Below are 144,179 nucleotides of genomic sequence, written 5' to 3'. Positions count from 1 at the left end.
ATTTCAGGACACATTGAGGCAATGCTGGAGACCCTGGGGCAGACTTCTGGACATACTGGGGCAATACTGGAGACCATGGGGCAGATTGCTGGACACACTGGGGCAATACTGGAGACCATGGGGCAGATGTTGTGAATTCTGTGGCTGAATTCACTCCTGTGGTCACAAGTGGTACTGCAGCTTCTGAGCTTCCTCCCTCAGGTGTCTGGTGAGCTCGTTAACTGCTTCATTACTTAACTCCGCCTGATGCTGCTATCCTTGCTCCTTGTCAATGTTTCAGTGTTGGATCTGAGCTTCTCCTGATTGTTCCTGTGACCTGCTGCTCTGTATAGCTAAGTGCTTTTTGCTTTTTTGTTGCTTTTTTTCTGTCCAGCTTGTCTTTTGTTTTGCTGGAAGCTCTGAGACGCAAAGGGTGTACCGCCGTGCCGTTAGTTCGGCACGGTGGTTTTTTTTGCCCCCTTTGCGTGGTTTTGCTTTAGGGTTTTTTGTAGACTGCAAAGTTCGCTTTACTGTCCTCGCTCTGTCCTAGAATATCGGGCCCCACTTTGCTGAATCTATTTCATCCCTACGTTTTGTCTTTTCATCTTACTCACAGTCATTATATGTGGGGGGCTGCCTTTTCCTTTGGGGAATTTCTCTGGGGCAAGTCAGGCCTATTTTTCTATCTTCAGGCTAGCTAGTTTCTTAGGCTGTGCCGAGTTGCCTAGGTAGTTGTTAGGCGCAATCCACAGCCGCTTTTAGTTGTGTTTAGGATAGGATCAGGTGTGCAGTCTACAGAGTTTCCACGTCTCAGAGCTCGTTCTTGTATTTTTGGGTATTTGTCAGATCACTGTGTGCGCTCTGATCGCTAAGCACACTGTGTTTCTGGATTGCCTTCATAACACCTGTCATTAGCAAACATAACAGTACAAGGAGCCAAACTAATTATTCTCAATAGAGGGAAAGAAAAGGTTCTGACATCATTTTTTTTTTTTTTTTTTTTCTGCTCTGTGTTCACTTTTTTTTTTCCCCTAGACATTTGGGTGATTCTGGACACAGGTGTGGACATGGATATTCAGGGTCTGTGCTCTTCAATGGATAATCTCGTTATAAATGTACAAAAAATTCAAGATACTATTGATCAGAAATCTATGTTAGAACCAAGAATTCCTATTCCTGATTTGTTTTTTGGAGATAGAACTAAGTTTCTAAGTTTCAAAAATAATTGTAAGCTATTTCTGGCCTTGAAACCTCATTCTTCTGGTAATCCTATTCAACAGGTTTTGATTATTATTTCTTTTTTGCGCGGCGACCCTCAAGACTGGGCATTTTCTCTTGCGCCAGGAGACCCTGCATTGAGTAGTGTCGATGCGTTTTTCCTGGCGCTCGGATTGCTGTACGATGAGCCTAATTCAATGGATCAGGCTGAGAAAAATTTGCTGGCTTTGTGCCAGGGTCAGGATGATATAGAAGTATATTGTCAGAAATTTAGGAAATGGTCAGTACTCACTCAGTGGAATGAATCTGCGCTGGCAGCTTTGTTCAGAAAGGGTCTCTCTGAGGCTCTTAAGGATGTCATGGTGGGATTTCCTATGCCTGCTGGTTTGAATGAGTCTTTGTCTTTGGCCATTCAGATCGGTCGACGCTTGCGCGAGCGTAAATCTGTGCACCATTTGGCGGTACTGCCTGAGGTTAAACCTGAGCCTATGCAGTGCGATAGGACTATGACTAGAGTTGAACGGCAGGAATACAGACGTCTGAATGGTCTGTGTTTCTACTGTGGTGATTCCACTCATGCTATTTCTGATTGTCCTAAGCGCACTAAGCGGTCCGCTAGGTCTGCCGTCATTGGTACTGTACAGTCCAAATTCCTTCTGTCCATTACCTTGATATGCTCTTTGTCGTCGTTTTCTGTCATGGCGTTTGTGGATTCGGGCGCTGCCCTGAATCTGATGGATTTGGATTATGCTAAACGTTGTGGGTTTTTCTTGGAGCCTTTGCGGTGTCCTATTCCATTGAGAGGAATTGATGCTACACCTTTGGCCAAGAATAAACCTCAATACTGGGCCCAGCTGACCATGTGCATGGCTCCTGCACATCAGGAAGTTATTCGCTTTCTGGTGTTGCATAATCTGCATGATGTGGTCGTGTTGGGGTTGCCATGGCTACAAACCCATAATCCAGTATTGGATTGGAATTCCATGTCGGTATCCAGCTGGGGTTGTCAGGGGGTACATGGTGATGTTCCATTTTTGTCGATTTCGTCATCCACCCCTTCTGAGGTCCCAGAGTTCTTGTCTGATTATCAGGATGTATTTGAAGAGCCCAAGTCCGATGCTCTACCTCCGCATAGGGATTGTGATTGTGCTATCAATTTGATTCCTGGTAGTAAATTCCCTAAAGGTCGATTATTTAATTTATCCATGCCCGAACACGCCGCTATGCGCAGTTATGTGAAGGAATCCCTGGAGAAGGGACATATTCGCCCATCGTCATCACCACTGGGAGCAGGGTTCTTCTTTGTAGCCAAGAAGGATGGTTCGCTGAGACCGTGTATTGATTACCGCCTTCTTAATAAGATCACTGTTAAATTTCAGTATCCCTTGCCATTGTTATCTGACTTGTTTGCTCGGATTAAGGGGGCTAGTTGGTTCACTAAGATAGATCTTCGTGGTGCGTATAATCTGGTGAGAATCAGGCAAGGAGATGAATGGAAAACTGCATTCAATACGCCCGAGGGTCATTTTGAGTATCTAGTGATGCTGTTCGGACTTGCCAATGCTCCATCTGTGTTTCAGTCTTTTATGCATGACATCTTCTGTGAGTATCTGGATAAATTCCTGATTGTTTACTTGGATGACATTTTGATCTTCTCAGATGATTGGGAGTCTCATGTGAAGCAGGTCAGAATGGTTTTTCAGGTCCTGCGTGCTAACTCTTTGTTTGTGAAGGGATCAAAGTGTCTCTTCGGTGTGCAGAAAGTTTCATTTTTGGGGTTCATCTTTACCCCTTCTACTATCGAGATGGATCCAGTTAAGGTCCAAGCCATCCAGGATTGGATTCAGCCGACATCTCTGAAAAGTCTGCAAAAGTTCCTGGGCTTTGCTAATTTTTATCGTCGCTTCATCTGTAATTTTTCTAGCATTGCCAAACCATTGACCGATTTGACCAAGAAGGGTGCTGATTTGGTTAATTGGTCTTCTGCTGCGGTGGAAGCTTTTCAGGAGTTGAAGCGTCGTTTTTGTTCTGCCCCTGTGTTGTGTCAGCCAGATGTTTCTCTTCCGTTCCAGGTCGAGGTTGATGCTTCTGAGATTGGAGCAGGGGCGGTTTTGTCACAGAGAGGTTCTGATTGCTCAGTGATGAAACCATGTGCTTTCTTTTCCAGGAAGTTTTCGCCCGCTGAGCGTAATTATGATGTGGGCAATCGAGAGTTGCTGGCCATGAAGTGGGCATTCGAGGAGTGGCGTCATTGGCTTGAAGGAGCTAAGCATCGCGTGGTGGTATTGACTGATCATAAGAACTTGACTTATCTCGAGTCTGCCAAGCGCTTGAATCCTAGACAGGCCCGTTGGTCGTTATTTTTTGCCCGCTTCGACTTTGTGATTTCGTACCTTCCGGGCTCTAAAAATGTGAAGGCGGATGCTCTGTCTAGGAGTTTTGTGCCCGACTCTCCGGGTTTATCTGAGCCAGCGGGTATCCTCAAGGAAGGAGTCATTGTGTCTGCCATCTCCCCTGATTTGCGGCGGGTGCTGCAAAAATTTCAGGCGAATAAACCTGATCGTTGTCCAGCAGAGAAACTGTTCGTCCCTGATAGGTGGACTAATAAACTTATCTCTGAACTTCATTGTTCGGTGTTGGCTGGTCATCCTGGAATCTTTGGTACCAGAGAGTTAGTGGCTAGATCCTTCTGGTGGCCATCTCTGTCACGGGATGTACGTACTTTTGTGCAGTCCTGTGGGATTTGTGCTAGGGCTAAGCCCTGCTGTTCTCGTGCCAGTGGGTTGCTTTTGCCCTTGCCGGTCCCAAAGAGGCCTTGGACACATATTTCGATGGATTTCATTTCTGACCTTCCCGTTTCTCAAAAGATGTCAGTCATTTGGGTGGTCTGTGATCGCTTTTCTAAAATGGTCCATCTGGTGCCCTTGGCTAAATTGCCTTCCTCCTCTGATTTGGTACCTTTGTTCTTTCAGCATGTGGTTCGGTTGCATGGCATTCCTGAGAATATTGTTTCTGACAGAGGTTCCCAGTTTGTTTCAAGGTTCTGGCGAGCCTTTTGTGGTAGGATGGGCATTGACCTATCCTTTTCCTCGGCTTTCCATCCTCATACTAATGGCCAGACCGAACGAACCAATCAAACCTTGGAAACATATCTGAGATGTTTTGTTTCTGCAGACCAGGATGATTGGGTGTCCTTTTTGCCGTTGGCTGAGTTCGCCCTTAATAATCGGGCCAGCTCGGCTACCTTGGTTTCTCCATTTTTTTGCAATTCTGGGTTCCATCCTCATTTCTCTTCGGGACAGGTTGAGTCTTCGGACTGTCCTGGTGTGGATTCTGTGGTGGATAGGTTGCAGCAGATCTGGACTCAGGTAGTGGACAATTTGATCTTGTCCCAGGAGAAAGCTCAACTTTTCGCTAATCGCAGACGCCGTGTGGGTCCCCGACTTCGTGTTGGGGATCTGGTTTGGTTATCTTCTCGTCATATTCCTATGAAGGTTTCCTCTCCTAAATTTAAACCTCGTTTTATTGGTCCGTATAGGATTTCTGAGGTTCTCAATCCTGTGTCTTTTCGTTTGACCCTCCCAGACTCCTTTTCCATACATAATGTATTCCATAGGTCGTTGTTGCGGAGATACGTGGCACCTATGGTTCCATCTGTTGAGCCTCCTGCCCCGGTTTTGGTGGAGGGGGAATTGGAGTATATTGTGGAGAAGATTTTGGATTCTCGTGTTTCTAGACGGAAACTCCAGTATCTGGTTAAATGGAAGGGTTATGCTCAGGAGGATAATTCCTGGGTTTTTGCCTCTGATGTTCATGCTTCCGATCTTGTTCGTGCCTTTCATGCGGCTCATCCTGGTCGGCCTGGGGGCTCTGGTGAGGGTTCGGTGACCCCTCCTCAAGGGGGGGGGGGTACTGTTGTGAATTCTGTGGCTGAATTCACTCCTGTGGTCACAAGTGGTACTGCAGCTTCTGAGCTTCCTCCCTCAGGTGTCTGGTGAGCTCGTTAACTGCTTCATTACTTAACTGTGCCTGATGCTGCTATCCTTGCTCCTTGTCAATGTTTCAGTGTTGGATCTGAGCTTCTCCTGATTGTTCCTGTGACCTGCTGCTCTGTATAGCTAAGTGCTTTTTGCTTTTTTGTTGCTTTTTTTCTGTCCAGCTTGTCTTTTGTTTTGCTGGAAGCTCTGAGACGCAAAGGGTGTACCGCCGTGCCGTTAGTTCGGCACGGTGGTTTTTTTTGCCCCCTTTGCGTGGTTTTGCTTTAGGGTTTTTTGTAGACTGCAAAGTTCGCTTTACTGTCCTCGCTCTGTCCTAGAATATCGGGCCCCACTTTGCTGAATCTATTTCATCCCTACGTTTTGTCTTTTCATCTTACTCACAGTCATTATATGTGGGGGGCTGCCTTTTCCTTTGGGGAATTTCTCTGGGGCAAGTCAGGCCTATTTTTCTATCTTCAGGCTAGCTAGTTTCTTAGGCTGTGCCGAGTTGCCTAGGTAGTTGTTAGGCGCAATCCACAGCCGCTTTTAGTTGTGTTTAGGATAGGATCAGGTGTGCAGTCTACAGAGTTTCCACGTCTCAGAGCTCGTTCTTGTATTTTTGGGTATTTGTCAGATCACTGTGTGCGCTCTGATCGCTAAGCACACTGTGTTTCTGGATTGCCTTCATAACACCTGTCATTAGCAAACATAACAGGCAGAATGCTGGACACACTGGGGCAATACTGGAGACCATGGGGCAGAATGCTGGACACACTGGGGCAATAAAGGAGACTATGGGGCAGATTGCTGGACACACTGAATACTGGAGACCATGGGGCAGATTTCAGGACACATTGAGGCAATGCTGGAGACCCTGGGGCAGACTTCTGGACATACTGGGGCAATACTGGAGACCATGGGGCAGATTGCTGGACACACCGGGGCAATACTGGAGACCATGGGGCAGATTGCTGGACACACCGGGGCAATACTGGAGACCATGGGGCAGAATGCTGGACACACTGGGGCAATACTGGAGACCCTGGGGCAGATTTCTGGACACATTGAGGCAATGCTGGAGACCCTGGGGCAGACTTCTGGACACACTGGGGCAATGCTGGACACTGGGGCAGATTGCTGGACACACTGGGGGTAATATGCTGGACACACTGGGGCAATGCTGGACACTGGGGGTAATATGCTGGACACACTGGGGCAGACTGCTGGACACACTGGGGAAAGGCTGGACACTGGGGCAGATTGCTGGACACACTGGGGGCAGTGCTGGACATACTGGGGCAGATTGCTGGACACACTGGGGGTAATATGCTGGACACACTGGGGCAGATTGCTGGACAACATGGGGGTAATATGCTGGACACACTGGGGCAGATTGCTGGACAACATGGGGGTAATATGCTGGACACACTGGGGGCAGGACTTGAGGCATGGGCAGAATGTAGATACGGGGCATGATTGGAGACACGGGGCAGGATTGGATCATGGGGCAGGACGGATACGATGGAGGCTGGTGGGGCAGGATGGGGAGATCATATGGGGTAGAATGGATACTCATGAGGGCAGGATGCGAGAACATATGGCTGGAGCCAGGAATGAGATAAACGGGGCCAGGGTGGGGAATAGTGTTACCATAGGGGATAATTAAGGGATATTATTACTGCAGTGATGTATTTATTTTATTTTTTGAGTATACTGTTTTAAATGGGGGGCAGGCCTGTTACTGTGCAGAGTGACACTATATCACCTTTTTTTCTTCATGTGATGTAATGTAGAAGTTGTGAAAAATTAAGTAATGTGTTCTGCAAGCGGAGCTCGAGATAACTGTGTTATTTCCTGCAGAAACGAGTCCTGGCTGGAAGGAATGATGGCGGTCTGTGCTGGATGAAAGATGAAGGACTTCACCTAGATAAGTCACTGGTGAGTCAGTGTTACCTATACACTGACACTATACACTGTATACTATATAGAGGTCCTGTGTATAATGTCACCAGTGATCTCTGTATTACCTCTACACAGACACTGCATACTAAGTACAGATCTCCTGTGAATACTGGCACTTATGGTGATAGTATTGTGGTTTTTTTTTTATTACTGATCAGTATTGTAGTATTCAGTCACTATGTGGTGGTAATATGTGGTCTGGAAATGGTGCGGTGGTATTTGTCCCTTGTATGTAGTATTATTCGGTCACTATGTGGCCTGGTCATGGTGTGGTGGTATTAAGTCACAGGTGTGGCATGTGGGGGTGACACCATTAGGCCCAGTTTAAGTTCTACAAAACAGGAAAACCATTTTTGGTAACCTTTGCGTGTATTGAGCCGGGGGGGGGGCGGCGCCAAACTCGGGAACAGCCCCGGGCGCCAAAAGCTCTAGCTACGCCTCTGCCAATATTGCAGCCAGCATGCAGCCAGCGGGTAAGGAAAGGGTGAATCAAAAACCCCAAAACCCCGCCTCCATGGCTGAAGATTGTTCCCTCCAAATTCAGGTGACAGTGTCCCTTTAAACAGGAGATATGTGTGGAGGTGAAACCCTCCTGAGTATGTCAAGGCTCCAGGACTGAGCCGGAAGGACTGGACACTTGTTTTTCTTTTCCTGAGCCAAAGGCTATTTGTTTTCTGTTATTTTGCCACGTGGTTTATGATGCAATAAACCCTATGAACTTTTCAAGAAACGTGCCTCCTGAGTCTCAGACGTCACACCTGAGTGAGTGAAATCCCTACAATTGGTGGTAGACGTGCGGGCAGCGTTCCCAGCGGAGACGAAGAGTCTGTTATTGGATGTCCTGGGTCAAGTCTGTGGTAAGCCAGCAAGCATTGCCGGGGAAAATTGAGGACCTGCTGAAACACTTGGTCCAGTTGCAATCACAGCAGGAGCAACGGCAGCAGGTACAGCAAGAGACGAACAGGCTGTTGATGCAGCAGATACAACAGAGCCAGCAGGAGCAACAGCAGAGCCAGCAGGAGCAACGGCAGCAGATGCAGCTTCTGGCATCCGCCATCCAGGGCAAGACGAGCGCCCCAACCCCAGGTCTGGCTGATGACACCCACGTCCGGAAGACGGTAAGACGCGCATTGCAGAAAATGACTCCCGGGGATGATGTTGAGGCCTTCCTGACGGTGTTTGAGAGGGTCGCTGAGCGGGAAAAACTTCCGCCAGAGCAGTGGGCAGAGGTACTGGTGCCATACCTGATGGGAGAACCCCAGAAGGCGTACTAGGACTTGACCTTGCAGGATGCCAAAGAGTATCACAAATTGAAAGCAGAGATTCTCGCACGTTTGGGGGTGACACTGACTGTCAGGGCACAGCGAGTTCACTGCTGGGCTTATCACCGGGACAAACCACCTCGCTCCCAAATGTTTGATCTGTTGCACCTGGTCCAGAAATGGCTGCAGCCAGAGTCATCTACTCCTGCACAGATGGTAGAACGGGTGATGATGGATCGGTTTGTACATTCCCTCCCGAGGCCTATACAGTCTTGGGTTGCCCAGGGTGATCCCCAGAATGCCGACGAGCTGATCGGACTGGTTGAGAGATACCAAGGGTTGGAAGGCTCCTTCGGGAGGCAGCCCATGCCGTACTGGGTGTCCCAGAAGGGAGCTGAGTCCCAAAAAGGGGTTGTGCGTCCAAGGTCACAAAGGGCGGTAATAATGATATTGTTTGTTGGAAGTGCCACGGGCCAGGACATATAGCTGTCCATTGTTCCCAGACCACTGAGCAGATGGACTGCAGCATGGGACGCCGATGTTCATACTATGCGTATCCAGCCTGCAGTGTGAACTCTCCGCCCAACAAGGGACCTCAAGCGTGTCCCGTAAAGGTGAACGGTCGAGCAGTAATGGCACTGATAGACTCGGGGAGCCTAGTGACCCTGGTGAGGGCCACTTTTCCTCTCCACCTGCTCCCAGGAAAGAAGGTCGGAGTGCGGTGCATACATGGTGATGCAAAGGACTACCCTATGGCCAGGGTGGACATTGAAACGGCATGTGGCACTGAGTCCCATATAGTCGGCGTCGTTCAGGACTTGTTGCACCCTATAATTATTGGCCGGGATTTCTGTTTGTTTTGGGATTTGTGGGGAAAAGGTTCTGGGCTCCCTAGCAGGGAACCAGTGAACCCTGGAAGGGTGTCGCCACACCCAGAGGCAGACAGGTTTCCTTTTTGTGTTCTGGTTGGGGATGAGGAGGAAGTATCCCCTATATCTGACATTCTGGAGTTAGAGGTAACCGGTGAAAATTTTGGGACTGCCCAACATAGGGACCCCACTCTGAGGGAAGCCTTTAATAATGTCACAGTTATTGATGGGGTGGTACAGGAGCCGGGGGCAGACACAAGATTTCCCCATTTTCTGATGAGTGGGGAGTTGTTGTACCGGGTCACGAAAATAAGGGAGGAGTTGTAGAGCAGTTGGTAGTGCCGGGTCCGTATAGGCGGAAGGTGTTGGACATGGCCCATTCACACATCTTGGGTGGACACCTAGGGGTGGAAAAAATGCAGGAACGGGGTGTGCAGAGGTTCTATTGGCCTGGGTGTCACCGGGAAATAGTGAACTATTGCAGGTCCTGCCCTACATGTCAGCTAACTGCTCCCACTCCTCATTTCTGGAACCCCCTTGTGCCACTGCCCATTATTGAGGTACCGTTCGAGAGAATTGCCATGGACTTGGTCGGTCCCTTAGTTAAATCAGCTCGGGGCCATCAGTATATATTAGTCATCCTGGACTATGCCACACGCTATCCTGAGGCAATTCCCTTGAGAAATTCTTCCTCGAATAGCATAGCCCGTGAGTTGGTCCATGTCTTTTCCCGGACAGGTCTGCCGAAGGAGATCCTGACTGACCAGGGGACACCTTTCATGAGCAAGGTGATGAGGGAGTTATGCAAAGCCCTGAAAATCTCCCAGCTGAGGACCTCGGTGTACCATCCCCAGTCAGATGGTCTTGTTGAGAGATTTAACAAGACACTGAAGAGCATGCTGAGAACAGCTATAGAGAAAGATGGTAGAGACTGGGATTGTCTCTTACCCTATCTGATGTTTTCCATTCGTGAAGTTCCACAGGCCTCCACAGGGTTCTCACCGTTTGAGCTTCTATATGGCCGACATCCACGAGGACTCCTGGATATAGCCAAGGAAACCTGGGAAGCCGAAGTCACGCCCCACAGAAGCGTCATTGAGCATGTGGCCCTGATGCAGCAGAGGATTGCAAAGGTGATGCCTATTGTGAAAGATCACCTTCTCCAAGCACAAGAAGCTCAGGCCAGGGTCTACAACCGGTCTGCAAGAGTGAGGCAGTTCAATCCGGGAGACCGAGTTCTTGTGTTAGTTCCGACGGTGGAAAGCAAGTTCTTGGCCAAATGGCAAGGGCCATATGAGGTTGTCGAGAAACTTGGTGAGGTAAATTATAAAATTCACCAACCAAGAAGACGGAAACCATTCCAAGTTTACCATGTCAACCTCATCAAGCCATGGCAAGATAGAGAGCCGACTGTAACTCCATCGTTGTTAAGCAACCCAGAAGGTGAGGTTGGAGCGGTTACTATAGCAGAGACACTATCGAAGACCCAGAAACAACAGTGCCAGGAGTTACTCCAGAAAAACAGGGACCTGTTTTCAGAATTGCCAGGATACACGAAGGTCATAGAGCACGAGGTCCTAACAGAGCCACATGTGCGGGTGAACGTGAAGCCCTATCGTATTCCTGAGGCTCGTCGAGAAGTTATCTCCAAGGAAGTGGAGCGTATGTTGAAGCTTGGAGTCATTGAGGAATCCAAGAGTGGTTGGTCGAGCCCAATTGTCCTGGTCCCAAAACCTGATGGAGAGTGGAGAGTGGCGACCTTCCAGAGGGCTATGGATAGAGTCCTTGCACCCCATAAGGCCTACGCTGCTGCGTACCTAGATGATATCGTCATCTTTAGCCCGGACTGGGAGAGTCATCTGGAGAAAGTCAAAGCGGTGTTTGATGCTCTAAGAGAGGTGGGGTTTACAATAAACCCAAAGAAGTGTGCCTTGGGTAAGGAAGAAGCTAAATACCTAGGCTATATAGTGGGTCGTGGAGAAATAAAGCCTCAAATCAGGAAAGTGGAGGCAATCCAAACATGGCCGAAACCACTCTCCAAAAAGCAAGTTAAAGCCTTTCTGGGAATCGTGGGATATTACAGGGGGTTCATCCCGAACTTCGCCACAGTGGCTGCGCCTCTGACTGATCTGCTAAAGGGGACAAAGTCGGTGATGGTGAGATGGTCTGAAGAGACAGAGTCAGCCTTCCAAGAGTTGAAAGGGGCTCTATGTAAGCAGCCCGTTCTGATGGCCCCAGACTTCAAGAAAGAATTTATTCTTCAGACAGATGCCTCAGATGTTGGGGTAGGAGCAGTCCTTTCCCAAGAGCTACATGGGGAGGAGCATCCTGTTCTCTATCTGAATAGAAAGCTGTCCTCATCTGAGAAGAACTACTCAGTCGTGGAAAAAGAGTGTTTGGCCATAAAGTGGGCGGTGGACACGTTACGGTACTATCTGCTGGGTCGTAAATTCAGACTAATATCTGACCATGCCCCACTTAGATGGATGAGGGAAACAAAGGGTAGAAATGCTAGGGTCACCCGTTGGTTCTTAGCTCTACAGGACTTCAGTTTCCATGTGGAACATAGGGCTGGAAAGCTGCACGGTAATGCGGATGCCCTATCAAGAATCCCTTGTTTAGTGGGGGAAAGTGCCAAGCCCCACGGCTTTAGGCAGAGGGGGGAGGTATGTAGCATGGCTAAAGGGTGTGTAGCCAACGGGAGGTATGTGCCACATAAGTGCCTTGTTGCTGTAATGTAGCCCGGAGTATTTCTTTGTTGCACATAACCAAGTATATATATGTGTTTCAGGACCTGTGGTGATGTCAGACCACATGGCTAATCATGTGATGGGTTACTGGGTGTGGTTAGCTCTATATAAGACTGGCTAATGCTTTAAACAGGAGATATGTGTGGAGGTGAAACCCTCCTGAGTATGTCAAGGCTCCAGGACTGAGCCGGAAGGACTGGACACTTGTTTTTCTTTTCCTGAGCCAAAGGCTATTTGTTTTCTGTTATTTCGCCACGTGGTTTATGATGCAATAAACCCTATGAACTTTTCAAGAAACGTTCCTCCTGAGTCTCAGTTGTCGCACCTGAGTGAGTGAAATCCCTACAGTTTTCATTAAAGTTGTGCCAGAGGTGTTGGCTTTTGCTGTGGTACATTCTACTTTAGGGCCTTATAGGGAAGAGAGGGATAGCCACCGATTTGCGTCCAAGAGGGTGCCAACCTCCGCTGCTAGGAAGGGCTCAGTTAGGGTTGTTTAGGGTCAATTAGGCCTGGTTATACTGATGTCATTGTAGTCTTTATACAACCTATAGATCAGTAAATTTTAAACTTTTGAATTTTTCATTTGGTTCACGTTTGTAGTGTGTGGTATTTTAATCACAAATTAATAAAAGGTATTTTTTAGAGGTATTAGGTTATTTTTTGATGAGCCATTACTGTTACTAATTCACATTTAATTTGATTTATAATTATTCTATTGTCTCCATCCCCACCATCCTGTAGAATGTAAGCCCGCAAGGGCTGGGTCCTCGCCCCTCTTTATCAGTCAGTAATTGTTAGTTTGCTTACTGTAAGCAATATCTGTAATTTGTATGTAACCCCTTCTCATGTACAGCACCATGGAATCAAAGGTGCCATATCTATAATATAACGCTGGGAGCGTCACTCTGTCCGAAGCCTTTATAGACTGCGCAAGCGCAAGCGTCGGCGCAGTCTGGCCCCCTCAGAGTGACGCTCCCAGGAGATCGCGGTATGCGTAAGCACTGAACGCACACCGCGATCTCCAATGGAGAAGCAGGGACCGCCAGGAGGGTAAGTATCGGCTATATTCACCTGTCCTCCGTTCCAGCGCTGCGCGCCGCCATCTTCCCGGTCCTCGGCCTGTGACGTTCAGTTCAGAGGGCGCGATGACGCGCTTAATGCGCGCCGGCGCCGCCCTCTGACTGAATAGTCACAGCCAGAGGACGGGAAGATGGCGGAGCGCAGCGGTGGAACGGGCCCAGGTGAATATAGCAAGTGCTGGGGGGCCTGAGCTAGTGGCGATACCGGCACCTGACCCCCACAGCGTGCAGGTGTCCCCGCCTGCTCAGGCCCCCCAGCACTCGGCGCCCAGCGACAATAGGTGAGTATGGTATTTTTTTTTCTATATATTGCAGCAGCATACGGGGCATACACTATAGAGCATGTTATGGGGGCCATCAACCATAATGGAGCAGTGTACGGGGGCATACACTATAGAGCATCTTATGGGGGCCATCAACCATAATGGAGCAGTGTACGGGGGCATACACTATAGAGCATGTTATGGGGGCCATCAACCATAATGGAGCAGTGTACGGGGGCATACACTATAGAGCATGTTATGGGGGCCATAAACCATAATGGTGCAGTGTACGGGGGCATACACTATAGAGCATGTTATGGGGGCCATAAACCATAATGGAGCAGTGTACGGGGGCATACACTATAGAGCATGTTATGGGGGCCATAAACCATAATGGAGCAGTGTACGGGGGCATACACTATAGAGCATGTTATGGGGGCCATAAACCATAATGGAGCAGTGTACGGGGGCATACACTATAGAGCATGTTATGGGGGCCATAAACCATAATGGAGCAGTGTACGGAGGCATACGCTATAGAGCATGTTATGGGGGCCATAAACCATAATGGAGCAGTGTACGGGGGAATACGCTATAGAGCATGTTATGGGGGTCATAAACCATAATGGAGCAGTGTACGGGGGCATACACTATAGAGCATGTTATGAGGGCCATAAACCATAATGGAGCAGTGTACGGGGGCATACACTATGGAGCATCTTATGGGGGCCATCAACCACAATGGAGTAGTGTATGGGGGCATATACAATGGAGCATCTTATGGGGGCCATCAACCATAATGGAGTAGTGTATGGGGGCATATACAATGGAGCATCTTATGGGGGCCATCAACCATAATGGAGCAGTGTACGGGGGCATACACTATAGAGCATCTTATGGGGGCCATCAACCATAATTGAGCAGTGTACGGGGGCATACACTATGGAGCATCTTATGGGGGCCATCAACCATAATGGAGTAGTGTATGGGGGCATATACAATGGAGCATCTTATGGGGGCCATCAACCATAATGGAGCAGTGTACGGGGGCATATACAATGGAGCATCTTATGGGGGCCATCAACGATAATGGAGCAGTGTACGGGGGCATATACCATGGAGCATCTTATGGGGGCCATAAACCTTTATGGAGCAGTGTACGGGGGCATATACTATGAAGCATCTTATGGGGTGATCAACCATAATGGAGCAGTGTACGAGGGTATATACTATGGAGCATCTTATGGGGGCCATAAACCTTTATGGAGCAGTGTACGAGGGCATATACTATGGAGCATCTTATGGGGGCCATAAACCTTTATGGAACAGCGTACGGGGCATACACTATGGAGCATCTTATGAGGCCATCAACCATAATGGAGCAGTGTACGAGGGCATATACTATGGAGCATCTTATGGGGGCCATAAACCTTTATGGAGCAGTGTATGGGGGCATATACTGTGGAGCATCTTATGGGGGCCATAAACCTTTATGGAGCAGCGTATGTGGCATATGGATGGGAGCAGCAAATTAAAGAACGGTGGCGCAGGATGGGAGCAGCACATGACAGAACGGGGGTGCAGGATGGCAGCAGCACATGACAGAACAGGGGCGCAGGATGGCAGCAGCAGCACATGACAGAACGGGGGTTCAGGATGGGAGCAGCACATGACAGGATGGGGACGCAGGATGGCAGCAGCACATGACAGAACGCGGGTGCAGGATGGAAGCAGCACATGACAGAACGGGGGCGCAAGATGGGTGCAGCACATGTAAGAATGGGGGCGCAGGATGGAGCAGCACATGACAGGATGGGGGCGCAGGATGGAGCAGCACATGACAGGATGGGGACCATATACCAATATAAATGCTCGCCACCTGGGCGTAGAACTGGTTCAATAGCTAGTAAATAAATAATAATAATAATAATAAGAAGAAGAATCTCCAGCGCATACTGGATAATGAAACAAAACATCATCAGGGGGCAGAGGCTTCTGTCACTGTGGCATACTCTTCCCCATCTCTTAAAAGAAGTTTTATCAGTGATTAAATTAATTAGCCTCTGTACTCTTCCAGCAATTCAATACCAGTCACACTCTTGCATCCTCAGCACCCTCCACTTTGTACCTCCCAATCCCCCCCCTCCGGTTCATTATATTTACATGCCCCTCTAACCCAATTCATTATGTCATGCCCTCTATCCCACCCCATCCTCCATTCATTATCAACTGCTTTTCCCCACTTTATTCATTTTCATTGCTCTCCCCCACCCTCAATAAATCATTTGGTCTCTCCCTCTCTGTGTAGAGCATTGGTTGCTCTACTCCACCCTCAATTCAATTTTTTTGCTCTTGCCCACCTTCAATATATATTCCTTTACTCAACTCCACCCTCCCCCAGCTTTGTAATTCCATCGCCAATTTCACATGAGAAGAAATAAGCACAAAATCAGGATCCTCCCAAGCCAACTGTGCACACAGGGCACTTCATTTGTAGATGACAGAGTTAATAGCCTCAGGAAAAATTAATTGTACTAGGAAGCATGTTACAAATGGAATGGATGCAAAGGACCTTTCTCCTCTCTCCCCCTCCCACCCCTCTGCATCTAAAGGTACCTTCACACTAAGCGACGCTGCAGCGATACCGACAACGATGACGATCGCTGCAGCATCGCTGTGTGGTCGCTGGAGAGCTGTCACACAGACAGCTCTCCAGCGACCAACGATGCCGAAGTCCCCGGGTAACCAGGGTACACATCGGGTTACTAAGTGCAGGGCCGCGCTTAGTAACCCAATGTTTACCCTGGTTACCATTGTAAATGTAAAAAAACAAACAGTACATACTGTTACTGATCACAAAATAATAAGTTTTCATGTATCCTTTAATAAGATGTGTAGTAGAGGGCTTACAAGGACACTAAACTTCAGGAGGGAAAATTTCCAACGGATGAGAGAGGATCTTGGTGCAATTAACTGGGATGATATCCTGAGACACAAAAATACACAAAGTAAATGGGAGACGTTTATTAGCATCCTGGATAGGACCTGTGCACAGTATATACCGTATGGGAATAAACATACTAGAAATAGGAGGAAACCAATATGGCTAAATAGAGCTGTAAGGGGCGCAATAAGTGACAAAAAGAAAGCATTTAGAGAATTAAAGGAAGTAGGTAGTGAGGAGGCATTAAATAAATACAGAAAATTAAATAAATTCTTTAAAAAGCAAATCAAGGCAGCAAAGATTGAGACAGAGAGACTCATTGCCAGAGAGAGTAAAAAAAATCCTAAAATATTCTTTAACTACATAAATAGTAAGAAACTAAAAAATGATAGTGTTGGCCCCCTTAAAAATAGTCTGGGTGAAATGGTGGATGAGGATGAGGAAAAAGCCAATATGCTAAATGACTTTTTTTCATCAGTATTTACACAAGAAAATCCCATGGCAGACAAAATGATCAGTGATAAAAATTCCCCATTAAATGTCACCTGCTTAACCCAGCAGGAAGTGCGGCGGCGTCTAAAAATCACTAAAATTGACAAATCTCCGGGCCCGGATGGGATACACCCTCGAGTACTGCAGGAACTAAGTACAGTCATTGATAGACCATTATTTATAATCTTTAAAGACTCCATAATAACAGGGTCTGTACCACAGGACTGGCGTATAGCAAATGTGGTGCCAATATTCAAAAAGGGGACAAAAACTGAACTCGGAAATTATAGGCCAGTAAGCTTAACCTCTACTGTGGGTAAAATCCTGGAGGGCATTCTAAGGGATGCTATACTGGAGTATCTGAAGAGGAATAACCTCATGACCCAGTATCAGCACGGGTTTACTAGGGACCGTTCATGTCAGACTAATTTGATCAGTTTCTATGAAGAGGTAAGTTCCGGATTGGACCAAGGGAACCCAGTGGACGTAGTGTATATGGACTTTTCAAAAGCTTTTGATACGGTGCCACACAAAAGGTTGATACATAAAATGAGAATAATGGGGATAGGGGAAAATATGTGCAAGTGGGTTGAGAGCTGGCTCAGGGATAGGAAACAAAGGGTGTTTATTAATGGAGCACACTCGGACTGGGTAGCGGTTAGCAGTGGGGTAGCACAGGGGTCAGTATTGGGCCCTCTTCTTTTTAACATATTTATTAATGACCTTGTAGGGGGCATTCAGAGTAGAATTGCAATATTTGCAGATGACACTAAACTCTGCAGGGTAATCAATACAGAGGAGGACAATTTTATATTACAGGATGATTTATGTAAACTAGAAGCTTGGGCTGATAAATGGCAAATGAGCTTTAATGGGGATAAATGTAAGGTCATGCACTTGGGTAGAAGTAATAAGATGTATAATTATGTGCGTAATTCTAAAACTCTGGGCAAAACCGTCAATGAAAAAGACCTGGGTGTATGGGTGGATGACAAACTCATATTCAGTGGCCAGTGTCAGGCAGCTGCTACAAAGGCAAATAAAATAATGGGATGCATTAAAAGAGGCATAGATGCTCATGAGGAGAACATCATTTTACCTCTATACAAGTCATTAGTTCGACCACACTTAGAATACTGTGCACAGTTCTGGTCACCGGTGTATAAGAAAGACATAGCTGAACTAGAGCGGGTGCAGAGAAGAGCGACCAAGGTTATTAGAGGACTGGGGGTCTGCAATACCAAGATAGGTTATTACACTTAAGGCTATTTAGTTTGGAAAAATGAAGACTAAGGGGTGATCTTATGTTAATGTATAAATACAGTTAGGGCCAGAAATATTTGGACAGTGACACAAGTTTTGTTATTTTAGTTGTTTACAAAAACATGTTCAGAAATACAATTATATATAATATGGGCTGAAAGTGCACACTCCCAGCTGCAATATGATAGTTTCCACATCCAAATCGGAGAAAGGGTTTAGGAATCATAGCTCTGTAATGCACAGCGTCCTCTTTTTCAAGGGACCAAAAGTAATTGGACAATGGACTCTAAGGGCTGCAATTAACTCTGAAGGCGTCTCCCTCGTTAACCTGTAATCAATGAAGTAGTTAAAAGGTCAGGGGTGGATTCCAGGTGTGTGGTTTTGCATTTGGAAGCTGTTGCAGTGAGCAGACAACATGCGGTCAAAGGAACTCTCAATTGAGGTGAAGCAGAACATCCTGAGGCTGAAAAAAAATAAAAAATCCATCAGAGAGATAGCAGACATGCTTGGAGTAGCAAAATCAACAGTTGGGTACATTCTGAGAAAAAAGGAATTGACTGGTGAGCTTGGGAACTCAAAAAGGCCTGGGCGTCCACGGATGACAACAGTGGTGGATGATCGCCGCATACTTAATTTGGTGAAGAAGAACCCGTTCACAACATCAACTGAAGTCCAGAACACTCTCAGTGAAGTAGGTGTATTTGTCTCTAAGTCAACAGTAAAGAGAAGACTCCATGACAGTAAATACAAAGGGTTCACATCTAGATGCAAACCATTCATCAATACCAAAAATAGACAGGCCAGAGTTAAATTTGCAGAAAAACACCTCAAGAAGCCAGCTCAGTTCTGGAAAAGTATTCTATGGACAGATGAGACAAAGATCAACCTGTACCAGAATGATGGGAAGAAAAAAGTTTGGAGAAGAAAGGGAACGGCACATGATCCAAGGCACACCACATCCTCTGTAAAACATGGTGGAGGCAACGTGATGGCATGGGCATGCATGGCTTTCAATGGCACTGGGTCACTTGTGTTTATTGATGACATAAGAGCAGACAAGAGTAGCCGGATGAATTCTGAAGTGTACCGGGATATACTTTCAGCCCAGATTCAGCCAAATGCTGCAAAGTTGATTGGACGGCGCTTCATAGTACAGATGGACAATGACCCCAAGCATACAGCCAAAGCTACCCAGGAGTTCATGAGTGCCAAAAAGTGGAACATTCTGCAATGGCCAAGTCAATCTCCAGATCTAAACCCAATTGAGCATGCATTTCACTTGCTCAAAGCCAGACTTAAGACGGAAAGACCCACAAACAAGCAAGACCTGAAGGCTGCGGCTGTAAAGGCCTGGCAAAGCATTAAGAAGGAGGAAACCCAGCGTTTGGTGATGTCCATGGGTTCCAAACTTAAGGCAGTGATTGCCTCCAAAGGATTTGCAACAAAATATTGAAAATAAAAATATTTTGTTTGGGTTATGTTTATTTGTCCAATTACTTTTGACCTCCTAAAATGTGGAGTGTTTGTAAAGAAATGTGTACAATTCCTACATTTTCTATCAGATATTTTTGTTCAACCCTTCAAATTAAACGTTACAATCTGCACTTGAATTCTGTTGTAGAGGTTTCATTTCAAATCCAATGTGGTGGCATGCAGAGCCCAACTCGCGAAAATTGTGTCACTGTCCAAATATTTCTGGCCCTAACTGTATATGAGGGGACAGTACAAAGACCTTTCTGATGATCTTTTTAATCATAGACCTGAAACCGGGACAAGGGGGCATCCTCTGTGTTTGGAGGAAAAAAGGTTTAAGCATAATAACAGACGCGGATTCTTTACTGTAAGAGCAGTGAGACTATGGAACTCTCTGCCGTATGATGTTGTAATGAGTGATTCATTACTTAAATTTAAGAGGGGACTGGATACCTTTCTGGAAAAGTATAATGTTACAGGGTATATACACTAGATTCCTTGATAGGGCGTTGATCCAGGGAACTAGTCTGATTGCCGTATGTGGAGTCGGGAAGGAATTTTTTTCCCCAATGTGAAGCTTACTCTTGCCACATGGTTTTTTTTTGCCTTCCTCTGGATCAACATGTTAGGGCATGCTAGGTTAGGCTATGGGTTGAACTAGATGGACTTATAGTCTTCCTTCAACTTTAATAACTATGTAACTATGTAACTACTTACATTCCTGGTGTCTGGTCATGTCCCTCGCCTTCAGCTTCCCACACTGACTGAGCGCCGGCCGTAAAGTACAGCGGTGACGTCACTGCTGCACAGCGTGCTTTACGGCCGGCCGGCGTTCACCAGTCAGTGCGGGAAGCTGACGGCGAGGGACATGACCAGACACCAGGAATGTAAGTATGTAGTGTTTTATTTTTACATTTACAACGGTAACCAGGGTAAACATTGGGTTACTAAGCGCGGCCCTGCGCTTAGTAACCCGATGTTTACCCTGGTTACCAGTGAAGATATCGCTGGATCGGCGTCACACACGCCGATTCAGCGATGTCAGCGGGAGATCCAGCGACAAAATAAAGTGCTGGACTTTCCCCAGCGACCAACGATCTCCCAGCAGGGGCCTGATCGTTGGTCGCTGTCACACATAACGATTTCGTTAACGATATCGTTGCTACGTCACAAAAAGCAACAATATCGTTAACTATATCGTTATGTGTGACGGTACCTTTACACCATCTAAGGCTATGTGCACACGTTCAGGATTTTTTGCATTTTTTTTTGCATTTTTTCGCTATGAAAAAACTGCTTAAAATAACACATACATATGCATGCCATCATTTATAATGTATTTTTGTGCATATGTTGCGTTTTTTTTCCGCGCAAAAAACGCATTGCGGTAAAAAACGCAGCATGTTCATTAATTTTGCTGTTTTGTTGACCATTTCCCACTATATTATTGCATTGGGAAATCTGCGGAAAAAACCCCAAAAAATCTGCAAAAAAACGCACAAAAAACGCGAGAAAAACGCGAAAAAAATGTGAAAAAAACACATGCGGATTTCTTGCAGAAAATGTCCGGTTTTGTGTAGGAAATTTCTGCAAGAAATCCTGACGTGTGCACATAGCCTAAAGTTACCTTCACACTGAGCAACTTTACAACGAGAACGACAGCGATCCGTGACGTTGCAGCGTCCTGGATAGCGATCTCGTTGTGTTTGACACGCAGCAGCGATCAGGATCCCGCTGTGACATCGCTGGTCGGAGCTAGAAGGTCAGAACTTTATTTGGTCGTCAGGTCGGCGTGATTCGTCATGTTTGACAGCAAAAGCAACGATGACTGCAATGTTTTTACATGGAGCGAACAACCAGCGAGAACAATAAGTGAGTCGCCGTTACGTCACTGGATCGCTCCTGCATCGTTCTGGAGATGCTGTGTTTGACGTCTCTACAGCGACCTAACAGCGACGCTGCAGCGATCTAGTTTAGGTCGGATCGTTGTCTATATCGCTGGAGCGTCGCTTAGTGTAACGGTACCTTTAGAAGAAAGTCATGAAGGACTTTTCATTCAAGCTGCTATGGTGAGTGCTGCCTACTTTTTTCTGAATTACTTATATTACTTTTTTTTATGTAAAAGATAAACATATAATGCATATGATAGAAAGAAAGTTTTAAAATATTTATAATTTTAATCTTAAACAAAATAAATAATTTGTCATTTTCTCTCCAGAAACCAGTCAGGTATTGGCTGATTGGTATGGACTTCAAGGACTTCAGGACTTCAAGGACTTCAAGGACTTCAAGGACTTCATGGGGTTCAAGAGAGGCCTGGATGTCTTTCTGGAGCAGAACAATATTGTATCATACAATTATTAGGTTCTGTAGAAGGACGTAGATCTGGGGATTTATTATGATGGAATATAGGCTGAACTGGATGGACAAATGTCTTTTTTCGGCCTTAAGCCCCCGTCACACATAGCGAGATCGCTAGCGAGATCGCTGCTGAGTCACAAGTTTTGTGACGCAACAGCGACCTCAGTAGCGATCTCGCTATGTGTGACACGTACCAGCGACCAGGCCCCTGCTGTGAGATCGCTGGTCGTGTCGGAATGGCCTGGACCGTTTTATGATCTTTGAGGTCCCGCTGGGTAGCACAGATCGCTGTGTTTGACACCTTACCAACGACCTCGTTGACAGGACGTCCCATTGAATCATCATGAAATAGCATCGTTGTACAGGTCGCTACAGGTCGCCGCATCGCTGCTACGTCGTTGGGGAGATCGCACTGTGTGACATCTCACCAGCGACCACATAGCGACGCAGCAACGATCCCTGACAGGTCGTATCGTTGTCGGGATCGCTTAAGCGTCGCTATGTGTGACGGGGCCTTTACTAACTATGTTACTATGACTGCAGTTCCCTCTGTAATTGTGTAATTGACCTGATAGAATAATGCTTGAGACACAACAGACTCTGCAGAAGTCACACTTGTCCAGACCCTTGTAATCCCATTAGCAACTCAGCATGAGAAGAGACCTGAACATCCCAGGATCCACCCAATCCAACTGTATGCACAGGTGATGGATTCAACAGATGGGTAGGTCAATAGATAAGGATCTTGAGTAGAAGATATTCAAACATATTAGATGATAGGTTCAATGGTTTGATAGATATGGACGTTTGTTACAAGATACAAGACCTGAGACATTACACTGTCTACCACATCATCCTATCGTTTCCTTCATGGGGTCAATATTTTCCAATAAAGCCATTTACCTTGAGTTGGATCCTACACAATTTTGTAAATAATATACCCTCTTTTATCAAAGACATTTCTGACTTTCTTACTACGATCTCTGGTCTAATTATTATTGATAATGACGATCTAAAATCATTTGACATACTAAATCGCCACAAGTCCACAAATCATGAAGTCGGTTTGGCTAAGGTCTTCTGGCAATATTAGACAGCAAAAACTATTTGCATTTTTTTATAATTGTTTTGTAATAAAATGTGTTTGTTAGGAAGAGAAATTTTACTGCAATAAAGGGGTACCACAATGGGATAAAATGGGGCGCTTATCCCAAAATTTCAGCTTATTCTGAGTGGTTACAATGTAAAGATACTATGTTTCTTACCTGGATGGGCAATATTAGCAGAACAGGACGATTAACATACCGTCCCTAATTGTATAGACTCAAGATGATATTTTCTTATTGACCTGAGTTCCATCATGTTTCTAAATATGAACATATTGATTTGTGATGATAGGTAAAATACTTGTTTTTATGTCATTCTTATTGAACATTACGATATTTTACTTTAGGAAAGAGAATTATTAACATAGGCGTTTGCCGTTACAAGAGTGTTATGGACCTGGTGGTTAGGAGCACCCGGAACGACCTGATAGTTAAACTGGCACAGGACAAGCTCTGGGAAGTGGGAGCTCTGCTGACCGCAACCCCTAATCCTATCACACACACTAAAAATAGCCGTGGATTGCTCCTAACGCTCCCTATGCAATTCATCATAGCCTAAGAGCTAACTAGCCCTAAAGTTAGAAAATAAAGCCTACCTTGCCTCAGAGAAATTCCCCAAAGGAAAAGGCAGCCCCCCACATATATTGACTGTGAGTAAAGATGAAAGTCACAAACACAGAAATGAAATAGGTTTCAGCAAAGGGAGGCCAGACTTACTAAACAGACTGAGGATAGGAAAGGTAACTTTGCGGTCAGCACAAAATACTACAAAAGACCAAGCAGAATGTGCAAAAAGACCTCCGCACCGACTCACGGTGCGGAGGTGCCACTCTGCATCCCAGAGCTTCCAGCTAGCAAGGCAAAATCATAATAGCAGGCTGGACAAGAAAACAATGAACAAATAATAAACTAGCAGGGACTTAGCTTCTGCTGGAGTAGACAGGTCACCAGAAAGATCCAGGAGTGAACTGAACCAGTACAAAAACATTGACAGCTGGCATGGAGTAACGATCTGAGTGGAGTTAAATAGAGCAGCCAACCAAAGAATTAACTACGTCACCTGTGGAAGGAACCTCAGAAGCAGCAGCTCCACTCACAGCCACCAGAGGGAGTCCATGGACAGAACTCGCCGAAGTACCATTCATGACCACAGGAGGGAGTTCGATAATAGAATTCACAACACAAGAGCTGACATGATGTGTGATAAGTTTGACCATTATCTTCTAAGCTTTATCACTGTGAATTGTATGTAATGAATCTCAATCTGGCCATGTATATGATTATGTTATGGAAGAGTCAGTACACTTTCATTCACATTATACAAAGATCAAATTTGTTGGGTTTAGACATGGATTATAAAACATGTAGGAGAAGCTTTCATGTATCTATTTTTTATCTATTGCATTCATTCATGCTTCCTACATTATTCTTTGGATGATTAAAACTCTGTCACATATGAAATGCAATGTGTATACAGTTGTGTCCCGAATGGGGTCCATTGTTTCCAGTATAGCCATTTACCGGTATAGTCATATCTTTGCAATTAATGCACAATCTTTTATCAAGGACACATCCGATTTTCTTATTATGATCTCCAGTCTGATTATACTTGATAATGGCATGCTAACATCATTCGATATAGTAACTCTTTGTTAAATATTAATTATTCTTATTTTTATTCTGTACCGAGCACATGGTTTCTTGCTGACATTATCCAAAGCTATTTCTGTGTATGTAGCTCAGAGTATAAGTTAACGCCATATACAGGGAACACGTGATCAGTGTTGAGCATATATAAACGTCTCTTAGGAGGGGGTGGGGGGCTTTTTGTCACGTGGGACGGTCACCTCCCTTCCTTCACCATTATTCTCCATGGACATGGGACAAGACACGAGGAACAACAGCTGTTAGCTACTCCATGCCATGATGACTTCAGACTTTCACACAGACAGATGACTTCTACCATTCTTCCTTTTAAAGATGAGTAACAGGAGAAGCGCTGATATCTACACATGGACACTCTGTTTGTAATTGTTTCATCTACCTTTTATGTTTTTGTTGCGATGGTGGATAACTCAATAAACCACTATACTTTCGTCAGAATATCATGACATTTTTCTTTTAAGAATAACGCACCTGGTTAAGTCTTGATTAGATATTTTTGCTCAATAACGATTTTTAACACTCTTTACATGTTATAGATTACAAAATGAGATTGGCTAATGTCTGCAGCACACTGCCAGCACTTACTGCAGTACTTTCCAAGAATATTTTTTTGCCTTTCATGGTAATTGCTTTTTATGAAAACATTTTTAAGGAGTAAATTTGTTTTCAAAAGAGTACCACCATGGGGTAAAATCTAACACCAATCCCACAATGTGACTTGAGTTATGAGTTTGTTTCGATACATAGATAATATTATTCTTATATGCACTGAAGAATTTCATTAGTTCCATACTTACCCTAATTATATAAACCCTAAAGTATAATTAGCACTCGTTGCTACCTTCAGTTCCATCGTGTTTTTATATATAAATGTATTGATATCTTATAAAATATCAGACACTTGCTTTTTCATACAGTCTACTGAGCATAATCATCTTTTCCTCGATAGTAGCTTCCATACCTGAGGTATGATAACACTTTTACTCATGTTGCCAGTTACTTCGAGGGAGCAAAATCTTTAACAAAGCATCCTTTGCCATTTCTAGACTTGGCATGTATTGTAATAAGTTCAAGAAAAGCATCTATAAATATTTATCTCTTTATCTTTTACTAATTCATATCTATATACTCACTTATATCATATTTTTCTTGTTCAGTCAGTACAGCAGGACACCGTTATTCACATTGACCAAATCTGTTGGGTTTGGACAAGAATTATAAAAAATACGTTCATAGGTCACCACGTGTCGTCTCTCCTCTACAGTTATCCAGCAGTGTTTTAGGGTACCTTCTATCCCTGAATTTATCGGTCTTTTTGATTCTCATCACTATAAAAGCTTCTCACTCACAGATATTGATTATATGGTGGTGACTGCACTATTTTATCAGGATAGTGACTCTCATATTTCAAACTATTTTGTATTAGTGGGCTTCACAAATCAAGACGTGTCAATGCTCTGTCCTTCTGTTATGTCATAGCATCCATGAATTGGAAAAAAAGAATTTTATACTAATGTTAATTTGATAGAAGATTATGTGGTATAGAAATTATTCTAAAGCCATAGAGTTCAGCTAGAATGCCGATTCATAGGAGGGGGACATCATCAATGTATCTCCACCACATGAAAAACATGACTGAAGTTGTGGGATACATAGATAAGGTCCTAACCCAGGGAATGGCATCACTATAACTACAAACGTGGGCACCATGTTGGCAACAATATTATATTTGGATGTCTTCTTCATTAATTATTCTTACACATGAGCATTATTATTCTGAATTCATGGACTTCACACCTTATATGATGCATAACTATATGTATTGCTGTTTATTTTATATATTATGGTGATTTTTATTATATATGCAGTCACTTGTAATTTTCTAGATGTACAAATATGAATTGATTTATTTTTTATTATTAATTATGTCTGCACTTTATTGACTTTGACAGCTGTCTCTATATATTTATGATTAACCCCTTAAGCCCGAAGGGTGGTTTGCACGTTAATGACCGGGCCAATTTTTACAATTCTGACCACTGTCCATTTATGAGGCAATAACTATGGAACGCTTCAACAGATCCTGATGATTCTGACATTGTTTTCTCATGACATATTGTACTTCATGATAGTGGTAAAAATTTGTAATACAACCTGCGTTTTTTTGTGAAAAAATTGGAAATTTGGCAAAAATTGTGAAAATTTCGCAATTTTACAAATTTGAATTTTTATGCTCTTAAATCACAGAGATATGTCACACAAAGTACTTAATAAGTAACATTTCCCACATGTCTACTTTACATCAGCACAATTTTGGAACCAAATTTTTTTTTTGTTAGGGACTTATCAGGGTTAAAAGTTGACCAGCAATTTCTCATTTTTACAACACCATTTTTTTAGGGACCACATCACATTTGAAATCATTTTGAGGGGTCTATATAATAGAAAATACCCAAGTGTGACACTATTCTAAAAACTGCATCCCTCAAGGTGCTCAAAACCGCATTCAAGAAGTTTATTAACCTTTCAGGTGTTTCACAGGAATTTTTGGAATGCTTTAAAAAAAAATGAACATTTAACTTTTTTTCACAAAAAATTTACATCAGCTCCAATTTGTTTTATTTTACCATGGGTAACAGGAGAAAATGGACCCGAAAAGTTGTTGTACTATTTATCCTGAGTACGCTGATACCCTATATGTGGGGGTAAACCACTGTTTGGGCGCATGGCAGAGCTTGGAAGGGAAGGAGCGCCGTTTTGACTTTTCAATGCAAAACTGACAGGAATTGAGATGGGACGCCATGTTGCGTTTGGAGAGCCCCTGATGTGCCTAAACATTGGAACCCCCCACAAGTGTCACCATTTTGGAAAGTAGACCCACTAAGGAACTTATTTAGATATGTGGTGAGCACTTTGACCCACCAAGTGCTTCACAGAAGTTTATAATGCAGAGCCGTAAAAATAAAAAATCATATTTTTTCACAAAAATGATTTTTGCCCCCAATTTTTTATTTTTCCCAGGGTAAGAGAAGAAATTGGACCCCAAAAGTTGTTTTGAAACTTGTCCTGAGTACGCCAATACCCCATATGTGGGAGTAAACCACTGTTTAAGCGCATGGCAGAGCTCGGAAGGAAAGGAGCGCTGTTTGACTTTTCAATGCAAAATTGACTGGAATTGAGATGGGACGCCATGTTGCGTTTGGAGAGCCCCTGATGTTCCTAAACATTGAAACCCCCCACAAGTGACACCATTTTGGAAAGTAGACCCCCTAAGGAACTTATCTAGATGTGTGGACACACCAAGTGCTTCACATAAGTTTATAATGCAGAGCCGTAAAATAAAAAATCATATTTATTCACCAAAATGATCTTTTCGCCCCCAATTTTTTATTTTCCCAAGCGTAAGAGAAGAAATTGGACCCCAAAAGTTGTTGTGCAATTTGTCTTGAGTATGCTGACACCCGATATGTGGGGGTAAACCACTGTTTAGGCGCATGGCTGAGCTCGGAAAAGAAAGAGCGCCGCTTGTCTTTTCAATGCAAAATTGACTGAAATTGAGATGGAACACCATGTCGCGTTTGGAGAGCTCCTGATGTGCCTAAACATCGAAACCCCCACAAGTGACACCATTTTAGAAAGTAGACCCCCTAAGGAACTTATGTAGATGTGTTGTGAGACCTTTGAACCCTCAAGTGTTTCACTAAAGTTTATAACGCAGAGCCGTGAAAATAAAAATTCTTTTTTTTTTCATAAAAATTATTTTTTAGCTCCCAGTTTTGTATTTTCCCCAAGGGTAACAGAGGAAATTGGACCCCAAAAGTTGTTGTACAATTTGTCCTGAGTATGCTGATACCTCAAATGTGGGGAGGAACTACCGTTTGGGCGCATGGCAGAGCTCGGAAGGGAAGGCGCGCCGTTTGGAATGCAGTCTTAGATGGAATTGTCTGCAGGCATCACATTGCATTTGCAGAGCCCCTAATGTACCTAAACAGTAGAAATCCCCCACAAGTGACCACATATTGGAAACTAGACCCCCCAAGGAACTTATCTAGATGTGTTGTGAGAACTTTCAACCCCCAAGTATTTCACTACAGTTTATAACGCAGAGCCGTGAAAATAAAAAATCATTTTTTTTTGCACAAAAATGGTTTTTTAGCCCCCCAAATTTTTATTTTCCCATGGGTACCAAGAGAAATTGGACCCCAAAAGTTGTCTAATTTGTCCTGAGTATGCTGATACCTCATATGTGGGGGGAACTATCGTTTGGGTGCATGGCAGAGCTCAGAAGGGAAGGAGCGCCTTTTGGAATGCAGACTTAGATGGATTGGTCTGCAGGCGTCACGTTACATTTACAGAGCCCCTGATGTACTCAAACAGTATAAACCCCCCACAAGTGACCCCATATTGGAAACTATACCCCCCAAGGAACTTATCTAAATGTTTTGTGAGAACTTTGAACCTCCAAGTGTTTCACTACAGTTTATAACGCAGAGCCATGAAAATAAAAAAATCATTTTTTTTCCACAAAACTTATTTTTTAGCCCTTAGTATTGTATTTTCCCAAGGGAAACAGGAGAAATTGGACCACAACAGTTGTTGTCAAATTTGTCCTGAGTACGCTGATACCCCATATATTGGGGGGAACCACTGTTTGGGCGCATGGCTGAGCTCGGAAGGGAAGGAGCTCCTTTTGGAATGCAGACTTAGATGGATTGGTCTGCCGGGGTCACATTGTATTTGCAGAGCCCCTGATGTACCTAAACAGTAGAAACTCCCCACAAGTGACCCCATATTGGAAACTAGACCCCCCATGGAACTTATCTAGATGTGTTGTGAGAACTTTGAACCCCCAAGTGTTTCACTATAGTTTATAACGCAGAGCCGTGAAAATAAAAAATAATTTTTTTCCCACAAAAATGTTTTTTTAGCCCCCCAAATTTTTATTTTCCCAAGGGTAACAAGAGAAATTGGACTCCAGATTTTGTTGTCCAATTTGTCCTGAGTACGCTGATATCCCATATGTTAGGTTTAACCCTTGTTTGGGCGCACAGGAGAGCTCGGAAGGGAAGGAGTATTGTTGTACTTTTTCAACGCAGAATTGGCAGGAATTGAGATCGGACGCCATGTCGCGCTTGGAGAGCCCTTGATGTGCCTAAACAGTGGAAGCCCCCAATTCTAACTGAAACCCTAACCCAAACACATCCCTAACCCTAATCCCAACCATAACCCTAACCACACCCCTAACCCTAATACAAACTCTACCCATAACACTAACCACACCCCTAACCAGAACATGCCCATAACCCTAACCCTAACAGACCCCTAACCCTAAACCCAACCCTAACCACACCCCAAACTCCAACACATCCCTAATCCCAACCATAGCCCTAACCACACCCCTAACTCTGACACACCCCTAACCCTAATTCCAACCATAAATGTAATCCAAACCCTAACCCTAACTTTAGCCCCAAACCTAACTTTAGCCCCGACCCTAACTGTAGCCCTAACCCCAACCCTAGCCCCAACCATAACCCTAGCCCCAACCCTAACCCTAGCCATAACACTAGCCCCAACTCTAACCTCAACCCTAGCCCCAACCCTAACCCCAACCCTAACCCTAGCCCCAACTCTAATCCTAGCCTCAACCCTAACCCTAAGCCTAGCCTCAGCCCTAGCCCTAACCCTAGCCCCACCCCTAACCCCAACCCTAATCCCAACCCTAACCCTAATGGGAAAATGGAAATAAATACATTTTTTAAGTTTTATTATTTTTCACTAACTAAAGGGGTGATGAAGGGGGGTCTGATTTACTTTTATAGCGGGTTTTTTAGCAGATTTTTATTATTGGCAGCCGTCACACACTAAAAGACGCTTTTTATTGCAAAAAAAAGTTTTTGCGTCTCCACATTTTGAGAACTATAATTTTTCCATATTTTGGTGCACAGAGTCATGTGAGACCTTGTTTTTTGCAGGACGAGCTGATGTTTTTATTGGTACCATTTTCGGGCTTGTGATATTTTTTGATCGCATTTTATTCCGATTTTTGTGAGGCAGAATGAACAAAGACCAGCTATTCATGAATTTCTACTTTTTTTACGGTGTTCACTGAAGGGGTTAACTAGTGGGACAGTTTTATAGGTCAGGTCGTTACGGACGTGGCGATACTAAATATGTGTACTTTTATTGTTTTTTGGTTTTTTTTTTAGATAAAGAGATGTATTTATGGGAACAATATATATATATATATATATATATATATATATATATATATATATATACATATATATATATATATATTCTACATATGTGAATATTATTTTTTTTTACTTTGTAACATTGCCCCGGGGGGGGGCATCATGTTATAGGATCAGATCGCTGATCTGACTCTTTGCAATGCACTGTGTCAGATCAGCGATCTGACAGGCACTGCAGGGATGCTTGCAAGCGCTTGCTCTGAGCAGGTGCTTGCAAGCCACCTTCCTGCAGGACCCGGAGGCAGCCCCGCGGCCATATTGGATCCGGGGCCTGCAGGGAGGAGGAGGTAGGAGACGCTCGGAGCAATGCGATCACATCGCGTTGCTCCGAGGGTCTCAGGGAAGCACGCATGGAGCCCGCTCCCTGCGCGATGCTTCCCTATGCCTCCAGAACACTGCGATCATGTATGATCGCAGTTTGCCGGGGGTTAATGTGCCAGGAGCGGTCCGTGACCGCTCCTGGCACATAGTGCCGGATGTCAGCTGTGATAGTCAGCTGACACCCGGCCGCGATCGGCCATTCTCCCCCCGTGAGCGCGGCTGATCGCGCTGGACATACTATTCCGTCCATAGGAAGTAGGGCCCACCCCACATGGACAGAATAGTACGTCCAGTGATAGAAAGGGGTAATATCAGCCCGCAATTGTCTGCCTAGACTTTTCTGGTTATTATAGGGGGACCCCACGTCATTTTTTTGGGGAGTCCCCTATTTTAATAGCCAGTAAAAGCTAAATATACAGTTGTGAGCTGGCATTAATAGCATGGGAAGCTCCATAGGTATTACCCCCTTCCCAGGCTATACACATCGACCCCCAGTCCCTATCCATCCCACTGTGGTTCTGAAAATTGTGCGGGAGCCCACGCTTTTTAAAAAAAAATTAAACATATTGTATTTAAGGCCGGGGTCACGCTTGCGAGAAACTCACACAAGTCTCGCACCTCAATATCCGGCACTGCTGCTGGCACTTGGGACTGGAGTGTATGGCTGCATGTATTTCTATGCAGCTGAATGCTCTGGTCTGAGTGCCGGTGGCAGTGTCGGGTATTGAGGTGCGAGACTTGTGTGAGTTTCTCGCAAGTGTGAACATGGCCTAATGCAGATTTTGTGTGTGTGAGAGTGTGTCTTTATTTAACTCTTTATGTACCATTTTATGTTTATTAATAAACATTGGGTTTGTTATTATCTATCTATAGATGTATCTATCATCTATCTGTGTGTGCAAACATTATTCTTCAATGGAGTATGTAAAAGAAGAGGTTACACAAGGAAGTTATATCACAATTCTTTTTTTTTGTGAAATAATATATCTTTATTTAGCTTACAAAAATGCATACAAATCTGCATGAAAATCCGAGCAGATTTTCAACTGCATTTTCTGAAGAATCCACGCAGAAAATTCCACAGGCAAATCCGCAACCTGTGCACACACCCTAAACCCTCCTGACCCCACACATAAACTTCTCATCCAGCACCATGACAACCAGCACAGCAGAGTGCTGCATACACTGAGGCCCTGATCATGTGACCCCTGACTCCTCCCCTCCTGTGACCTCATCACAGGTCCTGTGCGCACAGAACAGCCGTATATGTGGAGTGCGGCTCTGCAGGTGGAGGGATGTGGAGATTCCCCATTACTGGCGCATTAATACTAGTAATATATTACACCGGGGATGTCGCAGCCAATTCCCACAAGAAGAATCCTGGAAACACAGAATTAGAAATGATTGTTTCTCCGCAGTTTCTCTAGGACTTAATACATTCCTGATTCTGGAGAGTAATAAAAATACGGCAGAAAACAGAGGAAGAAAGTTCAGAGAAGAAGCTTCATAGAAAGACCCTGAAGTTACAGACGGCGTTTAACCCTTTGGGAGAAACTAGCAGGTAAAGACCCCAATATCCACAGGTGTCCCTTCTAATTGGGGGAGACTCTCACCTCTAATAATCCTCGGACAGTTCTGACAAACACGGAAAAGTGTTTAGATTTAGGGGGGTTTTGTGTTGCCGCCTTATAAGAATCACAATGGTTTTGTTCCTCTTCCGTTGATTGATACAAATGACCCAACTATGAAAGACGGGAACCAAGGAAACCTGTATTACTCTCACGGTCCGGTGCCCCTTTCTTGGCCTCCACACACAGTAATATTTTCCCCCAGTTCCGATATCCTCCATACACATTATGATAATACAAGTTGCCTCAAACAATATGCTGCCACCCAAACCACTAGATAATAAATTCTCTCTTATCCCCATTTTTGATGCCATGCGCCTTTTTCTTGGTCCCCACACAGTATAATGTTCCCACAGTAACGCCATTCCCAATTTAATTTTTTTGTTATGCTGTTTTTCATGTAATATATAGTAGCCAAAGCGAAAATACTAAAAAAAAACACATCATAACTAGAGCAAAAAAAACCCAAAACACTGCACCTGTAGAATTTGGCATCAAATAAGTCTTGTCTTGTTATTCTTACAAAAAAGCTTGTATAAAAGCCTCAAGCTATTGTGTTTAAATCAGACATGAGATCTAATGTGATAGGAGATTACAGTGCAAGGAAAAAAGAGAAGAAAGCACTACTGTAAGGTACGCACACTACACCAAAACTGAGATGAAAAAAGAGTGAACTTTATTGGCACACAACACAATGGTGACTTAAAACATAAGTAAAAACAATTAGGTACAGCCACACAAGCCCCTTCATAAATCAATGATATAACATCTGAACCACATGGTGCATGTACATAAGACAAAGATCAAGTATAGACCATGCTCATGGACCCAATGAACGATGACCCAAACTGTCTTAGCTAACCGTGTTAGCACTAATTATAAGTCCATGTGAAACCACACATGTTCAAAAAGATCCAAATAAGGAATAGGACCCTGATGTTGTAAACTGTAGTATTAATGAAGAAAACCCCTATAAGAAAAATGTCATAATAGACAGAAGCCCAGACAATAAGGGGCCGTGCTACATGCCAAGATACACAAAAAAGTAACAGATGGCCCTATGGCCAATGTATCTGAGGCAGAAGCGACCAAAATGAGACAATGATGTAGAGGGCAAGTGCCACAGAAAAGAGAGTCCTGGTGAGCGGTGACAAGAGCGGAGGACCCGGACGTGGCCCCACGCGTATCGCTGTAATATGTACGGCTTCGTCAGGGGAAGTCTTTTGGTGACTTCATTGCTCATCATTCCTACTACTGGGTATCACACCTTCCTATATAATGATATACGTAGTAGTGCACCTGGCCCTATCCATTCAGGAGATTACAGTGCGGGAAAGACGGGAAATATTCATATAGACGGCCGGTGATGATGGAGATAGTGACAGACTCTGGACAAATATGTTTCTAGAGCCGTAGTAGAAGATGATGATGTCATCCTGATCATGAAGTACCATATTTTTTGGACTATAAGACGCACCCAGGTTTCAGAGTAGGAAAAAAGAAATTCAAGCAAAAAATGTGATCTATTCTGTACTAGTATCCCCTATCCTGGTATATATGGTTCCTTCATCCCCATCCTGGTATGCATGGCCCCCTCATCCCCATCCTGGTATGCATGGCTCCCTCATCCCTATCCTGGTAGGCATGGCCTCCTCATCCCTAGTCTGGTATGCATGGCCCCCTCATCCCCATCCTGGTATGCATGGCCCCCTCATCCCCATCCTGGTATGCATGGCTCCCTCATCCCTATCCTGGTAGGCATGGCCTCCTCATCCCTAGTCTGGTATGCATGGCTTTCTCATCCCTATCCTGGTAGGCATGGCCTCCTCATCCCTAGTCTAGTATGCATGGCTTTCTCATCCCTATCCTGGTAGGCATGGCCTCCTCATCCCTAGTCTGGTAGGCATGGCCCCCTCATCCCTATCCTGGTACGCATGGCCCCCTCGTCTCCATCCTGGAATGCAGGGCCCCTATCAGAAAAGCATCTGTTCCGATGCCAGCAGCTGATTTATGCTTGTAATCAGCACGTGGCAGTGACGTCATGCGCTGCTTACAAGCCGAGGGCAGCTGTCAGAATACTCACTGAGCTCCAAGCCATTACTATGGGCCTGGTGTTATGAACTGGTGATTCAGAAACACAATGGACCTGGTGGTTGAGAGCACACAAGTGACCTGATAGTTACAAATAACATAGGACAAGCTCTGAGACGTGGGAACTCTGCTGACCGCAATCCCTAATTCTATCACACCACACTAGAGGTAGCCGTGGATTGCTCCTATCGCTCCCTATGCAACTCGGCACAGCGTAATAAACTAGCTAGCCCTGAAGATAGAAAAATAAGCCTACCTTGCCTCAGAGAAATTCCCCAAAGGAAAAGGCAGCCCCCCACATATAATGACTGTGAGTAAAGATGAAAACACAAACACAGAGATGAAATAGGTTTTAGCAAAGTGAGGCCCGACTTACTGAACAGACCGAGGATAGGAAAGATAGCTTTGCGGTCAGCACAAAAACCTACAAACAACCACGCAGAGGGCGCAAAAAGACCCTCCGTACCGACTAACGGCACGGAGGTGCTCCCTCTGCGTCCCAGAGCTTCCAGCAAGCAAGAAAAACCAATAAAGCAAGCTGGACAGAAAAAATAGCAAACAAAAGTAACACAAGCAGAACTTAGCTTATGCAGGGCAGACAGGCCACAAGAACGATCCAGGAGAGAGCAAGACCAATACTGGAACATTGACTGGAGGCCAGGAACAAAGAACTAGGTGGAGTTAAATAGAGCAGCACCTAACGACTTAACCTCGTCACCTGAGGAAGGAAACTCAGAAGCCGCAGCCCCAATCACATCCACCAGAGGAAGCTCATAGACAGAACCAGCCGAAGTACCACTCATGACCACAGGAGGGAGCTTGACCACAGAATTCACAACAGTACCCCCCCCTTGAGGAGGGGTCACCGAACCCTCACCAGAGCCCCCAGGCCGACCAGGATGAGCCAAATGAAAGGCACGAACCAGATCGGTAGCATGAACATCAGAGGCAAAGACCCAGGAATTATCTTCCTGACCATAACCCTTCCACTTAACCAGGTACTGGAGTTTCCGTCTCGAAATATGAGAATCCAAAATCTTCTCCACTATATACTCCAACTCCCCCTCAACCAAAACCGGGGCAGGAGGATCAACGGATGGAACCACAGGTGCCACGTATCTCCGCAACAATGACCTATGGAATACGTTATGGATGGAAAAAGAAGCTGGAAGGGTCAAACGAAAAGACACAGGATTAAGAACCTCAGAAATCCTATACGGACCAATGATACGAGGCTTAAACTTAGGCGAGGAAACTTTCATAGGAATATAACGAGATGACAACCAAACCAAATCCCCAACACGAAGTCGGGGACCCACACAGCGCCTGCGGTTAGCAAAACGTTGAGCCTTCTCCTGAGACAATGTCAAATTGTTCACCACATGAGTCCAAATCTGCTGCAACCTATCCACCACAGTATCCACACCAGGACAGTCAGGAGACTCAACCTGCCCTAAAGAGAAACGACGATGGAAACCAGAATTGCAGAAAAACGGCGAAACCAAAGTAGCCGACCTGGCCCGATTATTAAGGGCGAACTCAGCCAAAGGCAAAAAGGACACCCAATCATCCTGATCGGCAGAAACAAAACATCTCAGATATGTTTCCAAGGTCTGATTGGTTCGTTCAGTCTGGCCATTTGTCTGAGGATGGAAAGCCGAGGAAAAAGACAAATCAATGTCCATCCTAGCACAAAAGGCTCGCCAAAACCTCGAAACAAACTGGGAACCTCTGTCAGAAACGATGTTCTCCGGAATACCATGTAAACGAACCACATGCTGGAAGAACAATGGCACCAAATCAGAGTAGGAAGGCAATTTAGACAAGGGTACCAAATGGACCATCTTAGAGAAGCGATCACAAACAACCCAAATGACCGACATTTTTTGAGAGACGGGGAGATCCGAAATAAAATCCATAGAGATATGTGTCCAGGGCCTCTTCGGGACTGGCAAGGGCAAAAGCAACCCACTGGCACGAGAACAGCAGGGCTTAGCCCGAGCACAAATCCCACAGGACTGCACAAACGAACGCACATCCCGCGACAGAGACGGCCACCAAAAGGATCTAGCCACCAAATCTCTGGTACCAAAGATTCCAGGATGACCAGCCAACACCGAACAATGAACCTCAGAGATAACTCTACTCGTCCATTTATCAGGGACAAACAGTCTCTCCGCTGGGCAACGGTCAGGTCTATTAGCCTGAAATTTTTGCAGCACCCGCCGCAAATCAGGGGAGATGGCAGACAAAATTACTCCTTCTTTGAGAATACCCGCCGGCTCAGACAAACCCGGAGAGTCGGGCACAAAGCTCCTAGACAGGGCATCCGCCTTCACATTCTTAGAGCCCGGAAGGTACGAAACCACAAAGTCAAAACGGGAGAAAAACAGCGACCAACGAGCCTGTCTAGGATTCAACCGTTTGACAGACTCGAGATAAGTCAAGTTCTTGTGATCAGTCAAGACCACCACGCGATGCTTAGCTCCTTCAAGCCAATGACGCCACTCCTCGAATGCCCACTTCATGGCCAGCAACTCTCGATTGCCAACATCATAATTACGCTCAGCAGGCAAAAACTTCCTGGAAAAGAAGGCGCATGGTTTCATCACCGAGCCATCAGAACTTCTCTGCGACAAAACAGCCCCTGCTCCAATCTCAGAAGCATCAACCTCGACCTGGAACGGAAGCGAAACATCTGGTTGGCACAACACAGGGGCAGAAGAAAAACGACGCTTCAACTCTTGAAAAGTGTCATGCCGTTGCTGCCGCCGCCGCCTCTCCCCACTGCAGCTTGCCGGGTGCGCGCGCGCGTCGCATTCAGCTCTGCGCGTGCGCACATCTGATTCCTCTGTTGGCGCTCTTTCCTGTCCTCTCCGTCATCCTGGAGGACTGTAACCCGGAAGTAGCTCCCATGCTGCTATGTAAACTGCTTCCTGCTGCTTCTCTGTGCCTGATGTTCATTTGTGTTTGCAAGTGCTTCTGGTCACCTGTGGTCTCTGTGCGTTCCTAGCTCTCTGACTTTGGGTCTCCTCCGGCCTCTGCAGTGCCTGCCTGTTTCCTGTGTTCCTGCCTTGTTCCTTCAGTTCCTTTTCCTCTGCGGTACCTGCCCGGCTCCTATATCTTTTCCTTGCTCCCGTCAGCCTCAGTGTCTCCATATTGTCCTGCCAGCCTCCGTGCCTCCGTAGCGTTTCCATCTTCTCCCTTGTCTCAGTAGTTTCTTTCTGTTCCCTCTTTCCATTTGTGCCTGCTGTGTAACCATCTGATCTCAGTCGACCCTCCAGCTTCCGTGGCGATAGTCCATCACGGGCCTGCCCCTAACTCTCCCTGTATAGGGGGCGGTCCACCTGGTCAGCTCGTCCGAGAGGGGTTCGTCATCACGGTCCAGTGGGTCCACTCTCCGTTTTTCACTGTTTGAATCTACATGCTCTATATGACTGCCCTCGGGTGACATCCGAGTGCAGCCAGATTCTTACAGCGTCACAAAAAGCTTCCACAGCAGCAGAAGACCAATTGACCACATCAGCACCCTTCTTGGTTAAATCAGTCAACGATTTAGCAATACTAGAAAAATTATTGATGAAGCGACGATAAAAATTAGCAAAGCCCAGGAACTTTTGCAGACTCTTCAGAGATGTCGGCTGAGTCCAATCATAAATGGCCTGAACTTTAACAGGGTCCATCTCGATAGTAGAAGGGGAAAAAATGAAACCCAAAAATGAAACCTTCTGAACACCAAAGAGACACTTTGACCCCTTCACAAACAAAGAATTAGCACGCAGGACCTGGAACACCATTCTGACCTGCTTCACGTGAGACTCCCAATCATCCGAGAAGACCAAAATATCATCCAAGTATACAATCAGGAATTTATCCAGGTACTCTTGGAAGATGTCATGCATAAAGGACTGAAACACTGATGGAGCATTAGAAAGCCCGAATGGCATAACCAGGTACTCAAAATGGCCCTCGGGCGTATTAAATGCTGTTTTCCATTCATCGCCCTGTTTAATACGCACAAGATTATACGCACCACGAAGATCTATCTTGGTGAACCAACTAGCCCCCTTAATCCGAGCAAACAAATCAGACAGCAACGGCAAGGGGTACTGAAATTTGACCGTGATTTTATTTAGAAGGCGGTAATCAATACAAGGTCTCAGTGAACCATCCTTCTTGGCCACAAAAAAGAACCCTGCTCCTAATGGCGACGACGACGGGCGAATATGACCCTTCTCCAAGGATTCCTTTACGTAACTCCGCATAGCGGCGTGCTCAGGCACAGACAAATTAAACAGTCGACCTTTAGGAAACTTACTACCAGGAATCAAATTGATGGCACAATCACAATCCCTATGCGGAGGTAGGGCACTGGACTTGGGCTCAGCAAATACATCCCGGTAATCCGACAAGAACTCTGGGACCTCAGAAGGGGTGGATGACGAAATAGACAGAAATGGAACATCACCATGTACCCCCTGACAACCCCAGCTGGACACAGACATTGATTTCCAATCCAATACTGGGTTATGGACTTGTAGCCATGGCAACCCCAACACGACCACATCATGCAGATTATGCAACACCAAAAAGCGAATATCCTCCTGATGCGCAGGAGCCATGCACATGGTCAGCTGGGTCCAGTACTGAGGCATATTCTTGGCCAAAGGCGTAGCATCAATTCCTCTCAATGGAATAGGATACTGCAAGGGCTCCAAGAAAAACCCACAGCGCCTAGCATACTCCAAGTCCATCAAATTCAGGGCAGCGCCTGAATCCACAAATGCCATGACGGAATAGGATGACAAAAAGCAGATCAAAGTAACGGACAAAAGAAATTTCAACTGTACCGTACCAATGGTGGCAGACCTAGCGAACCGCTTAGTGCGCTTAGGACAATCGGAGATAGCATGAGTGGAATCACCACAGTAAAAACACAGCCCATTCTGACGTCTGTGTTCTTGCCGTTCAGCTCTGGTCAAAGTCCTATCGCACTGCATAGGCTCAGGTCCATGCTCAGATAATACCGCCAAATGGTGCACAGTTTTACGCTCACGCAAGCGTCGACCGATCTGAATGGCCAAAGACATAGACTCATTCAGACCAGCAGGCATAGGAAATCCCACCATGACATCCTTAAGGGCTTCAGAGAGACCTTTTCTGAAAATTGCTGCCAGCGCACATTCATTCCATTGAGTGAGCACAGACCACTTCCTAAACTTCTGACAATATAGCTCTACCTCATCCTGACCCTGACACAGAGCCAGCAAATTTTTCTCTGCCTGATCCACTGAATTAGGTTCATCATACAGCAATCCGAGCGCCAGAAAAAACGCATCAATATTACATAATGCAGGATCTCCTGGCGCAAGGGAAAATGCCCAGTCTTGAGGGTCGCCACGTAATAAAGAAATAATGATCTTAACTTGTTGTACTGGGTCACCAGAGGAGCGGGGTTTCAAAGCCAGAAACAGTTTGCAATTATTTTTGAAATTCAGAAACTTAGCTCTATCTCCAGAAAATAACTCAGGAATAGGAATTCTAGGTTCTAACATAGATTTCTGAACCATAATGTCTTGAATTTTTTGTACTCTTGCAGTGAGATTATCCACACAAGAAGACAGACCTTTAATGTCCATCACTACACCTGTGTCCTGAACCACCCAAATGTCTAGGGGAAGAGAAAGACAAAGCACAGTGCAAAGAAAAAAAAATGGTCTCAGAACTTCTCTTTTCCCTCTATTGAGAAGCATTAGTACTTTGGGCCTCCAGTACTGTTATGAATTGGTGATTCAGAAACACAATGGACCTGGTGGTTGAGAGCACACAAGTGACCTGATAGTTACAAATAACATAGGACAAGCTCTGAGACGTGGGAACTCTGCTGACCGCAATCCCTAATCCTATCACACCACACTAGAGGTAGCCGTGGATTGCTCCTATCGCTCCCTATGCAACTTGGCACAGCCTAAGAAACTAGCTAGCCCTGAAGATAGAAAAATAAGCCTACCTTGCCTCAGAGAAATTCCCCAAAGGAAAAGGCAGCCCCCCACATATAATGACTGTGAGTAAAGATGAAAACACAAACACAGAGATGAAATAGGTTTTAGCAAAGTGAGGCCCGACTTACTGAACAGACCGAGGATAGGAAAGATAGCTTTGCGGTCAGCACAAAAACCTACAAACAACCACGCAGAGGGCGCAAAAAGACCCTCCGTACCGACTAACGGCACGGAGGTGCTCCCTCTGCGTCCCAGAGCTTCCAGCAAGCAAGAAAAACCAATAAAGCAAGCTGGACAGAAAAAATAGCAAACAAAAGTAACACAAGCAGAACTTAGCTTATGCAGGGCAGACAGGCCACAAGAACGATCCAGGAGAGAGCAAGACCAATACTGGAACACTGACTGGAGGCCAGGAACAAAGAACTAGGTGGAGTTAAATAGAGCAGCACCTAACGACTTAACCTCGTCACCTGAGGAAGGAAACTCAGAAGCCGCAGCCCCACTCACATCCACCAGAGGAAGCTCATAGACAGAACCAGCCGAAGTACCACTCATGACCACAGGAGGGAGCTTGACCACAGAATTCACAACAGCCTGGAGAGCAGTGAATAATCATTGCTCTTTAATATAGGGCACAGTAAGGGCAGCTGCCGGCTTGCTGCAGCTGCTGAGCAATCACGTGTGCCCGCTAGTTAAAGGAAATTAATATTCCAGCTCTCCAAGCCTATAGGGGTGGAATGCTGTGAATATTCATTCCCTTAAGTAGCGGGCACACGCGAACGCCCAGCAGTTGCAAGAAGCTCCGCTTACTGTGCCCACTATTAAAGAGAAATGATTATGGGCGTGGAATGCCGTGAATATTCATTTCTCTTTAGCAGCGGGCACAGGAGTTAGCCGCAGCAGACGGCTCCTGCTTCTGATGATCCGCTGTTGCGCCGCCTCCTCCCCATCCACAGCAGATACATCTGGACTATAAGTCGCGCCCCCCATTTTCCTCCACATTTTTGGAGGAAGAAAATGCATCTTCTAGTCCGAAAAATACGGAAGTTATTTGTCATGTCACGTGTAATTAATATCTCCTGCAGTATTGCTAATGCCGATTCCAGTGTCGGTAAATGAGATGAGAATTAGCGTTATGGAAGATGAGTCTATGAGAAACGTATTCAGCTGCCGACTCCGACGAAGAAACTGCTTGTTGTCTGTGGCTAAAATATATAGGTTTTATTAGTAGATGTAAATAAGAAAACAAAATATTGTAAAATAATAAATCTCATATGTTTCCCTTATTATCTCCAGTAATTGTATTATTATACAGGATATTTATGATGTTACATCGGCTCATCTTCTCATTCAGGTGTCTACAATATCGGATCCTCTCAGGGAATATCTTCTATATAAGAGAATTTTCCTGATTTACCCATCAAAAACATGGCTATGGGCAGAGACAAGATGGCGGAGAGGATATTACACCTCACCCTAGAGATCCTCTTCCGGCTTACTGGAGAGGTGAGAAATTCTGATGACGTCACATTACATACAGTTATATGAAAAAGTTTGGGCACCCCTATTAATCTTAAGCTTAATGTTTTATAAAAATTGTTTTTTTTTTGCAACAGCTATTTCAGTTTCATATATCTAATAACTGTTGGACACAGTAATGTTTCTGCCTTGAAATGAGACTCTAGTCGCTTCCTGTAGCTTTTAATGAGTTCATGCATCCTGGATGAAGGTATTTTTGACCATTCCTCTTTACAAAACAATTCCAGTTCAGTTAAGTTTGATAGTCGCCGAGCATGGACAGCCCTCTTCAAATGATCCAACAGATGATCAATGATATTCAGGTCTCGGGACTGGGATGGCCATTCCAGAACAGTGTAATTGTTCCTCTGCATGAATGCCTGAGTAGATTTGGAGCGGTGTTTTGGATCATTGTCTTGCTGAAAGATCCATCCCCTGCGTAACTTCAACTTTGTCACTGATTCATGAACATTATTGTCAAGAATCTGCTGATACTGAGAGGAATCCATGCGTCCCTCAACTTTAACAAGATTCCCGGTGCCGGCTTTGGCCACACAGCCAAATTTTACTGTGGGTAGCAAGTGTTTTTCTTGGAATGCTGTATTTTTTGGCCGCCATGCATAACGCCTTTTTGTATGACCAAACAACTCAATCTTGGTTTCATCAGTCCACAGGACCTTCTTCCAAAAAGAAATTAGCTTCTCCAACTGTGCTTTTGCATACCTCAGCCGACTCTGTTTGTGGCGTGCTTGCAGAAACAGCTTCTTTCGCATCACTCTCCCATACAGCTTCTCCTTGTGCAAAGTGCGTTGTATAGTTGACCAATGCACAGTGACACCATCTGCAGCAAGTTGATGCTGCAGCTCTCTGGAGGTGGTCTGAGGATTGTCCTTGACTGATCTCACCATTCTTCTTCTCTGCCTTTCTAATGTTTTTCTTGGCCTGCCACTTCTGGCCTTAACAAGAACTGTACCTGTGTTCTTCCATTTCCTTACTATGTTCCTCACAGTGGAAATTGACAGGTTAAATCTCTGAGACAGCTTTTTGTATCCTTCCCCTGAACAACTATGTTGAATAATCTTTGTTTTCAGATCATTAGACAGTTGTTTTGAGGAGCCCATGATGCCACTCTTCAGAGGAGATTCAAACAGTAGAACAACTTGCAAGTGGCCACTTTAAGTAGCTTTTCTCATGATTGCATACACCTGGCTATGAATTTCAAAGCTCAATGAGGTTAGAAAACCAAAAAAAGTGCTTTAGTAAGTCAGTAAAAAGTAGGTAGGAGTATTTAAAACAAGAAAATGATAAGGGTGCCCATACTTATGCACCTGTCAAATTTTGTGTTGAATGCAGATTGCACATTTTCTGTTAGTACAATAAACCTCATTTCAAGGCAGAAACATTACTGTGTCCAACAGTTATTAGATATATGAAACTGAAATAGCTGTTGCAAAAAAACCAATTTTTATAAAACATTAAGCTTAAGATTAATAGGGGTGCCCAAACTTTTTCATATAACGGTAATTCTTATCTATGGGAATAACAGATGGACAGAACTGGAGAGGTGAGGTCTCTGGAAATGTCTGTAGTGAGATTTATTAATGTGTCTCTCCATAACCAGGATTACACAGTAGTGAAGAAGACCTCTAGTGAGCGCTGTCAGGACCCTGTGTTTGAGGGATGGGGAAGACCCCTGAGCCCAATCATGGGGCCTCCATCTCACCCCCTGATACATGAGGACATCAATGACCAGAAGATCCTAGAAATCACCTACAAGATGATTGAGCTGCTGACTGGAGAGGTGACACTGCTGGGAATGCTGGGACATTATACAGTAATGCTATGAAGGGATCAGAGGGATGACGGTATCATTGTTTGTGCCAGGTTCCTATAAGGTGTCAGGATGTCGCCATCTATTTCTCCATGGAGGAGTCGGAGTATTTAGAAGAGCACAAAGATGTGTACAAAGACGTCATGATGGAGGTTCCCCAGCCCCTCACATCACCAGGTAATGGACAGGACTAAATACACACGACCTGTAATTATCTGTATGTAAACAATGAATTCAGTCTTTGCATGTGTTTCCTCCAGATCTATCCAGTAAGAGGACAACACCAGAGAGATGTCCCCGTTCTCTTCTTCCACAGGACTGTAAACAAGAAGATCGCAATATTCCTCAGGATCATCAGGTAGATGGAGAGAAGGTGTCATGAGATCTCCCCTATGATGTGTAGCCGGCTGTGAAGGTCTTGTGCTCAGTCTTGTTTTATCCACCATTATTATATGTTTTATACTTGTGTAATGAGAACAGTGGAGATGGCAGAATTAGATCTGATCATGAATGTGATTTCTCCATCTGTCTCTGACTTTTACAATATTTGTTTCAGGGTGAAGATCTGACCCGTATTAATACTACAGAGACATATGTGAAGGGTGATGAGTGGTGTAAAGAGGAGATTCCTACATATGACTACCCAGGTGAGTAGTAACCACTAAATGCATCAATGTCACAGATTCTTCTCAGTCAGCGGCTGTGGCTGCTTTATCGGTGGTTTAGTCCAGCCATGTCACAATCGTGTGATCACCATTTTGCCTCTAGACCACAACATTCTCCTTCATCCAAAACTGTTCAAATGACTTCGGGCATTGAAAGCTCTTTTCTATAGAACTTACAACATGGAGGATTCACCTACCCCCTTGGAATCTGGGATTAGAAGACACTGATCGTTACCTGCCTAGATCTGTACATTAGAAAGCCAAATAACAGCGTACGTAGAATGTGCTGAAAAGTTAGAAAATCACTTGAAGAAAAACATTATGATGGCCACTAAGTGAAAGCGGAGGCAAATGATGCTGTTGACTTCCTATAACCCTGATATCTTATTGGATGAATCTACCTTCTCTCCATTCTATGCTTCTGAATGTGCTCATCTGGTGCCTACATGACCACGTTCAGTCTTTCTGACCAAACTTCGCTTTTATAATTGACAACATTAAGGCTATGTGCACACGTTCAGGATTTCTTGCAGAAAATTCCTGAGAATTCCGGACATTTTCTGCATGAAATCCACAAGAAAACCGCATGCGTTTTTGCCGCGGTTTTGACGCGTTTTTTGCCGCGGTTTTGCCGCGGTTTTTTCCGGACACTTCCCAATGCATTTTGGAGTGGGAAATCCGCAAAAAAAACGCAAAAAGATAGAGCATGTCCGGATTTTGTGCGGTATGCGTTTTTTTTGCGGGAAAAAAACGCATCATGTGCACAAAACATGCGGAATTCATTCTAAATGATGGGATGCTTATTGTATGCATTTTTTTTGCGGTTTTATAGCGTTTTTATCAGGAAAAACCGCGAAAAAAACGCAACGTGTGAACACAGCCTTAATGTGCATTGAGGGCCAAGTGTGAATTTCTGTACAATAACAACAGAGTTTCCATTTATCATTGTTATCCTGCACCATGATATATCTCTAAGCTGTCCATAGCTGATGGCTGTAATATACATTTATTCACGTCTGCAGGAGCTGTATTCGCATGGCTCAAGCCCTGGTTTCATGGATTCACTCCACATCATAAATTACATTATGCTTTTTGTCTTAAAGAATTCAGATTACTGCACAATCTCTTCTGATATGGGGAGCACTAATGCTTTCTCTATTCTTCTGGTCAGGACTCATAGTAGCTCCAATAAGCCACCATAAAGGAATACAACTCCACTTTAGTGTTGTAGTTCTCCCCTCATACATACGTTGTTGTTTTTTTTTTATTGTGTCTTTTTTACAGGTAAATTCAGTATAATAGTTTGCTTGTGGTGGGATCGGCCTGCCTCACATATGTGAGTCTGTAACTTCCTTGTATTCTTTTAAGGCCGGCGTCACACTCGGCGTAAAACAATACACTCCGTATATTACGGCCGTAATACGCTGAAAAGTCCCCAAAATAGTGGTCCGTAGCTCCTCCGTAGGCAGGGTATGTCAGCGTATTTTGCGCATGGCATCCTCCGTATGGCATCCGTACTGCGTGTTTTTATCGCAGGCTTGCAAAACCGACATACAAGGATATACAAGGGATCCATGTGTTAAAAAAACAAACAAAACATATATACTGTTATATATATATATATATATATATATATATATATATATATATATATATGTATATGTCAGTAGACACATATGTATATATATTAATATTTCATATAGCGCGAGATAGCTTTAAAGCCGGTAATTCAATTGCCGGCTTTTGCTATCTCCTTCCTAAAACCCGACATGATATGAGACATGGTTTACATACAGTAAACCATATCATATCACCATTTTTTTGCATATTCCACACTACTAATGTTAGTAGTGTGTATATGCAAAATTTGGGCGTTCTAGCTATTAAATTAAAGGGTTAAATGGCGGAAAAAATTGGCGTGGGCTCCCGCGCAATTTTCTCCGCCAGAGTAGTAAAGCCAGTGACTGAGGGCAGATATTAATAGCCTGGAGAGGGTCCATGGTTATTGGCCCCCCCTGGCTAAAAACATCTGCCCCCAGCCACCCCAGAAAAGGCACATCTGGAAGATGCGCCTATTCTGGAACTTGGCCACTCTCTTCCCATTCCCGTGTAGCAGTGGGAAATGGGGTAATGAAGGGTTAATGCCACCTTGCTATTGTAAGGTGACATTAAGCCAAATTAATAATGGAGAGGTGTCAATTATGACACCTATCCATTATTAATCCAATACTAGTAAAGGGTTAAAAAAACACAAATACATTATTTAAAAGTATTTTAATGATATAAAAACAAAGCTTGTTGTAATATTTTATTCTACGCTCAATCCTTCTGAAGACCCTCGCTCTGTAACAAAGAAAAAATAATAAACCAACAATATACATACCTTCAGAAGATCTGTAACGTCCCACGATGTAAATCCATCTGAAGGGGTTAAAATATTTTACAGCCAGGAGCTCTGCTAATGCGGTGGTGCTCTTGGCTGCAAAACCCCAGGGAATGAAGGTAAAGTAGGTCAATGACCTATATGTACCTTCATTTGCGGTGAGGCGCCCTCTGCTGGTTGTTCCTCGAGCGTGGGAACTTTCCTAGAAAGCTCCCAGGCTCGAGTTCATATGAGGGTGCCCCCTGCCCTCATATGATATTAGGAAACAAATTGTTAGGGCTAGCGGAACGCACCGAGAAAATAGAGATGTTTATTATGAAAGGTGCGTTCGCAGACCGGGGTCCACCGTGCAGGAGGAACCTGCTGCTAGCGAATGGCGGCACTGTTAGGCGGTATAGGCTAGCTCTGTTACTCCACAGAGTAGCCGTAAAAGGGAAGCACTGCGCCCTGTTAGCCTCACAGGAGCACAAGCTTACTGCCAAGCTGATAGCAGTCAGTGATTATGTAACATACAATCTCCTCACCGGAGGTGCCGGTATTCTAGGGGCTTATTTCAGCCGGGTCCCTGAACACACTCATACATAACCACACTGGCGCAAAGCACATATATGAATTGACACTAGCGCATGGCCGTGCGGCCATGCGAGCCTTAAATAGCTGCAGCATGTTTAGGACCTTTGAAAGAAGGACCAATGGAGAGCTGCAGTACCTGAGCATGTGACCCCAGATCTCCACTGAGAGATCTTGCCCTGGGCATGCTCAGAGTGCAAAGCAGGATTTAGTCCTAGCACCTACAAAGACCTTAGCTGCAGTATCTGATCATGTGACCCTCGATCTCCACTGAGAGATCTTACTCTGGGCATGCTCAGAATGTGAAAAGCAGGACTTCGCCCCAGAAGCATCCGCTCGTCGCTGCCCAGCACTGACTTCAATGGCAGAAGCAGGAAATGCAGCAGTAACTCTTAGCACAGAGTCAGAATGAGCGAGACGCTGGGATCGACGTCTCCGCTGAGCAGGCTCCGCTGCAGCAGGAGAAGAATGGGAGACCGCAGCGGAGATGGCCCGAGATTCCCCCTGTGCAGAGGCAGGAACTCGACCCCTAACATTACCCCCCCTCCTAGGGCCCCCCCTCCTTGGGCCTCGTTACGTTCGAAGGCAGCAATGAGCTGCGGAGCCCGAATGTGCTCAGCAGGCTCCCAGGACCTGTCCTCAGGACCATAACCCTTCCAGTCCACCAAATAAAATTTTTTGCCACGTACCACCTTGCACCCCAAAATAGCGTTTACCTCGTAATCATCCGTAGACGAACCCGATGTCCCAGCAGATGACTCGGAAAACCGGGACATATATACGGGTTTCAAGAGGGACACATGAAAGGTGTCGGTGATACCCAGGCGTGGCGGAAGGTCCAAACGATAGATCACAGGATTAACCTGTTCGAGGACCTTGAAGGGGCCCAAGTAGCGAGGAGCAAACTTAGTGGACTCAACTCGCAGCCTGATGTTTTGGGCGGAGAGCCACACCAAGTCGCCAGGAGCAAAGGTCGGAGCGGGGCGCCGATGTGCATCGGCGGAGGACCTCATTCTCTCCTTGGAGGCCCGAATGGCATCCTGAGTGCGGTCCCAAATATCCTGTCCCTCCACAGCCCAGTCTGCCACCCTGAAGTCGGTGGAAGATACGGGCATAGGCACAGGTACCCGCGGATGCTGACCATAGTTAAGGAGGAATGGGGTTTGTCCAGTGGAGTCAGCTACGGCGTTGTTCAGTGCAAACTCTGCCCACGATAGCAAGGATGCCCAGTCATCCTGCCTGGCTGAAACAAAATGTCGCAGGTATGTGACCAAGGTCTGGTTGGCCCTCTCTACCAACCCATTCGTCTCGGGATGATATGCGGAAGAGAGATTTAACTCAATGCTGAGAAGACGACAAAGCTCTCTCCAGAACCGAGACGCAAACTGGGGACCCCGGTCACTGACAATTTTGTCTGGCATACCATGTAGGCGGAAGATGTGTTTTATGAACAACGCTGCCAAGGCCCGTGCAGAAGGTAACCGTGGTAGCGGCACCAAATGCACCATTTTTGAGAAATGATCGGTGATGACCCAAATGATGGTACAGCTGCGAGACTTGGGTAAACCCACAACAAAGTCCATCCCGACCATCTCCCAGGGCCTATCTGCCACCGGCAAGGGATAGAGTAACCCAGCTGGCCTTTGACGAGGAGATTTATTTTTGGCGCAGGAGACACACGCCTGAATATAATCTCTAACATCCCGGACCATATGTGGCCACCAGTACGTCCTTACCAGCAGATCAGATGTCCTCTTTGTCCCAAAGTGTCCACCCACCCTGGACGAATGAGCCCAAGAGAGAACCTCTGGTCGCAAATTAATGGGCACAAAAGTCTTGCCCAGAGGCACAGACTCTAGCGAAACCGGCGCTTCGGTTCTCAGGCTCTCTGAAGGGACAATAAGTCGAGGCTCCCCCTCCTCCTCCTCAGATGACACAACAGAGCGAGAGAGAGCGTCAGCACGAATGTTCTTCTCCCCAGCGAGATAATGAAGGGTGAAGTGGAATCGGGAGAAGAACAAGGACCATCTGGCCTGGCGAGAATTTAGCCGCTGGGCTGTTTGCAGATATAACAAATTTTTGTGGTCCGTGAAGACTTGAAAGGGAAAACGAGCCCCCTCCAAGAGATGTCTCCATTCTGAAAAAGCCAGCTTCATCGCTAGCAACTCCCTGTCCCCAATGGAATAATTCCTCTCCGCAGGTGTGAAGATCTTGGAGAAGAAGAAGCACGGATGCTTCCGACCTTGAGCATCCTTTTGGAAGAGGACTGCTCCTGCACCAACGGAAGAGGCATCCACCTTCATTATGAACGGCTTATCAACATCGGGACGATGTAGGATGGGAGCGCTAGCAAAACGGGACTTAATAGGAGAAAAGGCCCTGGAGACCTCTTCAGACCACAATTTGGGATTTGCTCCCTTCTTGGTGAGGGCTACCAAGGGAGCTACCAAAGTTGAGAAGTGGGGAATGAACTGGCGGTAATAATTAATGAACCCCATAAAGCGCTGCACCGCTTTAAGAGAATGTGGTTCTTGCCAGTCCATCACAGCCTGTAGTTTGGCAGGATCCATAGCCAATCCCTGGGCGGAGATGATATAGCCCAGGAATGGTAAAGACTCCTGCTCAAACATACACTTCTCCAACTTTGCATAGAGAGAATTTGCCCGTAAGAGGTCGAAGACTCTGCCAAAATCTCTCCGGTGGGAGTCAATATCTGGAGAAAAGATGAGAATATCATCCAGATAGACTACGACTGAGGTGGAAAGCATATCCCGGAAGATGTCTTTCACAAAGTCTTGGAAAACGGCTGGGGCATTACAGAGCCCGAAGGGCATCACCAGATACTCATAGTGCCCATCTCTGGTGTTAGCCGTCTTCCATTCGTCCCCCTCACGGATGCAAATCAGGTTATAAGCACCCCGCAGATCTAATTTGGTAAATACCTTAGCTCCCCTTAGCCTGTCAAAAAGCTCAGAAATCAGGGGCAGCGGGTACTTATTCTTAACGGTGATGGCGTTAAGACCCCTGTAATCTATGCAAGGACGTAATTCTCCGTTCTTCTTCTGCACGAAGAAGAACCCTGCCCCTGCTGGTGACATTGACTTCCTAATGAACCCTCTTGCCAAATTCTCCTGGATGTATTGGGACATGGCCTCTGTTTCCGGAAGAGAGAGGGGATAGACACGTCCCCGAGGAGGTTCTGCTCCAGGCAAGAGATCTATAGGACAGTCAAAGGGGCGGTGAGGCGGAAGGGTCTCCGCAGCCTTTTTGGAGAAGACGTCTGCATAGGACCAATAGTATTTGGGAAGAGAAGAGAGATCTGCGGGTATCTCAGTGGTGGAAACCTGAACGCACTCTTTCACACATCTGTCCTTACAGGATTCACTCCAACCCAATATCCTCCCAGAGGACCACTCAATATGTGGGGAGTGGAAACGGAGCCAGGGTATTCCCAGCAGAATCTCATCCATTCCCTCGGGAAGGACAAGAAGGGAAATTATCTCCTGGTGGGATAAGGACATAGCTAACATGAAAGGGACAGTCTGGTGTGTGATCTGAGATGGAAGTGTTGACCCGTTCACTACTCTAACAGTCACCGGTTTGGCGAGCATCACCAGAGGTATTGCATGGCGCAGAGCAAAAGCCGAGGACATGAAATTCCCCTCTGCTCCGGAGTCCACACAAAGCTCGACTGTTAGAGAGTAAGAGCCTAATATGATTGTCCCCTTGAAGGACAGCTTGGAGGAAAATGCCGCTGTGTCTAGAGAACCTCCTCCAACGGTTACTAGACGCGATTGTTTACCCAACTGCCGTGGACATTTATTGGCATAATGTCCCTCTTGTTGGCAATTTCTGCAAACCACGGGTACTCGAGTGGTCCGAGACTTAGGTCCCGCTCGAGAAACCTCCATGGCCTCATGGGAGTTGGACGCCTGAACGGAAGATTCTAGAGGTCTGGCAAAGGTGGGAGCCAGCCAAAACCTCTGCCTACACTGGGCCCGCTACAACCTCCGCTCGTTAAAACGGAGGTTGATGCAGGTAGAAATAGAAATAAGTTCCTCCAGTGTGGCGGGAATCTCCCTGGTGGCCAAGGCATCCTTCACATGGTCTGCCAGTCCTCTCCAGAACACTGGAATAAGGACTTTATCCGGCCACTCCAGCTCCGAGACCAGAGTCCGGAATTGGACAGCGAACTGGCTGACCACGGACGAACCCTGGGTTGTTGCCAACAATTGGAGCGCGGTATCGTGGGTGACACGAGGTCCCAAAAAGACCTGTTTCAGAGCGTCCAGGAAGAGAGGAGCTCTCTGCACCACACGATCATTGCGCTCCCATAGCGGCGTTGCCAACTCCAACGCCCTGCCCGACAAAAGGGATAAAATAAATCCCACTTTCGCCTGTTCCGTACGAAAACGTGCAGCCAGAAGCTCAAGATGTATGGAGCACTGACTCACAAGTCCCCGACATTGCTTACTGTCACCAGCAAACTTGTCTGGAAGCGGGAGACGGGATAAAGTCGGAGCAGGGGTGGCAGAGGACAAACTGGCTGCAGCTACACTTGCAGCCTGAACAGCGACTGCGGTAACATCCACAGCTGAGGTTGTGCGCTCGAGAGTCGCCAACCTACCCTCCAGCTGCTGGATGTACCGCTGTAAATGCTGATCGTCCGCCATTTACTAGCCAGACCCTGGCGCTAGTGTACTGTTAGGGCTAGCGGAACGCACCGAGAAAATAGAGATGTTTACTATGAAAGGTGCGTTCGCAGCCCGGGGTCCACCGTGCAGGAGGAACCTGCTGCTAGCGAATGGAGGCACTGTTAGGCGGTATAGGCTAGCTCTGTTACTCCACAGAGTAGCCGTAAAAGGGAAGCACTGCACCCTGTTAGCCTCACAGGAGCACAAGCTTACTGCCAAGCCGATAGCAGTCAGTGGTTATGTAACATGCAATCTCCTCACCGGAGGTGCCGGTATTCTAGGGGCTTATTTCAGCCGGGTCCCTGAACACACTCATACATAACCACACTTGCGCAAAGCACATATATGAACTGACACTAGCGCATGGCCGTGCGGCCATGCGAGCCTTAAATAGCTGCAGCATGTTTAGGACCTTTGAAAGAAGGACCAATGGAGAGTTGCAGTACCTGAGCATGTGACCCCAGATCTCCACTGAGAGATCTTGCCCTGGGCATGCTCAGAGTGCAAAGCAGGATTTAGTCCTAGCACCTACAAGGACCTTAGCTGCAGTATCTGATCATGTGACCCTCGATCTCCACTGAGAGATCTTACTCTGGGCATGCTCAGAATGTGAAAAGCAGGACTTAGCCCCAGAAGTGTCCGCTCGCCGCTGCCCAGCACTGACTTCAATGGCAGAAGCAGGAAATGCAGCAGTAACTCTTAGCACAGAGTCAGACTGAGCGAGACGCTGGGATCGACGTCTCCGCTGAGCAGGCTCTGCTGCGGCAGGAGAAGAATGGGAGACCGCAGCGGAGATGGCCTGAGATTCCCCCTGTGCAGAGGCAGGAACTCGACCCCTAACACAAATGGACCTTACAAACTATTTTCCAACTTCACTTGAATCTGACAACATATAAATCGTTGTACACTACTGTTTGAGGCACATGACAGAGTTCAGAAGGAAAGGAGCGCTATTTATTTATTATTATTTCTTTATTTAGCTATATATTGCTGGAATAGTTTGCAGACACAATGTATTGGAAGCAGTGTTTGTGACCACCTGGCAGCTCAAAAGGTGGCCTCCACAAACAGGCCTGGCACCATCTACCCTGTTTTCCAGATTCCAGGAATTGTCTTACGCATCACCCTTTAACGCCTCTACATGGATCTGTACTTGCACAGGGACCACCAGGCTTGGGCCATGTTGTTATATGCTGTTCTGTGGAGTGAGATGGGAAGAAGACTAGTCAGGAGGCCGAGTCAGAACCAGAAGGGTTGGAAAATACAAAATGAGAAGATGCAAGAGTAGTCAGTGAACGGGCCTGGGTCACAACAGGAAACAAATACACAAGTCGGAAGCTGAGCACAGAGGACTGAATCAGAGGAAAACAAGATGTATCTGGCAGCTTCATGCAATATGCTACAAGCTTTAATAAGGTGTTGTGATTTCCAATTGAATGAAGCAGGGAGCAGATTACTTGGGCTGGACAGCACACACCCATACTGCCAGCATTGATGGTACTACAGGTTCCAGGTACCCTAATCTTAATGGCTGTGCTGAGGCGGTGCCCCCCATAGCTTTTGGTTCTGACATCTCCTCCATTACCAGCGCTGCCTGCAGAATGAATAAGGCGGCATCAGGTGACAGAAGCAGACGTCGCAGAAGCAGTTCCCAAAGGGGATGTAGATAAAGATGTTAAATAAGGTTATGCTGACCTGATTTAGTTGTGTATACACAACATTTCCATGGCTTATAAACCCAGCTGCCGAAGGTGCAATGGGTCATCAGACTTAGAAATCATAGAAAAGAAGAATTTGCGGATAATCTGCACTGCTGGTATCACATATACGGTAATAGATCCAAGTACAGGCAGAAAGTATTTGCGGTTTTACCTTTATTCAGTCAACGAGTTTCGAAGTGCTACAGACTTTCTTCATCAGTACAAGAAAACCATAGTTTACCATACAGTGCAGCTATATTTATAGTGATCCCCTTACGGAATACGACACATCATTTGTAGAAGCCCTAATATATCAAAATTGCAGAAAATCAGAGCAGTAGAAATCTAAAAAAGTGACTCCATCTTAGAAATTATAACCCTCAGTGAATTAATGTATAGGAGCAGTGAATATTTTGACTCCAGAGTCACTTTCCAGAAGTTAGCGCACAGTGGATGCTGAAAATTGAAAATTTCACATTTGCCATTTTATTATCCAACTTATAGTGCCCAGTTTGTGCTCAAGGAGACACACACATACCATAAATTAAAGTGGGTTCCTCTCAGTATAGTAATGTCAAATACATGGATGCTAAATGTGATTTGGGCACACTACAAGGCTACATTAGTTTGGGAAAGCCATGTTGCTTTTCAAGAGCCTTTGAGCCACTAATAATGTGGAAACCTCTGTTTTTCAATTGACAGATGATGGACCTGAGTGGGGACTCACTTTTTTTGTGACATGAGTGAAAGTTTTTATTGGCATTTTTTGGATGAGTAGAAGTTTTTATTGATATTATTTTCCCCTACATAACATTGTTTGGTGGCTTTTTATTCCATATTTAGGAGGCAGAAGGAACAAACAGTTGAAATCCATGCTCTACTGGTTCATCCCATGAGGTTTTCTTTTAGGCTGTGAACTGTCATTGTCTGAGTGAATAATTCAATATTTTTACATAATTTGCCATTTTTGAACCATTTACATAGAAATGTTAAAAAAATTAAATTTCAAGGTTATTTTATTCAAAAATAATAATTGGTTTTATTCTTGGCAGATGACTGTACCAGGAGATCAGAGGGACAGCTGACATCTTCAATTTTTAAATCAGATGATCCAAAGATCCCACATGATGCAATTGAGGTGAATGCCATTACTTCAGATATACCATCATCCCTTCACAGCAAAGAACTATCATCTGACCCATTGAAACATGTTCAGTCTTCTGATTCATTACCGAATACGAAGGAAAATGGAAGTCACAAAATAATCATTAAAAAACAAATTGCTCTTAAAGCAAAGGAGAGATTTTCATGTTTAGAATGTGGGAAATGTTTTAAATGGAAAACAAATCTTGATAGCCACCAGAGAACCCACAGACAGGAGAAGCCTTTTTCATGTTCAGAATGTGGGAAATGTTTTAACCAGAAAGTGAATCTTGATAGCCACCAGAGAACCCACAAAGGGGAGAAGCCTTTTTCATGTTTAGAATGTGGGAAATGTTTAACACGGAAATCAACTCTTATCAAACATCAGAGAACTCACACCGGGGAGAAGCCTTTTTCATGTTCAGAATGTGGAAAATGTTTTACTGAGAAATCAAATCTTATCAAACATCAGAGAACTCATACTGGGGAGAAGCCTTTTTCATGTTCAGAATGTGGAAAATGTTTTAACCAGAAATGGATTCTTGTCAGACATCAAAGAACTCACACAGGGTAGAAGGCATATTTTTGTTCAGAAAGTATGAAATGTTTTATACAGAAATCAAATCTTATCACACTTCAGAAAACTCACATTAATGAGAAACTTGTTTAGATTGTAGGATAATTTTTTACTTGCAAATGCATCTTGTTAGACCCCAGAGCAGTCACACAAAGAAGAAACCTTTTTCGTGTTCAGAATCTGGGAAATGTTTAACATGGAAATCAACTCTCAATAAACATCAGTGAACTCACACAGGGGTGAAGCCTTTTTCATGTGCAGAATCTGGGAAATGTTTGTCTTAATAGCCACCGGAGAAACCACACAAGGATGAACGCTGCAACTACACCCAACTGTTATCTACAGACTAGAAAGCCATGGCTGCACAACTATAAACACCACCTTGGACCTAACTCCTTAATAGGCTGTTGAGGGGTTTCTCGTACCTCTCGAGGAACTAGAGGGGAGGCCGCAACACACTGTCAACAAGGGGAATGGAAAGTGTGAAAAGGAGAAGCAAAAATAAAAGGAACAAGTATAACCTCGCAGAATCCTAATAGTGGTAGAAGGAAAAGGTGCTGGTAGGAAAATCAAACAGACTCACTGCAAGAATACAACTGGATTTTACCAAGCAAGGTAAACCACTTGGCTTAAGAGCTGGAACTCGTGAAAACACATCCACCAAGAGGTATAACCAGCAAGGAAGTGCAGTGAAGGGAAGGGTGAATACCGTATATACTCGAGTATAAGCTGAGATTCTCAGCCCATTTTTTTGGGCTGAAAGTCCCCCTCTCGGCTTATATTCAAGTCATACCCAGGGGTCGGCAGGAGAGGGGAGTGGGGGCTGTCTTATTATACTCACCTGCTCCTGGTGTGGTCCCTGCACGTCTTTTCCCCGGCGCCGGCAGCTTCTTCCTGTAGTGAGCGGTCACATGGTACCGCTCATTACAGTAAATGAATATGCGGCTCCACCTCCCACAGAGGTGAAGCCGCATATTCATTACTGTAATGAGCAGTAACGGTGTCCGCTCAGTACAGGAAGAAGCTGCAGCGGCGCGGAAGCAGGGACTGCACAGCGCCAGGAGCAAGTGAGTATAACGGGGAGGGGAGCGCTGCGCGATATTCACTTGCTCCTCGTTCCGGCGCCGCTCCGTCTTCTGCAGTGACGCTCAGGTCAGAGGGCGCGGTGACGTGGTTAGTGCGCGCCCTCTGCCTGAACGTCATTGCAGAAGACACTGAAGATGGAATGGCGCCAGAACGAGGAGCAGGTGAATATTGAAAGTGCCGAGGGCCTGAGCGACGAAGAGGTGAGTATGTGATTTTTTTTTTTATCGCAGCAACAGCAAATGGGGCAAGTTTCTGTATGGAGCATCTTATGGGGCCATAACGTTTGTGCAGCACTATATGGGGCAAGTGTCTGTATGGGGCATCTTATGGGACCATAACGTTTGTGCAGCACTATATGGGGAAAGTGTCTGTATGGGGCATCTTATGGGGCCATAACGTTTGTGCAGCACTATATGGGGCAAGTGTCTGTATGGAGCATCTTATGGGGCCATAATCAATGTTTGTGCAGCACTATATGGGGCAAGTGTCTGTATGGAGCATCTTATGGGGCCATAATCAACGTTTGTGCAGCACTATATGGGGCAAGTGTCTGTATGGGGCATCTTATGGGGCCATAACGTTTGTGCAGCACTATATGGGGCAAGTGTCTGTATGGAGCATCTTATGGGGCCATAATCAACGTTTGTGCAGCACTATATGGGGCAAGTGTCTGTATGGAGCACTTATGGGGTCATAACGTTTGTGCAGCACTATATGGGGCAAGTGTCTGTATGGGGCCATAACCAACCTTTGTGCAGCACTATAAGGGGCAAGTGTCTGTATGGGGCCATAATCAACGTTTGTGCAACACTATAAGGGGCAAGTGTCTGTATGGAGCATCTTATGGGGCCATTATTGACCTTTATGCAGGATTATATGGGGCATATTTTAATATGGAGAATCTTATGGGGCCATCATAAACTTTATGGAGCATTATATGGGGCTCCTGATTCAATATGGATGTTCAAAAACACTTAACATACTGATGTCTCAATTAATTTTTACTTTTATTAGTATCTATTTTTACTTTTGACATTTACTGGTAGCTGCTGCATTTCCCACCCTAGGCTTATACTCGAGTCATTAAGGTTTCCCAGTTTTTTGTGGCAAAATTAGGGGGGTCGGCTTATACTCGGGTCGGCTTATACTCGAGTATATACGGTATATAAAATCCCACCCAGTTTGTGGTAGGGCAAACCAAAATGAGAAATTCTCGAAGAGGAGCAAATCAAGAAAAGGAAAACAAAGACAATAGAAACCATCAGCAATTGGACAGGGAAGAAAAGGCAACAGTTGAGCAGACAGAAGAACCAACCAGTCAGCAACAGGTTACCTGATTGAGTAATCAAAACAAGCTATGACAGTACCCTCACTTCTATGAAGGGCCACTGTGCCCTCAGAAACCCCATACATTGCTGGTGGAACTTTCTCATCAAGAATCATATTTACATAGATTGAAAAAAAAAGACCTAGGTCCAAAAGGTTCACCCATTCGCCACCAAATTTACATTTTTTGTCACTACATTATGTATAACCCATGACTACCAACAGAGGAAGCATGTACAAATAACTATTATAGACACACCTAAGACATGACTACCTTCCCAAAAAAAATTGTGTGCAGAGTCTAAAAAAATTCTTAAACTTTATTAAAGAATAAAGAATTAAAATTACATATAAAATACAACAGAGAGATTCATTGGAGGACCACCTGCTGTATTATATAACTACATGCAGACCGATAAAGAATTGTATAAAATATAGTAAAAATACCAAATTTAGATACAGCTCTGGAAAAAATTAAGGGACCACTGCAAAATTTTCAGTTTGACTGATTTTTCTCTTTATATGTATATTTTTAAGTAAAATGTAAATTGTTCTTTATTCTATAAACTACTGACAACATGTCTCCGAAGTTCCAAGCAATAAGTGTTGCAGTTATTTTCTGAAAATGAGAAATGGTCAAAATAACAAAAAAACGCATTGCCTTCAGACCTCAAATAATGCAAAGAAAACAAGTTCATATTTATTTAGAAACAACAATACTAATGTTTAACTCAGGAAGAGTTCAGAAATCAATATTTTGTGGAAGAACCATGATTTTTAATCACAGTTTTCATGTGTCTTGGCATGCTTTCCACCAGTCTTTCACACTGCTTTTGGGTGACCTTATGCCACTCCTGGTACAAAAATGTAAGCAGTTCTATGTTTGATGACTGGTGACTATCCATCTTTCTCTTGATTACATTCCAGAGGTTTTCAATGGAGTTAAGGTCCAGAGATTGGGCTGGCCATGATGAGGATTTGATGTAGTGGTCCTTCATCCACACCTAGATTGACCTAACTGTGTGGCATGGCGCATTGTCCTGCTGGAAAAAAAACAGTTCTCAGAGTTGGGGAACATTGCCTGAGCAGAAGGAATCAACTGTTTTTCCAAGATAACCTTGTATCCGGCTTGATTCATATGTCCTTCGCAAATAATAACCTGCCCAATCCCAGGCTTGCTGAAGCATCCCCAGATCATCACCGATCCTCCACCAAATTTCACAGTGGGTGCAAGACACTGTGGCTTGTACACCTCTCCAGGTCTCCGTCTAACCATTAGATGACCAGGTGTTGGGCAAAGCTCAAAATTGGACTCATCAGAAAAGATTACCTTACTCCAGTCCTCTATGGTCCAATTCTTATGGTCTTTGGCAAATTTCACCCTGACTCTCCTTTGCTTCTAATTGATGAAAGGCTTTTTTCTAGCTTTACATAACTTGAGTCCTGCCTCTAGGAGCCTGTTACGAACCGTTCTAGCCGTGCACTTCACCCCCGCTGCTATTTGCCATTCCTTTTGTAGGTCACTTGATGTCATCCTGCAGTTCCTGAGTGACATTCGAAGAAGATGACGGTCATGCGGTCGTTGGAGAGTTGTTTTTGCCCTCTACCGGTCTGTAGCTTTGTTGTTCCCAATGTCTGCTGCTTGACCTTGTTTTAATGGACTGCTGTCCTAGAAATGGTAAGGATGGAGGCAACATGATGCTCACTGTGTTCCTCTGCTGATAAAGCCAGAATTGAGCCCTTCTTTTCCTCACTCAACTTTTCTTTGCAACTCCTTTGGCATGGTTAAAAGTTATTTTTTCATTCCTATTAGTTTTGGGATGTTACTAGCACTTGTATTTCCATCCAGCTTGTCCTATTGTAAGAGGATTGTTAACACCACAGCAGTGTTTTTTAGACTTTCCTTTGTTAAGAAAAATTGGGTTCCGGTGATCACCTAATCCAGTGGTCCCCAACCTTTCTGACCTTGAGAGCCACATTCACCTCTGCAAGAGGGTCGCGAGCCACATCCAGCTCCTGCCCCCCTCACAGTAGTGTGTTGTGAATTCTGCTTTTGAGCTCCCTCTGGTGGTAGTAGATGGTAATGCAGTTGTTCCTGGGCGACAGTCTTGGACAGGTGTATCTGCTAATTGCAGTTCTGACTGGGGTATTTAGGCTTGCAGGAATCATTAGTCCTTGCCAGTTGTACTGTTATGATCCGGTGACCTTGGAGCAGCATGAAAACTTTCACTGGAGTAGGTGGTCACTATACTGACCGCAATTCCTGATCTTAACACCGCAACTAGAAGTAGCCGTGGAGTGTACCTAACGAATCCTAGACACCTCGTCACAGCCGGAGGACTAAATACCCCTAAAGATGGAAATAAGAATACTGTCTTGCCTCAGAGCAGAACCCCAAAGGATAGACAGCCCCCCACAAATATTGGCAGTGAGTTGGAGAGGAAAAAACATACACAGGCAGAAAAACAGGATTTAGCACAAGAGGCCACTCTAGCTAAAATAGGACAGGATAGGACAGAGTTCTGTGCGGTCAGTATTAAAACCCTTCAAAAAATATCCACAGCAGAATATACAAAAACTTCCTCCATCTAACTAAAGACGTGGGAGCGTATATCTGCAACTCCAGCGAATCCTACATTCAGAGCAGGAATACAATCAAAAAACAAGCACACAGCCTGTGTGCCACAGAAAAAAGAAACATACACTTATCTTTGCTGAAATGGCAGCCAAGCAGGAGAAGCCAGACAGAGATCCATCATATCCCAAAAAACATTGACAACTGGCAAGGACTAATGAGTCCTGCAAGCCTAAATACCCCAGTCAGAACTGCAATTAGCAGATACACCTGTCCAAGATTGCAGCCCAGGAACAATTGCATTACCATCTACTACCACCAGAGGGAGCTCAAAAGCAGAATTCACAACAGTAGTGGCAACCAAAGACCCCATTACGGGTATAATGATAAACAAAGCTTTTCCACACAAATCACCCGAAGAAGTATACCAAGTTCCAGGGGTTCCCAGCACACCCGACCACAATCAGCATTCTCCCATCACGCACTCCCAACACAGTCACATCCATCTTCAAGCACCTCCTCCGACCGGTAGTATCAGCCTGTCTCCAGCATACCATTCTTAAATTATCTCTAAACCCCCAAGACCAGTAGAAGTGTACCAAAATCTGCTCTTCTGTGCAGGGTTACTGACAAAGTTCACCATTTTGAGATGTGCTCATCATACCAGTTTACTAAATCTGGAGCTAATGCACCAAGCTGGCAGACAGCCGCGAGCCACAATTCATGGCACCGCGAGCCACATGTGGCTCCCGAGCTACAGGTTGGGGACCTCTGACCTAATCAGAAGCACATTTAAGTAGAATGAGGTTTCCTCTGGTTGGAATTCAACTGATACTGGAATGGAATGGCTGTCAGACATGTAGAGTAGCTGATTTTTATAAAACTGAGCAGTGCTTTCCAATTTTTGACAGAGCTGTATATACAAACTCTATCTCATTAGCCAAAATATTTGCATAGTGCACAAAAAATGCATGAAATAATAATGCAGGTTGCATAATGATAATATAGCAATAACAAAGTTTATTTGCAAACTGATGTTCTGTTTGAACTTAATGTCCCTTATAAACATTTGCCTAGTGCAAAAAAAGAATTGCTACTTTATTTAACTGAGCTAATGGTGCTGTTTGCTTAAATTATAGTCAAATGAAATAACTTGCATATTGTGCAGACTGGAGTAATAGGTCCTGGTGCCCCGATGTACATTTCACCCTTTTGCTTCATCAGGGGACGTTATCTATAACCCACAGTGTTATGTGTACTGAGATAATCATCAAGCCCTTTTTTAAAAAGCTGTTATAGTGTCTGGCATTACTACCTCATGTGATGGGGCATTCCACAGTGCTCAAAATGGTAAAGAACCTTTTCCAATTTAGCTGCCAGAATTGCTTTTCTTCCACCCATAATGAGTGCCGTTGATCCTTAGTATGGTCTTTGGAAAGAGTAAGTCATGTGCCAGTCCTTTGTATTGACCAAACATATATTTATACATATAAATGACATCTCCTCTAAGATGTCCTTTGTCTAAGCGAAACAAGCCCAACTTTTTTCAACTTTTTATCATATAGGAGGCCTTCCATTCCTTGAAATAATCTAGTTGCTTGCCTGTGAACTAACTCTATGTACCATATATACTCGAGTATAAGCCGACCCGAGGATAAGCCGACCCCCCTAATTTTGCCACAAAAGACTGGGAAAACTTAATGATTTGAGTATAAGCATAGGGTGGGAAATGCAGCAGCTACTGATAAGATGCTCCATATACAAATATGCCCCATATAATGCTCCATGCAGTTCATTATGGCCCCATAAGATGCTCCATATACAAATGTGCCACATATAATGCTCCATACAGTTCATTATGGCCCCATAAGATGCTCCATATACAAATGTGCCACATATAATGCTCCATGCAATTCATTATGGCCCCATAAGATGCTCCATATAACAATGTGCCACATATAATGCTCCATACAGTTTATTATGGCCTCATAAGATGCTCCATATAACAATGTGCCACATATAAGGCTCCATGCAGTTCTTTATGGCTCCATAAGATGCTCCATATAACAATGTGCCACATATAATGCTCCATACAGTTCATTATGGCCTCATAAGATGCTCCATATAACAATGTGCCACATATAATGCTCCATGCAGTTCATTATGGCCCCATAGATGCTCCATATAACAATTGTTATGATCCGGTGACCTTGGAGCAGCATGAAAACTTTCACTGGAGTAGGTGGTCACTATACTGACCGCAAATCCTGATCTTAACACCGCAACCAGAAGTAGCTGTGGAGTGTACCTAACGAATCCTAGACACCTTGTCACAGCCGGAGGACTAAATACCCCTAAAGATGGAAATAGGAATACTATCTTGCCTCAGAGCAGAACCCCAAAGCAGGGGTCCCCAACTCCAGTCCTCAAGGCCCACCAACATGTCATGTTTTCAGGATTTCCTTAGTCTTGCCCAGGTAATAATTGCATCACCTGTGCAATGCAAAGGAAATCCTGAAAACATGACCTGTTGGTGGGCCTTGAGGACTGGAGTTGGGGACCTCTGCCCCAAAGGATAGACAGCCCCCCAAAAATATTGGCGGTGAGTCGGAGAGGAAAAAACACACAGGCAGAAAAACAGGATTTAGCACAAGAGGCTACTCTAGCTAAAATAGGACAGGATAGGACAGAGTTCTGTGCGGTCAGTATTAAAACCCTTCAAAAAATATCCACAGCAGAATATACAAAAACTTCCTCCATCTAACTAAAGACGTGGGAGCGTATATCTGCAACTCCAGCGAATCCTACATTCAGAGCAGGAATACAATCAAAAAACAAGCACACAGCCTGTGTGCCACAGAAAAAGAAACAGACACTTATCTTTGCTGAAATGGCAGCCAAGCCGGAGAAGCCAGACAGAGATCCATCATATCCCAAAAAACATTGACAACTGGCAAGGACTAATGAGTCCTGCAAGCCTAAATACCCCAGTCAGAACTGCAATTAGCAGATACACCTGTCCAAGACTGCAGCCCAGGAACAACTGCATTACCATCTACTACTACCGCCGGTCAATCTGAATGGCCAGAGACATAGAATCACTCAGACCAGAAGGCGTGGGAAACCCCACCATGACATCTTTAACGGATTCAGAAAGACCCCTTCTGAAAATTGCCGCCAAAGCATCATTATTCCATTTAGTCAACACAGACCATTTTCTGAATTTCTGACAATACAATTCTGCCGCCTCTTGACCCCGAGACAGTGCCAACAAGGTCTTCTCAGCTTGATCCACAGAATTAGGTTCATCATATAATAATCTCAAAGCCTGAAAAAAGGAGTCTATATTAAGCAAAGCCAGATTCCCAGATTCCAGGGAAAACGCCCAATCCTGTGGGTCGCCACGCAGCAGGGAGATTACGATTTTTACCTGCTGAATGGAATCACCGGAGGATCGAGGTCTCAGAGCAAAAAACAGTTTACAGTTGTTTTTAAAACTCAAAAATTTGGACCTGTCACCAGAAAACAAATCAGGAGTAGGAATCTTCGGTTCTAAAGCAGGAGTCTGAACAATATAATCAGAAATATCTTGCACCCTAGCAGCAAGCTGGTCTACACGAGAAGCTATTTCCTGAACATTCATGCTAGCCCAAAGCTCCTCAGCTACCCAGAGATTAAGAGGAAAGAGAATACAAAGCAGACCGAAGAAAAAAAAATGGCTCAACACCTTTCTTCCCTTCTTCTGAGAGGCATTTAACTCATTATGGGCCAGTTGTACTGATATGATCCGGTGACCTTGGAGCAGCATGAAAACTTTCACTGGAGTAAGTGGTCACTATACTGACCGCAAATCCTGATCTTAACACCACAACTAGAAGTAGCCGTGGAGTGTACCTAACGAATCCTAGACACCTCGTCACAGCCGGAGGACTAAATACCCCTAAAGATGGAAATAGGAATACTATCTTGCCTAAGAGCAGAACCCCAAAGCAGGGGTCCCCAACTCCAGTCCTCAAGGCCCACCAACATGTCATGTTTTCAGGATTTCCTTAGTCTTGCCCAGGTAATAATTGCATCACCTGTGCAATGCAAAGGAAATCCTGAAAACATGACCTTTTGGTGGGCCTTGAGGACTGGAGTTGGGGACCTCTGCCCCAAAGGATAGACAGCCCCCCACAAATATTGGTGGTGAGTCGGAGAGGAAAAAACACACAGGCAGAAAAACAGGATTTAGCACAAGAGGCCACTCTAGCTAAAATAGGACAGGATAGGACAGAGTTCTGTGCGGTCAGTATTAAAACCCTTCAAAAAATATCCACAGCAGAATATACAAAAACTTCCTCCATCTAACTAAAGACGTGGGAGCGTATATCTGCAACTCCAGCGAATCCTACATTCAGAGCAGGAATACAATCAAAAAACAAGCACACAGCCTGCGTGCCACAGAAAAAGAAACAGACACTTATCTTTGCTGAAATGGCAGCCAAGCAGGAGAAGCCAGACAGAGATCCATCATATCCCAAAAAAACATTGATAACTCGCAAGGACTAATGAGTCCTGCAAGCCTAAATACCCCAGTCAGAACTGCAATTAGCAGATACACCTGTCCAAGACTGCAGCCCAGGAACAACTGCATTACCATCTACTACCACCAGAGGGAGCTCAAAAGCAGAATTCACAACAAACAATGTGCGACATATAATGCTCCATGCAGTTCATTATGGCCCCATAGATGCTCCATATACAAATATGCCCCATATAATGCTCCATACATCTCTGTGCCTAGTGCTTTGCTTGGTGATCTATCATTGCCTTATCTTGACCTACTTCTGATCATCTATTTGGCTAACCCCTTTGATCTAATCCGCTATCATCCCACTATTTTGACATCGGACGCTCCCTGACTTCACCTTTGTCTCTTCCCTATATTTATTATGTACCATCCTGGCAATTGACCTCAGCCTCCTTGTCTATCCCTACTCACGCCTAGTCCAAGGGAAGTGACTCGGCATCACTCTAGCTTCTGAATATCCTTTTAAAAATGTGGATCCCAAAGCTGGATCCCATGATGTCACCTTACAAGTGATCAGTTGAGGTCTAACAATACATTAGGATCACAACTCTCTTTTTATGCACCCTAAAGTCTCGTTTGCTTTTGCAACTGCTGCTTGACATTGAGTACTGCTGCTCTGCTTACTTGTAACTAGAATACCCAAGTCCTTCTCCTGTTCTGTAGTCCTGAGTATGCTTTCATTAATTGTATATGAAATAATAGGATTACTCTATCCTAGGTACGTTACTCTACATTTATCAACATTAAGTCTCATTTGCCAAGTGTTTGCCCATTCAGACATCTAATAAAGATCGTAATATTGTACTGTACAGATCAGTTTTTAATAACCTACATAGTTTGGTGTTGTCAACAAGGACTCTTAACTCTGAGGAAGCTACATTGCTACACGTAACATGTCTGGTCCGTTACTTTCTCCCTCTGCTCACTTCATATTGAGGGTTGCATTCCTTGTGGTTCATATGAATAATTCATATTTACCACGCAGGACAATTACACGATTGGCCAACGATTAACTGAACAGATAGTGGCTGTTACCACTGTAAGGCCTGTTATTGGAGAATTAACATTGAGCATATGGCATATACACCTCCCATTGCAATTCATGGTATATATTTTTAACCCCTTAACGACCAAAGTTATTTTTTGCTCCCCTTCTTCCCAGAGCCATAACTTTTATTTTTCTGTCAAAATGGCCATGTGAGAACTTTGTTAAAAAGTCACACTGGCGCTCAACCCTAGAAAAATCAATCCTCAGCTGCTGGGATCAAGACAGAGCTGGTGCCAAAATCTGTCTAATACAGAATTTGAAATATTATACTAAAACGATGCTGCGCTTGAGGATTGGTATAGGAAGACAATACAGAAAACCGAATATATAAAGAAACTAGCTGAAGAGCCCGGCGTTGCCTGGGCATAGTAAATATCTGTGGTTAGTTATAGCACCTCACTTCTCATATTTTCCCATCACGCATCTCATTTTCCCAATCACATCTTTCATTTTCTCCCTCACACCTCTCATTTTCCCCCTTACTCCTCTCATTCCCCCCTAACACTTGTCATTTCGACCTCACATCTGTCATTTTCCGATCACTCCACTATTTTCCCTCACTCCTCTCATTTTGCACTCACACCTTTTCATTTTCACCTCACACCTCTCATTTTCACCTCAGTATATACATGTTTGTCATCTCCCTTATATATAGTATACACCTGTATGTCATCTCCTGTATATAGTATATACCTGTATGTCATCTCCCCTGTATATAGTATATACCTGTGTCATCTCCTATATATAGTATATACCTGTATGTCATCTTCTATATATAGTATATACCTGTATGTCATCTCCTCCTGTATATAGTATGTACCTGTGTGTCATCTCCCCTGTATATAGTATATATCTGTGTGTCATCTCCTCCTGTATATAGTATATACCTGTATGTCATCTTCTATATATAGCATATACCTGTATGTCATCTCCTCCTGTATATAGTATATACCTGTAGGTCATCTGCTCCTGTATATAGTATATACCTGTGTGTCATCTCCTCCTGTATATAGTATATACCTGTATGTCATCTACTCCTGTATATAGTATGTACCTGTATGTCATCTCCTCCTCTATATAGTATATACCTGTGTGTCATCTCTCCTGTATATAGTATATATCTGTGTGTCATCTCCCCTGTATATAGTATATACCTGTGTGTCATCTCCTCCTGTATTAGACCTCGTTCACACGTTATTTGCTCAGTATTTTTACCTCAGTATTTGTAAGCTAAATTGGTAGCCTGATAAATCCCCAGCCAACAGGAAGCCCTCCCCCTGGCAGTATATATTAGCTCACACATACACATAATAGACAGGTCATGTGACTGACAGCTGCCGAATTTCCTATATGGTACATTTGTTGCTCTTGTAGTTTGTCTGCTTATTAATCAGATTTTTATTTTTGAAGGATAATACCAGACTTGTGTGTGTTTTAGGGCGAGTTTCGTTTGTCAAGTTGTGTGTGTTGAGTTGCGTGTGGCGACATGCATGTAGCGACTTTTGTGAGATGAGTTGTGTGGCAACATGCGTGTAGCAACTTTTTGTGTGTCGAGTTGCATGTGACAGGTTAGTGTAGCAAGTTGTGTGCAGCAAGTTTTGCGCATGGCGAGTTTTGCACGTGGCGAGTTTTATGTGTGGTGCCTTTTGAGTATGTGCAAGTTTTGTGTGAGGCAACTTTTGCATGTGTTGCAACTTTTGTGCATGTGGCAATTTTTCCGCGTGTGCAAGTTTTGCGTGTGGCGAGTTTTCCATGAGGTGAGTTTTGCACTTGTGGCAAGTTTTGCGTGAGCCTAGTTTTTCCATATGGTGAGTTTTGCGCGTGGCGAGTTTTGAGCGGCGACTTTTGTGTTTCGACTTTTATGTGGCGAGGTTGGTGTATGTGTGGTGAAATGTGTGCTGAGGGTAATATGTGTTCAAGCACGTGGTAGTGTGTGGCGCATTTTGTGTGTGTGTTCATATCCCCGTGTGTGGTGAGTATCCCATGTCGGGGCCCCACCTTAGCAACTGTACGGTATATACTCTTTTGCGCCATTGCTCTCATTCTTTAAGTCCCCCTTCTTCACATCTGACAGCTGTCAATTTGCCTCCAACACTTTTCCTTTCACTTTTCCCCATTATGTAGATGGGGGCAAAATTGTTTGGTGAATTGGAAAGCGCGGGGTTAAACTTTCACCTCACAATATAGCCTATGATGCTCTCAGGGTCCAGACGTGTGACTGTGCAAAATTTTGTGGCTGTAGCTGCGACGCCTCCAACACTTTTCCTTTCACTTTTTCCCCATTATGTAGATAGGGGCAAAATTGTTTGGTGAATTGGAAAGCGCGGGGTTAAACTTTCACCTCACAATATAGCCTATGATGCTCTCAGGGTCCAGACGTGTGACTGTGCAAAATTTTGTGGCTGTATCTGCGACGCTTCCAACACTTTTCCTTTCACTTTTTCCCCATTATGTAGATAGGGGCAAAATTGTTTGGTGAATTGGAACGCGCGGGGTTAAAATTTCGCCTCACAACATAGCCTATGACGCTCTCGGGGTCCAGACGTGTGACCGTGCAAAATTTTGTGGCTGTAGCTGCGACGGTGCAAATGCCAATCCCGGACATACATACACACACACACACATACACACACACATTCAGCTTTATATACAGTAGTAGACTAGCTGAAGAGCCCGGCGTTGCCTGGGCATAGTAAATATCTGTGGTTAGTTATAGCACCTCACTTCTCTTATTTTCCCATCACGCCTCTCATTTTCCCAATCACATCTTTCATTTTCCCCCTCACATCTCTCATTTTCTCCCTCACACCTCTCATTTTCTCCCTCACTCCTCTCATTCCCCCCTAACACTTGTCATTTCAACCTCACATCTGCCATTTTCTGATCACTCCACTATTTTCCCTCACTCCTCTCATTTTGCACTCACACCTTTTCATTTTCACCTCACACCTCTCATTTTCACCTCATTACCTCAGTATATACATGTTTGTCATCTCCCTTATATATAGTATACATCTGTATGTCATCTCCTGTATATAGTATATACCTGTATGTCATCTCCCCTGTATATAGTATATACCTGCTGTGTGTCATCTCCCCTATATATAGTATATACCTGAATGTCATCTCCTTCTATATATAGTATATACCTGTATGTCATCTCCTCCTGTATATAGTATATACCTGTGTGTCATCTCCCCTGTATATAGTATATATATGTGTGTCATCTCCTCCTGTATATAGTATATACCTGCATGTCATCTTCTATATATAGCATATACCTGTATGTCATCTCCTCCTGTATATAGTATATAACTGTATGTCATCTCCTCCTGTATATATATGTACCTGTATGTCATCTCCTCCTCTATATAGTATATACCTGTGTGTCATCTCTCCTGTATATAGTATATATCTGTGTGTCATCTCCCCTGTATATAGTATATACCTGTGTGTCATCTTCTGTATTAGACCTCGTTCACACGTTATTTGCTCAGTATTTTTACCTCAGTATTTGTAAGCTAAATTGGCAGTCTGATAAATCCCCAGCCAACAGGAAGCCCTCCCCCTGGCAGTATATATTAGCTCACACATACACATAATAGACAGGTCATGTGACTGACAGCTGCCGTATTTCCTATATGGTACATTTCTTGTAGTTTGTCTGCTTATTAATCATATTTTTATTTTTGAAGGTTAATACCAGAGTTGTGTGTGTTTTAGGGCGAGTTTTGTTTGTCAAGTTGTGTGTGTTGAGTTGCGTGTGGCGACATGCATGTAGCAACTTTTGTGAGATGAGTTTTGTGTGGCAACATGCGTGTAGCAACTTTTTGTGTGTCGAGTTGCATGTGACAGGTTAGTGTAGCAAGTTGTGGGCAGCAAGTTTTGCACATGGCGAGTTTTGCGCGTGGCGAGTTTTATGTGTGGTGCCTTTTGAGTATGTGCAAGTTTTGTGTGAGGCAACTTTTGCATGTGTTGCAACTTTTGTGCATGTGGCAATTTTTCCGCATGTGCAAGTTTTGCGTGTGGCGAGTTTTCCATGAGGTGAGTTTTGCACTTGTGGCAAGTTTTGCAAGCGCCTAGTTTTTGCATGTGGTGAGTTTTGTGTTTCGACTTTTATGTGGCGAGGTTGGTGTATTTGTGGTGAAATGTGTGCTGAGGGTAATGTGTGTTCAAGCACGTGGTAGTGTGTGGCGCATTTTGTGTGTCTGTTCATATCCCCGTGTGTGGTTAGTATCCCATATTGGGGCCCCACCTTAGCAACTGTACAGTATAAACTCTTTGGCGCCATCGCTCTCATTCTTTAAGTCCCCCTTGTTCACATCTGGCAGCTGTCAATTTGCCTCCTACACTTTTCCTTTCATTTTTTCCCATTATGTAGATAGGGGCAAAATTGTTTGGTGAATTGGAAAGCTCGGGGTTAAAATTTCACCTCACAACATAGCCTATGACGCTCTCAGGGTCCAGACGTGTGACTGTGCAAAATTTTGTGGCTGTAGCTGCGACGCCTCAAACACTTTTCCTTTCACTTTTTTCCCCATTATGTAGATAGGGGCAAAATTGTTTGGTGAATTGGAACGCGCGGGGTTAAAATTTCGCCTCACAACATAGCCTATGACGCTCTCAGGGTCCAGACGTGTGAGTGTGCAAAATTTTGTGGCTGTAGCTGCGACGGTGCAGATGCCAATCCCGGACATACATACACAAACACACACACATTCAGCTTTATATATTAGATAATAAAGAAATCAATACAATCAGATGGTCCAATATGGGCTACATGCACGGTTATATGAATACCCAGCAGCCTTGCTGGCGTGGAATTATTTGATAGAACAAGTAACTCTCCGGGGTATGTCAGTGACACCAGAAAGAATATAATACCGATGTGCTTGAACCTCACACTGGCCTCAGAGAACAAGACAAGTGTGTGCAGCTGCTGGCTCACCTGTGAACACCGAGTGCTGCAGCATGCGGTGTAACTGTGCCGGTGCCAGATGCAGACTCGCTTGCTTGGTGCAGACGCCAGGGGCTGCGGGGCTGCTTGTACCGTGCGGTGAAGCGCAGTGTAGAGCCAGGGATGCCCCGGCCGGTGGCGTCACGGATACCACACGAGACAAAAAAGATGGCCGACAGGCTCCGTCTACCTGTGAAATCACGCTAAGTAAGGAGCGCTGTGGCACTCAAAAAAGGAAAGGGGGAGCTAACCAACGCGTTTCAAAGACTCTCGCTCTTCTTCATTAGGGTTACGGCTCCTGAGGACATGCCCTCCATATATACTCTAAGTGGGCATGTACACTGCCCCTCATTTTCACCCAAGTTTCCCAGGAAGTGCTTGTGCACCCGTGCATACACACTCAAAATTATCAATATGCATATATGCATATATAAGCATTCACAGATTTATTTGCTGCCTGGTCATAGAGGGATATGATAAACATATGAGTGTACACATTATTATACAGCCATATATACGGACGCAAGGTATTCAATCGTCAGTATGGAATGGTGCATTGTGTTTATTAATTCTAAAAAAGCATACTTCAAATGCGCCCGCTGATTGGTTACTGTGAGTGGTTGATAAAGTGCTTATAGGTTTAAATGAATAATTTAATGTTGAATACTAATAACACATAATACATAAAATTGAGTACACTGTTTTTAGTTTAAAACAACAAATCCCCACGATAAGGGGAGAATGGAACGAAAAAAAAAAATATGCTTTATCCCCTTCACAACCCTGCCCTTTTCCGTTTTTGCTTTCTCGTTTTTTGCTCCCCTCCTTCCCAGAGCCATAACTTTTATTTTTCTGTTAATATGGCCATGTGAGGGCTTATTTTTTGCGGGACAAGTTTTACTTTTGAACAACATCATTGGTTTTAGCATTTCGTGTACTAGAAAACAGGAAAAAAAATCCAAGTGCGGCGAAATTGCATAAAAGTGCAATCCCACACTTGTTTTTTGTTTAACTTTTTTGCTAGGTTCACTAAATGCCACAACTGCCCTGCCATTTTGATTCTCCAGGTCATTACGAGTTCATAGACACCAAACATGTCTAGGTTACGTTTTATCTAAGTGGTAAAAATAAATTCCAAACTTTGCTAAAAAATAAAAAATTGCGCAATTTTCCAATACCCGTAGTGTCTCTATTTTTCGTGATCTGGGGTCAGATGAGGGCTTATTTTTTGCATGCCGAGCTGGACTTTTTAATTATACCATTTTGGTGCAGATACGTTCTTTTGATCACCCGTTATTACATTTTAATGCAATGTTGCGGTGACCAAAAAATGGTAATTCTGGCATTTCGAATTTTTTTCTCGATAGGCTGTTTAGCGATCAGGTTAATGCTTTTTTTTATTGATAGATCGGGCAATTCTGAACTCGGCGATACCAAATATTTGTAGGTTTGATTTTTTTTTAATTGTTTTATTTTGAATGGGGCAAAAGGGGGGTGATTAAAACTTTTATATTTTTTTTATTTTTTTCATATTTTTTAAAACTTTTTTTTTTACTTTTGCCATGCTTCAATAGCCTCCATGGGAGGCTAGAAGCTGGCATAGCCTGATAGGCTCTGCTACATAGCAGCGATCATCAGATCGCTCCCATGTAGCTGAATTACAGGCATGCTATGAGCGCCGACCACAGGGTGGTGCTCACAGCAAGCCGGCATCAGAAACCATAGAGGTCTCAGGAAGAACTCTGGTTGCTATGCCGACGTATCGCTGACCCCCGATCATGTGACGGTGGTCGGCGATGTGCTCATTTCCGGCCGCGCAATCGGAAGCGCCGGTTAAATGCCGCTGTCAGCATTTGACAGCGGCATTTAACTAGTTAATAGCGGCGGGTGAAGCGCAATTTCACCCTCCGCTATTGCGAGCACATGTCAGCTGTTCAAAACAGCTCACAAGTCCCGGCTTTGAGGTGGGCTCAGTGCCGGGGTCCACATCAAAGCAGGGGATCCGACCTCCGCTGTAATAGTACGGCGGAGGTCGGTAAGGGGTTAAAACGAAATTTATTTATACCATCAATATTAAAAATATAAATCCTCATCTAGTTGGGTTAATTGTGATTACAGTGTCAAGGACCCTATTCATTATTTATAAAAAAAGAAGAAAAGGAAAAAAGGAGTGGGAAAATATCCGATATTATTATTATTTCTTTATTGTTTAAGAAAGGCGGCCGGGCAAGTTTCCCTACCCTAAGGACCTAAACCATATAAAAGAATTGAGGGGTCTACTAGATACCTTAGAGCCCCGTATGGGACCCGTCTAAAAACCTAGGTAAATATTATTATTTTTGCACATACAGTACAGACCAAAAGTTTGCACACACCTTCTCATTTAAAGATTTTTCTGTATTTTCATGACTATGAAAATTGTACATTCCCACTGAAGGCATCAAAACTATGAATTAACACATGTGGAATTATATACTTAACAAAAAAGTGTGAAACAACTGAAATTATGTCTTATATTCTAGGTTCTTCAAAGTAGCCACCTTTTGCTTTGATGACTGCTTTGCACACTCTTGGCATTCTCTTGATGAGCTTCAAGAGGTAGTCACTGGAATGGTTTTCACTTCACAGGTGTGCCCTGCCAGGTTTAATAAGTGGGATTTCTTGCCTTATAAATGGGGTTGGGACCATCAGTTGTGTTGTGCAGAAGTCTGGTGGATACACAGCTGATAGTCCTACTGAATAGACTGTTAGAATTTGTATTATGGTAAGAAAAAAGCAGCTAGGTAAAGAAAAATGAGTGGCCATCATTACTTTAAGAAATGAAGGTCAGTCAGTCCGGAAAATTGGAAAAACTTTGAAAGTGTCCCCAAATGCAGTGGCAAAAACCTTCAAGCGCTACAAAGAAACTGGCTCACATGAGGACCGCCCTAGGAAAGGAAGACCAAGAGTCACCTCTGCTTCTGAGGGTAAGTTTATCCGAGTCACTAGCCTCAGAAATCGCAGGTTAACAGCAGCTCAGATTAGAGACCAGGTCAATGCCTCACAGAGTTCTAGCAGCAGACACATCTCTACAACAACTGTTAAGAGGAGACTTTGTGCAGCAGGCCTTCATGGTAAAATAGCTGCTAGGAAACCACTGCTAAGGACAGGCAACAAGCAGAACAGACTTGTTTGGGCTAAAGAACACAAGGAATGGACATTAGACCAGTGGAAATCTGTGCTTTTGTCTGATGAGTCCAAATTTGAGATCTTTGGTTCCAACCATCGTGTCTTTGTGCGATGTAGAAAAGGTGAACGGATGGCCTCTACATGCCTGGTTCCCACCGTGAAGCATGGAGGAGGAGGTGTGATGTGTGGGAGTGCTTTACTGGTGACACTGTTGGGGATTTATTCAAAATTGAAGGCATACTGAACCAGCATGGCTACCACAGCATGTTGCAGCGGCATGCTATTCCATCTGGTTTGCGTTTAGTTGGACCATCATTTATTTTTCAACAGGACAATGGACAATGACCCCAAACACACCTCCAGGCTGTGTAAGGGCTATTTGACCAAGAAGGAGAGTGATGGGGTGCTACGCCAGATGACCTGGCCTCCACAGTCACCAGACCTGAACCCAATCGAGATGGTTTGGGTTAAGCTGGACCGCAGAGTGAAGGCAAAAGGGCCAACAAGTGCTAAGCATCTCTGGGAACTCCTTCAAGATTGTTGGAAGACCATTCCCGGTGACTACCTCTTGAAGCTCATCAAGAGAATGCCAAGAGTGTGCAAAGCAGTCATCAAAGCAAAAGGTGGCTACTTTGAGGAACCTAGAATATAAGACATAATTTCAGTTGTTTCATACTTTTTTGTTAAGTATATAATTCCACATGTGTTAATTCATAGTTTTGATGCCTTCAGTGTGAATGTACAATTTTCATAGTCATGAAAATACAGAAAAATCTTTAAATGAGGTGTGTCGAAACTTTTGGTCTGTACTATAATTAAAAAAATATATATAAATATACATGTATATACATGTAACCATTCTTGACTTACTGGTGCCATAATGCTTATGTTTACTAGGTAGTATATTGATTAGTGATCATTAGTAAATTTAAAATGCAAATAATTTGAGTTCTTGATTTAGGCCCTTTGGGGCCAAGCTGTCAAGAGTAAATATCCAATGTGTTTCCGCCCTGGACATGCATTTAATGAAGTCACCCCCTCTTGGGCTCTGATGGACCGTTTGGATGTCCGTGAAGAACACCCCTTTTGTTGACTTATTATGTTTTTCTAAAAAATGACGTGATAATGGGTGTTGTGAATTCTGTGGCAGAGCTCCCTCTTGTGGTCACAAGTGGTACTTCGGCTGATTTTCTCTGTGAGCTTCCGTTGGTGGAGGAAAGTGGTACTGCGGCTTCTGAGTTTCCTAGCATAGGGAGCATTCGGCGCAATCTACGGCTGCCTTTAGTGTGGTTGGAGAGGATTAGGGATTGCGGTCAACAGAGTTCCCACGTCTCAGAGCTCGTTCTTGTTTTTTGGGTTATTACCAGGTCACTGTATGTGCGCTGACCTCTATGTCCATTGTGGTACTGAATTACCTTTCATAACAGTACTGGAGGCCAAAAGTACTAATGATTCTCAATAGAGGGAAAAAAGAAGTTCTGAGACCATTTTTTTTTCTTTGCACTGTGTTTTGCCTTTTTTTTCCCCTAGACATTTGGGTAGTTCAGGACACAGGTGTGGACATGGATATTCAGGGTCTGTGCTCTTCATTGGATAATCTCGTTATAAATGTACAAAAGATTCAAGATTTGGTGGTTCAGAAGCCTATGTTAGAACCAAGAATTCCTATTCCTGATTTGTTTTATGGTGATAGAGCCAAGTTTGTGAATTTCAAAAATAATTGCAAACTGTTTCTGGCCTTGAAACCTCGCTCCTCTGGTGATCCAGTTCAACAAGTGAGAATTGTTATTTCTTTTTTGCGTGGCGATCCTCAGGACTGGGCATTTTCCCTTGCGCTAGGGGATCCTGCATTAAGTAATATTGATGCGTTTTTCCTGGCGCTCGGATTGCTGTACGATGAGCCTAATTCAGTGGATCAGGCAGAGAAGAATTTGCTGGCTCTGTCAGGGTCAGGATGAGATAGAGGTATATTGTCAGAAATTTAGAAAGTGGTCTGTACTCACTCAGTGGAATGAAGGTGCGCTCGCGGCTATTTTCAGAAGAGGTCTCTCTGAAGCCCTTAAGGATGTCATGGTGGGATTTCCTATGCCTGCTGGTCTGAATGAGTCTATGTCTTTGACCATTCAGATCGGTCGACGCTTGCGCGAGCGTAAATCTGTGCACCATTTGGCGGTATTACCTGAGCTTAAACCTGAGCCTATGCAGTGCGATAGGACTTTGACCAGAGTTGAACGGCAAGAACACAGACGTCTGAATGGGCTGTGTTTCTACTGTGGTGATTCCACTCATGCTATCTCTGATTGTCCTAAGCGCACTAAGCGGTTCGCTAGGTCTGCCACCATTGGTACGGTACAGTCAAAATTTCTTCTGTCCGTTACCTTGATCTGCTCTTTGTCATCGTATTCTGTCATGGCATTTGTGGACTCAGGCGCTGCTCTGAATTTGATGGACTTGGAGTATGCTAGGCGTTGTGGGTTTTTCTTGGAGCCCTTGCAGTGTCCTATTCCATTGAGAGGAATTGATGCTACGCCTTTGGCCAAGAATAAGCCTCAGTACTGGACCCAGCTGACCATGTGCATGGCTCCTGCACATCAGGAGGTTATTCGCTTTCTGGTGTTGCATAATCTGCATGATGTGGTCGTGTTGGGGTTGCCATGGCTACAAGTCCATAATCCAGTATTAGATTGGAAATCCATGTCTGTGTCCAGCTGGGGTTGTCAGGGGGTACATGGTGATGTCCCATTTCTGACTATTTCGTCATCCACCCCTTCTGAGGTTCCCGAGTTCTTGTCTGATTACCGGGATTTATTTGATGAGCCCAAGTCCGATACCCTACCTCCGCATAGGGATTGTGATTGTGCTATCGATTTGATTCCTGGTAGTAAATTCCCAAAAGGTCGACTGTTTAATTTATCTGTGCCTGAGCACGCCGCTATGCGGAGTTATGTGAAGGAGTCTTTGGAGAAGGGGCATATTCGCCCGTCATCGTCGCCATTAGGAGCAGGGTTCTTTTTTGTAGCCAAGAAGGATGGTTCACTGAGACCTTGTATAGATTATCGCCTTCTTAATAAGATCACGGTTAAATTTCAGTACTCTTTGCCATTATTATCTGATTTGTTTGCTCGCATTAAGTTGGTTTAGTTTAGTTGGTTCACCAAGATAGATCTTCGTGATGCGTATAATCTTGTGTGTATTAAGCGAGGCGATGAGTGGAAAACTGCATTTAATACGCCTGAGGGCCATTTTGAGTATCTAGTAATGCCATTCGGACTTGCCAATGCTCCATCAGTGTTTCAGTCCTTTATGCATGACATCTTCCGAGAGTACCTGGATAAATTCCTGATTGTGTACTTAGATGACATTTTGATCTTCTCGGATGATTGGGAGTCTCATGTGAAGCAGGTCAGAACGGTGTTTCAGGTCCTGCGTGCTAATTCTTTGTTTGTGAAGGGATCAAAGTGTCTCTTTGGTGTCCAGAAGGTTTCATTTTTGGGGTTCATCTTTTCCCCTTCTACTATTGAGATGGACCCTGTTAAGGTCCAAGCCATCCATAATTGGACTCAGCCGACATCTCTGAAAAGTCTGCAAAAGTTCCTGGGCTTTGCTAATTTTTATCGTCGCTTCATCTGCAATTTTTCTAGTATTGCTAAACCATTGACCGATTTGACCAAGAAAGGTGCTGATGTGGTCAATTGGTCTTCTGCTGCTGTGGAAGCATTTCAAGAGTTGAAGCGTCGTTTTTCTTCTGCCCCTGTGTTGTGTCAACCAGATGTTTCGCTTCCGTTCCAGGTCGAGATTGATGCTTCTGAGATTGGAGCAGGGGCTGTTTTGTCGCAGAGAAGTTCTGATTGCTCGGTGATGAAACCATGTGCCTTCTTTTCCAGGAAGTTTTCGCCTGCTGAGCGAAATTATGATGTGGGCAATCGAGAGTTGCTGGCCATGAAGTGGGCATTCGAGGAGTGGCGTCATTGGCTTGAAGGAGCTAAGCATCGCGTGGTGGTCTTGACTGATCATAAGAACTTGACTTATCTCGAGTCCGCCAAGCGGTTGAATCCTAGACAAGCTCGTTGGTCGTTGTTTTTTGCCCGTTTTGACTTTGTGATTTCATATCTTCCGGGCTCTAAAAATGTGAAGGTGGATGCTCTGTCTAGGAGTTTTGTGCCCGACTCTCCGGGTGTATCTGAGCCGGCGGGTATCCTCAAAGAGGGAGTAATTGTGTCTGCCATCTCCCCTGATTTGCGGCGGGTGCTGCAAAAATTTCAGGCTGATAAACCTGATCGTTGCCCAGCGGAGAGACTGTTTGTCCCTGATAAATGGACGAGTAGAGTTATCTCTGAGGTTCATTGTTCGGTGTTGGCTGGTCATCCTGGAATCTTTGGTACCAGAGAGTTAGTGGCTAGATCCTTTTGGTGGCCATCTCTGTCGCGGGATGTGCGTACTTTTGTGCAGTCCTGTGGGATTTGTGCTCGGGCTAAGCCCTGCTGTTCTCGTGCCAGTGGGTTGCTTTTGCCCTTGTCGGTCCCGAAGAGACCTTGGACATATATCTCTATGGATTTTATTTCAGATCTTCCCGTCTCTCAAAAGATGTCAGTCATTTCGGTGGTCTGTGATCGCTTCTCTAAGATGGTCCATTTGGTACCCTTGTCTAAATTGCCTTCCTCCTCTGATTTGGTGCCATTGTTTTTCCAGCATGTGGTTCGCTTACATGGCATTCCAGAGAATATCGTTTCTGACAGAGGTTCCCAGTTTGTTTCGAGGTTTTGGCGAGCCTTTTGTGGTAGGATGGGCATTGACTTGTCTTTTTCCTCGGCTTTCCATCCTCAGACTAATGGCCAGACCGAACGAACCAATCAGACCTTGGAAACATATCTGAGATGCTTTGTTTCTGCTGATCAGGATGACTGGGTGTCCTTTTTGCCTTTGGCTGAGTTAGCCCTTAATAATCGGGCCAGCTCGGCTACTTTGGTTTCACCGTTTTTCTGCAACTCTGGGTTCCATCCTCATTTCTCTTCAGGGCAGGTTGAGTCTTCGGACTGTCCTGGTGTGGATACTGTGGTGGACAGGTTGCAGCAGATTTGGACTCATGTAGTGGACAATTTGACCTTGTCCCAGGAGAAGGCTCAACGTTTCGCTAATCACAGACGCTGTGTGGGTCCCCGACTTCGGGTTGGGGACTTGGTTTGGTTATCTTCTCGTCATATTCCTATGAAGGTTTCCTCTCCTAAGTTTAAACCTCATTTTATTGGTCCATATAGGATTTCTGAGGTTCTTAATCCTGTGTCTTTTCGTCTGACCCTTCCAGATTCTTTTTCCATACATAACGTATTCCATAGGTCATTGTTGCGGAGATACGTGGCACCCGTGGTTCCATCTGTTGATCCTCCTACCCCGGTTTTGGTGGAGGGGGAGTTGGAGTATATTGTGGAGAAGATTTTGGATTCTCGTGTTTGTAGACGGAAACTCCAGTATCTGGTTAAGTGGAAGGGTTATGCTCAGGAAGATAATTCCTGGGTCTTTGCCTCTGATGTCCATGCTCCCGATCTTGTTCGTGCCTTTCATATGGCTCATCCTGGTCGTCCTGGGAGCTCTGGTGAGGGTTCGTGACCCGTCCTCAAGGGGGGGGTACTGTTGTGAATTTGTGGCAGAGCTCCCTCTTGTGGTCACAAGTGGTACTTCGGCTGATTCTCTCTGTGAGCTTCCGTTGGTGGAGGAAAGTGGTACTGCGGCTTCTGAGTTTCCTTCCTCAGGTGATATGGTGAAGTCGTTAGGTGCTGCTCTATTTAACTCCACCTAGTGCTTTGATCCTGGCCTCCAGTCAATGTTCTAGTATTGGACCTGTCTCCTCCTGGATCGTTCCTGTGGCCTGTTGCTCTGCATAGCTAAGTTATTCTTTGCTATTTGTTTGCTGTTTTATCCTGTCCAGCTTGTCTATTTGTTTTTCCCTGCTTGCTGGAAGCTCTGGGACGCAGAGGGTGTACCTCCGTGCCGTTAGTTCGGTACGGAGGGTCTTTTTGCCCCCTTTGCGTGGTTTTTGTAGGGTTTTGTGTTGACCACAAAGTTACCTTTCCTATCCTCGCTCTGTTCAGAAAGTTGGGCCTCGCTTTGCTAAATCTATTTCATCTCTACGTTTGTCTTTTCATCTTAACTCACAGTCATTATATGTGGGGGGCTGCCTTTTCCTTTGGGGATATTTCTCTGAGGCAAGGTAGGCTTATTTTCTATCTTCAGGCTAGCTAGTTTCTCAGGCCGTGCCGAGTTGCATAGGGAGCGTTAGGCGCAATCCACGGCTGCCTTTAGTGTGGTTGGAGAGGATTAGGGATTGCGGTCAACAGAGTTCCCACGTCTCAGAGCTCGTTCTTGTTTTTTGGGTTATTACCAGGTCACTGTATGTGCGCTGACCTCTATGTCCATTGTGGTACTGAATTACCTTTCATAACAAATGGGTGTCCCACATGGCCCTTTTGAATATGCTTCAGATGATCCTTAATCCGTACCATGAGACACCACTTAGTGCACCCCACATAAAGTTTTTTACAGGGGCATTGAATCAAATATATGACCCCTGTCGAAAAGCAAGTGATATTTTCTTTGATAATAAATTCCTTTATTCCACTGGAGCCCTTGAACGTGAATTGCCAATTTTTTTTTAAAGAGGTGTTTATGCAGCAATAGCAGCTTCCACAAGGCACAAATCCTATATTTGATTGTGAAGGTATTCTGGATGTATTTGCCCTGTCGCCAATGGCCAACTTAGTTGTGGGGGCTATAAGGTGGCCTAAAGATCAAGCTTTTCTATATACAAATTTAGGGGAAATTGGTAAGTGTTCCCCCACTATTTTATCCCCTTGTAGAACTGCCCAATGTTTACCAATAATCCTTATAAACTGCTTGTAGCCCGCATGGAACTGGGTAATAAACGGTAGTTGGCATATTTGGTCCCTGATACTGAGTGATTCTGCAGTTACAGGTCTAGCGGTATGCACCAATGGGTTTCTTGGTAAGGCTTCCATTTCAAGTTTCGCCTGTTCTAGTAGAGGTTTTGGATAGCCCTTATCAAGAAACTGCTGTGTTAAAGATTCTGTACAGTAATCGTCAATTTTAGTGCAATTGCGTTTTATATGCGTATACTGGCTCTTGGGTATATTTGTGAGCCATCCAGGGAGGTGACAGCTAGTTATGTGGATGAAACTATTAGCGTCTACTTCTTTACGATAGCATCTAGTGTGCAGCTGATTTCCCTCCACATAAATATTGAGATCAAGGAAATTAATATTCATATCACTCATTGTCAGGGTGAATTCGAGGCCATACTCATTACCACTTAAGCTGGATAGGAACAATTTGAGGTCATTTTGTGTGCCTTCCCAAATAAATAAGACGTCGCCAATAAACCGACACCAAAAAAAACAGACCCGTATGGAGTTGTCCGGCTAGATACACATGTGACTCCCATTTGGCTACATATAAATTGGCATAGCTAGGGGCAAATCGAGTCCCCATAGCCGTGCTCCACGTTTGTAAAAATAATTGGTCCTCATACAAAAAATAATTATGCTGTAAAATGAACTGTATACATTCCTGGATAAATTGAACCTGAGTTGGCATATAGATGCCCAACAGTTCAAGGTAGTAGCCTGCCGCTCGGCAACCTTTATTCTGATCATTGACTGTATATAAAGATTTAATACCCAATGTTTCCAGGATATAATTAGGTTTCCAATTGACCGTCTCCAAAGTTTGAAGTACATGGCCAGTGTCTTTGAGGTATGCCGGTATTAGGGACATCCACTTCTGCAAGTGAGTGTCCACATACCTTGATAAATTCGCCGTAAGACTATTCATACCGGAAATAATTGGTCTCCCAAGGGGACACGTTGGATTTTTGTGTAATTTTGGAATGTGATAGTAGAACGCTATGCTGGGAGTACGGTTCATTACAAATTCAAACTCTTTTTTATTTAAAATGCCCATGGACTTCCCCTTAGAGCATGAAATGTTTAGTTTCTTTACATAATATGTGGTTGGGTCGCTTTTAAGTTTTTTGTACGTGATTTCATCACTGAGAGCTTGTTTTTTGCAGGACAAGTTGTACTTTTAAAAGACACCATTGGTTTTAACATATCGTGTACTGGAAAACGGGGAAAAAAATTACAAGTGCAGTAAAATTGCAAAAAAGTACAATTCCACAGTTGTTTTGTTTTCTTACCATGTTCACTAAATTTTAAAACTGACCTGGCGTTAGGATTCTCCAGGTCATTATAAGCTCCGGGGCATTATAACCAAACGTGTCTAGGTTCTTTTTATGTGAAAAAAAATCCAAACTTTGTTAAAAAAGCACCATTTTCCGAGACCTGTAGCATCTCCATTCTTCATGAATTGCGGCTAGGTGAGGGCTTTTCTTTCTGCGCACCAAGCTGATGTTTTTATTCATATCATTTTGGTATAGATATGATCTTTTGTTCGCCAGTTACTGCTGTTAGGACTGGCGGAACGCACCAAGTTTAAGATGGAATAGTATTAGGTGCATTCGCAGTCCGAGGTCCACCGTGCAGGTGAAAACCTGCTGCTAGTAATGACGGACGATATGGCGGTACAATGTGAATACACACACGGGTTAACTTCACCCTGTGTGAAGGAAGCGAACCCTGTTGCGTCACAGGGCCGCGGTACCGCCCAAAGAGCGCAAGCAAGGAGTCTCAGAACTCAATCCCAAGACTCAGGATTTGAGTTCATAAAGACCTCATGCGCTCGACACCGCTACTGGGGTGTCATAGTGACAGAAATAATAGTATTTAACCTTCGTCAGGCTGCATAATTTTACAACGTTAACAGGCTGCAGAGGTACAATTGTACCTTCATATATATTTTATTGAAATTTGGCCAATATATTCTGGACCAAAACTGCAGAGATGTCACGAAATTTCAGCCCTCTACGGCTTTTCGAAAAAAAAAGTTAGTGCAATTTTAAAACGGAATAGTTACAATGGTACCTACTCAGCCGGACGAAGGTTAAGAAGCACGAGAGTGCGTGCGGTGCCGCATTGGCGGACGCCACTAACCACCCAGGCTTGGGTCAAGAATGCACTGGCGGTCACAGCAATTAGATGCTGTAATGTGGGTAACGTGCTGATGGCTTGGACGGGCGCTAGATAGCTTCCATCATTCGCGAACAGTCAACAACACTAGGAATGGGAATGATTTAGGAGCTTTCATCCATCGACATACATCCATCTACACACACACATTATCAAGTCAATACTAGCGCATGGCCGTGCGGCAATGCGAGCCTTAAATAGTTGCAGCACGTTTAGGACCTTCAAAGAAGGATCAATGGAGTTGCTGCAGTACCTGAGCATGTGACCCCAGATCTCCACTGAGAGATCTTGCCCTGGGCATGCTCAGAGTGCAAAGCAGGACGTAGTCCTAGCACCTACAAGGACCTTCCAAGATGGACCAATGACCTAGCTGCAGTATCTGATCATGTGACCCTCGATCTCCACTGAGAGATCTTACTCTGGGCATGCTCAGAACGTGAAAAGCAGGACTTAGTCCCAGAAGCGTCTGCTCGCCGCTGCCCAGCACTGACTTCAATGGCAGAAGCAGGAAATGCAGCAGTAACTCTTTCACAGAGTCAGACTGAGCGAGACGATGGGATCGACGTCTCCACTGAGCAGGTTCCACTGCGGCAGGAGAAGAATGGGAGACCACAGCGGAGATGGCCCGAGATTCCCCCTGTGCAGAGGCAGGAACTCGGCCCCTAACAATTGCACTTTATTGCAATGTAGTGGCAACCAAAAAACATATCTTTGGGGGTTTTGATTTTTTTTCTCTTTACGCCATTTACTGATTGGGTTAATTCTTTTTTTATATTGATCGGGCGAATCTGAATGCGGCAATACCAAATATGTGTATTTTTTATTTATTTATTTTTTTCATTTCATATTGAATGGGACGAAAGGGAGATGATTTCAACTTCTATATATTTTTTAATTTTTTTAAAAACTTTTTTAATATTTTGCATGCAGACTCCATGGGAGATTAGAAGTTGCAGTTGTCCGATTGCCTCTGCTACACACAGGCGATGATCAGATAGCCTGTATGTAGCAGAAATGCTCACTTGCTTTGAGCACCTATCACTAGGAGGCGCCATAGCAATCCGGCAATGACAACCATAGAGGTCTGCTGGAGACCTCTGGTTGTCATGCCAAACCACTGGTGACCCACGATCACGTGATGTGGTCACTGATGGGCGGCATTTCCTGCGCACTTCCGGTAAGCGCGAGTTAAATGCCGCTGTCAGAGATGACAGCGGCATTTAACAGGTTAACAGCCACAAGTGGATCACGATTCCTGGCCAATTGCCTAGAGGCATCTGATATTTAAGCCGTTCTCACCCATTGGAGGACGCCTGAGCAAACTATTTCCCTCAGATAGTATTTGCTACTGAGCTGCCAGGTCGTGTCAGTCTCTGTCTCTAAGGGCTGCAATTCGCAGGCCTATATCTGTGTCTAGTTCATGTATCTGTGTCCATTCATGTCTGAACTCTGGTTTATATCTGTTCCTGCAGTTTCCTTGCTTGTTTGCCATTTCCTTTCTGCTGTGTGTACCTCTGTGTTCTCTCTCCGTTCATCACAACCAGTGGCTCTGCACTTCTCTGCTCTGTTCACCACTATCCGTGGCTCTGCACTTCTCTGCTCGCCACTGTCCAAGGCTCTGTGCCTCTCTGCTCTGCTTGCCACAACCCGTGGCTCTGCACTTCTCTGCTCGCCACTCTCCTTGGCTCTGCGCCTTTCTGCTCTGCTCGCCACAACTTGCGGTTCTGTACTTCTCTGCTTTGCTTGCCACAACCTGTGGCTCTGCGCCTTCTACCCCTTGGCTCCACCTCCAGCAGTTCTGCTGTAGGTTCCGCCTCCAGCGGTTCTGCTGTTGGCTCCGCCTCCAACGGTTTTGCTCTTGGCTCCACCCCCTTCTTTGCTCTTAGCTCTGCCTTCTCTGCTCTTAGTTCCGCCTTCTTCTCTGCTCTTGGCTCTGCCTCCTACATTTCTGCTCTTAACTCTTAATTTCTGCTCCTCCTGTGATTCTGCTTTGCATCTGCTGTTGCAGTTTTGCTCCACCTCCGTTCTGTAACTTGCCAAACAGGTCTCTACCTGTTTCCGTATACCCTCCAGTCTGAACAGGTTCTTACCTGTTTCCATACACTCGCCTGTATACCGGTTCCTACCTGTCCTGTCAGAGTATCAGGATACTGTCTTAGTCGTGGCCGTCTTCAGCCAGTCTCTGTCGTACATGTCCGCTGTTGTGAATTCTGCTCTTGGGCTCCCTCCGGTGGTTATGAGTGGTAGTGCTGCTGCCTTTGGATCACAGCATTTATCAGGTGTGTCCACTTTTTGCAATTTGGTCTGGGCTATTTAACCTGGCTTGATTCTTTAGTCAGTGCCAGTTGTCCCATTGTTTTTTGGAGGATTCACTTCCCTGCCTGGTCTATCCTGTTTTGCTGTTCATGTCAACAAAGATAAGTTCTGGCTTTGTTTTTGCAGTCCACATGCTGTGGGCTTAATAGTTCTGTGCATTTGCATGTTTTGTTTTGTCCAGCTCTGTCTGTGTAAGGATTTTTTCAGTCATGCTGGAATCTCTGGAGATGCAGATATACCCTCCATGTCTTTAGTCAGATGTGGAGTTTTTGTATTTTCTGTGGTGGATATTTTCTAGTGTTTTAATACTGACCGCATAGTACTCTGTTCTATTCTGTCTTTTTAGCTAGAACGGCCTCCTTTGCTAAATTCTGATTTCAGTCTGCGTATGTCATTTCCCTCTCCTCTCACAGTCAATATATGTGGGGGGCTATCTATCCTTTGGGGATTTTCTCTGAGGCAAGATAGTTTTCCCGTTTCTATCTTTAGGGGTATTTAGTCCTCCGGCTGTGTCGAGGTGTCTAGGGAGTGTTAGGTACATCCCATGGCTACATCTAGTTGTGTTGTTAAGTTCAGGGTCTGCGTTCAGTACAGGTTCCACCTTCTCCAGAGTACGTCTCATGCTGCTCCTAGGCCACCAGATCATAACAGTCCGCCATGTTGCAGTCGTGCCTGCCTGCCTGTGTCCTGTCCCCCGGTGGGATCAGCAGCCACAGCCAGACACCACCCTGGAGTGGTACCTGGTAGCTACCTGCCGCACAAGTCTGACCTCACCATGAAAGGCTCCAGCAAACACCTAGGAAGCTACTTAGTCACGCCACTTCCAGGGTAGTCTGATCAGTGGGGCTTCACCCCCCGACGCCTGTGCCAATCAGTCTGGGCGCGAGCGTTACAAGTATCAAAAGGTAAAATTCATACAATGCAGTAACAAAACACCAAGACAGTTCAGATATGCCAGGGCCACCCATTAAAAATAAATAGATTAAATCTTATATGCAGACACCCCAGTGGGGCATAAAAAGGCCACAATCCAGAAGGCAAGCTTAGATAAAGATTAGTGATGAGCGAATATACTCGTTACTCGAGATTTCTCGAGCACGCTCGGGGGTCCTCCGAGTATTTTTTAGTGCTCGGAGATTTAGTTTTTTTTGCCGCAGCTGAATGATTTACATCTGTTAGCCAGCATAAGTACATGTGGGGGTTGCCTGGTTGCTAGGGAATCCCCACATGTACTTATACTGGCTAACAGATGTAAATTGTTCAGCTGCGGCAAGAAAAACTAAATCTCCGAGCACTAAAAAATAGGACCCCCGAGCGTGCTCGAGAAATCTCGAGTATATTCGCTCATCACTAATAAAGATCCTCCTAAAATAACAAAGAAGTCAGGTAGTAACCAGTAACACAATATAAATTAAGTACCAGGGAGAGAAGCTTACCAGCGGTATCAGGGTGGCCCAAGGCAGGATGTCAAAAGACCCTTGACACACGTTTTGCGTGCACAAGACGCCGCTTTCTCAAGGGGATGCATTCCTGTGTTGCACAAGGACCTTCAAATATCCCCGGTAACCGGTCACATGATTTCAATGGACCAAATGCGATGACACTCTCGGCGCATGCGCATTGCACCCTCACGTGCAGGGAGGAGGAGGAAATCCCTGGGCGAGCGCCAGAGACGGCAGGAAGCAGCACGCATGTGCATGGTCGGCGCAATTTACAAAGATAGGTAGATACACACAATAGAAAAATGGTCCACATATATAGTTCTAGTTGTTTCTCGGCTGATGGATGAAACATGTTGAATAGAGATGCCATTGGAGACTATGATGATTTAGTAGACGGAGAGAAGGTCATTATGCACACCAGGAGTCAAACGGCATCTCTATTCAACATGTTCCATCCATCAGCCGAGAAACAACTAGAACTATATATGTGGGCCATTTTTCTATTATTGTTACACCTTTGGGGATATGTGTATACAGTATTTTAATGAAAGTTATATTGTTTTTGGCCCATATAATGTATTAGACATTTCCCAGAATGAGTTATTCTTGGTTTCTGTTGTTAAAATATGCATTGTGTGTATCCACTTGCCCCCCGGAGCGCTTCATTATCTTTGTAAATTGCACTGACCGCGCACATGCACGCTACTACCTGCTGTATCCTGCACGCAGCCAGACGTCTTTATGTCTCCGGTGTATGCCCAGGGATTTATACAAAAAGTGCAAAATGTTGTACAAATAGATATACTGTAAATCTCATAAAGTGCAGTGCAATGATATAAATATAAAAACCTCATACAGTGCTCATCATTGCGCTAACTGACAATAAATGTGCAGGTGTAAATCATTGAAATTAATCATTAATAAGCTCCAAGGCTTACCCCATATAACACAAGATAATACACGCGCTTATCGGCGTCCTGTAATTTTGAATGCGCATGACAGGAAGAGATGATTCAATACGAAGTGAAAGCGCTCCCTTGCGCATGCGCAGTAACAATTCCAAAAGTCCAAGCGTCATCTTAGTTGCAGGCAAGAAGATAGAATGAAGTGCGCATGTCAGAGGAAAATATTCCGCACACGCACAGTAGCAAACATAGAAAATATAGCACTATCTTGATCACAGGCAAAAGAATACTGCGCATATTAATGGGACATATAATCGGGACAATTATATAGCAATACAATTATGTAGATCTCATAAGGGAGATCTTTTTTTTTATCTATCCTTTTTTTCATTGTCTGTATTTTAATGTTCATTTTTTGCTCTTGTTTTGCAGATTATTTGAATCATGATCCATGACTTGCCCCATTAACAAAATCTACAGGAATTTTTTTGTTTTTTAAATAAATAAAGACTTTCATCGCCTTTTGGGGCATTTTTCTCGGAGAAGCATCCATAGCAATAAAACAAGACGTTATATTTCCCCTTTCTTATGGCTCTGAATAAATTGGTGACCTCAGGGGAGAATTGTACCCAATAGAAATTTGGGGTTGAGACATGGATCTTACATGAGGTTTTTGTCTCCCCCATTTTCTTGTGGTGAGTTACCAGCCCCAGCTAATGAGGGGTGTTCTCGCCCATCTGGGTACACCCATTGTTACTATATTCATCCATTATTATGGGGTTCCTCTACGGCCTCTTTCACACGTCAGTGCCACCGATATGTGTAGTGACAGTTTTCTCACGTACCAGAGACACTGACACACGTAGACCCAATCAAATGAATGGGTCTATGCAGATGTCAGCGTGTGTGCAAAACACGCAGACATGTCCATTTTTACCCGGACACACGGACAATAGGAAGGTGACATTAACCCCTCATTACCCCATATGCCACTGCTACAGGGCAGTGGGAAGAATCGGGCAAAGCTCCAGAATTAGCGCATCTAATAGATGTGCCTTTTCTGGGCAATTGCGGGCTGCTGTTTTTAGGCTGGGGGGGCTATATCCATAGCCCCTTACCAGCCTGAGAATAGCAGCCCGCACCTGTGAGTTTTGCCAGGTTGGTTGTAAAATTTAGGGGGGACCCCAAGTCGGTTTTTCTTTCATTCATTCTCCCCGGCTCGTGCTGCTTGCCGGTCGGGCAAGAGAGAACAGATGACAGCCAGCTTCAGCACCAAACGCAGGGGAACAGCGCTTACTGTAGCGCTGCTTCCCGGTGGCCGTCCGTGTGGTACTGATGCGGCACACGGCCACGGATATCTCCGGTACCGTGTTTACCGGTACTGGAAATATCAAGACGTGTGAGACCGGCCTAATATTGCTTTTTTGTGATGGCTAGAACAATTAGCATGTATGCGCAACCTTTTCTTATACTGAGAATGCTCTGCTATTCCATTAGTTTGCTATATAATCCTCCCTCCTTATGTACTCGTGTGCCTTGTTATCTGCTCATGTTTAATGTATTTGTCTATATTTGCCCCGTATTCACATGTAAAGCGCCATGGAATAAATGGCGCTATAAAAATGTATAATAATAATAATAAAATAATAATAATAACATGCTGCGGAAAATAAAACGTTGCAAATCTGAGCGTTTTTCCCAATGATTGATATTGCTTGTGCACTACACTGCGGATTTGATGCAATTCTGCACTTCCAAAAACTCTGCAAAAACGCATCAAAATCCGCAACGTGTGCACATAGCCTAAGAGATCTGCCACCTCGGCAGCCCACCTGGGGCCTGCAGTATCCCCCAGAGACCAGCTGTAATCATCTATATTGGTGTTTTGTAAACCCTACATGTGCTATAAATTGGTAGTCTCCCCAGAGATAATTTGGGGGCACACTGTGAGTCCCACATCTCATTTGAATTGGGTCATAACTCGTTTTCCCATGTGACCTTGGCTTGTAGAGGAGGGTTTGAAAGATAAATATTTAGAAGATAGAAGATTTCTGTAGATTACGGAGAGGAATCCTTTGGAGCTTTTCATTTACCCTACAGAGTGTGTTCACATGCTGCTTTTTGCCTCCTTTTTTGCGTTTTTTTTCCTGGATTTGTTGCAAAAACCTGATGCTCCTGATCATGTGACCCCTGACTCCTCCCCTCCTGTGACCTCATCACAGGTCCTGTGCGCACAGAACAGCCGTATATGTGGTGCGCGGCTCTGCAGGTGGAGGTAGGTGCTGAAGGCTCCGTTATCCTTTATGTGGATTATTTATCCCTCTTCACCTGTATCGCCTCCATACTCCGCAGTGCTGTACACACATTATTATCACACTCTCTATATTCATACCTGTGATTCCTGTCTGGCTGTGCAGTGATAGGACGCACTAAAACGAATGAAGAATAAATAAAAAGAATGAACATAACTTCTAGGTCCAAAGATATAAATAGGTATTATAGATTTCTGATGCATCTTGGATATGATATGAACAAGAATAATGTGTAGACAACTAGGAAATCATCACAAATCCCATATAAAGAGGTGCATATTATATTCCCTGAGCTTTATAGGTGGGGAATGAACATGAAATATATGTAGAGAATAGGGGAATGATCACATATCTCATATAAACAGGTGTATATTATATTTCTTATGCTTGATAGGCTATTAATTGTCCTCCCTCTTACCAAACTCTCCCCGCTCCAATCTGTCCTGAATGCTGCAGCCAGGATCATATTCCTCACCAACCGTTACACCGATGCCTCTACCCTGTGCCAGTCATTACACTGGTTACCCATCCACTCCAGAATCCAGTACAAAACTACTACCCTCATCCACAAAGCGCTCCATCACCCTACATCTCCTCCCTGGTCTCAGCCTACCACCCTACCCGTGTCCTCCGCTCTTCCAATGACCTCAGGTTAGCATCCTCAATTATCAGAACCTCCCACTCCCGTCTCCAAGACATTTCACATGCTTCCCCAATTCTTTGGAATGCACTACCTAGGTTAATACGATTAATTCCGGGATGTATTAAAAACACTGAAGAAAAGGAATAAATAAAAAGAATGAACATAATAACTTACAGTTCCAAAGAGATGGAGAGATGTTATATATTTCTTATGGATCTTGGATATGAACTGAACATGAATTATATGTAAAAAAATAGTTTGTGAATGTTTTTCCCAGCAGTATGCGCTCCTGAAGGATGATGATGGAACTCGATATTCTGATTCAAGGATGATTTTTATTTCAAACTAAAATACAACCGGTTTCGACTTCTTAGAGTCTTCCTCAGGTAAAATGTCATATATATAAACAGATCTATCTGAACACATTTTATAGCAGATATCCCTGCCTGTCAATTTGGGTGGAGGCTGACAGATCTATTCGTCAGACACACCCAGGTACTCAGATATGCAGGAATTTGCACTCTGAGGAATCTAACAAAATTCATATAACAAATACATTTTATACTTTTCTTTTTTTCCCACACTAGGAAGAAAAAAAGTGTTAAAAAAAAAATCCACACAAATTCTTCAGTAAAATTATTTTTTCTTTTCTAAGAGCACTATAAATATAATTATACTATATATAAAATTTCTGTTAAAATGTTATTAAACATATTGAAGTGTGATTTCATACTAAAATGTAAAATCCTACAATTATATACGTTATAACAAAAAAAAAAAAACTTGCTTTTTTCATATTGGGACTATTTCCATATGCCAAATACAAATTTTCGAAATTTCATTCATATTAAAACTGAAAAAGCTAATATGCAATCTTGTACAGGTCAATTTCTTTGCTTTGTACATCATATACCTTCTATAACATCATTTAATCCATCTGGGTATAATGTACCCACACGGAAGATCCAATATGATTCTTTCCAGTTTAACTTTTGTACCCTATTAGTACAATTCACAGGTATTTGCTCCAACGGGGTTACAGAAATATTGAATGTTTTATTATGCTTCAAACATAAATGCCGGGATAAGCTCTGTTTTAAAAAGCCATTTTTTGTATTGTGTCTGTGGCCATTCATACGGGATCGTAAGGACTGAATAGTCCGACCCACGTATTGCAGGCCACAGGCACAGGTAATAACATATATCACAAAATCACTATCACACGTTAGTTTTTGTGTGATCGCTATGGTTTCACCCGTACTATACGACGTGATGTGATGAGTCATATGGGTGACCTCGAAAATTTTGATCGATAGGTTTACGGATAAGAAATATCCAAAGCGATTGGTTCTATATGCTGCCATAATTAATCGCTTTGGATATTTCTTATCCGTAAACCTATCGATCAAAATTTTCGAGGTGAGAGTTTCCTCACGTACCGGAGCCACTGACACATGTAGACACAGTGAAATCAATGCATCTGTGCAGATGTCATTGATTTTTTGCGGACCATGTCTCCGTGTGTCAAACACGGAGACATGTCAGTGTTCGTGGGAGCGCACGGATTACACGGACCCATTAAAGTCAATGGGTCCGTGTAAAACACGTACCGCACACGGACGTTGTCCGTATGCAGTCCGTGCGCCGTGCAGGAGACAGCGCTACTGTAAGCGCTGTCCCCCCCACTGGTGCTGAAGCCGCGATTCATATCTTCCCTGCAGCAGCGTTTGCTGTAGAGAAGATATGAATAATCGTGTTTAAAATAAAGATCCATGTCCCCATCCCCCTCCCACCCCCTGTGTGCCCCCCCGCTGTTATTAAAATACTCACCTGGCTCCCTTGCTGGCTGGCGCTGCTTCCTGTCCTGGCCGCACCTTCTACTGTATGAGCGGTCACGTGGCTCCTTCACCGTGATACGTGGCTCCTTGTACAATTTTCCTGGAGCCGGTTGATACATAACTTCGGTTTTTCTAATGTTGATCTCGAGACCAAAACTGTCGCAGGCTTGCGAAAAACTGTCCATTTCATGCTGCATCTGCTGTTCCGTGCTAGCGTTAAGTGCACAGTCATCAGCAAATAGTAATTCACGGATAACAGTCTCATGCACTTTCGTAACCGCCTTCAGGCGTTTTGGGTTGAATAGCTTGCCATCAGTCCTGTATCTAACCTGGATTCCATCTTCACAGTTGTTAAAGGCATCACTTAACATTGCAGAGAACAGCATACTGAACAGGGTTGGAGCCAGCACACAGCCCTGTTTTATGCCATTTGTTACTGGCAAAGCCTCAGATACATCTCCATCGTTCAGAACCTTCACCATCATGCCATCATGGAACTGCCGGATGACTGAGATGAACTTGCTCGGACAGCCAAATTTTGCCATGATCTTCCACAGGCCATCTCTACTGACTGTGTCGAAAGCCTTGGTCAAATCAACAAAAGTTACATAAAGGTCACGGTGTTGCTCCTGGCACTTTTCCTGAAGTTGACGTGCTGAAAAGACCATATCTACTGTTCCACGTTTAGCACGGAAACCACACTGGCTTTCGGGTAATAGTCCTTGCTCAAGGTGATGTAAAAGGCGGTTGAGCAAGACACGAGCCAATATCTTGCCTGCAGTGGACAGAAGGGAGATGCCTCGATGGTTGTCACAAGATTGGCGATTACCTTTCCTCTTGTATATGTGGATTATGCTGGCATCTTTCATCTGTTGTGGAACCTGTTCCTTTGTCCACATATATTGGAATAGTTTGGTCACCGTTTGCATCAGAACAGGGCCGCCAGATTTATATACCTCAGCAGGTATAGCATCATTTCCGGGTGCTTTTCCACAAGAAAGTTGTTTTACTGCTTTCCTGACTTCATCTCCACTTGGAAGAACATCAAGCTCCTTGTTGATTTCGACCTGGGGCAGGCGAGCAATAGCCTCATCAATGATATTGGCAGGGCGATTAAGAATATTATTAAAATGCTCAGCCCACCATTCCAGAATTTGTTTCCTTTCTGTCAGCAGCTTAGTTCCATCTGCGTTAAGCAGAGATGAAGAGCTTGATGACTGGGGTCCATATACAGCTTTGAGCGCATCGTAGAAGCGTTTCTGGTCATGGGTATCTGCATAGCCCTGAATTTCGTCGGCCTTCTTGCTAAACCAGATATCCTGCATCTCACGTAGCTTGATTTGTACCTTTCTTTTTATGTTGGTAAAGGCACCTTTCTTAGCTAACGATGTGGGGTCATTTTGGTACACCTTATACCGCTGATGTTTCTCTTCTAGGAGTGTCTTTATTTCCTCGTCGTTTTCATCGAACCAGTCTTGATTATTTCTGGTTGCTGATCCGAGATGCTCCAGAGCAGTATTATAAACAGCATCTCTCAGAATTGTCCACTGTTCCTCAACGCCAATCTCCTCTGCCTGTAGTATATTTAACAGTCTGCCATCAATGTCATTGGCAAATTCCCTTGCAATTCTTTTATTTTGCAGCTTATAGATATTCAGCCTCTTTGTCGTTTTCTGCCCTTGGGGTCTCCCCGCAGGCAGGATGCGGAGCCTGCACTTAGATACAATGAGGCGATGGTCAGTCCAGCAGTCTGCACCACACATGGCCTTCGTCACTCTAAAGTCCATCTCATCCCTTTTCCTGGCAATGATGGAATCAATGAGATGCCAATGCCTCAAGCGTGGGTGCATCCATGATGTCTTTTTGCGGGTGGGTAAGCGGAATAAAGTGTTGGTGATGACAAGTGTGATGAGGGAACAGCCGCCATCTTGGAACAGGCATGCTATCAGATTGGCGTGACTCCATTTTGTCTCCTGGACACAGGAGTGCTCCTGGCCCCCACCTTTGCTAATGAATAGAGTTCCTATTAGTATGCTAACGGGCTGAGCTCAGTGTAAACTGTAGATGGTAGTTCAAAGCCCCATGAGGAAACCACGCCAGCAGGGGGCTTGGAAATGCTTGGGGGCTTAATTAAAACACGCATGCCAAGTGGCCACTGGATACACATCTATTATGGCAGCCCAGCCAAACCGTCTCCAACATGGAATTGTGAAGTATGGACGCATCGTCCGAGGTACAGGCTCATAAAAAATATTCTCCTTACCCTAAAGAAATTGTGCATCCAACAGTGTGACTCCCGTGACGGTGGAAGGTCTGAAACCCGAGATATAGGGATCAGCCTCCCACAGGGACCGAATGGGTCCAGGTTTGATCCCAGTACGACCGGCAGAACAAACCACAGGCGCTGGTACTGCCCGTGTGCTGATCCGATCATCCTGAGAGAAGTTATCCCATTTATTAGATATTGGAATAAATCTTGCAGGGAGACAGAGGGGGTGGAGATTGCTAAGCCCACCCAGCTGCAGGCAGGGGGGCTCAGCCAGGTATAAGAAGACGCTGAGGTCACTGGGAGGGACTCACTCCACAGAAGAAGATGATGATGATGACATCTTAAGGAACAGGGTATGCCAGCCAGGGGGGAGCAAGCACATGCTTTCTGGGGGCTGCCCGGCAACTAAGTTTTTGGACCTGCGGAATGCTATGCCCCCCGGCTTCCACAAGCGACCTTCGACCTGGTAAATGGACCTCCAGCTTTATACCTTTAAGCCTTGTATTATTGTTGTTATATTGTACTCTGACTGTAACTCTTGATATATTGTGATTGTATATTTCTTGTAATTATCTAGTGCGCCCTTAAGGCAATTAAATCATAAATTAATTTTGGGCTGATCCTTTTACTCTGATTGCGAATCTTAGAATACCCAGGGTGGGTAACAGGGCAGTCTCCCCGGCGGCCATTTGCTCTAGGTGCAGTCCCTTTACTGACCTGAGAGACAAAGGGGGCGCCGGAGAGCTGGGCCTGTGTAGTGACGTCACGGATTGGTGACGTGGGAGGAAGGGGTAATCCTTCACAGTGGTGGCAGCGTACGTGGGATCAGAGTAATAGTGTGCGTGGGACCCCTACTCCCAGACACTAAAGACTACCAGTGGTAACTTTCACTGCTGGGGTCTTAAGGTCAGCCCAGCACTAGACGGTCAGAGTGTAGATATAATAAGTTGTGTGCAAGGTCAGGGGTACAGCTGTGTCAGTAACCAGAGGTTCCAAAGATGGCGGAGGGCACCAGGAGTGCAGTGAGGGCGCAGGCCAGTGCTATGGCTTATGAGGAGGTGGTGGTGGACGGTACTGTTCCAGGCGAGGGGGAGCTCAGCCCAGACTCCCCAAGGAGCCAGCCACCCGTGCTTAGTCCGGCAAGGGACTACCCACCACCTACCCGCCCCAGCCTGTCCACATCAGCGGCCCTTGTTGCAGCGGCAGTGGCACGTCTCGAGGCGGGTAATGAAGACGCCTATGTGAGACTCATGGCAGCTGCAGAGAAAGCAGCGGAGGCCGAGCGTGCAGAACGCCGTGAAGCAGAGGAGCGGGAGAGGGCAGAACGCCGTGAGGCGGCAGAGCGAGCAGAGAGAGCGGCAGAGCGAGAGCGTGCAGAACGCCGAGAGGCGGCAGAGCGGGCAGCGGAGCAAGCAGCGGCAGAGAGAGCAGCGGAGCGCCAGCACCGTCTGGAGATGGCTCAACACGGGCTCCCGCTGGACGCCCCAGCACCACCAGAGTCCAGGGCTTCCAAAGTCCGGGCCGAGGACTTCCCTCTGCTTGAGAAGGATGGAGACCTGGATTCCTTCTTGCTGGCCTTTGAAAGGACCTGCCTTCAACACCATCTGGCCCCGGATCAGTGGGCAAGATACCTGACCCCCCGTTTGAGGGGTAAGTCCCTGGAAGTTTTGGGGGACTTACCTGCCGGGGCTGAGCAGGACTACAGCAGCATCAAGCGGGCCCTGATCCAGCACTACAACCTCACCCCAGAGTCTTACCGCAAGAAGTTCCGGAGCCTGCAGCGGGGCCCAAAGGACACCTGGACCGACCACATGCGGGCGTTGCTGAGAGCTGCAGAGCACTGGACCTCGGGTCTAGCGCTCACCACCCGCCAGGAGGTCCAGGAACTGTTCGTCATGGAGCAGTTCTTGTGGAACTGCCCAGAGGACCTCCAGCAGTTCCTCCGTGACCGGAAACCGAAGGGGGCTTCTGCTACAGCCGCCCTGGCAGATGAGTATGCCAATAACAGGGCGCCTGAGCCGAAGAAGCCTGCCAGCAGCACCTGGAGAGGGGGTAAGCCCAATCCTGCCCCTGTTTCCCCTGCCCCCAGAGTGCAAGGGGTGTACCCCCCTGCTGCCCTCCCCAGGCCAGGCGCAGAACCCAGACGTTGTCATCACTGCAACCAGCTGGGACACTTCAAGACCGCATGTCCCCAGCGTCTTAAGGCCCCATCCCTGTCCCCGAAACCGTCCACTGTTTTATGTGTGGGAGGGGGTGGTGGGAGGTCCCTGGACAATTACCAACCCGTCACTATCGGCCGCTCCGCGGTCATGGGACTGCGGGACACAGGCGCTGAACGAACCCTGGTACGTCCTGAGGTGGTGTCCCCTCAAGACTTGGTACCGGGGAAAACCCTTTCCGTCTCCGGAATTGGAGGCGTGGAGCCGGCGCTGCCTGTCGCCAAGGTGTTTTTGGACTGGGGTGCCGGGAGGGGAATGCGGGAGGTGGGAGTAACGTCAAATATTCCTGCTAATGTATTACTTGGGACCGATTTGGGGCGGCTAGTGTCTCAGTATGTGGCCACTGAACCCCCAAGTTCGGCTCCCCAAGAAGGTCATGACTCTACTGTGAATGTTGATGTGTTGAATGTGCCTCCAACAGTGGGGGAGGGAGTGAAACCTGAGGGTACTCCATACACTGACACCACACACACGGGGCTCACGGGGAGGACAGGTGAGGAGACTGTAGGGGAGAGCTCAGAGGTGGAGGGAGGGGCTGCTATGGGCAGTGTAGGGCCCCTAAGTGAATCCAGCCTGCTGAGTCTAGGACCCCTGCAGGAAGAGGAACAGACCATGGGGGGAGGAGGCGTCCCGGGAGAGGAGCCACCAGGTAAGACCCCAGGGCAGGAGTTCCCCACCCCCGGGATGTCAGGAGGGCAGGAAAGTCTGCCTGACCCGGCGACTTGGTCAGGGGCCGGGGGGAAGCAGGTGCTACCCATGGGCACAGCGGTCGTGGCCGCTGTCACCCGGAGTGGGAGCGCCGGAGCCCAAGGAGCCTTGCAGAGGTCCGACGGCTTCCCCCTCTCTGACCAAGTGGCTGCCGAGTCAGACAGCGGCCCGGAGACAGATCCCGGGGAGCTGACAGCGGATGTGGCGGTGTCGTCCATTCTCGCCACATCGAGTCAGGGATTTCAGGCAGCGTTGGAAGCCGACGCTAGCCTGAAAGCTCTCAAGGAGCAGGCGGCACAGCCTCCTGGGGAGTCAGACCGCGAGCGGGTGGTCTGGGACCAGGGACGGCTGTACCGGGTATCGGTCCAGCAGGGTTCACCGGAGGCGTGGCCCAGGGACCGACAGTTAGTGGTACCCTATCCGTTCAGGGCGGAATTGTTGCGGATAGCCCACGAGATTCCCATGGCCGGACACCTAGGGATCGCTAAGACCAGGGCCAGGCTAGCGCAGCATTTCTACTGGCCTGGAATGAGGACCGAGGTAATTGCCTACTGCCGTTCGTGTGACACCTGCCAGAGGGTGGGGAAGGCGGGGCGGCGCCCCAAAGCCCCACTGGTAACTCTGCCCATCATTGAAGAGCCTTTCTCGAGGGTGGCTGTGGATCTCATTGGACCTCTGTCCACTCCCAGTCGCTCCGGGAAATGCTTCATATTAACGGTAGTGGACTATGCCACTCGGTACCCGGAGGCGGTCGCTTTGTCATCCATTCGGGCTGACAAAGTGGCCACTGCCTTACTGGAGATCTTCTCCAGAGTGGGGTTTCCCCAGGAAATGCTCACCGACCGAGGGACCCAGTTCATGTCCCAGCTGATGGAGTCTCTCTGTAAGCAGATCCAGGTGCAACATCTGGTAGCCAGCCCGTATCACCCACAGACCAATGGCCTGTGTGAGCGGTTCAACGGCACCTTAAAGCAGATGCTTAAGATGTTGGTCGACTCCCACGGGAGAGATTGGGAGCGGTATCTCCCACACCTTCTATTTGCCTACCGGGAGGTTCCTCAGGCCTCAACGGGGTTCTCCCCCTTTGAGCTCCTGTATGGGCGACGTGTACGGGGGCCCCTTGCTCTAGTGAAGGAAGCGTGGGAAGGAGATTTGGCCACCCCTGGAGTGTCGGCCATTGAGTATGTTGTGCGCTTCCGGGACAGAATGACGGCCTTGACGCGGCTGGTGCATGACAATATGGCCCAGGCCCAAGCTGACCAGAAGCGGTGGTACGACCAGAATGCTTGTGAGAGGACCTACCAGGTGGGTCAAAAGGTGTGGGTACTGGTCCCCGTCCCACAAAACAAGCTTCAGGCAGCCTGGGAGGGTCCATACCTCGTGCACCAGCAGCTCAACGCCGTCACCTATCTGGTCACCCTGGACCACGCCCGTGGAAGGAGGAAGGCCTTCCACGTGAACATGATGAAAGCACATCATGAGCGGGAGGCTTGTGCCCACCCAGTGTGCAACCTCCCGGAGGAAGGGGAGGTAGAAACCCTCCTGGATCTGCTTACCCAAGTCAAGGCGGGTGGATCCATCGAGGATGTGGAGGTTGGCCACCAGCTTTCGGAGGACCAACGTTCCCAGCTGGGGGTCACCCTACACCCCTTTCGGGGCAATCACCCCCCGATCCGGCGTTCAGCATATCGGGTCTCTCTCGAGGTGCAGCAGCACATGCGCCAAGAGATAGACGAGATGCTAAAGCTGGGGGTGATCCGAGCATCCAACAGCGCGTGGGCTTCGCCGGTAGTCCTCGTCCCTAAAAAGGACCGGACTACGCGGTTCTGCGTGGACTACCGGGGGCTCAACGCTGTGACGGTCACCGATGCGTATCCAATGCCGCGCATCGATGACCTGCTCGATCAGCTGGCCGGGGCCAAGTACCTGACCATCATGGATCTGAGCAGGGGATATTGGCAGATTCCCCTGACCCCTAAGGCACGGGAACGCTCTGCCTTTATCACCCCATTTGGACTGTACGAGTCCACGGTGATGCCCTTCGGCATGAAGAATGCCCCTGCCACTTTTCAGCGGATGGTCAACACGCTGCTCAAGGGACTGGAAGGGTATGCGACTGCGTACCTGGATGACATTGCCATCTTCAGTCCCACCTGGGAAGATCACCTACAGCACCTGGCGCAGGTGTTGGGGAGGATCCAGAGGGCAGGGTTGACCATTAAGCCGGAAAAGTGCCAGCTGGGTATGAGTGAGGTCCAGTACCTGGGACACCGGGTAGGTGGGGGAGCTCTGAAGCCAGAGCCCGGGAAGGTGGATGCCATCACCTCCTGGCCCTCCCCCAGGACCAAGAAGCAGGTGATGTCCTTCTTGGGGACGGCCGGGTACTATAGGAGGTTTGTTCCACACTATAGCACCCTGGCCAAGCCCCTGACGGACCTCACCAAGAAGAAGCTGCCCGTCGCAGTCGACTGGACAGTCGCCTGCGAGACAGCTTTCCAGGCGCTCAAAACCGCCTTGTCTAGCTCTCCTGTACTACAGGCAGCCGACTTCACGCGGCCGTTCGTAGTACAGACCGACGCCAGTGACTTTGGCCTCGGTGCTGTGCTCAGCCAGGTCGACACTACGGGGCATGAACACCCCGTTTTGTACCTGAGCCGGAAGCTCCTGCCGAGGGAAGTGGCCTATTCCACGATGGAGAAGGAATGTCTGGCAATTGTATGGGCCCTGCAACGTCTGCAGCCATACTTGTACGGACGCCACTTCACCGTGGAAACAGACCACAACCCCCTCAGCTGGTTACACTCGGTCTCTGGGACGAATGGGAGGTTGCTACGCTGGAGCCTGGCTCTCCAGCAGTATCACTTCAGCATCCGCCACAGAAGTGGCAGAGACCATGGTAATGCTGATGGGTTGTCCCGGCAAGGAGAAGGTGTGGAAGGGCGCATGGGGGAACACAGGAATGTGATGCCCCCTAGCGCCCTCTAAAGCAGGGAGGTGTGATGAGGGAACAGCCGCCATCTTGGAACAGGCATGCTATCAGATTGGCGTGACTCCATTTTGTCTCCTGGACACAGGAGTGCTCCTGGCCCCCACCTTTGCTAATGAATAGAGTTCCTATTAGTATGCTAACGGGCTGAGCTCAGTGTAAACTGTAGATGGTAGTTCAAAGCCCCATGAGGAAACCACGCCAGCAGGGGGCTTGGAAATGCTTGGGGGCTTAATTAAAACACGCATGCCAAGTGGCCACTGGATACACATCTATTATGGCAGCCCAGCCAAACCGTCTCCAACATGGAATTGTGAAGTATGGACGCATCGTCCGAGGTACAGGCTCATAAAAAATATTCTCCTTACCCTAAAGAAATTGTGCATCCAACAGTGTGACTCCCGTGACGGTGGAAGGTCTGAAACCCGAGATATAGGGATCAGCCTCCCACAGGGACCGAATGGGTCCAGGTTTGATCCCAGTACGACCGGCAGAACAAACCACAGGCGCTGGTACTGCCCGTGTGCTGATCCGATCATCCTGAGAGAAGTTATCCCATTTATTAGATATTGGAATAAATCTTGCAGGGAGACAGAGGGGGTGGAGATTGCTAAGCCCACCCAGCTGCAGGCAGGGGGGCTCAGCCAGGTATAAGAAGACGCTGAGGTCACTGGGAGGGACTCACTCCACAGAAGAAGATGATGATGATGACATCTTAAGGAACAGGGTATGCCAGCCAGGGGGGAGCAAGCACATGCTTTCTGGGGGCTGCCCGGCAACTAAGTTTTTGGACCTGCGGAATGCTATGCCCCCCGGCTTCCACAAGCGACCTTCGACCTGGTAAATGGACCTCCAGCTTTATACCTTTAAGCCTTGTATTATTGTTGTTATATTGTACTCTGACTGTAACTCTTGATATATTGTGATTGTATATTTCTTGTAATTATCTAGTGCGCCCTTAAGGCAATTAAATCATAAATTAATTTTGGGCTGATCCTTTTACTCTGATTGCGAATCTTAGAATACCCAGGGTGGGTAACAGGGCAGTCTCCCCGGCGGCCATTTGCTCTAGGTGCAGTCCCTTTACTGACCTGAGAGACAAAGGGGGCGCCGGAGAGCTGGGCCTGTGTAGTGACGTCACGGATTGGTGACGTGGGAGGAAGGGGTAATCCTTCACAACAAGGTCATGTGTGGCACACATCTTGAGGAGCAGCAGGCCATTACTGTTACACTTGCCAGTGCCGTGTCTCCCAATGACCCCTTCCCAGTTTTGATGGTCTGTTCCCACTCTGGCATTAAATTCTCCAAGTATAATGAGCTTGTCTGCCTGTGGGATTGCTGAAATAAGTGTGTCAAGTTCATCATAGAACTTATCTTTAATGTCATCCGGATTAGTCATCGTGGGAGCATAGGCACTGATCAGAGTCACGCGTTTCTTGTTTGTAAGTGGGAGCTGAAATGTCATCAGACGGTCGTTGATGCCCTCCGGAAGCCAGGTAAGTTTCCGAGCAAGATGAGTTTTGATAGCAAATCCGACGCCTGCTTCTCGTTTTTCATCGCTGCCTCGACCACTCCAGAAGAATGTATATATCCACCACAATGCTCTGTCAATTGACCCTAGTCTGCCAGGCGTGTTTCGCTGAGAGTTGCTATATCAACCTTGTAACGAGCTAGCTCCCGAGCAACCAATGCCGTTCTTCTCTCTGGTCTGTCTGCCTTGGTATTATCCAGCAGAGTTCTCACATTCCATGTGCCAAGGTTGAGTACCATCATTTTCTTTTTCTTTATTGTCTGTCGACCGCTGTATGGGAAACCCGCCAGATGCGGTAGGCTGGCCAGGTGAAATGAAGCAGACTATGTTTCAGGCACCTTTTCTAGCCCCTTCCTCGATTGAGGTGAGCAGAGTGATCCTAAACAGGACTGCTCAGACACCCAGGAGGCTGCCAAACTCCACTGCTGCTTCGGTCCAGTAGAGAGCGACCATATGGCCTGGGCCGCCTGTGTGCAGGTTCGTGACTACAGCTTCCAGTGACTCCACACCTGCTGCTTTGCCACTCTCCCATCGCCACAGGACTTTTTGTTACGCAGTGGTTGAAGTCATGACTTGCGCTTGACTTGGATTAAAGTGAGGAGGAGTTGCGCAGTCGTCAACCTCACTCTCTCGCCCGTACCTATCGAGCCCCAGTGGCAAGAGCTAAGCGAGACAACTGGAGATAGGTCAGGGTACAGTGGATGGCCAGCAGTGTCCTATATGTGCCTCGCTGCGCCCTCTCAGCGCTCCACAACACTGTGCTGGAAATCGCTTGTCTGTCCGTTGAACCTTGGTTTCTTCCGCACAGTCTGCCATATCCAGTCTTCACATACAAGGGTAGGCAAACCCTTGAAAATCACTGTAGGTCTCAAAGAACCCAACAGCTACCCTCACCTGGTTTGGCCCGCCTGCCGAGGCGGTGTTCCGGGGTGTACCCGCTGCCGCATGCTAGCAGCTACTTGGAGGTACCTCCAAGGGCAATATACTACGTGACTGGGCAATATACTACGTGACTGGGCAATATACTACGTGACTGGGCAATATACTACGTGTCTGTGCTGTATACTACGTCACTGTGCAATATACTACGAGACTGGGCAATATACTACGTGACTGGGCAATATACTACGTGACTGGGCAATATACTACGTGACTGGGCAATATACTACGTGACTGGGCAATATACTACGTGACTGGGCAATATACTAAGAGACTGGGCAATCTACTACGTGTCTGTGCTGAATACTACGTGGCTCTGTGCTGTATACTACGTCGCTGTGCAATATACTACGAGACTGGGCAATATACTACGTGACTGGGCAATATACTACGTGACTGGGCAATATACTACGTGACTGGGCAATATACTACGTGACTGGGCAATATACTACGTGACTGGGCAATATACTAAGAGACTGGGCAATCTACTACGTGTCTGTGCTGAATACTACGTGGCTCTGTGCTGTATACTACGTCGCTGTGCAATATACTACGTGGCTGGGCAATATACTACGTCACTGGGCAATGTACTACGTCACTGGGCAATATACTACGTGGCTGGGCAATATACTACATGGCTGGGCAATATACTACGTCACTGGGCAATATACTACGTCACTGGGCAATATACTACATGACTGGGCAATATAATACGTGACTGGGCAATATACTACGTGACTGGGCAATATACTACGTGGCTGGGCAATATACTACGTGGCTGGGCAATATACTATGTGGCTGGGCAATATACTAAGAGACTGGGCAATATACTACGTGTCTGTGCTGAATACTAAGTGGCTCTGTGCTGTATACTACGTCGCTGTGCAATATACTACGTCACTGGGCAATATACTACGTCACTGGGCAATATACTACGTCACTGGGCAATATACTACGTGGCTGGGCAATATACTACGTCACTGGGCAATATACTACGTCACTGGGCAATATACTACGTCACTGGGCAATATACTACGTCACTGGGCAATATACTACGTCACTGGGCAATATACTACGTGACTGGGCAATATAATACGTGACTGGGCAATATACTACGTGACTGGGCAATATACTACGTGGCTGGGCAATATACTACATAGCTGGGCAATATACTACGTGACTGGGCAATATACTACGTGACTGGGCAATATACTACGTGTCTGTGCTGTATACTATGTTACTGGGCAATATACTACGTGTCTGTGCTGAATACTACGTGGCTCAGTGCAATATACTACGTGGCTGTGCAATATACTACGTGGCTGTGCAATATACTACGTCACTGGGCAATATACTACATCACTGGGCAATATACTACGTGGCTGTGCTATATACTACGTCACTGAGCAATATACTACGTGACTGGGCAATATACTACGTCACTGGGCAATATACTACGTCACTGAGCAATATACTACGTGACTGGGCAATATACTACGTGACTGGGCAATATGCTACGTGACTGGGCAATATACTATGTGGCTGGGCAATATACTACGTCGCTGGGCAATATAGTACGTGGCGGGGCAATATACTACGTGCCTGGGCAATATACTACGTGACTGGGCAATATACTATGTGGCTGGGCAATATACTACATAGCTGGGCAATATACTACGTGGCTGGGCAATATACTTCGTGGCTGGGCAATATACTACGTGGCTGGGCAATATACTTCGTGGCTGGGCAATATACTTCGTTGCTGGGCAATATACTACGTAGCTGGGCAATATAGTACGTGACTGGGCAATATACTATGTGGCTGGGCAATATACTACGTGGCTGGGCAATATACTACGTGGCTGGGCAACATACTATGTGGCTGGGCAATATACTATGTGGCTGGGCAATATACTACATGGCTGGGCAATATACTACGTGGACATGCATATTCTAGAATACCCGATGCGTTAGAATCGGGCCACCATCTAGTATCCCATATAAACAGGTGTATATTATATTACCTGAGCTTTATATTTATGGAATGAACATGAAATATATATACAGTAGATGATAGAGGAATGAACACATATCCCATATAAACAGGTGTATATTATATTCCCTGAGCCTAATAGGTGGGGAATGAACATGAAATATGTGTAGAGAATAGGAGAATGAACACATATCCCATATAAACAGGTGTATATTATATTCCCTGAGCCTGATAGGTGGGGAATGAACATGAAATATATGTAGAGAATAGGAGAATGAACACATATCCCATATAACAGGTGTATATTATATTCCCTGAGCCTGATAGGTGGGGAATGAACATGAAATATATGTAGATAATGGAGGAATGAACACATATCCCATATAAACAGGTACATATTATATGCCCTGTGCCTGATAGGTGGGGAATGAACATGAAATATGTAGAGAATAGGAGAATGAACACATATCCCAACAGGGATATATTATATTCCAAACTAAAAATCATATACTTGCGCTAAACATGTATCCCTTTAAATAAATGGACCATAATCACATGATCCATAGAGTTATGCACATGACGTTATACTAAGGTAACAAAGCTCCAGTTAGTGATTCATGGGTTACCTTATATAGCAGCGATTAGGGAGTAATCCAGTGTTCGATCTCTAGATAGTCCCGGAGCAGGGAGGAGGTTTCGCAGAAGCGCTAGTGGTTGGAGTTCAGGAAGTCTTCTGGAGCGCTGTCCCGGCCAGTGACAGATGCCCTCTTGCTTCTCTGGTAGGCCCTTGCGCAAGCATGGCGCACTCGTGGTAGAAGCCGGCAGCGCGCGGTGAGTGTGCAGGACCTTGCGTGACGTCAGAAATCACGTGACCAGGCACGTGACAATGTACAGAGCTCTATGTGGCTTAATTCCTACCCGTTTCGGAATGCTCGGATTCCTTCGTCAGGGATGGTCCATTGATTGACGGAGCTGTCTTTTATCTTCAGAGTGTGTCATGTGACATAGAATTTAGTCAGTGAAGGCTAAGAGTTCTACTTCACTTTTGAGACCTCTAGGTATTAGAGTGTCTAGTTCAAATATCGATCTATTCTCTGCAAGGGACATTTGTTTAATGTATTTTCCTTTTCTCCAGTCCCTTTTAACAATCTGGAGACCAGTGACTATGGTGCTTTTTGTTGACCCCCCTTGGTGTAATATGTAATGTTTAGATAGCGGGTGGCCCATGAACTTTTTTTTAATGTTTTGCAAGTGCTCACTGATTCTAACATTAAGTGGGAGCTTGGTACGTCCCACATAAAGTTTACCGCAGGGGCCTTTAATGAATAAATAACTCCTGAAGTACTGCATGTAATGCAATCCCTAATGGTGAATTCTGTAGTTCTGTTTGAAATATTCAATTGTTTTCCTGTTTGCAATGTTTTGCATGTCTTACACTTGCGGCAGGGGTAAAATCCTCTATGGACTTGTAAGAAGTGTGAAAGAAGACTTATTGAGGGATTGGTGATAGCTTTCTTGTAAATACATTTGGGATGAGCTGAAAAACGATCTCCAATGATTTTGTCTTCTTTTAGGACACTCCAATGTTTGTTCACTATATTTCTTAAAATATGGCAATTTGCATTGTATTGGATAATGATAGGGATATCTTCCCCAATGTTAGGGTCTCTCATTTTTTTTATTTTGGAGTAAATTTATCCTCGGTATGTTTTCCACTAGTTCTTTTGTTTGCATCAATTGACTTTTGTCGTACCCTTTGTTGATAAATTTCTGTGTCAGAAAATCAGCCTCTTTACTAAAGTCGTGGGTCTTAGAACAATTCCTATGTGCCCGTATGTATTGACTCTTCTCATAGACTCGTCTTCCATAACGCTAATTCTCGTCTCATTTACCGACACTGGAACCGGCATTAGCAATACTGCAGGAGATATTCATTACACGTGACATGAGAAATAACTACTCCGGGGGATATATAATGTATTTGAGGGCCTCCAGACAGATGATGTCAGGGCAGAGAAGAATCTGGCATCCTGAATTTCAGAGACTTAAGGTACCTTCACACATAACGATTTCGATAATGATATCGTTCCAACGTCACGCTTTTTGTGACGTAGCAACGATCCCGCTAACGATCTCGTTATGTGTGACAGCGACCAACGATCAGGCCCCTGCTGGGAGATCGTTGGTCATGGGGAATGATCAGGACCTTTTTTTGGTCGCTGATCACCCGCTGTCATCGCTGGATCGGCGTGTGTGACGCCGATCCAGCGATGTGTTCACTTGTAACCAGGGTAAATATCGGGTTACTAAGTGCACGGCCGCGCTTAGTAACCCGATATTTACCCTGGTTACCATTGTAAAAAATTTAAAAAAAAAACACTACATACTCACATTCCGATGTCTTTCACATCCCCTGCCGTCAGCTTCCCTGCACTGACTGTCAGCGCCGACTCCGAGGAAGAAATTGCTTGTTGTCTGTGCCCTAAATTATATAGGTTTCATTAGTAGATGTAAAGAAGAAAACGAAATACTGTAAAATTATAAATCTACTCACGCTTTCCTTATAACCTCCAGTAATTGTACTATTACACAGGATTTTTATGATGTTACATCGGCTCATCTTCTTCTTATTCAGGTCTGTGCAATATAGTAACATAGTTAGTAAGGCCAAAAAAAGACATTTGTCCATCCAGTTCAGCCTATATTCCATCATAATAAATACCCAGATCTACGTCCTTCTACAGAACCTAATAATTGTATGATACAATATTGTTCTGCTCCAGGAAGACATCCAGGCCTCTCTTGAACCCCTCGACTGAGTTCGCCATCACCACCTCCTCAGGCAAGCAATTCCAGATTCTCACTGCCCTAACAGTAAAGAATCCTCTTCTATGTTGGTGGAAAAACCTTCTCTCCTCCAGACGCAAAGAATGCCCCCTTGTGCCCGTCACCTTCCTTGGTATAAACAGATCCTCAGCGAGATATTTGTATTGTCCCCTTATATACTTATACATGGTTATTAGATCGCCCCTCAGTCGTCTTTTTTCTAGACTAAATAATCCTAATTTCGCTAATCTATCTGGGTATTGTAGTTCTCCCATCCCCTTTATTAATTTTGTTGCCCTCCTTTGTACTCTCTCTAGTTCCATTATATCCTTCCTGAGCACCGGTGCCCAAAACTGGACACAGTACTCCATGTGCGGTCTAACTAGGGATTTGTACAGAGGCAGTATAATGCTCTCATCATGTGTATCCAGACCTCTTTTAATGCACCCCATGATCCTGTTTGCCTTGGCAGCTGCTGCCTGGCACTGGCTGCTCCAGGTAAGTTTATCATTAACTAGGATCCCCAAGTCCTTCTCCCTGTCAGATTTACCCAGTGGTTTCCCGTTCAGTGTGTAATGGTGATATTGATTCCCTCTTCCCATGTGTATAACCTTACATTTATCATTGTTAAACCTCATCTGCCACCTTTCAGCCCAAGTTTCCAACTTATCCAGATCCATCTGTAGCAGAATACTATCTTCTCTTGTATTAACTGCTTTACATAGTTTTGTATCATGTATCAATATTTTGTATCAATATCAGATCCTCTCAGTGGACATCTTCTATGTTAAGAACATTTTCTGGATTTACCTATCAAAGATTGATATGGACAGAGACAAGATGGCAGAGAGGATATTACACCTCACCCTAGAGATTCTCTTCCGGCTTACTGGAGAGGTGAGAGATTCTGATGACGTCACATTACATCATTCTTATCTATGGGAATAACAGATGGACAGAACTGGAGAGGTGAGGACTCTGGAAATGTCTGTGGTGAGAGTTATTAATGTGTCTCTCCATAACCAGGATTACACAGTAATGAAGAAGACCTCTAGTGACCGCTGTCAGGACCCTGTGTCTGAGGGATGGGGAAGACCCCTGAGCCCAATCACTGTGACTCCACCTTACCTGATACATGAGGACATCTATGACCAGAAGATCCTAGAACTCACCTACAAGATGATTGAGCTGCTGACTGGAGAGGTGACACTGCTGGGAATGCTGGGAGATTATATAGTAACACTATGAAGGGATTGGAGGGGATGACGGTATCATTGTATGTGTCAGGTTCCTATAAGATGTCAGGATGTCGCTGTCTATTTCTCCATGGAGGAGTGGGAGTATTTAGAAGGACACAAAGATCTGTACAAGGACATCACGATGGAGGTTCCTCAGCCCCTCACATCACCAGGTAATAGACAGGACTAAATACACACGGCCTATTATTATCTGTATGTGAAGAATGAATTCAATCTCTGTATGTGTTTCCTCCAGTTCTATCCAGTAAGAGGATAACACCAGAGAGATGTCTCCATCCTCTTCTTCCAGACGACTGTAAACATGAAAGTCCCAATGTTCCTCAAGATAATCAGGTAGATGAAGAGAAGGTGTCATGAGATCTCTCCTATGATCTGTAAATGAATGTGAAGGTCTTGTGCTCAGTCTTGCTTTATCCACCAGTATTATATGTTTTATACTTGTATAATGAGAACGGTGGAGATGGCAGAATTAGAACTGATCATAGATGTGACTTCTCCATCTGTCTGTGACTTTAATAATATTTGTTTCAGGGTGAAGATCTGACCCATATTAACACTACAGAGACATATGTGAGGGGTGATGAGCGATGTAAAGAGGAGATTCCTTCATATGACTACCCAGGTGAGTAGTGACCACTAAATGTAGAGAAATCACAGATTCTTCTCAGTCACCGGCTGTGGCTGCTTTATCAGTGGTGTAGTCCAGTCGTTTCACAATCATGTAATCACCATTTTGTTGCTAGAGCACAACATTCTCCACTAGTTACTCATTTTTTACAGATAAAGACTGTTGAGTTTGATCATTTCAGTAGATGTGCTATTGTCTATATTCACAGTTTCTGACTGCAGTAATTAGTGCCCAAAATCCTATGATTTAACCATTTCCCGCAGTCCATTTTGTGTTACTAATCAGGCCCCATTTTTTAAATCTGACATGTCACTTTTTGTGGGGATAACTTTGGAATTCTTCACAAAGGATAATAGGAAACAGTTGGACCTTACAAATTATTTTCCAACTTCTCTTGAATTCGACAATACCCTATATGAGGTTGTACACTACTGTCTGGCACATGCAAACAGAATCTTTAGAACAGAATACATAATATATTAGCAAATCAGGCCCTATGCCTAGAAGTAAAATGAGCCATAATTAGTGCAGAACACTCCCATTACAGCTAATTACATTAAGGAAATGGAGCAACAACTGTCCAGAATCAACCATAACATATAAAAATACTAAAAGCAGACTAAGAATAAAACATCAAAATTGCAGTCAATGACAAAGAAGATGGTTTGGACTCAGGTTTAAAAACACACTGTCCACAACAATTGTAATTATTGGGTGTGAGAACTCTTAAGTAGCCGCAAAGTACATAAAGTACCATTGCTTACAGACTTATTACCCTACTCATAATGCTTCGATAAATGTTAGCCACTAGTGCCCATTGTTGCATTTATATCAAATCCATTTGCAGAAGAAGTAATTCTTACACAAGGGTAATCAATCATATATAAGAGGTGTATATCACTTTAAGGGAGCATGATTAAAAAGGCATTATTATCTTTTAGGTCTTACTCATAGTTCCCACACAGGACAGTGTGCAGCCAGTCCCAACGCGCATTTCGTGTGGGCTTCCTTGGGGGGCTGCAGTTCACTGCGTGAAGTTCTTAACTTTATATTGAGCTGCTAATGAGTCGGCGCATGCGTGGTAACTCGCGTCCCGGTGCTTGCATCTCATCCGGCCTCATCCTTGATGTGGCCGGGGGTGGGAATCCCTCATGACGTCACTTACCCGTCCACATCAAGAGTGTGAGAGGCTATCAGCGATGCCACATGAGACACCACATCACACATCACAGGTATGCACACTAGCTTGCATGACACCATCTTAAATAAGGGCTAAAGCAGCAAAGGACATCTTAAGTATGGGAAAAATACCAGACATTATATACGTCTATCCATAAGTTCAAAGTATTAAGCGGTCAAAAGACTGCTAAGGCTACATTACACAACATACATCCTCAAGATTAATATGGTGAGGCATTTTGTTATTTATTACAATTTAAAGTGACGGTGCTATAAATAAAGAGTCAATGTATTGTAAAAAAAAAGTTAATCAAATCTATTAAACCCAATATTAGAATCAAACCTCAAATACATGTTTAATTGAATAAAAAAATAACAGGAATCAGTCCCAAATGTTGAGGCAGAGACACCATAAGTGGTCATAGTGAGGGGTATGATACCCATAACTCAAAAACCTAAAGTGATGCATAGGAACCACTTACATCCATAGAACAATATAACAAAAAAAAAAAAAAAAAAAAAAATATATATATATATATATATATATATATATATATTGCCCTACATTAAACAAGGATCCGCCTAACCATATTCATAATTTCCAAAGTATAATAATAGCTTCTCTACTAGTGATGAGCGAGTATACTCATTGATCGGGTTTTACCGAGTACGCTCGGGTGGTCTACCGAGTATTTGTTAGTGCTCGGAGATTTTGTTTTTGTTGACGCAGCTGCATAATTTATGGCTGCTAGCCAGCCTGAGCACATGAGGGGGTTGACTGGTTGCTAGGGAATCCCCACATGTAATCAAACTGTCTAGTAGCCGCAAATCATGCAGCTGAGGCAAGGAAAACTAAATCTCCGAGCAGTCACAAATACTCAGAGACCACCCGAGCGTGCTCGGGAAAACCCTAGCAATGAGTATACTCGCTCATCACTAGTCTCTACATGTCTGACAACCATTCCATTCCAGTGTCAGTGGAATCCCAAGCAGAGTACACCTCATTCTACTTAATATGCTTCTGATTGGGTGATCACCTGAACCAAATCTTATTTAACGAAGGAAAGTATAAAAAACACTGCTGTGGTGTTCACAATCCTCTTGCAATAGGATAAGCTGGATGGCAAAACAAGTGCTAGTAATATCCCAAAAGTAATAGGAATGAAGAAATAACTTTTAACCATGCCAAAGGAGTTGAAAAGAAAAGTCTTGAGTGAGGAAAAGAAAATCTCAATTTTGGCTTTACTAGCAGAGGGATACAGTGAGCGTCATGTTGCCTCCATCCTTAAAATTTATAAGATGGCAGTACATTACAACAAGGTCAAACAGCAGACACTGAGGACAACAAAGCTACAGACAGGCAGAGGGCGAAAATGAATGGGATGACCGTCATCTTATTCGAATGTCACTCAGTAACCACAGGATGACATCAAGTGACTTACAAATGTAATGGAAAATGGCAGCTGGGGTGAAGTGCACAGCAAGAACAGTTCGTAGCATGCACCTAGAGAGGCAGAGCTTAAGTCATGTAGAGCTAGAAAAAAGACTTTCATCAATGAGAGGCAAATGAGAGCCAAGCTGAAGTTTTCCAAAAACCATAAGGATTGGACCATAGAGGACTGGAGTAAGGTAATATTATCTGATGAGTCTAATTTTCAGCTTTGCCCAACACTTGGTCGTCTAATGGTTAGCCGGAGACCTGGAGAGGCATACAAGCAATAGTGTCTTGCGCCCACTGTGAAATTTGGTGGAGGAACGGTAATGATCTGGGGATGCTTCAGCAAGGCTAGAATTGGGCAGGTTAATCTTTGCGAAGGACGTACAGTGCCTTGTGAAAGTATTCGGCTCCCTGGAACTTTTCAACCATCCCTCTAAACTTTCAGCTCAAACAAGGAGAAAACTGACCAGAGATGCAGCCAAGAGGCCCATGATCACTCTGGATGAGCTGCAGAGATCTACAGCTGAGGTGGGACAGTCTGTCCATAGGACAACAATCAGTCGTACACTGCACAAATCTGGCCTTTATGGAATAGTGGCAAGAAGAAAGCCATTTCTCAAAGATATCCATAAAAAGTGTTGTTTAAAGTTTGCAACAAGCCACCTGGGAGACACACCAAACATGTGGAAGAAGGTGCTGTGGTCAGATGAAACTAAAATCAAACTTTTTGGCAACAATGCCAAACGATATGTTTGGCGTAAAGACAACATAGCTCATCACACTGAACACACCATCCCCACTGTCAAGCATGGTGGTGGCAGCATCATGGTTTGGGCCTGCTTTTCTTCAGGACCATGCTTGAAGAAAACCTGCTGGAGTCTACAAACGATCTGAGACTGGGATGGAGATTTGTCTTCCAACAAGAATTGAGTGATTCCATAATTTTTTCACTATGCTTGGTTAAAAAAGTAACCATTACTGACTACCACATTTTTTGTTCTTGATTTCTTTTAGTGTTTCTTAAAGCCAGAAAGTTGCCATTTAAAATGACTGTAGTTTTGTGCCATGTCTGTGATCTGCTTTTTTTCTACAAAATTAAACAACTTAATGAACATCCTCCAAGGCCGGTGATTCCATAATTTTTTGCCAGGGGTTGTATAAAGAAAAAAATCAGACAAGCTGAAAATTTTGCAGTGGTCCCTTAATTTTTACCAGGGCTGTATATATACCAACACAAGATACACGTACATATATGAAGAAATTACAGGACATCAGAATATGCAGAAGCATAAGTACACATAAAACACAAGTACAGGTTTATATAGCTGAATAAAGCGAATCGCTTCCATATGACGATCAGATGATAATTCTATTGTACATTCGAAGTCCATTTAAGCCCATTAAGGTCTCTCGTCACTGAATAGTGGCCCATGATTGGTGCCAAAGAACAAAGAAGGATTCCCTATAAAACGATCCTTAGTCATCAAGATTTATAAAATTACTACAAAAAAACAGAACAGCACACAAAATTAAAATAAATCCAGAGACATCACTTATGAAAAAGGAACAAAACTTAGATGTTCATTTAGGTCAGCTGGTGCCATGGTTCCCCGTACTGTAATCCATCGACACTCGCGCTGTGCTAGCAGGCGTTTAGCATCACCTCCCCTTATGCCCATCAGTATCCCGTTAATGCCCCATATTTGTAATTTATCAGAGTTACAACCATGGTGAATCCTGAAATGTCTAGGGATATTTTTCAAAGTCCTCACATCATCCACGCATTTAGCTGCTATTATGTCCCTTATATGCTCACGCCTCCTGACTCTCAGCTCATGTGAAGTGAGACCGATATAGATCAGTCCACATGAACATCTTGCATAATACTTAACGTGTGTTGTGCTGCAGGAGATGTAATCTAGGATTTTATATTCCCTCTCCCATCTGCAGACGTGAATAATGTGGTACGAATCAGATTTTTGCATGAAAGACAATCCCCACAGGGGTAGCAACTCCATTTTTGTCTTCCTGGTTTCAACGGATCGTGGGGTTTAGGTACATAATGGCTATTAACAAGGATATCTTTTAAGGTTTTACTTTTTTTTGCTATCATAAGGGGTGAATTGGAGATAACCTTAGACAACACTGGTTCAGTCTTCAGCATGAGCCAATGCTTTTGGAGGATCTTTTTAACCCCTTTCTGACATCGGACGTACTATCTCGTCCATGTGGGGTGGGCCCCTATGACCATGGACGGGATAGTACGTCCAGCGCGATCGGCGGCGCTCACGGGGGGAGCGCCGCCGATCGCGGCCGGGTGTCAGCTGTTTATCGCAGCTGACATCCGGCACTATGTGCCAGGAGCGGTCACGGACCGCCCCCGGCACATTAACCCCCGGCACACCGCGATCAAAGATGATCGCGATGTGCCGGCGGTGCAGGGAAGCACCGCGCAGGGAGGGGGCTCCCTGCGGGCTTCCCTGAGCCCCCCGCAGCAACGCGATGTGATCGCGTTGCTGCGAGGGTCTCACCTCCCTCCCTGCTCCCTCCAGCCCCGGATCCAAGATGGCCGCGGATCCGGGTCCTGCAGGGAGGGAGGTGGCTTCACAGAGCCTGCTTAGAGCAGGCACTGTGAAGGCTGCAGCGCTGCAAGTCAGATCAGTGATCTGACAGAGTGCTGTGCAAACTGTCAGATCACTGATCTGTGATGTCCCCCCCGGGACAAAGTAAAAAAGTTAAAAAAAAAAATTTCAAATGTGTAAAAAAAAATAAAAATAAATATTCCAAAATAATGAAAAAAAAAAAAAATATTATTCCCATAAATACATTTCTTTATCTAAATAAAAAAAAAAAAACAATAAAAGTACACATATTTAGTATCGCCGCGTCCGTAACGACCCGACCTATAAAACTGGCCCACTAGTTAACCCCTTCAGTAAACACCGTAAGAAAAAAAAAAAAAAAACGAGGCAAAAAACAACGCTTTATTATCATACCGCCGAACAAAAAGTGGAATAACACGCGATCAAAAAGACAGATATAAATAACCATGGTACCGCTGAAAACGTCATCTTGTCCCGCAAAAAACGAGCCGCCATACAGCATCATCAGCAAAAAAATAAAAAAGTTATAGTCCTGAGAATAAAGCGATGCCAAAATAATTTTTTTTTTCTATAAAATAGTTTTTATCGTATAAAAGCGCCAAAACATAAAAAAATGATATAAATGAGGTATCGCTGTAATCGTACTGATCCGAAGAATAAAACTGCTTTATCAATTTTACCAAACACGGAACGGTATAAACGCCTCCCCCAAAAGAAATTCATGAATAGCTGGTTTTTGGTCATTCTGCCTCACAAAAATCGGAATAAAAAGCGATCAAAAAATGTCACGTGCCCGAAAATGTTACTAATAAAAACGTCAACTCGTCCTGCAAAAAACAAGACCTCACATGACTCTGTGGAACAAAATATAGAAAAATTATAGCTCTCAAAATGTGGTAACGCAAAAAATATTTTTTGCAATAAAAAGCGTCTTTCAGTGTGTGACGGCTGCCAATCATAAAAATCCGCTAAAAAACCCGCTATAAAAGTAAATCAAACCCCCTTCATCACCCCCTTAGTTAGGGAAAAATTAAAAAAATGTATTTATTTCCATTTTCCCATTAGGGCTAGGGTTAGAGTTAGGGCTAGGGTTAGGGCTAGGGCTAGGGCTAGGGTTAGGGCTAGGGTTAGGGTTAGGGCTAGGGTTAGGGCTAGGGTTAGGGCTAGGGTTAGGGCTAGGGTTAGGGCTAGGGTTAGGGCTAGGGTTGGGGCTAGGGTTAGGGCTAGGGTTGGGGCTAGGGTTGGGGCTAGGGTTAGGGTTAGGATTAGGGTTAGGGCTAGGGTTAGGGCTAGGGCTACAGTTTGGGTTGGGGCTAAAGTTACAGTTAGGGTTTAGATTACATTTACGGTTGGGAATAGGGTTGGGATTAGGGTTAGGGGTGTGTCAGGGTTAGAGGTGTGGTTAGGGTTACTGTTGGGATTAGGGTTAGGGATGTGTTTGGATTAGGGTTTCAGTTATAATTGTGGGGTTTCCACTGTTTAGGCACATCAGGGGCTCTCCAAACGCGACATGGCGTCCGATCTCAATTCCAGCCAATTCTGCGTTGAAAAAGTAAAACAGTGCTTCTTCCCTTCCGAGCTCTCCCGTGTGCCCAAACAGGGGTTTACCCCAACATATGGGGTATCAGCGTACTCAGGACAAATAGGACAACAACTTTTGGGGTCCAATTTCTCCTGTTACCCTTGGGAAAATACAAAACTCGGGGCTAAAACATATTTTTTGTGGGAAAAAAAAAAGATTTTTTATTTTCACGGCTCTGCGTTATAAACTGTAGTGAAACACTTGGGGGTTCAAAGTTCTCACAACACATCTAGATTAGTTCCCTGGGGGGTCTAGTTTCCAATATGGGGTCACTTGTGGGGGGTTTCTACTGTTTAGGTACATTAGGGGTTCTGCAAACGCAATGTGACGTCTGCAGACCATTCCATCTAAGTCTGCATTCCAAATGGCGCTCCTTCCCTTCCGAGCTCTGCCATGCGCTCAAACGGTGGTTTCCCCCAACATACGGGGTATCAGCGTACTCAGGACAAATTGGACAACAACTTTTGGGGTTGAATTTCTCCTCTTACCCTCGGGAAAATACAAAACTGGGGGCTAAAAAATAATTTTGGGGGGAAATATTTTTTTTTTTAATTTTCACGGCTCTGCGTTACAAACTGTAGTGAAACACTTGGGGGTTCAAAGCTATCACAACACATCTAGATGAGTTCCTTAGGGGGTCTAGTTTCCAAAATGGTGTCACTTGTGGGAGGTTTCTACTTTTTAGGTACATTAGGGGCTCTGCAAATGCAATGTGACACCTGCAGACCATTCCATCTAAGTCCTCATTCCAAATGGAGCTCCTTCCCTTCCGAGCCCTCCCATGCGCCCAAACAGTGGTTCCCCCCCACATATGGGGTATCAGCGCACTCAGGACAAATTGGACAACAAATTGTGGGATCGAATTTCTCTTGTTTCCCTCGGGAAAATACAAAACTGGGGGCTAAAAAATAATTTTTGTGGGAAAAAATTTTTGTTTTATTTTTACGGCTCTCCATTATAAACTTCTGTGAAGCCCTTGGTGGGTCAAAGCGCTCAGCACACATCTAGATAAGTTCCTAAGTGGGTCTACTTTCCAAAATGGTGTCACTTGTGGGGGGTTTCTACTGTTTAGGTACATTAGGGGCTCTGCAAACGCAATGTGACACCTGCAGACCATTCCATCTAAGTCTGCATTCAAATGGCACTCCTTCCCTTCTGAGCCCTCCCATGTGCCCAAACAGTGGTTCCCCCCACATATGGTGTATCATCGCACTCAGGACAAATTGGGCAACAAATTTTGGGGTCCAATTTCTCCTGTTACCCTCAGGAAAATACAAAACTGGGGGCTAAAAAAATAATTTTTGTGGGAAAAAAATTTTGTTTTATTTTTACGGCTCTGCATTATAAACTTCTGTGAAGCACTTGGTGGGTCAAAGTGCTCACCACACCTCTAGATAAGTTCCTTAGGGGGTCTACTTTCCAAAATGGTGTCATTTGTGGGGGTTTCAATATTTAGGCACATCAGTGGCTCTTCAAACGCAACATGGCGTCCCATCTCAATTCCTGTCAATTTTGCTTTGAAAAGTCAAACGGCGCTCCTTCCCTTCCGAGCTCTCCCATCCGCCCAAACAGTGGTTTACCCCCACATATGGGGTATCAGCGTACTCAGGACAAATTGTACAACAACTTTTGGGGTCCAAATTCTTCTCTTACCCTTGGGAAAATAAAAAATTGGGGGCAAAAAGATAATTTTTGTGAAAAAATATGATTTTTTATTTTTACGGTTCTACATTATAAACTTCTGTGAAGCACTTGGTGGGTCAAAGTGCTCACCACACCTCTAGATAAGTTACTTAGGGGGTCTACTTTCCAAAATGGTGTCACTTGTGGGGGGTTTCAATGTTTAGGCACATCAGTGGCTCTTCAAACGCAACATGACGTCCCATCTCAATTCCTGTCAATTTTGCATTGAAAAGTCAAACGGCGCTCCTTCCCTTTCGAGCTCTCCCATCCGCCCAAACAGTGGTTTACCACCACATATGGGCTATCAGCGTACTCAGGACAAATTGTACAACAACTTTTGGGGTCCAATTTCTTCTCTTACCCTTGGGAAAATAAAAAATTGGGGGCGAAAAGATCATTTTTGTGAAAAAATATGATTTTTTATTTTTACGGTTCTACATTATAAACTTCTGTGAAGCACTTGTTGGGTCAAAGTGCTCACCACACCTCTAGATAAGTTCCTTAGGGGGTCTACTTTCCAAAATGGTGTCACTTGTGGGGGGTTTCAATGTTTAGCCACATCAGGGGCTCTCCAAACGAAACATGGCGTCCCATCTCAATTCCAGTCAATTTTGCATTGAAAAGTCAAATGGCACTCCTTCGCTTCCGAGCTCTGCCATGCGCCCAAACAGTGGTTTACCCCCACATGTGGGGTATTGGCATACTCAGGACAAATTGTACAACAATGTTTGGGGTCCATTTTCTCCTGTTACCCTTGGTAAAATAAAACAAATTGGAGCTGAATTAAATTTTTTGTGAAAAAAAGTTAAATGTTCATTTTTATTTAAACATTCAAAAAATTCCTGTGAAGCACCAGAAGGGTTAATAAACTTCTTGAATATGGTTTTGAGCACCTTGAGGGGTGTAGTTTTTATAATGGTGTCACACTTGGGTATTTTCTATCATATAGACCCCTCAAAATGACTTCAAATGAGATGTGGTCCCTAAAATAAAATGGTGTTGTAGAAATGAGAAATTGCTGGTCAACTTTTAACCCTCATAACTCCCTAACAAAAAAAAATTTTGGTTCCAAAATTGTGCTGATGTAAAGTAGACATGTGGGAAATGTTACTTATTAAGTATTTTGTGTGACATATCTCTGTGATTTAATTGCATAAAAATTCAAAGTTGGAAAATTGCGAAATTTTCATAATTTTCGCCAAATTTCCGTTTTTTTCACAAATAAACGCAGGTACTATCAAAGAATTTTTACCATTGTCATGAAGTACAATATGTCACGAGAAAACAATGTCAGAATCACCAGGATCCATTGAAGCGTTCCAGAGTTATAACCTAATAAAGGGACAGTGGTCAGAATTGTAAAAATTGGCCCGGTCATTAACGTGCAAACCACCCTTGGGGGTAAAGGGGTTAATCATCTCCCACTGATGGTTATATGTGGATATGAATCTTATGACGGAATCCTCTTGTTACTAGGTAAAAGTAGCTCATTCCTAGAGGTTCATTTGGCGTTAAGATAACTCCTCTCAATACATCTCTTACTGTATCCACAACTTAAAAATCTCTCCCCATAGTCCACTGCTTGATTTTAAAATAAATGATCAGAAGCACGTATTCTCCTCGTATGGAAGAACTGACGTGTAGTTACTCCCTTATAGTGGAATCGGGATGGGCTGTTGTCACGTGTAACAATGCATTCACTGATGTCTCCTTCCTAAATATATCAGTTTATAACAATCCATCATTTTGCTTTTTAATTGAAATATCAAGGAAGGAGATCTCCTCATGATGGTATGTATATGTGTGCCTGATGTTGGAGTCACTGCTATTCATATCTGACATAAAGTTCTTCAAATAATTGGCAGTATCCAGCCAAATAAACAAAATATCATCTATATATCCAAGGATCTGGGAAACGGCATGTGCATCATCAGGGAAGATGTTCCTCTCCCAACATCCTAAAAATAAATTGGCATACAATAGTGCACACGTGTAACAACCCAGGGTCCTGGCTGTTACAGTGGCATTGCTTTCCTTATGGGGAGAGTGATGTCACACTTGGAAGCAAGGAAGGATCTCTTTCATCAGCTAATCACAATCATACAGCATGTTCACACTCCAGGCCAGAAGGGGGAGCTCTCATCCAGCTTATGGGTGGCTCCCCTATTTATAAATTCTAGTCTGGAGGGAAAGCTAGTCAGTTTGTCAGAGAGACAGAAGAGAGAGCAAATGAGGGGTCATGCAGCCACGAGAAAGTGCTGCAGCTCCTGGCAGAAAGAGAGAGAAGAGAGCAGTTGGAAGGACTGAATGGTCTGTGCAGCCAAGAGTGTGCTGAAGCTCCTGGACAGAGAGAACACCGAGGGAAGAACAGCTTGTAGAGAGCGAAGCACAGGAGAGTGACACCTGGGGGGAATAGCTTCGACTGAGCTATCTCCCTGCAGAGCGTAGATTCCGGTAGCCGAAAGACCGAGGTTGTGTCAGCTCCAAGAGGCACAGCAGAAACTGTCTGGACAGCTGGACTACACATAACCTGTCCGCCCTAATACCCAGGAGACACAGTGGTGGATAGAATCCGAGTCATGATAGAGACCCTGTAAAAAGGCTCGAGCCACCTGTCATACGGGTTTGTGTCCCACCTTTAAGGAGGACAGACAGAACGGTGAGGACCTTGACAGACGCCACAGGCAGTAGGGGACTACACCTCCGCACTAGTAGGAAGGCTTTTAACTCCACTTAGAAAAGGGTACTCTGAACTCGCTTCCAAGTCGGCCGGACCCTGTTTGTACCTGTGATCTGGTGCCCTGGACTATAGCTGCCTGAAGTCTTCAGTAAACCAGGTAAAGAGACTGCAAACCTGTGTCCTCCGTTTCTTACTGCACCATTTACCATCTACATCTACACACCAGGAGCCCTGGGGACCCAGCTTCACCTGTGGGAAGCTATACCATCCCTGATGCCACAACATCACCCCAGAGGACCCCTTTAAGCAGTGTCGGTCCCCTTTGACCGAAAACCACAGGTGGCGTCACAAACACAAACTTTATTCACCAAACCCCTTTTTAAGACATTCCCTTTTACATGGGCGCCCAGGGCCATGGACCGGGTCGCCGCCATGACACATCCCCTTAAATACTGGACCCGGTACTGAGTACCCCATGGCCCTGGCGGGCGTTCCACATGTAGCCCCCATTGCTGTACATCTGCATTGCAGAAAAAAAGCGATCCCAGAATGGAAAAGAAATTAAGTGTCAGATCGAACCAAAACAACTCCAACACCAGGCCCCTCAAATCCGCATCCAGATTGCTAGATTCCCAAAAAAATGGAGCCACTTCCAGGCCATCCTCATGTTAAATACTTGTGTACAGTGATTCGACATCAGCCGGTACGAGGAGCATATCTGGCTCGAGATGTAAACTATGTGGGTGTCTCAGAACGTCCGTGGTGTCCCTGCCATAGGAGGACAGCATCTCGACCTGTGGTTGCAAATAGTGTTCCAAAAATTTACAAATTGGATGCATGGTCCTCCTATGCTAGAGATAATCAGATGTCCTGGTGGATTAACTGGGTCTTTGTGTACCTTGGGGAGGAGATAGACTGTTGGGATAACTGGAAATTTAATAATTAGTCCATACATTACTTTCTTAGAATTAATACACCTTTCAAATGCAATCTCCAGTATATTGCTCATTTTTTTCTTTAAAGAAAGAAAGAGGATTTGGGGAAGAGGTGAATAGGTGTCCCTGTTGCGAAGTTGCCTAAAGCCTTCCCTCTCATATTTCTTCACCGGCCAGATCACCACTTCCCCCTTAGCTGCAGGTTTAATTACAAGACTATGAAGTAGTTTCAATTCATTTATGGCCTGTCATTCTTACCTAGTAAAATTGTCTTTCTTTCTATAATTACTAATTGTTTTTAGATCTTCTGACACCAATTTGGTAAAAATTTCTGTCTTTGGACATGAATACAGGGGGAGGGAAACATGGTAGACCTGGACAAAATTAACGGGGTAAGAAATTCCTGTGGTCACCGGATCAGATTCAGTTGCAAGTTCCTCCATGGTATTAATTGCCTCCCATTCTGAATAACTATTGAGATCCAATTCTGAGGATGGTTTGATTTGATATGCGTCACTTTATGTGGTGATAACTTTGGGATTCTTCACAAAGGATAATAAGAAACAAATGTACCTTGCAAATTCTTTTTCAACTTCTCTTGAATTTGAAAATACCATATATAAGGTTGTATACTACAGTCTGGACACATGGCAGGGATAAGAAGGGAAGGAGTGCCATTTAGCTATTTGATTGTGTCTGCAAGCTATTCCAGCAAGATCTGCAATGTATTGAGGCACTGTTCATGGTCAGCTGGAAGCTCAAAAGAGGACTACCACAAACAAGCTTGACACTATCTACTCTGGTTTCCAGCTCACAGGGATTGTCTTGCTCATCACCTTTAACACCTCTACATGATCTGGACTTACACAGAGACCCTAGGCTTGGGCCACAGTGTTACCTGCTGTTCTATGATGTGAAATGGCAAGAAGAATAGTCATGTAGTCAGGTCAGAACCAGGAGGGCAGAGAAAGTACAAAATCAGTGGACACGAGTATTCAGAAAATAGACCGGGGTCACAACAGGAAGCAACTACACAAGTCGGTAGCTGAGCACAGACGGCTGAACTAGAGGAAAACAATGTTGTATCTGGAGCTTCCAGCAATATTGTTTGAGCTTTAGTAGAGTGTGGTGCTTTCCAATTGGTTGAAGCAGGAAGCAGATTACTGCAGCCGGACAGCACATTCACCCATACTTCCAGACTAGATTGGACTACTGGTCCCAGATTCCCTAATGTTAGTGGCTGGACAGAGCCTGTGCTGCTCAGAGCTTCTGGTTCAGACGTCACCTCCATTACCTGCAGAATAACTAAGGCAGCGCCTGGTGACAAAAGCAGACATCTCAGGAGCAGATCCAAAAGGAGATGGGATACACCATTTGCAGAAGCACTAATGGGACAAAATAGCAGAAAACCAGAGCAGTAGAAATCCCCATGAAGTTACTTCATTTTGGAAATTTTAACCCTCAATTAATAAATCTTTTGAAGTACTGATAATTTTGACTCCACAGACATTTTCTGGAAATTAGCACTCGGTGAGTGTTTGAGAGTGAAAATTACCAATATACTATTTTATTACCCACCACGTAGTGCTCAGATTGTGCTCCAGGAGACACACACACCGTAAATTAGATGGGTTCTTCTCACTATAGTGATGCCAAATACAGGGATCCTAAATGTGGTTTGGGCACACTGCAACGCTCAGAAGTGAGGGGAAGATTTGACTTTTGGGAGAGTGGATATTGCTTTATTGGATAATCGAAGCCATGTTCATTTTCAAGAACCTTTTGAGCCACTAATAATGTGTAAACCTCTGCTATTCCATTGAGAGATTTAGTGATGAGCGAATATACTCGTTACTCGAAATTTCTCGAGCATGCTCAGGGGTCCTCAGAGTATTTTTTAGTGCTCGGAGATTTAGTTATTCTTGCCGCAGCTGAATGATTTACATCTGTTATCCAGCATAGGTATATGTGGGGGTTGCCTGGTTGCTAGGGAATCCCTACATGTATTTATGCTGGCTAACAGATGTAAATCATTCAGCTGCAGCAATAAAAACTAAATCTCCGAGCACTAAAAAATACTCGGAGGACCCTGAGCATGCTCGAGAAATCTCGAGTAACGAGTATATTCGCTCATCACTAGAGATGATAGACCTGAGTGGGGATTTCTTTTTTTTGCGAGATGAGTAGAAGTTTTTATTGGAATTATTTTTGACTGCATAATATTGTTTGGTGGCTTTTTATTTCATATTCATATCAAATGAACAAACAGTGGAATACCATGGTCTACTGGTTCATCCTATGAACATTTCTATTAGACTGTGAACTGTCATTGTCTTGGTAAATAATTCAATATTTTTTACACAACTTGACATTTTTACAGAAAGTTTGCGTACAAATGTTGAAAAATATAAAATTCAACAATATTTTATTCAAAACTAATAATTGGTTTCATTCTTGGCAGATGACTGTACCAGGAGATCAGAGGGACAGCTGACCTCTTCAATTTTTAAATCAGATGATCTTGAGATCCCACAGAATAAAATTGAAGTGAATGCCATTATTCCAGATATACCATCATCCTTTCACAGCAAAGATCTGTCATCTGATCCTTTGAAACAGGTCCGGTCTTCTCATTCATTACAGACTACTATGGAAGTTCAAAGTCACAAAATAAGCATTAAAAAACAAACTGCTCCTAAAGCAAAGTCCTTTTCATGTTCAGAATATGGAAATAGTTTTCCCCTTGAAAAATCTTTTCTTAAACATCAAAAAATTCACACAGCGGAGAAAAGATTTTCTTGTTCTAAGTGTGGGAAATGTTTTAATCAGAAATCAGATCTTGTTAGTCACCGAAGAACTCACACAGGGGAGAAACCCTTTTCATGTTCAGAATGTGGGAAACGTTTTACCTGGAAATCGCTTCTTCATAGACACCAGAGAACCCACACAGGGGAGAAGCCTTTTTCCTGTTCAGAATGTAGAAAATGTTTTGTAGATAAATCAATTCTTGTTGCACATCAAAGAACTCACACAGGGGAGAAGCCATTTTCATGTTCAGAGTGTGGGAAATGTTTTGTGAAGAAATCATATCTTCTTAGCCACCAAAGCAGTCACACGGGGGAGACGCCTTTTTCCTGTTCAGAATGTGGGAAATATTTTAAACAGAAATCAAATCTTGTTAAGCACCAAAGAATTCACACAGGGGAGAAGCCTTTTTCATGTTCAGAATGTGGGAAATGTTTTAACCAGATATCAACTTTGGTTACCCACCATAGAACTCACACAGGGGAGAAGCCTTTTCCATGTTCAGAATGTGGGAAATGTTATACAGATAAATCAAATCTTATTGCACATCAGAGAACCCACACAGGGGAAAAGCCGTTTTCATGTTCAGAATGTGGGAAATGTTTTAACCAGAAATCAACTTTGGTTACTCACCACAGAACTCACACAAGAGATAAGCCGTTTTCGTGTTTAGAATGTGGAAAATGTTTTGTGAAGAAATCATATCTTCTTAGTCATCAAATAATTCACACAAATCAAAGCTTTTTGATGTTCTTAATGTAGGAAATGTTTTACACAGAAATCAGCTCTAAATAAACATCAGACAGATCAGCCTGGGGAAAAGCTTTTTACATGTTCAGAATGTTGGAAATGTTTCAACCGAAATTCAATCTTCTTAAAAGAGTTGTACACTACTTAAAGGGGTTGTACACTACTAGGACAACCCCTTGTCATTTCTCATGTTTCGCTTTGATACAATTAAAACACTCCTACTCCTCTCCCACATTAGGGCCATTCCAGCGACATTGGCACTCGCTTTCCCAGCGCTCATGTGAGGTAGTTACATCACATGAGCACTGCACCCAATTAACGCCAGTATTACTGCCCAGACCTCTGTGGTTGTCATTGCCAGATTGCTATGAGTGTTGCCCCTTGGTCAGCGCTCATAGCGAGTGAGCATTTCTGCTATACACAGGGGATCTGATCATTGCCTGTGTGTAGCATGTGCAATCAAAGTGTTGCAGCTTCTAGTCTCTCATGGAGACTATTGAAGAATGCAAAAAGTTAAACAAAAATGTTTTTTTTTTAAATATAAAAAAATGAAAAAATATATAAAAGTTCAAATCACCCCCCTTTTACCCCATTCAAAATAAAACAATAAAAAAATCAAGTATACACATATTTGGTATCGCTGCCTTCAAAATCACCCCATTTTTCAATCTAAATAAAGAATTAACCCGATTGCTAAATGGTGTAACGAGAAAAAAATTCAAGCCGCCAGAATTACTTTTTTTGGTCACTCCTACATTGCAATAAAATGCAATAACGGGTGATCAAAACATTGTATCTACGTTACAATTGTATCATTAGAAACGTTAGCTCGGCCCGCAAAAAATAAGCTCAACCAGCCCCAGACTACAAAAAATGGAGACGCTACAGGTCTCGGAAAATGGCGTATTTTTTTATTTTTATTTTTTGAACAAATTTTGGATTTCTTTTTCACCACTTAATTAAAAAAGAACCTATACATGTTTGGTGCCTGTGAACTTGTAATGACCTGGAGATCCATAAGGGCAGGTCAGTTTTAGTATTTAGTGAACAAGGTTAAAAAAAAACAACTGTGGAATTGTACTCTTTTTGCAATTTCACCGCATTTGGAATTTTGTTTCCTTTTTTCTAGTGATGAGTGAATATACTCGTTGCTCAGGTTTTCCCTAGCACGCTCGGGTGATCTTCCGAGTATTTGTTAGTGCTCGGAGATTTAGTTTTCCTTGCCTCAGCTGAATGATTTACAGCTACTAGCCAGGCTGAGTACATGTGGGGATTGCCTGGTTGCTAGGGAATCTGCACATGTAATCATGCAGGCTAATAGCTGTAAATCATTCAGCTGCCGCAATGAAAACGTAATCTCCGAACACTAACAAATACTCGGAGGTCACCCGAGCAACGAGTATATTCGCTCATCACTACTGTTTTCCAGCACACGATATGTTAAAACCAATGATGTCGTTCAAAAGAATAACTTGTACCCAAAAAACAAGCCCTCACATGACCATATTGACCGAAAAATAAGAAATGTTATGGCTCTGGGAAGGAGGGGAGCAAAAAACGAATATGGGAAAATGTCATGGGGGTTAAGGGATTAAACATCAAAACTCCCACACAGATAGAAGCCATTATCATGCTGTGAAAAATAGTTTTTTATTGACCATCAAAAATAACAGATGGGGAGAAACTATATACAATGGGTACGGAAAGTATTTAGACCCCTTTAAATTTTTCACTCTTTGTTTCATTGCAGCCATTTGGTAAATTCAAAAAAGTTATTTTTTCACATTTATGTACACTCTGCACCCCATCTTGACTGAAAAGAAAGAAATGTAGTAATTTTTGCAAATTTATTAAAACATAAAAACTGAAATATCACATGGTCATAAGTATTCAGACCCTTTGCTCAGACACTCATATTTAAGTCACATGCTGTCCATTTCCTTGTGAACCTCCTTGAGATGGTTCCACTCCTTCATTGGAGTCCAAATTGCACCAAATGACTCTAATAGACCTTTCTTTCAGAGTCTGGAAACAATTATATTGTGAGATACAGAAAGAAAGATCATCATAGGAGGGGATTTGAACACGGTTTTAACTGTATCAGTAGATAGGAGGCGAGAAAACACCACACCTCACCCAGAAAGGGCACATGACAAGGTATTAGCCCCCTTGCTAGAAACAACTAATCTCAAAGACGCATGGCGTAGTGCATACCCTCTGGGTAGAGAATATACACACTTTTCTCATGTTCATAATGCCTGGTCTAGAATTGATTATTCTCTAATATCCCAAGAAATACTAAGAAAAGTTAATAATATTGCCATAAAAGATTTGGTCATTTCTGATCACGCACCAATACTGATAACCTTGACAGATGCCTTTCCCAAAGGGGACAGATATTATTTGGAGTTTTCCAACTTTTTTTTTACCAGAGATGAAAACATTCATAAACAGTTGAAGGAGTGGTGGATGGAATATAACTTAGACAGTAAAGAACATATAGAAAACCCTCATCTCTTCTGGGACACAGCAAAGGCTGTGATTAGGGGGTCGCATCATGGGGTATGTAAAATCTATAAGGGGGAACCAAAAACGGCGGAGTTTTTTAGATAGGGTAATAAAGCTGATGCATTATTGGCTCACTTGGCGAAAGGCCGAACACCTATGACATTTATAGGTAGCTTGAATGATCACAATCTTATACCACAAACGGATCCAAAAATCATAAATGACATCTTGTATAAATACTATAACACATTGTATAAACAAGAACCAAGGCCCCCGGACCAGATGGGCTGCCAGGGGAGTTCTATAAATTATTCGTAGAAGAAGTTTCTACTCCACTGGTAGAAGTTTTTAATCATATCTTAAAAGAAAAAGTACTGTATACCTGCCAACAAGAAATACGTCCTATATTAAAGTGTTACACAAGCAAGGTAGAGACTCGACCAATCCAGGGTCGTACAGACCCATATCCCTAATAAACCAAGATGCGAAAATAATGTCCAAAATTCTGGCTGTCCGCCTAGCATTAATACTACCTAAGTTAATTGGCCCACACCAAGTTGGATTTGTAAAAAACAGAGCGGCAGTCACAAACATCCGTACAGTTTTAGCAGTTCAAGATGGGATAAAATTGAGGAAATCGGCAGTAGGGAACCCAGCATTGTTTGCCTTAGATTCCGAAAAGGCATTTGATAATGTGAATTGGAAGTGGTTGGAGGAAGTTCTATACAAGTTTGGCATAACAGGGGTATTTAGAAATTATTGAACAGCCCTTTATAATAACCCACAAGCCAGAATGTACACACCAGGATTTATGTCCCAACCGTTCTCTTTAGAAAAACGTGCTAGGCAGGGTTGCCCCCTTTCACCCCTGTTGTTTGATCTGGCCATTGAACCCCTGGCTCGACGCCTTGTTACCTTAGATGTATTTAAAGGTAACCAAATAGGAAGTAAAGAGGTTAAATTAACGTGTTTTGCTGATGTCATGTTGCTTTTTCTTGCTGATCCAAGATAAGATTTAAATCAGGTGATTAACACATTGCAATATTTCTGATCCGTTTCAGGGTACAAGATAAACGTGGATAAGTTACTATTTTTGATAGATTATAGTGCTGGATGCAGGCTTAATGGCAAAATTAGGGGTACTAATACGTCCCTGACATACCTGGGTATTAAAATTGGAAAGGACCCAGGATCATACAGACTAAATTTCCCACATCTGATAGACAAAATAATAAGAGAATTAGAAAAATGGAGAGAACTCCCGTTATCACTATTTGGGAGGGCGCATTAAAAATGATTAGCTTCTCACACATTTTATATCCCATTCAAGTAATACCTACACTACTGAAACATTTTGATGTACAGAGGCTACAGTCAGCATTTACACTTTTCTTGTGGCAAGAGAAAAGACCAAGAATTTCATACAAAAAATTGACCTTGTCTAAAATAGAGGGGGAATTTCATTACCTTTGATAAGAATTTATAATCTGGCTGCATTAACGAGACACATTAGAGATTGGATTCATGGAACCAGTAGTTTCTGAAACGCTATGTTGGCTAGGGAATTAGGGGCCCCAAATAACCTGCAGATGCTCTTACATTTGAGATTCGGGGAAATGCCATCTCATGTCAAACATAGTGTCCTTCTGAAAGATACCATAGGTGCGTGGAAAGCTCTAAGTAGACTGTATAAACTGCCGTTCCCATTATCAAAAATAGTCCCTCTATGGGAAGATCCTGGTTTTCTTCAGGGTAAACAAAACAAACTTTTTGAGCAATGAAAACAGAAAGGGATCATAAAAATAGGGAATCTACTGAGTATCAATGAGGGAAGGATACTTACTTGGCAAGAATTCTCAGAGAAGTATAACATGAGAGATCAGCAATATCTGCAATATTGTCAAACGATTGGTTACTATAGCTCAGTGGTAAAGGATTTTGGGAGAACGGAAAGGAAGGGGGATTTTGACTCCTTGATAGGAAATGGCTCAGGGGTAGACTCTTTATCCACATTGCACCAAAAAATTCAAACACAAACTCTTTCTTTGACGACGCCCGAGTTATTCATCCATTGGAATAAAACACTGAATGACTCTGAGATAGGGGGTAAATTTCTGGGAGGATGGGATAAAGTCAAGAAGGCAATGATCAACGAACAATGGAGAGAAATGCAGTATAGATTAATGTACAATGCTATATATGCCTTTAATCTCTCATGCAAAAAATGCCCCTGTTCACTATTTAACGAAATGCCCTAAATGCAGTTTACTTAAGCAAATCTATTCCACAGTATTTGGGGATGTCCATTTATCCAAGTAGTTGGGGAAGAGCCCCTTTTATATATAGGCAAAATATGGAAAATTAAAATATCCAAATCCCCTCAAGCATGTGTATTCCATTACATTGTAACAGAACAGTGAGAAGGCAGTGACAGAATACCATCTATCCACATAATACATGTAGCTCTACTAGTGGTCAAAAATGCATACTTAGAAACTGGCTGAAGAAAGAGACACCCCTTCTATCCGATATAATCAGAACCCTAAAGACGTTATTAATATATGATAAACTTGAGACACAAAGGCACAAAGAAAAGTCAACAATTTCCTAAACAAATGGAGAACTTTCATTGAGCATCGCTATACAGAACTAGAAATTTCACATGATGAGGACATTTCATCACACCTCATGGTATAACATGGAAGAAATCAAAGGTACAATTGGTATACTGAAAATATAATGTTCAGGCACAAGCATATATTTCATTGAAGGAAGAAAGTGGCAGCACTCACCGATCTTCAAAGCAGTTTAATCTTTATTGCTTTAAAATCTTCACGGCTCAGGGGTGCACATGACAACGGAGTGTACAAGTTCAAACAACGGCCGTTTCGTGCTTCTCAGGCGCATCAACAAACCAGTTGAAGCGCATGAGAAGCACGAAACGGCCGTCGTTTGAACTTGTACACTCAGTTGTCATGTGCACCCCTGAGCCGTGAAGATTTTAAAGCAATAAAGATTAACCTGCTTTGAAGATCGGTGAGTGCTGCCACTTTCTTCCTTTAATGATTTACATCAGTTTGTCTTCTGGGCTTGACACCCGAGATCAGCTGGCCAGCGTCTGCTGAAAGCCGGTGTTTTCACGGAGCATGAAATTGGATGGTGCAGTCAGCTGTTTCCTTACTAAGTGACTACAAGCATATATTTACCCTTGCACAGTCCCATATGGGACATTTTGAGTAAGCATGCGTAAAAAAAAAAATATATATATATATATATATTATTTTGATTTATTTATTTATTTTGCTTACTTTGCTGTTTGTTTACTCTCACCTCTGGTTATAATGAGTTAAAGATTGGAAAGTTTAAAAGGTTAAACCTAATTGTTATGACAAAAAAGAAAATGGTGGAAGGTTTTTGACATTTATGTATAATGATGTGGATTGATGTACTGGTTGCATTAGTGCATGTCTTGAAAAACTTGTGAACGTAACTTGTTTGATTTGTCGAATTTGTCTCATTAAATAAAGATTGTTATAAAAAATATATATATATTCAGTTACTAATATCTTTAGTCCAAAAAGCAATATGAAGCAAGTAAATATATTTCTAAAGGTGGTATTGATATGTAATGTCACGCTGTGATGGTCTTTGGTAAGGGAGAGGGGCCTCAAAGTGTCACTGGAACTGGGACCCTAACTATCTCTGTCCTGGGGTTACTCATGAAGGTAGAGAAGCTCGGGTCTCTTACCTTGCTATGCTTCTGTTAAAAATGAATTTATCCCCTTCCCCACCCCATGAGGCATGTGACAAAAAACTGAGGTAACCGAGACACAAAGACCAGGGATAACAAAAAACCTCTATCAAGTAAAACCACAAATCAACAATAGGGCAGAGGGACAGGGAAGAATAAACTAAATGGCAATAGGGACCAGGAAATAAACACACACATACTACAGCAAACTACACATCACTACTACAACTCCACTCCAACCACTTGGCTGATAGCACTCAACACAGGAAGACAAATCTTTCACCTCCAGGGATCAACCAAGGGCCAGTATATATAGAGGGAGTAAATGATAATCAGTTTCAGCTGAGAACAACCAGCCAGCATGGAAAGAATATTTAACCCTCTCAGCACCGAAGGAAAGGAAATCCATTTAAAATAGGACACAAATCACACCATCTCTAAAGAAGACCTGTTATTCATTACCCGACGTGACCATCTAACTCCCAGTCTTCCAGGGGAACGTGACACCCTCGTGACAGTACCACCTTCTATGATGGACCACTGGACCTTTGGGACTGGGTTTATCAGGATGGGCTGCAATGAAGGACCAAATTACTTTACTGGCATTAATCTCAGATGCAGGTACTCACATCCGCTCCTCAGGACTTTACCCCTTCCAGTGCAGCAAGTATTGTAAAGAGTGTCGAGCCATACAAGAATCCACAATTCTTGCCACGTGAAACTCCACATTACCATCAACAATAACACTGTGCAAGAAATTTCATGGAAGTTCTTGTCCCCTGAAATTTTTTTTACTGTATCTTATAGATTTTGATATGCTGAACACTAATATGTGCTCCAAATGTCTGTATCTCGTAAGGTTTTTAAGAAACAACAGTTTGTAGTCTACATTATGACGTCCGAGACACTACATACATGTGCATTGATGTAAGTAGCAAAAGCAATTGTTTAAAAGTGTTTTGCAGATGACTTTCGTTTATAATCTGTCTCAGATGCTTCTCGAATAAGATTCTAGCAATAGTCAGCCAGCAGTGACGTACTCCACTTTCACTGGTACCTTTTCTCCATCATCGCAGTGTCTTGGTGAAATCTTTCACCGTGTTCATCGCTACTGGCACCAAGATTGGCTGGAAAAAAGTCCAAGTGAGAATGTGGAACATTTTTAGTGACATATTGCATTTCATCAAATGATATGCTGTGAGCATGTTGTCCACGAGTTGTTCAAAGTTCGGTGCCCTCCTGTTGCCAAGGAAGTTGAAGGTCACATCTTTAAAGGCTCTCCATGCCACTTGCTCAGCACCTTGCAAAAGACCATAAAAGGTACTGTCATTCATTATATCTCTGATCTGTGGGCCAATAAAAATACCTTCTTTAATCTTTGCATCACTTATTCTTGGAAATTTCTGTCGCAAGTAAGAAAAGGCTTCCGATTCTTTGTTCATTGCTTTGACAAAATTCTTCAAAAGCCCAAGTTTAATATGCAAAGGAGGGAGAAATATCTTTGCTGGATCAACGAGAGGAAAATGAATCCTCTGTAATCCTGTGCTGTAATATCAGTATTGCCTTTTGATTCTTCCCCTGCCTAGGAGATGTGGTATGCTCCGTACATGGTCAGCCGAATGATTCACTGCGCCTGTGCAGAATTCGCATAATAAGTGCTTACATATGTGTAGATCAGCGATTTATGTTATTTCAGTGGAAAATTCAGAATATACGGTTTCAGAAAAAGTTCATATATGAGTTTTTAGAATTATAACAGAATATTATAATGTTTCATATCATTTCTCAAAAACCTTACGTGATAGGAAAAATCTGAAGTAATTTCTGAAATCAGCATGAAAAAATATATCAGGAACACTCAAAATTGTCCGAGGGACAAAACCTTTGTAACACAGTGTAATCGATGGCAGTGGCAAGGGTAACTGCTCCACAGGCGCTACATATTCCTGCAGTGCACAGGCGCTCGGCCTCTCTAACCTTTCCCGCTGCCTGCGCACTGCAGTGTTTTGCTCTGCCCTCAACAGGGCAGATAAGCGTACCTGCGCAGGAGCGCAATGTTGAGGAATCTGTGTGGATGTTGCAGAGAAGCGTCATCTTCAAGAAGCAAGCAGGAGGACGGCATTGCAACAAGATTAAAGGCGCCAGACCAAGTAGAGCGACACCCTTCTGACCAGACAGCCCTGCAGGTGAGTATAATAAAAGTTATTTTTCTTCTCTTACAGGTCAGATTGGGGACAGATATGCAGCAATATAGAATGCTGTATATCAGCCCTGAAAGGAGTGGCCGTACCTCGTATCGGCCAAACCTGGTGACAGGTTCACTTTAATAACCCATTAATCTTATTCATAAATTCTGTTACTGTGGGTGCCTGCTCTGATAAACAATGTGGGCTATCAGTTTTTTGGCTATGTATAACATGCATGCTACCGCTACTTTGCCATGTTCGTTGGTGCTCAAATCTTATATATATCCCAATATACAAAGGTGAGGGCTCTGTATCAACTATGTTTCGGTTCCACAATAGATCATTTCTCTGATCAGGCCTCTATAACACACTAGATGCTACAAACTATTTTAAAGTCAGATCCCTTGCTGTATGATATCAATAACAGAAGATTTTTTTGTGGCCTATGGACCAGGCCTCTATAACACACTAGATGCTACAAACTATTTTAAAGTCAGGTCCCTTGCTGTATGATGTCAATAACAGAAGATTTCTTGTGGCCTATGGATCAGGCCTCTACAGCTTACTTTCAACCCAACCAAATGACCAAGTGTGATACGGCAGGTTGTCTAACTTTTCGTAACTGAAAAATTATAATTTTTTTAAATGTGCCTTAGATCTGCAGACAGGTTCAAATCACCGCCACAAAATGACAACGTGGGATACAGCAGCCTATTTCACATTTAGCAACAGAAAAAATTATAACTTGTCACCAGAGAATTTTGCTTCATTCTCTTTTGTGTTTCTTCATTTAAGACAAATTAAATGAAGATAATAATACCAAAGAATTTGTGATTGCAATCATTTTCAGGAAGAAACTGAGTATTATCTGACAGAATTGCAGGGGTGTTAATACTTTTGGCCATGACTGTATATATATATATATATATATATATATATATATATACATATATATATATATGTGGTGGCCGCATATTGTGGGGGGAGCAACCCCAATGACGAGGTGAGGGGGCACCTCACCGGGAAGGTGTAAGTGAAGCAGAGGCAGAGAAGGAGATAATAGGATACAAGGGCGAGCCAGATGAGTGAAAGAGGAGTGTTTTTCTAAGCACAACACAGCTCTCTCTCTTTTTTGCATAACCCTGGCATCCCAGACGCTGACAGTTTGCTTCACTTACACCTTCCGGGTGAGGCGCTCCCTCACCTCGTCATCGGGACCACTCCCCCCCACTATATACTTCGACCGCAAATTGCTCCGCACCCACCCTATAAGACAACACCCAGCATATAAGACAACCCCCGACTTTTGAGAAGATTTTATATTTTAACTGGAAAAGTTGGGGGTCGTCTTATACGCCGGAAAAAAAAAAAAATAATAAAAAAAAAAAAATATATATATATATATATATATATATATATATATATATATATATATATATATACACACACACAGTGGGTACGGAAAGTATTCAGACCCCTTTACATTTTTCACTCTTTGTTTCATTGCAGCCATTTGGTAAATTCAAAAAAGTTCATTTTTTTTACATTAATGTACTTCGGACCGGCTTCGGTCTCTGGCTCCTCTCCTGCTTCCTGGCGCGGCCAGCAGGTCTCCTTGTTTGACGCTGAGGTCACGGGCGCACTCCCGGTCTCTTAAAGAGACACATTTTTCTAATATGCTGCTAACCAATGGTGTGATAACGAGTGCTATTTCTGGTCCCTCTGCCATAGAGGGGGGGGGGGGGGCGGAGCAACAAGTGTTTCCTGTTGCTAGTTTCCAGCTCCTGAACTTTGTGCCTGCATTCTGTCTGTGTACCACTAGTTACCTGCCAGTACCCAGCTAATACTGTTTGTCTTCTCAGAGTACCTGCTGCACGTCACTCAGTCTCACGAAACGTTACAGGTACTGACTGTGCTAGTTCCATCCTCATCTGCTGTCCGTCACTCCGTTACCCAGGACAGCATCACTACTGCCTGTGCCAGTTCCGTCTCAATCAGCCGCTTGCCATCTGTCAAGGTCAACGCCACCTGTTATCTCTGCCAGTCCACCTGTTCTGCTGGGACAGCTTCCACGTGTCCGGGGTCACACTGGAGGTAGCACCTGTGCCCCTCGGACATTCTATTCTGACCCTGTTCGAGGGGTCTTACTGCGGGTGTCTGGGGCTCACATAGTCACGCCCCCTTCAGAGCTCCCCGGACCGTGGTCCAGTGGTTCCACTAAAATAGCAATAAACAAATGTACACTGCAACATCTGTGCCTCCACTTCCATTCGTTACACAATCCCAACAGTGAAACATGGTGGCAGAATCATTCTATGGGGATGTTTTTCTGTTTTTCAGCTGCAGGGACAGGATGACTGGCTGTCATTGAAGGAAAGATGAATGCAGCCAAGTTCAGAGATATCCTAGATGAAAACCTCTTCCAGACTGCTCTGGACCTCAGACTTGGCCGAAGATTTAGCTTCCAACAAGACAATGACCCTAAGCACACAGCTAAAATAACAAAGTAGTGGCTTCAGAACAACTCTGTGACCATTCTTGACTGGCCCAGCCAGAGCCGTGACCTAACCCCAATTGAGCATCTCTGAAGAGACCTGAACTGTCTGCCAACGTTCACCATCCAACCTGATGGAACTGGAGAGGATCTGCAAGGAAGAATGGCAGAGGATCCCCAAATCCAGGTGTAGGTTAATTACCTTCATTTTGTCATCCATTTTCTTGGATTGTTTTGAAAACATATCAGGATATTTACGGAAGATACATGTCAGTGTAAGGTTGATCCAGTTAACCAGATGCTTTCAACTAGATCGTTTCTATCCGCTAGCTGACTCATCTCTGGTAGTTTCTTCTGTTTTTTTCCCTTTTATTTTCTGTAACCATATATGCTGTATTATTTATAGAAGATTGTAAAAAATGGTGGCGCAAAGTGTCACCGCTATTGATATTCCAGCAGCACTACCAACAAACTTCCACTTTTAAGTCTGTCAAAAATGAATACAAAACACATAGATATGTATATATACGTAAGTAATACATACAGGTATGCGCTAGGAAAATAACGGAAAATGGCAAAAGGGAAATAAAATATAATAAAAGCCAAAATTGCCTTATTAAAGAAAATGTCCTGATGTAGATAATCGGAATAGCCAGATGACCTCTGGCAAAATGACAATGTGTTCACCTAGCAGAGCAAAAGAGGTGTAACAACACTTCGGAACACTTAGGAGTAGTTCCTACCTGTATCACAGGATGAGAGTCTTGAGCGCTCTTGCTGTAAGAGAGGTCCCTCGGCGGGCACAGATAGTCTAGACGAGTGGCTGCCCCGGCCGGCGGCAAGCCACAAACAGCTGATCTCCGGGTGGAGACGGGGATCCTGCAGAGCCGACGCCGCGTGTCTTGGCGGTGGTACGTACCGACGGTGCGCAGGACCTGAGTGACGTGGTAAGTCACGTGACCGTAACCCCCGGTGATCGAGTAAGTGAGTACGGAGTGCAACTGGGGCCAAACAACCGACGCGTTTCGGAGACGCCTGTCTCCTTCCTCAGGGTTGGTCCCTGCCCCGTACTCATAGTTCTATATATAGCTGCTTATCCTGTGAACTTGTTCATTGAAAGCCAAAAAGTTCAGCACCCATGTTTAATCCTCTTGGTGCGATAGTGTCCAGAAGAAAGATCCATTTGGTCTCTGCACGAGACATTGCCTTGATAAAGTCGCCACCTCTCCAATGGTGATATACCACCGCAATGCCCGTTATTTTCATCCCTAGTACTGTTCCGCCATGATGTTCCACAAAATGTTGGGAGAGTGGATGACCCATAAATTTCTTTTTAACATTACGGATGTGTTCATTTATCCTGATTTTTAATGGTCTCTTTGTTCTCCCCACATAAAATTTTCCGCATGGACATTCTATAGTATGAATAACCCAAGTGGTGGAGCATGTAATACAGTCCCTGATTTGAAATATCCTATTTCCTTTTTTAATGTCAGTACATTTAGACATAATTGTTTCCTTGCATGCTTTACATTTACGGCATGGAAAAAAACCTTTTAGTTTCGCGTATGTAAGGGACGTCTGTACCAGGGGTAATTTATTTTGAACTGTGGGAGCAATCAAGTTTCCTAAATTCTGACCTTTTTTAAAAACAAAGCGCGGTTGATTGCTAATATTGTCTCCCAATATTTTGTCATTTTTTAAAATATGCCAGTGTTTACTGACTATTTTGCGGAAAAAATGCGAGTTGGAATTATATTTAGTGATAATGGGGATGGATTCCAGAGTGGCTTTTGGCTTTGGGGCGGGATTGATCAGTTCCTGTCTGGGTTTACTGGTGGCCTTCTTTTTAGATTCCTCCAGCATTGTTATTTTGTAGCCTTTTTCCAGGAACTTTCTAGTAAGAATTTGTGATTCCGCCTCAAAGTCCTGAGGCCTGGAGCAGTTCCGATGGATCCTGGTAAATTGACTGTCGGGAATATTCAATAACCAACCCGGGAGATGGCAGCTATCAAGGGGGATATAGCTGTTGGTGTTGGTTGGTTTTACAAAAGTGCATGTGTGTGTTTGAAAATCTTCAATAAAAATCCTTAAGTCTAAAAAAATAATTTCCATGGTACTGGTGGTGGAAGTAAAATTTAAAAAATACTGATTTTTATTAATGTCCGTTAAAAACTGTTTCAAGGTGTCCCCTCCACCAGACCAAATAAAAACAATATCGTCTATAAAACGCCGCCAGAGGACCAGGTTCGAGCGCAGTACCCCCCGGGTAGATAAAATGCTCCTCCCAGCTACCCACGTAGAGGTTGGCATAACTGGGCGCGAACCTGGTCCCCATGGCGGTACTCCATTGCTGGGAGTAGTAGTCCTCCTTATATAAAAAATAATTGTGAGTTAAAATGAACTGCATTAGTTCACCTAAAAATTCAGTTTCTTCTGGAGGAACTTTAGAAAATTTATTTAAAAAGTAAATAGCAGCTTCACAACCCTTTTCGTGGTCGATAACCGTGTATAAGGAGGTTATGTCGAGGGTACCCATAATATACCCCTCGTGCCATTCCACCTCTTGGAGGAGTGACAGGATATGCGTACTATCCTTCAGATGTGATGGAAGGAGTGGAACAATGGACTGTAAGTGAGAATCTACCACTTTGGACATATTAGCCGTTAGGCATTGAATGCCGGAGACAATAGGTCTACCGGGAGGGTTGGCAGTGTCCTTATGAATTTTCGGAAGATAATAGAACACCGCCAAACGGGGGGGCCGGAATTCATAAACTCAAATTCTAGTTTATTAATAAAACCCAAATCCAGGCCCCTTCTAGTCAAAATTTTCATTTCTTAAGTTCGGGAGTCACTTAATAAGCGAAGTGCCTCTTTATGGTAGGATTCCTGGTCCAAAATGACCACCCCACCCCCCTTATCAGCTGGACGAATAACCAGTCCCTTGTTTTGTTGTAGAGAGATTATGGCTGGTTATTCGTCCAGCTGATAAGGGGGGTGGGGTGGTCATTTTGGACCAGGAACTTATAAAAAATTAAATGGAGATCCCACTAAGAACTATATTAAAGAAATGACAATTTTGACTAGAAGGGGCCTGGATTTGGGTTTTATTAATAAACTAGAATTTGAGTTTATGAATTCCGGCCACCCCTTCCCCCCCCCCCCCCCCCCCCTTCCCCCCGTTTGGCGGTGTTCTATTATCTTCCGAAAATTCAATGCATTCAATGCCTAACGGCTAATATGTAGAAAGTGGTAGATTCTCACTTACAGTCCATTGTTCCACTCCTTCCATCATATCTGAAGGATAGTATGCATATCCTGTCACTCCTCCAAGAGGTGGAATGGCACGAGGGGTATATTATGGGTACCCTCGACATAACCTCCTTGTACACGGTTATCGACCACCAAAAGGGTTGTGAAGCTGCTATTTACTTTTTAAATAAATTTTCTAAAGTTCCTCCAGAACAAACTGAATTTTTAGGTGAACTAATGCAGTTCATTTTAACTCATAATTATTTTTTATATAAGGAGGACTACTACTCCCAGCAATGGGGTACCGCCATGGGGACCAGGTTCGCGCCCAGTTATGCCAACCTCTACGTGGGTAGCTGGGAGGAGCATTTTATCTACGCGGGGGGGGGGGGGGGGTGTACTGCGCTCGAACCTGGTCCTCTGGCGGCGTTTTATAGACTATATTGTTTTTATTTGGTCTGGTGGAGGGGACACCTTGAAACAGTTTTTAACGGACATTAATAAAAATCAGTATTTTTTAAATTTTACTTCCACCACCGGTACCATGGAAATTAATTTTTTAGACTTAAGGATTTTTATTGAAGATTTTCAAATACACACATGCACTTTTGTAAAACCAACCGACACCAACAGCTATATCCCCCTTGATAGCTGCCATCTCCCGGGTTGGTTATTGAATATTCCCGACAGTCAATTTACCAGGATCCATCAGAACTGCTCCAGGCCTCAGGACTTTGAGGCGGAATCACAAATTCTTACTAGAAAGTTCCTGGAAAAAAGCTACAAAATAACAATGCTGGAGGAATCTAAAAAGAAGGCCACCAGTAAACCCAGACAGGAACTGATCAATCCCGCCCCAAAGCCAAAAGCCACTCTGGAATCCATCCCCATTATCACTAAATATAATTCCAACTCGCATTTTTTCCGCAAAATAGTCAGTAAACACTGGCATATTTTAAAAAACGACAAAATATTGGGATACAATATTAGCAATCAACCGCGCTTTGTTTTTAAAAAAGGTCAGAATTTAGGAAACTTGATTGCTCCCACAGTTCAAAATAAATTACCCCTGGTACAGACGTCCCTTACATACGCGAAACTAAAAGGTTTTTTTCCATGCCGTAAATGTAAAGCATGCAAGGAAACAATTATGTCTAAATGTACTGACATTAAAAAAGGAAATAGGATATTTCAAATCAGGGACTGTATTACATGCTCCACCACTGGGGTTATTCATACTATAGAATATCCATGCGGAAAATTTTATGTGGGGAGAACAAAGAGACCATTAAAAATCAGGATAAATGAACACATCCGTAATGTTAAAAAGAAATTTATGGGTCATCCACTCTCCCAACATTTTGTGGAACATCATGGCGGAACAGTACTAGGGATGAAAATAACGGGCATTGCGGTGGTATATCACCATTGGAGAGGTGGCGACTTTATCAAGGCAATGTCTCGTGCAGAGACCAAATGGATCTTTCTTCTGGACACTATCGCACCAAGAGGATTAAACATGGGTGCTGAACTTTTTGGCTTTCAATGAACAAGTTCACAGGATAAGCAGCTATATATAGAACTATGAGTACGGGGCAGGGACCAACCCTGAGGAAGGAGACAGGCGTCTCCGAAACGCGTCGGTTGTTTGGCCCCAGTTGCACTCCGTACTCACTTACTCGATCACCGGGGGTTACGGTCACGTGACTTACCACGTCACTCAGGTCCTGCGCACCGTCGGTACGTACCGCCGCCAAGACACGCGGCGTCGGCTCTGCAGGATCCCCGTCTCCACCCGAAGATCAGCTGTTTGTGGCTTGCCGCCGGCCGGGGCAGCCACTCGTCTAGACTATCTGTGCCCGCCGAGGGACCTCTCTTACAGCAAGAGCGCTCAAGACTCTCATCCTGTGATACAGGTAGGAACTACTCCTAAGTGTTCCGAAGTGTTGTTACACCTCTTTTGCTCTGCTAGGTGAACACATTGTCATTTTGCCAGAGGTCATCTGGCTATTCCGATTATCTACATCAGGACATTTTCTTTAATAAGGCAATTTTGGCTTTTATTATATTTTATTTCCCTTTTGCCATTTTCCGTTATTTTCCTAGCGCATACCTGTATATATTACTTGCGTATATATACATATCTATGTGTTTTGTATGCTGTATTATTTGTCCCCTTTGTAAAATCTTTTTTGTTCCGTACACCTCGTACACATGTAAGGAGGTGGCGGGGACAATTGACTGCCTTCCCTCTCCTGAATATCTTTTACCCGTGTCATGTGCAGTTTTCTAATGTTCTTGCAATGTGTAATGTGTTGTATACATTCTCTTAATGTTTTACACTGTAATGTGAATGCATTTGTACATGTTTAGCTTAGGGATAGAGAGCTAAGGGCTAAACAGTTGGGAGGAGTTAAAAGGGGGACGGTGCAAAACCTCTGGACTTAGGAAAAGGACTTTCTGCTCTTGCAGCAGAGCCCTGGGTGGGCGACATGCACTGTAGTGAGGACAGAGGATTTAGGCTGCCCTAGTTTGACAGGCAGCGTGGACGGACACTGGCTCAGCGGGTTCGGCCCCAGGAGAAATACGGGGTTCTGGACCAGGAAAGGAGCAGGTGTTGTGCAGCCTTCTGCAGTCGCAGGGACAAAGCAGGAAATATTGTCTTGTTTACACCGTGTTCAGTAAAGTTCTGCTGTTAGAACAGAACTTTGGCTTGTAGTGTGTTCTGAGACCTCGTCCCCTGCAACCTGAGTGACTGTGTGCTGAAGGTAACTGACTACCGCAGGACTGGGACTTCACCTGTTGTTTCATGTGCAAGGTGCCAGGGTGCTAACTGACTGTGAATTAGTAGACTCGCCCACGACTATCACCCCTTGCCACCTTACACACGCACACTGCTCTTTTCCGTACACACACACCTCCTCTCTTCTCATGCCTCTGCTCTGTACACACACGGCACCGTTCCGAACACGTTGTACACACGTATCCGCTCTGTATACCTCATACACATGCGGCTCGGCCCCGTACACCTCGTACATATGCAGCTCTGCTCTGCACACCCTGTACACAGGGCTCCGGTCTGCACACCCCGTACACATAGGACTCGGCTCCATACATGGCTCCAAGCCATACCCCTTGTACACACATGGCTCCGCTCTGTGCACGTCTTTGCTCTGTACACCTCATACACACATGGCTTCGCTCCGTACATGTTGTACACACACACCTCTGCTCCGTACACACACGGCTTCAATCCGCCCATGGCTTTGAAAAAGACACGGGTCAGCTCTGCACACACACAGCTCCCCTCTGCATACGCCGTGCACATAAGGTTCCACTCCATACACCTCATACACACACGGCTCCTCTCCGTATACCTCATACACACATGCGGCTTCGCTCCATACATCTCGTACACACACGGCTCCTCTCCATACACCTCATACACATGCAGCTCTGCTCCATACACCTCGTACACACGTGGCTCCTCTCCGTACACCCCGTACACACACGGCTCCTCTCCGTATACCTCATACACACATGCGGCTTCGCTCCATACATCTCGTACACACACGGCTCCTCTCCATACACCTCATACACACGCAGCTCTGCTCCGTACACCTCGTACACACGCGGCTCCTCTCC

At 44.5% G+C, this 144,179-nt stretch overlaps 1 protein-coding gene across 2 annotated transcripts; it reads left to right on the top strand.

Annotated features, from left to right (window-relative positions):
• The first annotated feature begins 32,492 nt into the window (after positions 1 to 32,492).
• LOC138651792 (oocyte zinc finger protein XlCOF6-like) lies at positions 32,493 to 126,400 on the top strand. 2 transcript variants are annotated; one of them, XM_069742296.1, is made up of 9 exons: positions 32,493 to 32,802; positions 42,317 to 42,468; positions 44,102 to 44,281; positions 44,365 to 44,488; positions 44,572 to 44,669; positions 44,868 to 44,958; positions 55,376 to 56,036; positions 66,027 to 66,030; positions 125,573 to 126,400. In XM_069742296.1, the coding sequence occupies exons 2-9, from the start codon at positions 42,391 to 42,393 to the stop codon at positions 126,350 to 126,352; spliced, it is 2,016 nt and encodes a 671-aa protein (XP_069598397.1). In that variant the 5' UTR covers positions 32,493 to 32,802; positions 42,317 to 42,390; the 3' UTR covers positions 126,353 to 126,400. The 2 variants fall into 2 exon arrangements, with proteins under 2 accessions (XP_069598397.1, XP_069598396.1); XM_069742295.1 differs by lacking the exons at positions 32,493 to 32,802; positions 42,317 to 42,468; positions 44,102 to 44,281; ... (3 more) ...; positions 55,376 to 56,036; positions 66,027 to 66,030 and adding exons at positions 90,754 to 90,809; positions 91,767 to 91,875; positions 109,561 to 109,695; ... (2 more) ...; positions 110,293 to 110,390; positions 110,589 to 110,679 and having other exon boundaries at positions 125,247 to 126,400.
• The last annotated feature ends 17,779 nt before the right edge of the window (positions 126,401 to 144,179 follow it).

The sequence above is a fragment of the Ranitomeya imitator genome, chromosome 10 (genome assembly GCF_032444005.1).
Source record: "Ranitomeya imitator isolate aRanImi1 chromosome 10, aRanImi1.pri, whole genome shotgun sequence".
In the NCBI taxonomy this organism is placed as follows: domain Eukaryota; kingdom Metazoa; phylum Chordata; class Amphibia; order Anura; family Dendrobatidae; genus Ranitomeya; species Ranitomeya imitator.
The sequence above is the reverse complement of the archived record's forward strand: the minus strand, read 5'-3'. Positions and strand labels throughout refer to the sequence as shown.

Bases quoted from the DNA above. Each gene is read 5' to 3' on its own strand.
- LOC138651792 (XM_069742296.1), top strand. From the start codon at position 42,391: ATGGCTATGGGCAGAGACAAGATGGCGGAGAGGATATTACACCTCACC. The intron at 44,670-44,867 runs GTAGATGGAGAG...TATTTGTTTCAG, and splicing joins ATATTCCTCAGGATCATCAG to GGTGAAGATCTGACCCGTAT. The intron at 44,959-55,375 runs GTGAGTAGTAAC...TATTCTTGGCAG, and splicing joins TCCTACATATGACTACCCAG to ATGACTGTACCAGGAGATCA.